Source organism: Heteronotia binoei, chromosome 18, assembly GCF_032191835.1.
Source record: "Heteronotia binoei isolate CCM8104 ecotype False Entrance Well chromosome 18, APGP_CSIRO_Hbin_v1, whole genome shotgun sequence".
NCBI classification, from domain to species: Eukaryota; Metazoa; Chordata; class Lepidosauria; order Squamata; family Gekkonidae; genus Heteronotia; species Heteronotia binoei.
The window spans coordinates 41,954,845-42,097,904 of NC_083240.1; the positions used below are offsets into that span (position 1 = coordinate 41,954,845).

Here is a 143,060-nt window from a genome sequence, read left to right on the forward strand (position 1 = left end):
CGGCACCATCCCAGACAAATGTGCCGCCCGATACTGTGGCTGGACTCACACTGTGAAACTGACACGATTGTATCCCGTTGCGAAAAAAATCCGCTTCGGTTCAAACCGTTTGTGGGCTCTCAGGCAGCCGCTGCTGAAACGGCAGAACCCCAACAGCAGTCAATGGTTGCCCATTCACACTGGGAGCCTGGCGCTCAACCACAGACCCGATGCGGAAAGGGTTGTCTTTTTGAAGGAGGCCCTCTCATGTGTGCGCTCAATTGGAGAAGTGAGAGGAGTTGGGCGGAGTGGGGGGGGGGAAGAACTCGACCTTGCTGGAATCGGCTTGGTATGATCACACAGCTCTTCCATTTGTGAGTCGCCCCAGTGCGTTCAGACAGCGGGCCGATTATGTGACCTACATCCGATTCTGGGGGGATGGTACCGTGAAAATCCAGGTAGCTTTTTGATGCAAACAGGAGGCATCTGGAGATGGGGTGAGTACAGGTGCAGCTCAGAGGGTAGATGTGCTGGTGCGATCATGCACTTTTAATCAGAATGGGAGACAGGGCTAGGCTGGGGCAAATCTGTGTGGGACCACCCTGTGTATATAAAGTGGCTTGGCACAGGCCGGAGAGTAACAGGCACAGGGCCTGATGGATGGGAAAGAGGGAAATGCCTTGTTTCTGAAAAAATCTTTCATGTACTTTCACCTCAGTCCTTAAATACGTGTCTCCTGCAGGGATGCTAGCAAATTTCACAGCCTCACTATTTCAACTCGGAAAATTCCCATTTCACTTTCGGATCCGGTACAGGGTCTTTATCATTGCGTTGTGTTTGTTTGTTTCTCCTGCACTGATTCCCTCCCCCGGTTACATTTACACGTTAAACATCTACATCCCTGCAAAGGTCCCTCCATTGCCAACCTTCCCCCCTCCCCCCACCCCAAATATCCAGGAATTTCCTAAGCTGGAGTTGGTAACCCCACCCTTGGCACTTGGTTCAGATGACAGGGTCTCAAAGAGTAGCACAAAAAGTACAACAAATTTTGGAAGCAGGGACTGGGCCGGGGGGTAGCCAAACTGCAACTTGGGAGCCACAGGTGGTTTTTACACACATATTGTGTGGCTCTCGCAGCCCCCCCCCCCCCAATACCCTGTTGGCCAACTTAGAGAAGGCATCTGTCTCTTTAAATCGCTTCGCCAAGCCAAGCCAGCCAGTGGCCTGGAGAATGCATTTAAACTTAAAAGCTGCTTTCTCAAGAGCTGTTTTCTTGTTAAAGTTGCTTTCTTTCCACCTCTGCCTCCCCTCAATCTATTTGCTTTCTTTCCACCTTTCCTCCCTACCTGCCTTCCTTCCCGTCTTGCGGCTCTCAAACAACTGACATTAATTCTATGTAGCTCTTACGTTAAGCAAGTTTGGCCAACCTTGGACTGGACTCATTATACATTTATATTCCACCTTCCCTCCGACAAGCTCACGGCAATATATTCCCACCTTGCCTAGTCACAATAACTCTGTGAGGTAGGCTAAATTGCTAGCTGGCTCAAGATCACTTTACTGAGTGGAGATTTGAACCCATCTCTTTCCAGATTACACCACCCTACCTCTTTTGTTGATCTTAAGAAACGACAAGTTATGCCCAGAAATCTTTAATTAATCTTAGAGAGAAATGTGTCCCAAAAGAACAAATGTATATCCTCTCCCCCCCCCCCCCCACAATATGCCATTGTGCCTCTTGTTTAATGACAAATGGTGGGGGAAGAAAACCTCTCCCCACTGTAAAGAGATAATTCATTTCCCCTGACATCCTTTCTACCTAGCTCTGACTGTATAAATCTCTCAGAAGATTGTTTACAAAGATTATGCACATTGTAAAGCTGGTTTAATTTATCTGAAAGTGGTTTTGCTGAAATAATTTGTTTTAATGTAGAAGCCACTTAAAATCTGTTAATAACAGACCTGTCGCCTTCCTCCCCCCAAAAGATCTATTCTTTCTCCCTTGCACCTTAAATAGCGTGTAGTTTGAGATGGTGATCTTATCTTCGCTGGCTTCTCTGTATGCTTTTGCATAGAAGGCCCCAGTCTTCAACAGACCCTACTAATATGGCAGAAATCTATGTCATCAGTCTTTTGCTATCATGTCACAGCTACTTATGGCAACCTGGTAGGGTTTTGAAATAGGGTTGCCAGTTCCCAGTTGGAGCAGGGGCTCCCCTGGTTTGGAGGCCCTCCCCCATTTCAGGGTTATCAGAAAAGGGGGGGAGGAAATGTCCACTGGGCATCCCATTATACCCTATGGAGACCAGTTCCCATGGGGTATAATGGGGAATCAATCATCTGTGGGTATCAGAGGCTCGGGGAGGGGGCTGTTTCTTGAAATAGAGGCACCAGTTTTTCAGCATAGCATCTGGTGCCTCTCTTTAAAGACAAAACAAGTTTCAAAAAGATTGGACCAGGGAGTCCAATTCTACGAGCCCCCGAAGAAGGTGCCCCCATACGCCATTATTTTCAACGGAGGAAAGGCATTGAAAAGGAGCACAGTCCCTTTCGATGGCCAGAACTCCCTTTGGAGTTAAATCGCGTTTGTCACACCCTTGCTCCTGGCTCCATCCCCCAAGTCTCCTGGCTTCATCCCCAAAGTCCCCAGATATTTCTTGAGTTGGACCTGGCAACCCTAATCTGAATAGCAGCTCCTTTCTAGAACCTCAGGGAGAAAAAGTTCTTTTCTCACACCAGCTTCCTGAGATTCTTGTCAGAACACAGTGGAAGAAAAAGGAGGAGGAGAAGTTGATTTTTTACCCACTTTTCTCTACCTTAAGGAGTCTCAGAGTGGCTTACAATTGCCTTCCCTTCCTCTCTCCACAACAGTTAACTTGTTAGGCAGGTGGGGCTGGGAAAGTTCTGAGGAAACTGTGGTTGGACCATGGTGACCCAGGAGGCTTCCTGCGCAGGCCGCATTATGACTTCCGTGAGCCCTCGGCACTTTTGCCTTCATGGGCCCCTCCCACCATAATAATATCAATATTTAAACACGTCAACGTGTTATATTTTTTTCAGTTTTAGGCTAAATTTAATAAATATTTGTGGGCCCTAAAGATTTCTCTTTTTTTTTCTGGTGTGAAAAAAATTAAAACATTTCCTTCACCTCTAAAAGTTCATTTATCCCCCTTCTGATTTTAAAAGAAATTAAAACGTTTTTGAGGGCTCCTAAAAGGATCAAGGCCCGCTTCCATATCTGAGCCCACAGCCTCATGGTCCCAAAACGAATGACAACCCGATAGGATTGCCAAGTCCAATTCAAGAAATATCTGGGGACTTTGGGGGTGGAGTCAGGAGACTATGGGGGTGGAGCCAGGAGACATTAGGGGTGGAACCAAGATCAAGGCTGTGACAAGCATCATTGAACTCCAAAAGGAGTTCTGGCCGTCACATTTAAAGGGACGGCACATCTTTTCAATTCCTTCCTTCCATAGGAAATAATGAAGGATGGGGCACCTTCTTTTGAGGCTCATAGAATTGGACCCCCTGGTCCAATCTTTTTGAAACTTGGGGGGTACTTTGGGGAGAGGCACTAGATGCTATACAGAAAATTTGGTGTCTCTACCCAAAAAAACAGGCCCTCCCAGAGCCCCAGATACCCGCGGATCAATTCTCCATGATTTTCTATGGGAATAAATCTCCATATGGAATAATAGAGTTCCCAGGAGACATTTCCCTCCCCTCCCCCCGCTTTCTGACGACCCTGAAGCGGGGGGAGGGCCTCCAAACTGGGGGAATCCCCTGCCTTCACCTGGGGATTGGCAACCCTACAACCCAAAGCATGGGCAGTTTTCTAAGAAACCTTCACTTGAGGGGATCGCAGGATTTTAAAAACTTTACAGTTTCCTTTTCTCGCTGAGATTCAGGACAGATTACAGATGATTCATCACATCTCATTTGAGACGTCCATGGGCAATTGGAGCGAGGTCTGCCCACAGACGCCTACCTGGGAATTTCACGTTGAGGCACAGAGCCTCGCCAGCATGCAGTCTTTTAAAGTCATTTCCTCTTTCTCTTCCTCCAGCCCAGCTTACCTGCCAAGAAAATCGGTTCTGTTTCCCATGGAACAAGAGATGCAGTCATCAACACCTTGAGCCATTGAAGATCCACAGCCCCCTGTTCTGACAAAGGTGTGAGTGATGGCCCCCACTGATGTCGGAGGAGAAACGCACAATCCAGAACACAGGTGTTGGCAAAGATGTGGCTTGGGCCAACCCCCACAGTTGGATTTCAGAAAGGAACCACTTGCTGGTTCACAGTTGTTTCAGAGAAGGATCAGAAGAAAGCAGCAGGCATCTGGTCTAGCGAGGCTTTCCCTCTCCTCCACCACCAGTGTCAAACTATTTTATCTACAATCTTCCCATTTAGCATTTTCAGGAGACAAAGCATGCTCCGAAAGAGCCAGTTTGGCAGAGTGGTGAAGTGCGCGGACTCTTATCTGGGAGAACTGTTTGATTCCCCGCTCCTTCACTTGCAGCTGCTGGAATGGCCTTGGGTCAGCCATAGCTTTTGTAGGAGTTGTCCTTGAAAGGGCAGCTTCTGTCAGAGCTCTCTCAGGCCCGCCTACTTCACAGGGTGTCTGTTGTGTGGGGAGAAGATATAGGAGATTGTAAGCCGCTCTGAGTCTCTGATTCAGAGAGAAGGGCGAGGTATAAATCTGCAGCAGTTTTCTTCTTCTCAGTGGGTTGCTAGCCTTCAGGTGGGGTCTGAAGAGACCTCCCAGTTTTACAACTGATCTCATAAGAACATAAGAGAAGCCATGTTGGATCAGGCCAATGGCCCATCCAGTCCAACACTCTGTGTCACACAGTGGCCAATTTTTTTTTTATATACACACACACACACACTGTGGCTAATAGCCACTGATGGACCTGTGCTCCATATTTTTATCTAAACCTCTCTTGAAGGTGGCCATGCTTGTGGCCGCCACCACCTCCTGTGGCAGTGAATTCCACATGTTAATCACCCTTTGGGTGAAGAAGTACTTCCTTTTATCTGTTTTAACCTGTCTGCTCAGCAATTTCATCGAATGCCCACGAGTTCTTGTATTGTGAGAAAGGGAAAAAAGTACCTCTTTCTCTACTTTCTCCATCCCATGCATTATCTTGTAAACCTCTGTCATGTCACCCCGCAGTCGATGTTTCTCCAAGCTAAAGAGTCCCAAGCGTTTCAACCTTTCTTCATAGGGAAAGTGTTCCAGCCCTTTAATCATTCTAGTTGCCCTTTTCTGGACTTTCTCCAATGCTATAATATCCTTTTTGAGGTGCGGCGACCAGAACTGCACACAGTACTCCAAATGAGACCGCATCTCAGGCTGGCAGAGATCAGCTCCCCTGGAGAAAATGGCTGCTTGGAAGGGTGGGCTCTGTGGCATTGGACCATGTTGAGGCCCCATCTCCTCCTCAAGCCCTGCCCTCTCCCAGATCCACCCCCAAAGTCTCCAGGTATTTTCTAACACAGAGCTGGCAACCCTAGAGGCCAGCCACATCAAATGTTGATGGTGAATTAAAAAGCGGTTGGAGGAACAAGAGCACTTTTTGGAGCAAGCAGAAAGGAATTCCTAAAAGTTTGAGGAAGGAATTCAGAGAACCTGCGGCATGTTTGTTTAAACCAGAGCCCCCCAACTTGGTGCCCATGGTGCCCACAGACACAGGAACTCCTTTGCATATTAGGCCACACCCCCTGGATGCAGCCAGTCCTCCTAGACCTAGAGCTTACAGCAGGTTCTGTACGAAGAGCCCTGTAAGCTCTTGTAGGATTGGCTACATCAGGGATGTGTGGCCTAAGATGCAAAAGAGTTCCTGCCACACACAAAAAAAGGCCCTGCTGGTGCCCACCGAGTGTGTTTAGAAAATAGGTGGAGCTAGATGGAGTTTTTGCCCAGGAAGGCTTCTGATTGGCCATTGGAGTTTTGATTGGCTGTGCAGATTTTTTTAAATCGTCGTTTGGGCAGCAGCTGCCATCACAGTGCAAGCATTAGAATTGCCAACCTCCAGGTGAAGCCTGGAGATCTCCTGCTTTTCCAACTGATCTCCAGCTGGCAGAGATCTGCTCCCCTGGAGAAAAGGGCTGCTTTGAAGGGTGGGCTCTGGGGCACTGGTCCCTGTTGAGGCCTCTCCCATTTCCAAATCCTGCCCTCTCCTCGATCTACCCCTAATGTCTCCAGGTGTTTTCCAACACAGACCTGGCAACCTTAGCAAGGATCTTCACCGTGTGATTGAAGGTAAGCTACAGCAGCCATTGTATGCCGGGCTCCGCCTCCTGCGGCAGCCATTTTGTGGCTGCAATCACCAAGCAATGTCAGTTTGTTGAAGTGGTTAAGTGTGCAGACTCTTATCTGGGAGAACCAGGTTTGATTCCCCACTCCTCCACTTGCAGCTGCTGGCATGGCCTTGGGTCAGCCACAGGTCTGGCAGAGGTTGTCCTTGAAAGGGCAGCTGCTGTGAGAGCCCTCTCAGCCCCACCCACCTCACCGGGTGTCTGTTGTGGGGGAGGGAGATAAAGGAGATTGTGAGCCGCTCTGAGACTCTTGGGTGGAGGGCGGAATATAAATCCAATGTCTTCTTCTTCAAAATTCCATAGATTAACAAGTTTGAGGACCCTGTCCTGCGTCGGTGAGATCTCTTTTTGTGCCTTGTGGGAGGAACCCACAATCACAAAACAGCAGTTGAAATTACTTCCATGCATAAACAAGCTTTCTCTTTGAAGTCTTTGGATCTGAAGGGCACGTAGACCTCTCCTTCAGGATGGGAGTTTCTAAAGTTCCCCAAAGCCTGGGGATCCCCTTTAATGCTCAGTGCCAGATGCACCCCATTGCTGAAGAAGGCATGGTTTTCATGACCTAGAAACCAGGGGACATATGATGCACCATAAAGGTGTGCAACCGCACAATCCATGCACATGATTGTGGGTCAGGAGGAGGAGTCTGAGAAGTGCACATGGGATGGCAATTGCCAGTTCTACCCAAGCTTTGTTTGAGTCTGCCAGAATGATGAGGTGAATTTTATCAAGTGTTTAAATACAGCAACGGAAAGAGCCAAAAGGACGCCTGGAGATAAAATAATTCAGCGAGGAGGGGATGGAAAGAGAGAAGGGGATACCGATGGGAAATGGAGGCTGGGAGCTGAGTTTCATGGAGAAGGAAAGGAGCGAAAAGCAGACCAAGGTTTGGAAGAAGACGAAAGACAAAATAATGGGGTAACCGAATCCCTCCGCTCCACGTTCCTTGTGAGGTTCTTGGCCCACACTTGGGGCACATCATGGGGCATTACCAATTATCGCTTTTCCACACCAGGCTTCTGCTGCGTATCTGTGTGTCTGATGCTTTCGTTCCCAAGGCAGGGACAGCCAGAAGATTCCACAGGAGGCGCCAGAAGGAGAATCTGGTCATGGACCACTTTTTCCCCTCATTAAATGCATTGTTCACAAGGGATGCCAAAAAGATGCTTTCCATTCGAGAACATTCAGGAAACCTGATCTGCATTTAGATTGAGTGGGTGCCATGTCCACCTTCATAGGACTCCCTGAAGGAATCCTGGGACTTGTAGTTAACTGCAGGGAGTCCTCCCGAAGACGTCCTTAGCTGGGTGGTAGAGAGTGGACCGAGGAGCCCTGTGGCACAGAGTGGTTAAGCTGCAGTACTGCAGTCCGAACTTGCTGCCCATGACCTGAGTTTGATCCCGGTGGAAGCTGGGTTCAGGTAGCCGGCTCAAGGTTGACTCAGTCTTCCCTCCTTCCGAGGTCGGTAAAATGAGAACCCAGCTTGCTGGGGGGAAAGTGTAGATGACTGGGGAAGGCAATGACAAACCACCCCGTAAAAAAAGTCTGCCATGAAAACATTGTGATGCGATGTCACCCCAGAGTCGGCAATGACTGGTGCTTGCACAGGGGACTTACCTTTAGCTTTCAGAGAGTGGACCAGTTGTGAACCAGGTGCCAAGGGCTGGGGCAGAGAGCCCCAAAATAGGGTCAGGAGTGAGGCAGGGTGAAGCCTCCAAAAGTGGCTTGCAGTCAAGGAGGAGGAGTCTGAGAAGTGCTGAAAGTATCTTGGGGAAAAACTTTTTTTTTTAATCCTGCAGTGATATAAACAGCGCTTTTTTTGAGCAGGAACTCACAGGAATGCACTTCTGGCTGGCTTGGCACCAGAGGGTGTGGCCTAATATGCAAACGAGTTCCTGCTGGGCCTTTTCTATCAAAAAAGCCCTGTGTGAAACAATGGTGATTCCAGGGGGTGTGGCCTAATATGCAAATGAGTTTCTGCTGGGCCTTTTCTACAAAAAAGCCCTGTGTGAAACAATGGTGATGTCAGGGGTGTGTGGCCTTATATGCAAATGAGTTCCTGCTGTGCCTTTTTACCAAAAAAGCCCTGCGTGAAATAATGGTGATGTCAGGGGGTGTGGCCTAATATGCAAATAAGTTCCTGCTGGGCCTTTTCTACAAAAAAGCTCTGTGAAACAATGGTGCTACCAGGGGGTGTGGCATAACATGCAAATGAGTGCCTGCTGGTTATAAGAATCCTTCCGATCTCTTGACTAGCTTTTGTACAGATGATGGATTTCCACCCAGGGACACTTGGTTGGATCCTGCCTGTGTGCATTCTGCCCCCCCCCCCCCCGTTTGCTGGATTTCACTGGCTGGGTGGGGGAGCTGCCCCCTCCTCTCCCCAAGAAAAGCCTTCGCCAGGAGCCTGCAGAAAAGGGGGGAAAGGTTACCCAAGCAATCAGACGCCCGGTGCCGAGGAGTCTGCACTCAGCCCTGCTCCCATCGCCCTCCTTTGCTTTTCTGGGGGGAGAGACAGACAGAAATATAGGTCGCTAATCTCCAAAGGACTGGCCGCTGCTCTGCCCCCTTTGCAGATAGCACCGTCTGAGAGGACCCGGAGACTCCGGGGAAGCTCCTGGGAGACATTTGGTGGTGGGGCAGACGGAGGAGGAAAAGCAGGAGAGCGGCTCAGCGGGGCAGGACACGCTGGATTTCTCTCCAGAGGCCCAGCAAAACTCCAAGCCGGGCCTACTCTGCATGTCAGCTCAAGCTTAGATTCAAGATATTGCGCAAGACAGGAGCTCTGAGTGGAGTCACCGGTCTGCTTGGCTCTGGGCAGCTGAGGGGGAAAGGAATTCATTGTTCAGGCTGACGATCTACAGGTGGGACCAGGAGATCTCCCGGAATCCCAACTGATCTCCAGAGTGCAGAAAATGGGTACCTCGGAGAAGGTACCCCAAGCCCCACCCTCTCAAGGCTCCACCTCCCCAAATCTCCAGGAGTTTCCCAACCGTAAGAACTAAGAGGGGGGAAATATTCACCCTTTTTATTTCTGTGCTGAACCGTTTTTGTTTCACCCACCTTCACTGCTGGTATTTCCCAACTGGGGATTCACAGCCCTACCAAAGCCAGGATTGCCCTCAGCCCTTCCTCTGCTTGGGACCTAGGGTTGCCAGCTTCCAGGTGGGGCCTGGAGATCTCCTGCTTTTACAACCGATCTCCAGCGGGCAGACATCAGCTGCCCTGGAGAAAATGGCTGCTTGGAAGGGGGGACCCTATGGCATTGGACCCTGCTGAGGCCCCTCCCTGCCCCAAACCACACCCTCTCCCAGCTTTGCCCCCAAATCTCCAGACTCTTCCCAACCCAGCGCTGGCTAATAAGCTCCCAGCTAGGCCACACCCCCTGACAGCACCATTGTTTCACACAGGGCTCTCTTTTTTGGGTAGAAAAGGCCCAGCAGGAACTCATTTGCATATTAGGCCACACCCCTGATGCCAGGCCAGCTGGAACTGCTTTCTTGTGTGTTCCTGCTCATTTTTTTTTAAAGGCCCTGCTCATTTGTAGAGTAATATACTCCTGAGTACTAAAGAGAACTGTAGCCAGAGTGGCAGAAATGGAAAGCAGTCTGCCTCTTTAGACTCCCAGATTGGAAACTGCTGCCAATCTACCATAAAACAACTGCTGAAATACAGCTAAAAGAGACCACAATGTTATCATCAACCACCCGGTAGGGAATATCTTTAAGCAGGCAGGATTTTCTTTTTAGAAAAAGCCCAGCAGGAACTCATTTGCATATTAGGCCACACCTCCTGACAGCACCACTGTTTCACAGGGCTTTTTGTAGGAAAAAAACTCAGCGGGACCTCATTTGCATATTAGTCCACACCCCCTGGCACCAAGCACACAGGGCTTTTTTTGAGCAGGAACACACAGGAAAGCAGTTCCTGCTGGCTTGGCATCAGGGGTGTGGCCTAATATGCAAATGAGTTCTGCTGGGCCTTTCCCGCAAAAAGCCCTGTGTGAAACAATGGTGATGTCAGGAGGTGTGGCTTAATATGCAAATGAATTCCTGCTGGGCTTTTTCTACAAAAAGCCCCTGTCTTACAGAGAATTCTTAACACCCTCTTGCAAACTACAATTCCCATCATTCTTCATGGGAAACCAATGATAGTTAAAATGGTATGACTCCAATCTGCCTTTGTGGACAATCTAAACCGAATAGATTCGGGGATTGGGGGGTCACTGTATTGGTGTGAAGCACAAAAACAAAGCTGGAGTCCAGGAGCAACTTTCAGACCAACAAAGTTTAATTCTCGTATAAGCTTTTGTGTGCACGCACACTTCTTCAGGTACATTTAAACAGTCTTCTTCATATACATAGAGAAAGGGGTGGGAGGTTAGTTGCTAGGAAGGGCTAGTTAGAGTCAAGACGCGTAAGTAACTGAGCAATAAATAGAGCTAAGATTGGATTGAAGCAGTTGGTAAGAGACCTGTAAAAAGCAGCAATTAGTATTCAAATAAAAGAATTAATGAACAGACGTAAGGACTAAGTTTGAGTCCATTGGCACCTTTAAGACCAACGAAGTATAATACTGTGTATAAGCGAGAATTGAGTGACTTAGCATGTGTAGATGCGCACTTCTTCAGATATATTAAAGCAGGGGTGGCCAAACTTGCTTAATGTAAGAGCCACATAGAATAAATGTCAGATGTTTGAGAGCTGCAAGGCGTGAACGTCAGATGTTTGAGAGCCACAAGGATGGCTGGAGGGAAGGTGGGAAGGAAAGCGAATAGTTGCGGGAGGGAGAGATAGGTGGAAAGAAAGCAACTTTAACTTTAAATGCATTCTCCTAGCCACCAGCTGGCTTGGCTTGGGGAAGTGATTTAAAGAGACAAATGCCTCTTCCAAGCTGGTCAATGGGGCAGTGGGAGCCACACACAATATGTGAGAAAGCGCCACATGTGGCTCCCGAGCCATAGTTGGGCCACCCCTGTATTAAAGCAAACAGACAAAATCTAAATAGGAGTCACCCCAAGTTCATCTCTCATTACTCCTGTGCCTTCTATTTCTTCCCCTCCTTTTGTTAGCTGTGAAAACTTCCGATTGCAACATCCTTGGGGCAGGGACCTCTCCAAATCAAGTACAATCAGCGCACAACATTCTGGCCTCCCCCAGTGAAAATGGCCTTTCCTTTTGCAAAGCAAGAATTTCTTCTCAGCCTTCCAGAGAAGCCATGATACTCCATGCAGCTTCCATCTGGGTTAGACATGCCTTTCGATCAAAGAAGCCGAATTCACTTATATGCCAGTTGAAAGACATTTTAGCTGTTCTCTATGTGTGACAAACACGAAAACAGATTTCCAAATTGACGGATGGCCGCACCGGACAGTTGCTTCGCCGTCTCCTTCCTTCTTTCACACGCACGTGATTTTGCTAGAAACCCTGCTGAATATCACAACCCCACGGCTGCCGTCTGACAATCCCCAACTTGCTTTTTTATTGTCTCACTTTTGCAACATCAGCTTGTCATTATAATCATCCTATTTTCTGCACCACCAGGCCAGATTTTTCCCTTTAAATGTGCGGTTTTTAAAAGTTGTGTCTGCGTCAACTGTGTTAAAAATGGCATTTAACATGCCACCCAAAAACGCATTAAAATGTCACAGAAGAGACAAACAAATTGGGAACTCCAGCAATGGAAACGGGTGAAACGGAAAGGCTAACGGTGCCAACACACAAAAAGCAAAGAGAAACAAAGGGAAGCATATTTGAGGATCACTGGGACTTGGTCTAAAGGCATTCAGAGCTAGCGTGGCGTAGCAGTTAAGACAGGGATGCCAAGTCCAATTCAAGAAATATCTGGGGACTTTGGGAGTGGAGCCAGGAGACTTTGGGGGTGGAGCCAGGAGACATTGGAAGTGCAACCAGGTGCAAGGTTGTGACAAACATAATTAAACTCCAAAGGAAGTTCTGGCCATCATGTTTAAAGGGACCGCACACCTTTTCTCCATGCCTCCCTTCCATTGGAAATAATGAAGGATAGGGGCGTCTTCTTTGGGGGCTCATAGAATTGGACCTCCTGGTCCAATCTTTTTGAAACTTGGAGGGTATTCTAGGGAGAGGCACTGGACGCTATGCTGAAGATTTGGTGCCTCTACCTCAAAAAAACAGCCCCCTCCAGAGCCCCAGATACTCACGGATCAATTCTCCATTATACCCTATGGGAATCGGTCTCCATAGAGAATAATGGAGTGCCCAGCAGACATTTCCCTCCCCACCTCCACTTTCTGATGACCCTGAAGCAGGGGTGGGGAGGGCAAACCAGGGGATCCCCTGCCCCCACCTGGGGATTGGCAGCCGTAGGTTAAGATCGGCCGGCTCTAATGAAAACCCGGGTTTGATTCCCCCCTTCTCCTTCCCATGAAGCCTGCTGGGTGACCTTGCGCCAGTTCAGGTTCTCTCAGAACTCTCTCAGGCCTGCCTGCCTCACAAAAGACCTGTTGTGGGGAGAGGAAGAGAAGCTGATCGTAAGCTGTTTTGAGCGGGCATAAAAACCAACTCTTCCTCTTCTTCATTCAGCGCACAGACCCCTCTCTGTTACCATTTTAGGTATGCATTTGCAGAATGTTCTACATTCAGCTGTCCCCCACCCATCACAGAAGTACACCGTGAGATTCAGACTCAGCAAACTGCAGTATCATATTTTAAATATTCCAGGGTTTGGTTTGGTTTTGTTTTTTTAAAAAATCCTCTTATCATGCAATAAATTATCCCACTGGAGAGAAAGGTGGCATAGATTTTATCCTGATCTGCTACTTTATGAGAGGCAGAGAGTGCTCCTTATGCAAGGAGGCATACTAGATTTAACCTTGTTTTTTGGTAGCATTTTATCTAAGCTGCTCTTTGACCGGACTATAAATTTGATTTCATTTGAAGGAGGAGGCATTTCGAAAGATGAAGCTTTGCATCCACACACTCCTGCAGCTTGTAACAGGGCTGCCTGCATTGTAGTACATCGTTCTGTTCTGTAGAGCAGGGCTCCTCAATCTTTTTCAGTCTGCAGTAGGGTTGCCAAGTCCAATTCAAGAAATGTCTGGGGACTTTGGGGGTGGAGCCAGGAGACTTTGGGGCTGGAACCAGGAGACTTTGGGGTGGAGCCAGGAGCAAGGTCGTGGCAAGCATCATTGAACTCCAAAGGGAGTTCTGGCCATCACATTTAAAGGGACGGCACACCTTTTCAATGCCTTCCCTCCATTGGAAATAATGAAGGATAGGGGCACCTTCTTTGGGGACTCATAGAATTGGACCCCCTGGTCCAATCTTTTTGAAACTTGGAGGGTCTTTTGAGGAAATGCACTGGATGCTATGTTTCAATTTTGGTGCCTCTACCAAAAAAATAGCCCCCCCCAGAGCCCCAGATACCCATGAATCAATTCTCCATTATACCCTATGGGAATTGGTCTCCATAGAGAATAATGGCATGCCCAGCAGACATTTCCCTCCCTCCCCTGCTTTCTGATGACCCTGAAGCGGGGGGAGGGCCTGCAAACCAGGGGATCCCCTGCCACCACTGGAGAGCCAGTTTGGTGTAGTGGTTAAGTGTGTGGACTCTTATCTGGGAGAACCGGGTTTGATTCCCCACTCCTCCACTTGCACCTGCTAGTGTGGCCTTGGGTCAGCCATAGCTCTGGCAGAGGATGTCCTTGAAAGGGCAGCTGCCGTGAGAGCCCTCTCAGCCCCACCCACCTCACAGGGTGTCTGTTGTGGGGGAGGAAGGTAAAGGAGATTGTGAGCCGCTCTAAGACTCTTCAGAGTGGAGGGCGGGATATAAATCCAATATCTTCTTCTTCTTCTTCTTCTTCTTCTTCTTCTTCTTCTTCTTCTTCTTCTTCTTCTTCTTCACCACCTGGGAATTAGAAACCAAAAAAAGCACTGCTTTTTATTAAGCATTACAAACGATCATGCTGTGTAAATGAATACATTTATATCTTCCATAAATTTATATCAGTACAATTCATACTCTTTCAGTCACTTTCAAAGCCCAAAATTCATAAACATAAACTGAAATCCAATCCGGATGCTTAAACTGAAGGAAAGAAGGTTCCGAGTCCTGTTGTGCGCGTATATTTCCAGACGCAGGGAGTATCATGAAGTCACTTTTGTTCCTTAAGGCAGCAGTCCTCTTGTTCAACCAGTGTGGTGACACGAAACCTGCTGTTGTGTTTCATTTACCGCTTCCACTGGCCACATTAATGAACCAGGAACTCGTGCTAAGGCAACTGCTCTCATGCCCGTTAGCTCATCAACTTCAATTCGCACGTTAAGGTTAAGGCACAGCATGGTGGCACATCGACAAAATGGCTGCCACGGAAAGCAAGGACAGGCGCAAAATGGCTGCCGCAGCTTACTCTCAGTTACACCATGAACATCCTTAGGCTGCGGCGGCAGCTGCTGCCAGCACTACGTTTCTAAGATGACTGCCGTACAGCCAATCAGCTCTCCAACAGCCAGTCAGCAGCCTTGCTGGGAAAAGCCCCAACTCGTCCCGCCCACTTTCGACAAATGCTTGATGAACACCAGGGAAGAAGGCGGTGGGCAAGATGGCATCACATTGGGCACACCTGCTGCATAATGTCGAGGAGGGATTTAAGAATAACTGTGCAGCTTGGAGACTTTCACCACCTCTAACCAGATATCTGAGGAGAGTTAAACTTCTAGTCCCCATGTGGCATGATAAACATGATCCATTTATCAAGCAGATCAAGAAATTCATTACCATCTTGGAAACTGCTCTATTTGCCCTGGAGTTGCTTTTTAAAAGGCCTCCCGTTCTACTCCAGTTCACTTCGACAACATGTAGAATTGATGCAGGGTGTGTACAGACATGCAAACAAATCAAAACCGGGTTGAACCCAACTTCCTGTTCCCACAGACTTTGCAACCCATTTGACAGGCCAGCAAATCAAATGCTGATACAAGAACTTATCTTGCTTCTCTCTGTGTGTCTGCCTTATTTGTAAAACTATTTTTAAATGTCTCACAAACACTTTATTCAAGTAAGTTTCGTGGAGGAGGGGGAGACACAAAATGAAATTTAAAGTATGGAAAACCTGCTTTAAGGGAAGAGGTGGGTTAGTGACTTTACCGGTTTCAGCCAATCAGTACTATGCACTGCAAGCTTCTGCTGTAGCACCCACACTGAGCTTGATCTGGGACAGAACACTGTAAAAGTGCAGCCTGCCTAGATTACCTTTAATACTTCCCTTGTGCAGAGACCCTGTGTCAGGCATTCAGCAACCAAGGGAACTCAATCACTAGACAAAAAGCAACGTCTCTCAAAATGGAAGATTTTGTTTGAGATATTTAGGGAAAATTTGAAACTGTGTGTTAGTATATGGTTGCAGTACATGTGCAGGGCACACCGCTCCAACACAAATGTGCATTTCCATGTGCATGCACAGATGCTCTGTGGCTTAGAGTCACATTCCATGGCATTTCGAAGTGGATAGGGAAGGGGAGAAAACCCTCAGAATTGGGAACGAGAAAGCACTCAGGTAGAAGAGAAGAGAGTTTGCCTTGAGATGGACTTTTGACGGGGCTAGCCCTAGACTGTCTGGCACGCTAGGCAAGGCAAACTTCTGCGCCCTCCGCCCCCCAGCACTGATAACGTCACCAAGTCACATGGGGGTGCCCAGTTCAGCATCCCCAGAAGGCTGGCACCCTAGGCAATCCCCTAGTTGTCTAGTGGTAGGGCCAGCCCTGACTTTTGAGCAGCTCAAAAGTTCTTTTGGAACTGTGTATCACACCCCCTCTCCTTGGACTGCAAGAAGATCCAACCAGTCAGTCCTAAGGGAAATCAACCCTGACTGTTCCCTGGAAGGTCAGATGCTGAAGCTGAAGCTCAAATACTTTGGACACCCAATGAGAAGGGAGCACTCACTGGAGAAGATCCTGATGCTGGGAAAGACAGAAGGCAAAAGAAGAAGGGGACGGCAAAAGACGAGATGGCTGGTCAGCGTTACTGATGTGCAATTTGAGCAGACTTTGGAGGATGGTGGAAGACAGGAGGGCCTGGCGTGACTTTGTCCATGGGGTCGCAAAGAGTCGGACTCGACTGTGCGACTGAACAACAACAACAACACTCCTAGAAGTGCACATTTTGTGTCTGGTTTCACACTGAAAGAAAAAAAAAATCCTGGATTTTGGAATGCCGTGAAAGGACAGCAAGTTGCCGCATAGACATTTACCATGTCACTGGTGGAAGGAGAAGGGGGCGGGGGGAGAGCCCCTCAGATTTTCTCTCCTGGATACTGTTACTGCTGCCTGATCAACCAAGTCCTACCTTCAACCTGGCCTAAATCAAGATTATAGAGCGGTCACACAATGGGGACTTTTCCTCTCCTTTTTCGATGCATTTGTGCAAGCCTAAAACTATGAAGAGCAATCCAAGCGGTGGTAGTGGGATTTTGGGGACGATGGCAGAAAAGAGAGAAAAGGAGCGCATGAAGAATAGCATGCGCCCCCTAGTGGTGAGATTGCCAACATTCTCAATGGACTTCTTGTTTGTGAAATAGATGGGGTAGACAGAGGCAGTGGGCAGACAACTTTGAATATTGTAGTGCCGCACTGCCTACCAGAAACCAGCTGGCTCTTTTTGGAAATGGGATGCCAGGCTGGAGGGGACCTTGCTGTGCTTCAGCAAGGCAGTGCTTTTTAAAGAAAATTATGTCATTAAAAACATGTATCATCGGGGCATAGGAAAAAATAATAATATTTGTTGTTGTTCAGTCGCACAGTCAAGTCCGACTCTTTGCGACCCTATGGACAAAGTCACGCCAGGCCCTCCTGTCTTCCACCATCCTCCAAAGTCTGCTCAAATTCGTGTTTGTTACATCAGTAACGCTGTCCAGCCATCTCATCTTTTGCCATCCCCTTCTTCTTTTGCCTTCTGTCTTTCCCAGCATCAGGATCTTCTCCAGGGAGTGCTCCCTTCTCATTGGGTGGCCAAAGTATTGGAGCTTCAGCTTCAGCATCTGACTTTCCAGGAAACAGGGTTGATTTCCCTTAGGACTGACTTATTGGATCTTCTTGCAGTCCAAGGGACTCTCAAGAATCTTCTCCAGCACCACAGCCAAAAGCATCTATTCTTCTTCGCTCAGCCTTCCTTATGGTCCAGCTCTCACAGCCATACATTACTACTGGGAATACCATCGCTCTGACTATATGGACTTTTGTTGGCAGGGTGATGTCTCTACTTTTTATTATACTGCTTAGGCCTGCCATAGCTGTCCTCCCAAGGAGCAAACGTCTTTTAATTTCGTGGCTGCAGTCACCATCTGCAGTGATCTTGGATCCCAGAAATGCAACATCTGTCACTACTTCCATGTCTTTCCCTTCTATTTGCCAAGGTGTGATGGGGCCAGATGCCATGATCTTAGTTTTTTTGATGTTGAGTTTCAAGCCTACTTTTGTGCTCTCCTCTTTCACCCTCAACAAGAGGTTCTTTAGGTCCTCCTCACTTTCTGCCATTAGAGTAGTGTCATCTGCATATCTGAGGTTGTTTTCCCGGCAATCTTAATTCCGGCTTGTGCTTCATCCAGGCCAGCATTCTACATGATGTACTCTGCATATAAATTAAATAAGCAGGGTGACAGTATACATCCTTGTCGAACTCCTTTTCCTATTCTAAACCAATCAGTTGTTCCATAATAATACCTACAGAATAAAAGGAAGGCAGGTACTATACTCCAACTTTTAGGGGCATTAAATCGGTACATAACCCCAACAGAGAAACTGTTAGCAACGATACACTCAGAAATGATTCCAGTCCCAGAAGTGTACATTAGATTGAATAATTTTTATTTATTTAATTTATTTAGTAGATTTATATTCTGCCCTTTCCCGTAGGTGGGGTCAGGGCGGATTACTGACATAATAAATAACAATTAAAACCCAACAATAAAATAGTAATAAAACAATCAAAATAAGAGCAATCGGATAAAATACAACATAGGTGATGCGGGCACATTTTCCAGATGAAACATAATCTCATTCTCAGCTAAATATTGTCCTTTTGGGAACCAGGTACCTACAAAGGTACTGTTCATATCATCACAGGAGTGAGCATACAGATCACCAGCAATCTTTCCCATCACAAATCGTGTCTATAGTTCATTCTACAATCAGGGCTTTCTTTGTAGAAAAAGCCCGGCAGAACTCATTTGCATATTAGGTCACACCCCCTGATATCACCCTTGTTTCACATAGGGCTTTTTGTGGGGAAGGCTCAGCAGGACCTCATTTGCATATTAGACCACACCCCCTAGCACCAAGCTGTGTTCCTGTGCGTTCCTGCTAAAAAAAAACCACCCCTGCATACCATAATTCTAAAACTGGTGCTTCTTTAGCTTTCCGTTTGGAAGCGATGGCTAGCCTTGTAATAAGATAGAAATCATAATCTTCTTATCCTTACAATACTCAGGGAAAAGTCAGACCACAGTTCTAGCCAGGGCTTTTCTTGCAAAAAAAAGCCCAGCAGGAACTCATTTGCATATTAGGCCACGTCCCCTGACATCGCCATTGTTTCACACAGGTCTTTTTTTACAGCAGGGATGAATTTGCATATTGGGTCATACCCCCTGATGCCAAGCCAGCCGGAATTGCGTTCCTGTGCGTTCCTGCTGGGGGGAAAAGCCCTGGTTCTAGCAAAGCTAGATCCAAGGTAGGAGGAATGACCTGACCAGCTATTGTACCAATCCTAGTTAAGATGTTTTGTCAGAATCCATGGATGATGGACCAGCAAGGCAGTTCATGTTAGGCAGGCCAGATAGCTAGAAAGACACAGTCTATCTAATAGCGGCTGCAGGCAAAGAAAAAGAAAAAACGAACATTGTGTTGCCTTTCCTACTCTTATTTCCTGGAAGCAGGGCACTGGATTAAATCTGTTGATCCAGCAGCACTTCTGTGGTTTGATCCAGGAAAGCTGTGCACATCTCTGCAGGTTAGGGTTGCCAGGTCTGTGTTGAAAAATACCTGGAGACTTTGGGGGTGGATCCAGGAGAGGGCGGGGTTTGGGGAGGGGAGGGGCCTCAGCAGGGTACAATGCCACAGAGTCCACCCTTCAGAACAACCATTTTCTCCAGGGGAGCTGATCTCTGCCAGCTGGAGTTCAGTGGTAAAAGCAGGAGATCTCCAGGCTCCACCTGGAGGCTGGCAACCCTACTACAGATACAGCCCTGAACTCCAGAGCTCCTGGTTTTGACCAGTGAGGAATTGGATTCTGATTGCTTTTGAAACATTATTAGCAACCAGCCTGCTACATCTCATCTGCCTGTAGGGAAGACTGCCTTGAGAATGTAAGAACCATCGCAAGGTAAGACCAATTCTATTTAGTCCAATATTCTGCTTTCAGTGAGCTCCCTCTAAGACAGGCATCCTCAGTGTGGTGCCCATGGGCACCATGCCCACCATTGACACCTTCCACGGTGCCTGCCAAGTGTTTTGAGAAAGTGGGCAGGGCCAAGTGGGACTTTGCTCCTGATTGACTGGGCTCCTGATTGACCAATGGAGGTTTGTGCAGATTTTCAAAATCGTCGCTGTAACAGCAGCTTCCACCACAGCACAAATATCTTCATTGTGCGACTGAAGGTAAGCTGCGGCAGCCATTTTGTGGCTGGCTCCATCTCCTGCAGGGGCCGTTTTGCGGTTGCATCATCCACACTGTGTCAGAACTTCAGAGGTGCCTGCGGGCTCCAAAGGGTTGGGGACTCCAGATCCAGGGCTTTTTTAGTAGAAAAAGTCCAGCAAGGACTCATTTGCATATTAGGCCACACTCCTGTCATAACCATTGTTTTGCACAGGGCTTTTTTGTAGGAAAAAAACCCAACAGGAATTTATTTTCATATTAGCCCACACACCCCTGATGTTTCAGAGGATGGTGGAAAACAGGAGGGCCTGGCGTGACTTTGTCCATGGGGTCGCAAAGAGTTGGACTCGACTGTGCGACTGAACAACAACCTGATGTTGCTATTGTTTCACACAGGGCTTCTTTTATAGAAAAAGCCCAGCAGGAACTGATTTGCATATCAGGCCACACCCCTGATGGCACTTTTGTTTCACACAGGACTTTCTTGGTAGAAAAAGCCCAGCAGGAACTGATTTGCATATCAGGCCACACCCCTGATGGCACTTTTGTTTCACACAGGACTTTCTTGGTAGAAAAAGCCCAGCAGGAACTGATTTGCATATCAGGCCACACCCCTGATGGCACTTTTGTTTCACACAGGACTTTCTTGGTAGGAGAACTCATTTGCATATTAGGCCACACCCCCTGGTGACAAGCCAGTCAGAACTGCATTCCTGTGCGCTCCTGCTCAAAAAAAAGCCCTGAAGTCATAGAATCATAGAGTTGGAAGGGACCTCCAGAGTCATCTAGCCCAACCCCCTGCACAATGCAGGAAACTCACAAATACCTACCCCAATAAGTCCCCAAAAGATTTTCCCTTTTTTTTAAATTAAAAGTTTTATTGAATTTCATTCATAGGGAAAGGGAAAGGGAAGGTTTTCCAGGGGATTTGGGAAAGACAGGGTTGGAAGATGAGGACAAAAAACCTCTCTTAATTACATTTTCTTTCTCATTTTATATACACCTAATTCAAACATCAGTCAGTCTATATATCATTTACAATTGGTATTTTTCTATTTTGTCTCTGATAACATTTCTACTCTCTAGGATTCTTACTTTGGCTTACAACTACACATTTCAGCTACACATTTCCTGAAATTGTTTCATCTTATTCAGTATATTGTACAGTACTCACTGTATAATTTTATACAGCATTTATAATGTATTTTATGCATTCTTTATGTACAAACATGTTATTTCTTAGTGTCACAATTTCCACACCTATACTGCACCCAACCAGTCATACAATGGTTGCCAAGTCTTCCTCTTGTCTTGTAAATTTCCTTCTCGTAATTTTGCAGAGAGCAAGTCCATTTCAGCTGTTTTTAAAAGTTTCAGAACAAAGTCCTGTTGTGTAGGTATTTTTTGTGTTTTCCACTGTTTTGCATATATTATTCTTGCTGCAGTTACAGCATGGATCAAGAATTTGATTATCGGTTTGGGTAGCGAATCTTGGCAAATATTTAACAAGTACATCTCAGGTTTATGCTGTAAATCCGTCTTTAAAATTTTTTGTAGACAACAATGAATTTGTTTCCAATAACTTTTCACTAAATCACAGTACCATCACATATGATAAAATGATCCTTTCGATTTTTGATACTTCCAACATTTATTTGAAACGTTTGAGTGCATCTTCGCCAATTTATCCGGTGTAATATACCATCTATAACACATCTTATAAAAGTTTTCTTTGAAAGTAACTGATCTTGTAATCTTGATATTTTCTTTCCATAATCTCTCCCAAGTGTCTAAGTCTATATTATAAACAATGTTTTGTGCCCATTTCACCATATTGAAGTCAATCCCCAGCATTTAGAATTCAGAGGTAGACTGCTTTTGTACATGAAGTTTCCATTTAGATATCATGTTTCATATCCACTGATAGATCAGTCGTCTTGTCCGTAAGTTGTTCTAGAGTCAAGGAAAAGACAGTTGAAGTTCAAGATCTTTATTCCAGCTTCATGGGCATACACACGCGTTGTCTGAACTGACCTCTCTGTCAGTTCCCCCAACTTATAAACCTTCGCCCTGACTGTTATAATTCAAGCCAAAGTGCGCCAAGCAAAAGCAGGGGTTTTGTGCGGGTTTTTTTTGCAAAGCTCTCATCACTGCAGGTGCTCGCTATCAGTTCATGGTTCGCATCTCCTCCAGCTCTTGCCCTTGGTTACCTAGCAACAAGCCAATTCCCAGACATGCCATCCTCCCCCCAAATAAGCAACAAGTTACAGTTATATCAAAGGCATAGCAAGCGCAGCATAGCATGGAAGCACAGCCTAGCATTACACAATTGAATACACATGACAAGAGGAACAAGATGGAGTGACTCTTGACACTTATCTTCCACAAATTTTAGGGGCTGCAGGCAAACTGCACACATCAGTCTTCCCCACAACTTCCAAGATGGGAATAATAATACCGACTGACGAAACTCATTTGCATATTAGGCCACACCCCCTGCTGCCAAGTCAGCAGGAATTGTATTCCTGCTCAAAAAAAAATCCTGCCTACTGACCTATCCCAGATGGCTGTTTTGGACCACAGCAGTATAAGGGCTGTGAGGGGCTTTGAACTCTAAAAGTTCTGCACAGTTGCTAATTCTTATTAGTACAGTTTTAAAATTTTCCAGTTGCATGAGTTTTGGGGACATTTGAACCTGCATATTTTAAAAGAGTAATGTTTGTTCTTTTATGCACTTAGAAACATCTAGGTAGAATAATATTAGAATTTGATAATTTGTTTTTGGAAAGGGTGGTTCTACCATCCTGGAGTTTAATATTGGGTGACATCTGGTGGTCACACGTGGGATTGCTTGACGCTTCTTCCTAATCCCTTTGAGAATGTTGAGGCTATACAGGACTGGAGTTGAAACAGAGCATAGAAACATTTTACAGAAGCCTACGCGAAATACTTTAAGGGGAAAAAAAACCCACTCAGTTTTTGAAAAGGAGTGTTTCAAGGCTGAAAAGTGCATTTGCTGCTAAGCATTGAAAAACTAAATCAGGAACAGAGATCTGCCAGATGAAAATATGCAACTTTCTTTCTAAAGGCTGCCAAACGGGTTTTCGCCCATTCAAGTGAGGAACAATCATCGCTGAATGGTTTTTATATAGCTGGATCAGCAGCAGAATAAAACAGGTAGTTAAAAAAGCAAGGTGAAATCTGGTTTCTCTTCTCCAAGGGAACCAAGGGAGATCTTCACACAGAACAGATATGAAAGCCAGCCTCCCTAGTCTCCCCTGCTTTTATGGGCTTCGTCGGGAGGGGGTGTTCCCTCCTTTTCCTTGAGGCCAGAAGCCTGGAATTCGAAAAGCTTCTCCAAAAATTTCACCCCCTCAAGCATCAAGCCTGTCCCCATCATATTGGAACATTAAAGTCGGATTCTTTCGAACGTACCCAGCAGTGGATCTGACCTGCAAGAGTTCGTGGGAATTCCTGCTTGATCTTGGAAACATATACAACGAATTCAGGGTCTCGAAAGAGATGGCTTCCGTGGATCCCTAGCCTTTTGAAACAACTTAAACAAACCCAGACGCTCCCCCCCCCCCGCTCCCACCGCCTTCCAACTTCCTGTCCCCAAGATGAAGCAAACATTATGTCCATTCCTCTGATGATAAACTTTCATATTTCAATCAACACATATTTTCCTGAGTTTTTTTTTTTTTAAATCCAAGTTGATATTCACAGATCAAAGCACACGGAAGGGATTCTCTGTCATGTCTGCCCAGCTCCCAGGAGGGGGGGAGGGAGCAGCTTGGGCATTTGATGTGATTCTGCCATGAGCCGGGCTGATCCCATGCCTCTGCCCTCACAGGGGGCGCCCAGAAAGGTCAGAGGCAGCTCAAGGGAATGGCTCAAAGGTCTGCAACCCTGCTGAAAATGCCAATGGGAAAAAAGGCATCTTGCACTGTTTCATAACCAAGAACCTTCTGCATTCTGCATCTAGAGAGCCAGCTTGGTGTAGCGGTTAAGTGCACGGACTCTTATCTGCAGGGGTCGCTTTGTAGAAAAAGAGGTGGTGGAGCTCATCCAGGGATTGTTATGCAGCTGCACCTACTGTTCAATGGACAAGGTGGGGAGGAGGAGGGGGGACCCTCAGAAAGCTTCAGGAGCTCCCGCTGAATCCGAGGCCTGCTTATCTGGGAGAACCGGGTTTGATTCCCCACTCCTCCACTTGCACCTGCTGGAATGGCCTTGGGTCAGCCATAGCTCTCGCAGGAGTTGTCCTTGAAAGGGCAGCTTCTGGGAGAGCTCTCTCAGCCCCACCCACCTCACAGGGTGTCTATTGTGGGGGAAGGAGAAAAGGAGATTGTAAGCCACTCTGAGGCTCTGATTCAGAGAGAAGGGCAGGGTATAAATCTGCAGTCTTCTTCTTCTTCTAAGAACATCAGAAGAGTCCTCCTGGGTCAGACTAGTGGTCAATCTGGTCCAGCATCCTGATTGCTTCTGAATGTGGAGGCTTCCTTCAGTCATCAGGACTAGTAGTAGCCACTGATATTGACCCACCCTCCATGAATCTATCTCACCCCCTTTTAAAGCTCTCCATGCCTGTGGCCATCACTACCATCACTGTGGCCATTTTGGGAGAGGGGAAGGGTTAAGAAAGAAAAAGCACAATAAAATTTAGAAGTTCCGGCGCTCCGGAGAGCCAGTTTGGTGTAGTGGTTAAGTGTGCGGACTCTTATCTGGGAGAACCGGGTTTGATTCCCCACTCCTCCACTTGCACCTTCTGGAATGGCCTTGGGTCAGCCATAGCTCTGGCAGAGGTTGTCCTTGAAAGGGCAGCTGCTGTGAGAGCCCTCTCAGCCCCACCCACCTCACAGGGTGTCTGTTGTGGGGGAGGCAGGGAAAGGAGATTGTGAGCCGCTCTGAGACTCTTCGGAGTGGAGGGCGGGATAGAAATCCAATATCTTCATCCACCTCACAGGGTGTCTGTTGTGGGGGAGGAAGGGAAAGGAGATTGTGAGCCGCTCTGAGACTCTTCGGAGTGGAGGGCGGGATATAAATCCAATATCTTCTTCTTCTTCCGCTCCTGTGAGCTCCCAGCCCAAAACGAAGCCTGCCCGGCTGGCATTCTGAGTCATGTTCTAGTCTAGTGCATGCACCGGGTATTCCTTTCTTAGGAAGGGAGCTGATCGTGCAGCCCCTCAGACAGAACCTAGCTGCCAGTATGCTCTAAGCCAGGGGTGGCCAAACTCGCTTAACATAAGAGCCACATTGAATGAACATCAGATGTTTGAGAGCCGCAAGACATGAATGGCAGATGCCTAAGAGCTGCAAGGAAGGAAGGAAGGAAAGCAAATAGATGGGGGATGAGAGGTGGAAAGAAAGCAACTTTAACTTTAAATGCCTTCTCTAAGCTGCCAGCTGGCTTGGCTCGGAGAAGTGATTTAAAGAGAGCAATGCTTTCTCCAAGCTGGCTGATGGGGCGGCGGGGGCTTGGAGAGCCACACAACATGTGTGAAAGAGCCACAGTTTGGCCACCCCTGCTCTAAGCTCTGATAAGGTTTCCTGACAACACTGTCCCTTACTTCTTCTAGAGGGTTTCTTCCATGATGGTGTTGCACCCCCGCCCCACTCCAGCCATCTCTTTTCTAAACTGAAAGGTCCCAGACTCTTCGGCCTTTCCTCACGGGGAAGGGGCTCCAACCCTCTCGTTGCCTTGGTTGCTGTTTTCTGCACCGATGTCCTTTTGGAGACATGGTGACCAGAACGGCAAACGGTATTCCGAATGAAGCCAGACCACAGATCTATACGGGGGCATTACGGTATCAGCCATTTGATCCTGAATCCCTTTCCTCATCATCCCTAACACCGCGTTTGCTTTTTTTCACGGCTGCAGCACTCTGGGTTGACACTTTCACTGAGCTATCGTTGCGGGACCGTAGGCAATTGGGAAGAGCCCCATGGCGCAGAGTGGTAGAGCTGCAGCACTGCAGTCTGAGCTCTCTGCTGACGACTTGAGTTCGATCCCAGCGGAAGCTGGGTTCAGGTAGCCAACTCCAGGTTAATCCAGCCTTCCATCCTTCCGAGATCGGTAAAATGAGTCCCCAGCTTGCTGGGAGGAAAATGTAGATGACTGGGGAAGGCAATGGCAAACCACCCCGTAAAAAGTCTGCTGTGTAAACGTTGTGAAAGCAACATCACCCCCAGAGTCGGAAACGACTGGTGCTTGCGCAGGGGACCTTTCCTTTTCCTTTTCCCTTTACCTTTATGCAATTCCGCAGGGTCTGTAAAAGGCAGAGATGTTCTGCCAGGCTTTCAACTGAGGACCGCGACAATTGCATGGCTGGCAACTTCATCCTCCGTTCCTCTGAGTCCCGCCCCCCACCAATATAACACCCGGCAGTCCGGAATAAGAATGAAATTAGTAGGGCACCATCAGGTTTGTGAAATGTCCTATTGGCTTTTAATTTATGTATTGTTTATATCAGTGGTGGCCAAGAGTAGCCATCCAGATGTTTTTGCCTACAACTCCCATCAGCCATGCTGGCTGGGGCTGATGGGAGTTGTAGGCAAAAAACATCTGGAGAGCTACCCTTGGCCACCCAGTTTGGTGTAGTGGTTAAGTGTGCGGACTCTTATCTGGGAGAACCGGGTTTGATTCCCCACTCCTCCACTTGCACCTGCTAGCATGGCCTTGGGTCAGCCATAGCTCTGGCAGAGGTTGTCCTTGAAAGGGCAGCTGCTGAGAGAGCCCTCTCCAGCCCCACCCACCTCACAGGGTGTCTGTTGTGGGGGAGGAAGGGAAAGGAGATTGTGAGCCACTCTGAGACTCTTTGGAGTGGAGGGCGGGATATAAATTCAATGTCTTCTTCAATGTCTTCTTGTTTTATATTATCAATGTACATCACCCAGAGCCTGGCGCTAGCCAGGATGGGGCAATTAATTAAATCAAAATAACAATAACAACAATAATAGCACCAATCAATCCTTCATAAGCAACAGAAATTTCAATAAGCCTCTAAGTCTATGCCTACTTGAATCATCTGTGCGTTGCCAGCATCAAAACTGTTAAAAGGTAAAAGCAGTGGTAAAAGGAGTTGCATGTGCAAGCACTGCGTCATTAAAGACCCACGGGGTGATGTCACATTAGGACGTTTTCTTGGCAGATTTTTTGTTATAAGGTGGTTTGCCATTGCCTGCCCCAATCATCTACACTTTCCCCCCAGCAAGCTGGGGACTCATTTTACTCACCTCGGAAGGATGGAAGGCTGAGTCAACCTTGAGCCGACTACATGAACCCACCTTCTGCTGGGATCGAACTCAGGTCATGAGCAGAGCTTGAACTGCAGTACTGCAGCTTACTACTCCTACTGAGGTCCATCAGTGGCTATTAGCCACAGCGTATTGTTGGAACTCTCTGTCTGGGGCAGGGATGCTCTGTATTCTTGGTGCTTGGGAGGGACAACAGTGGGAGGGCTTCTAGTGTCCTGGCCCCACTGATTGACCTCCTGATGGCACCTGGGTTCTTTGGCCACAGTGTGACACAGAGTGTTGGACTGGATGGGCCATTGGCCTGATCCAACCTGGCTTCTCTTGTGTTCTTATGCCACGGGGCTCAAAACTGTTATCAACTGATTAAATGCATTCTAGCCATTTGCCTGTTTCCCCCTCTGTCTGGTTGGGTGTCATCTTCCACCAATGGTTGGGTGTCATCTTCCCACCAATGTCTGGTTGGGTGTCATCTTCCATCAAGGTCAGTATTGCCTACTCGGATTGGCAGCAGCTGTTCAGGGCCTCTACCGCCTGATCTTTTTTATCGGAGATGCTGGGGACTGAACCTGGGACCTTCCGTGTTCCAAGCAGAAGCTCTACCATTGAGGCACACTCACAACCCTTCCCCATCAATTGATCAAGAACATTCTGTTTACTATGAACTGCTTATAAAGAACACCTTTCTTGAGTAAATGACAGGAGAAGTTCCCTGATGGATCGGGCCAGTGGACCATCTGGTCTGGCATCCTGCCCCACGCAGTGGTCAACCGGTTGCTTCTTCCAGATGTTGCCTCCTAGCAGTGGGGTTCAAAAGCTGACTGCCTCTGAGCGTGGAGGTTCTATTAAGTCATTTATTTATTTATTTTTGCGAGCTTATATCCCGCCCTTTCCCGTAAACGGGCTCAGGGTGGATCACAACATGAATTAAGTGACAACAAAAATGCAATACATGCCAAGGGAAAAGAAGAAGAAGGTGATGGTGATAATGATGATATTGGATTTATATCCCACACTGTACTCTGAATCTCAGAGTCGAGTGGTCACAATCTCCTTTTCCTCCCCGCTGCCAACAGACGCCCTTTGAAGTAGGTGGGGCTGAGAGAGCTATCCCAGATGCTGCTGCTTCAAGGACAACTCCTACGAGAGCTCTGGCTGACCCAAGGCCATTCCAGCAGGTGCAAGTGGAGGAGTGGGGAATCAAACCCGGTTCTCCCAGAGAAGAGAGGTCTGGCTGACCCAAGGCCATTCCAGCAGGAGCAAGTGGAGGAGTGGGGAATCAAACCCGGTTCTCCCAGATAAGAGAGCTCTGGCTGACCCAAGGCCATTCCAGCAGGAGCAAGTGGAGGAGTGGGGAATCAAACCCGGTTCTCCCAGATAAGGGTCTGCACACTTGACCACTGCACCAAACTGGCTCTCATCATGGCTGGCTGCCTGGCAGCCACAGATAGACCTTTCCTTTATGGATTTGTCTAACCCCCATTTAAAGCCTTGTAGTCATCTTTAGCAATGAAAGGGAAAGATTCAGTGAAAGGGAAGATTAGGGATGATTGGGTGAAAGTACTGCAGATTCTATAGGGGGCACCGCCCCTCTCCCTCTCCCCCACAGGCTATGGCACTGAGTTTGAGGAGGCACAGCAGGAACTCCTTTGCATATTAGGCCACACCCCCTGTTGTAGCCTATCCTCCAAGAGCTTACAGGGCTCTTCTTACTGGGCCTACCGTAAGCTCCAATCCGGAATTGGCGGCCCTAACACACACATCTGCACAGGACTATGCCTCAAAGCCTTAAAATGTTGATTTTACGATGGAAAGAAGGAAAGAGTAAGATTTGCACTCGGATGTTACTACTAGTAAGATTTGCACTCAGATCTTACCACTTTGACTTCTCTTAGGTGAGCCACTGTTTTCTCGGCCTCGTTTCCTATCGGCAAGCTGCTTGCCCACCTTACAGGGCTGTTGTGAGCCTTACTGAGTCCCCAGGAAACCCTTTGCACAAGCTCAAGGAAACGGATGGCTTATTCTTATTAACTAGGGCAGGCGAGGAGCCCTGACCTCCGGCAAGGCCTGGCCCTTCACCTCTTTGGGTGCCCTCCAAGACCAAACAGGCTGGCGACAGGAGGCAGACTTTAACGCCCTCAATAAAGCGGCCGGTTTCTCCTGTTTTGTCCCCTGACCCCAGATAGATGACCACAAAGAAAGGCCTTTTCTCTCAGAGTGTGAGCACCAAAGTCCAAGGGCCTTAATTGGAAGATAACAGATCAGGACAATAGCCCTGTGGAGTGAACTGGGGAGGGGGGAGCTGGGAGATAGGAGAATGGGGAGGGGGGGCAAGTGAAGCAAAACAAGCCAGGCTCTTCTAATTGGGGGTCGGGGCTGATGGATCAGCCCGCGTCTCCTTTGTCCCCGAGCAAGAAAGGCGGCCCAGCCAGGAAGGAGGCGTCAGCCACGGACTCCTGGACAAAAGGCTGTCTGCCACCCGCATGCCGGGGCGTCCAGCCCCCCTGCCCCCAAAACAAATGCCCAGAAATTTTTTAACCCTTTCTGAGAGGCACAGCCAAGCTGCAGCTCCTTGGGGGAAAGCCAAGAAAAGGTTGTTTTCGGAAGGTCATTGGCTAAAGAGGGTGATTTAAAAAAAAAAAACCAGAAAAATGAAAGTGATTTTAGCAGTGGTGAACTGGCCAGGGTGTCAGCTGCGGGCCCCCTTAAAGATTAGGCAATATGTTAAAAATGTTAATGACCTTTTAGAAGCTTGAAAATATAGTAGAAGTTCCAGTATTTTTACTGTAATGCAACTAAAATGTACGTTGTATTTAGGGTTGCCAGCCTCCAGGTGGGGCCTGGGGATCTCCTAGGGTTGCCAATTCCAATTCAAGAAATATCTGGGGACTTTGGGGGTGGAGCCAGGAGACATTGGGGGTGGAGCCAAGATCAAGGCTGTGACAAGCATAATTGAACTCCAAAGGGAGTTCTGGCCATCACATTTAAAGGGACGGCACACCTTTTCAATTCCTTCCTTCCTAATGAAGGATAGGGGCACCTTCTTTTGGGGCTCTTAGAATTGGAACCCCTGGTCCAATCTTTTTGAAACTTGGGGGGTATTCTGGGGAGTGGTGCTAGATGCTATACTGAAAATTTGGTGCCTCTACCCCAAAAAACAGCCCCCCCAAAGCCCCAGATACCCGCAGATCAATTCTCCATGATTTTCTATGGGAATAAATCTCCATAGGGAATAATACAGTTCCCAGCAGACATTTCCCTCCCCTTCCCCCGCTTTCTGATGACCCTGAAGCGGGGGGAGGGCCTCCAAACCGGGGTATCCCCTGCCCCCACCTGGGGATTGGCAATCCTAGGATCTCCCGCTTTTGCAACTGTTCTCGCGTTGGCAGAGATCAGCTCCCCTGGAGAAAATGCTATCTGTGTCTACATTTAAGAAGATATTGAAGATATTGGATTTATATCCCACCCTCCACTCCGAAGAGTCTCAGAGCGGCTCACAATCTCCTTTCCCTTCCTCCCCCACAACAGGCACCCTGTGAGGTGGGTGGGGCTGAGAGGGCTCTCACAGCAGCTGCCCTTTCAAGCACAACCTCTGCCAGAGGTATGGCTGACCCAAGGCCATGCTAGCATGTGCAAGTGGAGGAGTGGGGAATCAAACCCGGTTCTCCCAGATAAGAGTCCGCACACTTAACCACTACACCAAACTGGCTCTACACACCAAACTGGATTTAGTATCTTCTTTACACTGCCAGTGATATGTACACTGTGATTACTAAAATATATATATATTGCAGAAGTTTTAATTGTACCTTTTTCCCACTTCTGTATTTTTTTGAAAATGTTATTTCTTACAAAAATGAAATGATAGCCTTATAGTTGTGGGTGGGCCTCCTTTGTCTCCTGGCAACCAGTATTTTGAGACCCAGCCCGCCACTGGATTTGAGAGAATACCTGAGGGGGGGAAATCTCTCCTTTTTCTTTCTATTCTTTTCACTATATAAAAAAATCTAATAAAATTCATACTTAAAAGGTGATTTGAGAGAAGTTTTGCATTCCAGGGTTTCCATGAACAGTTAGTTGGAAGGGTTTTTAAAAAATGGTATAGGGGGGAAATACAAAACCCCATTTTATTAGAGGTTTATGTTGGAGGGTGGTCCTTCCAACTGCATGCCACTCTCTCTGGTCTGTAGCCCCTCATATTTGCAGCTGGTGTTGCCACCCTCCAGGTAGCACCTGGAAAACTCCTACAATTACAACTGATTTCCAGAGAACCGCTTATCTCCAGACACCATGGCAGTACTCAAGAGTGGAATTCTAGCAGGAGCTCCTTTGGATATTAGACCACACACCCCTGATGTAGCCAATCCTTCAAGAGCTTACAAAAAAGCCTTGTGAGCTCTTGGAGGATTGGCTACATCAGGGGTGTGTGGCCTAATACGCAAAGGAGCTCCAGCTAGAATTCCACCCCTGGCAGTACTAGATGTCCAGGCTTACCCCTGGGGCCAGGTTACCAACATTTAAAAAGGACCTGGAGATCCTGTGGAAGTACAATTGATTTCCCAATGACAGAAATCAGTCGCCTTGGAGGAGGAGGAAGAATTGCAGATTTATACCTCGCCCTTCTCTCTCAATCACACTCAGAGCAGCTTACCATCTTCTCCCCCCACAACAGACACCCTGTGAGGTGGGTGGGGCTGAGAGGGCTCTCCCAGCAGCTGCCCTTTCAAAGACAACTCCTGCAAGAGCTATGGCTACCCCAAGGCCATTCCAGCAGGTGCAGGTGGAGGAGGGGGGAATCAAACCCGGTTCTCCCAGAGAAGAGTCCGTGCACTTAAGCACTACACCAAACTGGAACATGGAGGAAGCTGAGGAGGAGACAGGGAGTCGGTTCCCAGTTCCTTATGCTTGACTTATTCATGAATTCAGTCAAAGAACATCGAATACTGTAGTTGAAGCCGAACCATCAGCTAATAATTAGAGTTTGTACCTCGAAGGCCTTGTCCCCCAGGGCAGCTGTTTTGAGTCCTTTAACAAGAGGGGTGTGGAGTGTATCTGTACCCCATCTTAGGGCATACAACATTGAAGGCTTTTCCATTCCATTCTCAGCAGAACCCTGTGAGACTTGTCGGGCTAAGTGAATGTGATGGGCCCAAGGTCCCAAGCAAATTTTTAGACAAGCTGGCATTCGAAGCTGGCTCTCCCAGATCTTAACCCAGCTTTCTGTTGTGTGAACCACTAGTGAGAGAAGGCGCAGAGAACCGGCCTGTCGCAGCACCGTTTTTAAAGCCACTGTCAGTACAATCGTGAGGAGGCCCCCTTTTGACCCATCGTGACACAGCAGAAACCCAGAAACATTTCTTCTTTAAATCTAGTTTATTCTTCACTAGAATGACTTGGAAATCTTTTCCGTGGCTGGCCTGTGCGCGCGCACACACACATACCCAGTGTGTGCCTGCACGGAAGACGCGATGATGAATCCCGAAAGCGCTGCAGCGCTTTGCTGCTTCGGCCGTCGGGGCTGTTTTTTGTAGAAAAAGCCCAGCAGGAACTCATTTGCACATTAGGCCACACCCCCTGGCACAACCCAGCTGGAACTATGTTCCTGTGTGTTCCTGCTCAAAAAAAGCCCTGTCAGCCGTGACTCTGCTCACCTGCTCTGACCCTCTGGGATCTGTATCATGTTCAGCACCAAACGCTGGTAGAGCAACTGCTTGACATGCGGAAGGTCCCAGGTTCAACAGGACCACAGGAGGATACGCTTGCCAGTTTTTTTAAATGCACAAATATTAGAAAGGTTTGAAGCAGATAACAGTTTGCATGGTTTCGATTGATCTAAAACTGAATTTGAAAGATAATGATGTACGGTTTATGTACATGCATTTTGCCCCTTCTTGGTGGCCCCATCTCTGACTGGAGGTCCCCCAGTGGTGGTCTCCCTACACCCAAACATCCCTGAGCAGAACCGAGAGGTCTGTCTTGTCCTTTTTGTAAAGATTTGAAAAGATGCAGGGTGACATTTAGTAGATTGGTGGGGGCTACAAGCGTAGACAACTTCAAGAGGGGATTGGATGAACATCTGGAGCAAAGGTCCATCAGTGGCTATTAGTCACAGCGTATTGTGGGAACTCTCTGTCTAGGGCAAGTATTGCTCTGTATTCTTGGTGCTTGGGAGGGGCAACAGGGTGAGGGCTTCTAGTCTCCTGGCCCTGCTGATGTCCTGGTTCCACTGATGGACCTCCTGATGGCACCTGGGTTTTTTGGACACTGCGTGACACAGAGTGTTGGACTGGATGGGCCATTGGCCTGATCCAACATGGCTTCTCTTATGTTCTTCTGTGACACAGAGTGTTGGACTGGATGGGCCATTGGCCTGATCCAACATGGCTTCTCTTATGTTCTTCTGTGACACAGAGTGTTGGACTGGGTGGGCCATTGGCCTGATCCAACATGGCTTCTCTTGCTTATGTTCTTATTGAGCTTATCAGCAGAGGAGATTCTGCTCCATGCAGTGATTTTTTTTAATTAAAAAAGGTGCCAGTCCTCACATATAAAGCTGCCCTGATCTGCACTACTTCCCCCCCCCCTCCTTCTGCAGATTCCCCACTAGATTGTATCTGAAGATCTACTTTCTCTTGCTCTGGCTGAGTGGGACAGAACTTGGGACAACCCTGAAATAGGGTACTAATTCTCCATACTTGTGAGTACCGTCACAAGATAAATCCCTGCTCTGTGTATCCCTGGTTATTTGATATTGTAAATTCCCCCCCTCCACCGCCCCGCTGTTTGGTTTCTTGTGGTGTCAATAAAGTGTCACACCCTACAAGTGCAGAATCAGAGTTAGCACTGTGCATACTTGCTCTGTGTGGCTGAAGATGGGCAAATATTGAAAGTATCTTAAGTGCTTCTGTGAGCAAAGTGGTAGAAGGCCTCTCGCCAGCATTCCGCTTGGTCACAGCCGAAAAAATCTCACACGCCCTTTGGTTAAGCAGTTGGGATCAAACGGTTCTGGGAGAGGTCACACCCCTTAAGCCCCATCTTTGCATGCTTCAAGGAGTCACACCAGAATGGGTCAAGCATACAGATGTCTACATCTCTGATAGCTGATGCGGAGATCTCCTCCACCTTCTGAAAGGAGACCCTTTAGGGGGGAAAGATTATTAGCTGAGGAACTCATCCCGTGTCTCTGTGGGAGTCACTGTTCTCCCATATCAGAAGAAAGTCAATTTAAAGCACTTGTTTGTGAACTCTACCTGCCAATTTCTGCCTGCAACTGGAAAAAAACATATGAAAGATTGTTCTTTACCTGTTGAAAAATACAAGAGACTGTTCTTTATTTGGTGGACTGTACTTGATTGTTCCTGCTGGAATATTATTTATGAACTCCACCTAACTTGTTTACATACTTTACCTGTCAGTTTCTGCCTGCAATTGGAAAAGTATATGAAAGATTGGTCTTTACTTGTTAATTTTAACCAAACTCAAGTGGGTCCAGTTTATGCATATGCTGTTCTCATGCAATTGAGGATTTACCTCACTATTTACTTTTCTGTTCACTCTATTCCAGTCCAAGGGCTAAATTTTTAGATGGAATTCTGTCAGGCCTAAGTGCTTATTCAGTTGAGGAAAAAATAGTATTTCTTTTAGGGTTTGTAGAATCTTTCGGGATCAAGTGCTGTGTTCTACTGGAGAAAGTTTTCCTTCCAGACGTTTCGTTCTCAGCTGCGGAGAACATCCTCAGTGGCGTTGCAGCTCAGTGGCGTTGCATCCTCAGTGGATGTTCTCCACAGCTGAGAACGAAACGTCTGGAAGGAAAACTTTCTCCAGTAGAACACGGCACTTGATCCCGAAAGATTCTACAAACCCTAATGATGTTACCAGCTGTGAAAACCTGAATTCTTTGATAGTATTTCTTTTATCTGATATTGATGCTTATATCTCCCAGAAAGTTTCAATCTTTGCTCTTGCAGCAAAAAAAATACATGCCAAGGTGGCAATGCGAAGAGATAACTTTTAGATTCGTGTCTACATCTTCATTGTTATTGCTATTGTTTTAACATGATACTTTGTATGTTTTAACTTCTAGTTTACTTTCCTTTTTCTTGAGATTTTTGTGGATTTGTAACAGTCAATGGCTAATTACAATAAATGAACTGAACTGAACTGTTAATTTTTTCATGAATTGCATGTTGCATTTCCTGATGGGACATTAATTATGAACTTTACCTATTGGCTGTTGTCCTTCTTGTATATTCATGTTTGGAACAGTTTGATTTCCCCCCCCCCCCCCTTGATATGATTTATATATTGAGTTTTGTTGTGTTTTCATTTATATAGGTTACTCTAATACTTAATGTTTGTTCTTCATCTAACGACTGGAGCGTGCGTGCTTTGATTCAGGCAGAGATGCAGCAGGCATCCTCCTGTGAAGGTAGGCAGTTCTGTTACGCTGGCCCTGGCCAAACTGCGGCTCAGGAGCCACATGTGGCTCTTTCACACATATTATGCGGCTCCCAGAGATCGAGGAGGAACTTAGTGCAGGCTTACTCTCAAGTAAGTGTGCTTAGCATTGGGACCTAAGCCTCTGAGTGCTGACCCACAGGTAGGCAATTTTTTCTGCTATGTATGAGGTGGGGAAGGAGGGGGAAATAGGCAGGCTTGCAAGCTCTTCTCCTCCACCATAGAAGTCACCCAGAGACCTAGAGTGGGGAAAGAGAGCACAAGAGCCAAGGGAGCTACTGGAAGAAGAGATGGAATGAAAGAGGGTTGCACAGGGTTCCCCCTTAGTTTCATAGCTCTTGTAGGAGCTGTATTTACTAACCTTGGTGTCAAGACAAGGAGAGATGCAAAATGATGCAAATGGTGGACAGTGATTTATATGGTAGGAGTGTGTTTTCTTCTCCCAATGGTGCCAAAAAATGGTGCCCTGACCTTTCCCTGTGCTGGTCCTATGGGGACTGTTATTCCCAGCTTTTGTTTTTGTTTTTTAAATTCTCCTTCTAGCTTGGTCGTGTTGCAAAGTGCATACATATGCATTTTATCTTTGTGTGCAAAGGAAGTATTAAGACTTTTTAATAAAAATGTATGTGTAATATTTATTCATGCCTTGAGGCTCTCAGACATCTGACATTTATTCTCTGTGGCTCTTACGCTAAGCAAATTTAGCCACCCCTGTCCCTCTGCTTTGATCCTGATGCCAGACTCGTTAGAAATAAGATCTCACGATGACATTATATTCTGATCAGTGATAAGACTGATCTGTCCTACTTGGTTGAGAGCTATGTGGTCCTTCATCAGTCCCAAACTGGGGGATGGAGGGGTAGCCACAATCCTCCATGAGTCTTTCTTCTCCTGCACTTCTCAGTGCAAATTTACAAGGTTGTCCCCATGGCACAGAGTGGTAAAGTTGCTCACGACCTGAGTTCAATTCTGGCAGAAGCTGAATTCAGGTAGCCAGCTCAAGGTTGACTCAGCCTTCCATCCTTCTGAGGTCAGTAAAATGAGTTCCCAGCTTGCTGGAGGGAAAGGGTAGATGACTGGGGAAGGCAATGGCTAACCACCCGTAAAAAGTCTGCCATGAAAACGTCGTGATGCGATGTCACCCCAGAGTCGAAAACGACTGGTGCTTGCACAGGAGACCTTGCCTTTCCCATGAGAATATTTTGCTTTTTAAGCTGCCCTGAGCTTGTTGTGGGAATTTGTGTGTTTGTGTGTGTGCATGTAAAAGTGAAATTATAGCAACTCTCATCCCAAGCACCCTTACGGGCAATGGCCAACCATAGTTTTTGCAAATCAAAAGAAATTATTAAAGAATTATATGCATAACTCCCTTTCAATCCTATGCACAAGCTGCATTTTCAGGAAACTTTAACAAACTTCACCAGCAGAGGGTGCTGTATTCATAAGGAGCCAGCAAGCCAATGGCCTCTCCACACACTCACCCCTCATTCCCAACACAAACAATTTGACTAATAAATCTTATAGAGAATGGGAAAGGGTAATTGGTGAAGAAAAGAGATTGTTTATGTCATCCTTTATTGCTTTACCATAAAGCTACGCAATTGAACTTTGGAAACTGAGAGGAAATCCAGCCTGTTATAGAAAGAACTCAACAGGAAGGAAGGAAGGAAGGAAGGAAGGAAGGAAGGAAGGAAGGAAGGAAGGAAGGAAGGAAGGAAGGAAGATGATGATGATGATGATGATGATGATGATGATGATGATGATGATGATGATGATAGATAGATAGATGATAGATAGATAGATGATAGATAGATAGAAGAAGAAGAAGAAGAAGAAGAAGAAGAAGAAGAAGAAGAAGAAGAAGAAGAAGAAGAAGAAGAAGATGATGATGATATTGGATTTATATCCCGCCCTCCACTCCGAAGAGTCTCAGAGCGGCTCACAATCTCCTTTACCTTCCTCCCCCACAACAGTCACCCTGTGAGGTGGGTGGGGCTGGAGAGGGCTCTCACAGCAGCTGCCCTTTCAAGGACAACCTCTGCCAGAGCTATGGCTGACCCAAGGCCATGCTAGCAGGTGCAAGTGGAGGAGTGGGGAATCAAACCTGGTTCTCCCAGATAAGAGTCCGCACACTTAACCACTACACCAAACCGGCTCCTGTTAGATAGATAGATGATAGATAGATAGATAGATAGATAGATAGATAGATAGATAGATAGATAGATAGATAGATAGATAGATAGATAGATAGATAGATAGATAGATAGATAGATAGATAAATAGATAGATAGATAGATAGCAGGAATTGGGGGGACATAAGGGCTGACATGGCCAGCAGTGTGACATCACTTCCAGGGGGAAAACAAGAAGTGATGTCTGTCCTTTCTAGAAATCATGGGAACTCTGTTGTAAAATTGGGGGGGGGGGTGTTACTCTCCTGCCAGCCACTGAACTGTCTGCAAACAACAGCTGCACACTCTGACCACAGCCAACATTTCTCAATATTGTCTACTCCGATTGACAAAGGATCCTTGCCAGTAGTTCTTTCCTGAGATCATTTCACTGGGGCTGTCAGAATTTGAACCTGGGGCCTTCAGTATGCATCACATGCCAGAAGCCACACCCCTGGCTCCTTTGTGTGCTGTGCAAATTGTTCATCTAGAATACATCTCAGCCCCTTCATCTCAGAAGAAGCTGTCTGGGGATTTGTTCGTTGTTTTCATTCCCCATTCCGGAACTGCATGAAACAAAGAGACCTGCTTGGCAAAACTGGACCGGAAGTGCTGCCCCCACCACCCAAATAGGAAAAGGATCCATTCCTTCCCCATGTGATTCCTGGGGGGCATCGTAGTTGGCTCCCGGCCTGCAACCTTCCCCACCCACGCCGAGAAAGGTTTGGTTATTTTGCACTGAGAAGGATTGTTTGAATGTATGAATTGGAGGAGAGTGCATTAAGATAACCCCGGAAGAAGCGATTGTGAAACACTATCAGGGGTGGAATTCTAGCAGGAGCTCCTTTGCATATTAGGCCACACACCCCTGATGTAGCCAATCCTCCAGGAGCTTACAAAAAAGAGCATTGTCAGCTCCAGGAGGATTGGCTACATCAGGGGTGTGTGGCCTAATATGCAAAGGAGCTCCTGCTAGAATTCCAGTCCTTATCATTATCCTCAGCCGACGGAAGTGTCGAGTGTGGCTGCTTTGGCGATTTTTGGCATATTCAGTTTCGGCAGTCTTCGACAGAACTGCAACTTTGGATTTTAAGCAAAGAGGATTGTCCTTGCAAGAAGTATCTTTCCATTTTCACTTAAGTGGATTTCCTTCCGGGCTGATATTGAGAACATACAGGGTGGAATTCTAACTCCTTTGCATATTAGGCCACACACCCCTGATGTAGCCAATCCTACAAGAGCTTACAAAAAAGAGCCCTGTAAGCTCTTGGAGGATTGGCTACATCAGGGGTGTGTGGCCTAAAATGCAAAGGAACTCCTGTTAGAATTCCACCCTTGAGAACATAGGGATATGGACTGGAATTTTGGACTGCGAAATAAGACCTGGAGGAATGTTATTTGTATACACAGTGGTTTTTGTTTAGTGCTGTATGTGTATGAATGATGTGTGTTATTATATTGTTATAGGGTATGAACTTTGGGTGTGTTTCGTTTGAATCTCTATGATATTATATTAAAAAGGTAGTCCCCTGTGCAAGCACCAGTCGTTTCCAACTCTGGGGTGACGTTGCTTTCACAACGTTTTCACGGCAGACTTTTTACGGGGTGGTTTGCCATTGCCTTTCCCAGTCATCTACACTTTTCCCCCAGCAAGCTGGGTACTCATTTGACCGACCTCGGAAGGATGGAAGGCTGAGTCAACCTCAAGCCGGCTACCTGAACCCAGCTTCCGCCGGAATCGAACTCTGGTCATGAGCAGAGCTTAGAACTGCAGTGCAGAAGCTTTACCACTCTGTGCCACAGGGCTCTTATGATATGAGTTTTCATTCTTTGGATATTTGTGTGCACAGTTATTTTTCCTTCCTGCTTCAAGGCATAGATGGGATGGGTACAAGTGGAAGCAGGGACCTGCTTTTCTTCTTCCTTTCCCACCACTTTGTTGGGGGGGAGGCTATAGGCAAGGTTGCCAGCCTCCAGGTGGAGCCCGGAGATCTGCCAACATCACAATTAGTCCTCAGGCTCCAGAGATCAGTTCCCCTGGAGAAAATGGCTGCTTCGGAGGGTGGATTCCATGGCATTATACCTTTCTGAGCTCCATCCGTCCCCCAAACCCATCTCTCCCCAGGCTCCACCTCCCCAAAATCTCCAGGAATTTCCTAAACTGGAGTTGGCATCCCTAGGCACACCCTATGCAGGGCCCAGAACAACTGCCTCTGTTGTCCATTGGCTAAGATCAAATTTGGGCAGGTCGCCTAAGTGAGTTTGTAGCTTTGGTGAGATTTGACACAGGAACTTCCTGACCCACAACTCATTCTTAGGCAGTTTGATCCTCTCCACCAGAGCTTTTTTTTTTGTAGCAGGAACTCCTTTGCATATTAGGCCACTCCCCTCTGATGTAGCCAATCCTCCAAGAGCTCACAGGGCTCTTAGCACAGGGCCTCCAGTAAGCTCTTGGAGGACTGGCTACATCAGGGGTGTGTGGCCTAATATGAAAAGGAGCTCCTGATACAAAAAACCCCCCTGCTCTTCATGTTTACCCAGCAATGTCTCTCCATGTTCACTTGAGACTGATTCCTGGGAAAAAGTGCTTTGACTGGCCTGGTGGTCGTTCTCCGCCAGGAGAAATTCCTCGTGGTATATTTTATTCTCAAGAAACCAGAAAGAGATAAAACAGGAAAGCACAAAGTTCAGATTGCCAAAAAGCCAATTTAAAAAAAAAACAAAACTTCCTTTTTGCAAGGATGGGAAACATTTGGAACCCCCCCCCCCCAAAAAAAAGAATGTAAAAGATAATTTTCAAAGGGAAAACAGTTTATGTTGGCACTGACAATCAAAAGGAAAGGAACCAAAGATTTTACGAATCGTGAGATCCTTAAATTGTGGCTGTTGTTGTGTTTGAAATGCAGCAAAATTTTACCAGCCGTCTTGCCGGAGAGCCCGTCTGCTGCTGTCGCTTTAAATCAATCCCGTTTTTCTCCCCTCCCCTATTTCGTTTATATCTCTGTAATGCAAAGCGGATGTCGATGTGAATTCAAGCATTTTAATCTTTCCTGATCAAAATGAAACGCAGGCCCGCTGGGATTTATTGCAGACTTTCTACACATCCTCTAATTGAAAATAATAACAAACATATTTTTATTTAAAAAAAAATAGAAAAATATAGTCCTTACTGTAGAGACAGAGAGCACAGAGAGTCCAAGTTTGGAAGGAAGAAGTGAACTCTTTATATTAGTGCATTCCATGTGATTCCTCTGTGCTGCCATTCTTTTAAAAGGCTTTTGTAATTATTAGACTCCGGTGAAATCAGGGAGTATATTAAAAAGAGAGAAATAGTCCACACGTTTGCATTAGCCTGGAAACAGACAATAGGTTTTTAAGAGTCATAGAATCATCGAGTTGGAAGGGACCTTCAGGGTCCTCTAGTCCAACCCGCTGCACAATGCAGGAAACCCACAAATGCCTACCCCAAATTCACAGGATCTTCATTGCTGTCAAATGACCATCTAGCCTCTGTTTAAAAACCTCCAAGGAAGGAGAGCCCACCATCTCCTGAGGAAGCCTGTTCCACTGAGGAACCGCTCTAACGGTCAGGAAGTTCTTCCTAATGTTGAGCCGGAAACTCTTTTGATTTAATTTCAACCCCTTAGTTCTGGTCCTACCTTCCGGGGCCACAGAAAACAATTCCACGCCATCCTCTAGAGGACAGCCCTTCAAGTACTTGAAGATGGTGATCATACTGTAATGTTGTAAGAAGTCTGAAAGATGCTGATATTCCTGTGATGCTCTGTCTGCACCTCACAAAGAGGTATGATTTGGGGGGTGGGTGGTTAATGCAAAAAGAATAAAGGGCTGCTACCTCTGACCAAAGGCACCAATGAAACGAGTGCCCACCCCACAAATCAGGACTCCCCCTTCAAGCCGCCTTCAGTTCTCGGATAAACTGACCCCGGCTCTGCCTCTAGTTTCCAATCCAGAGCACAAGGAAGGCCAAGAAAGGAAGGAGCTCCCCTTTCCCATCCATAGCAATGGGATGCCATTTCAGGTTTTGCCTGAGGGAGGGAACTAGCAAGTTCAAAGTTAATTATTAAATACCCAGTGTATTTTAGGAGCGCAGCCCAGACAGAAACGATAGGACAGAGACAGCTGCGGGTTTTAAGCCAGTGGATTTCTGCTTCCTTCACGTATTAATCCAGAGGACTCACTGACTCCCCCTGGGGCTACAGCCATCGGCTTGCTTAGACCACTGACAGGAGATTGCTGCTCAGCCCACAGCCGGCAGCCATGATTGCTAGACGCGGACTCTGTGATTGGAGGCAGTCTACCCCATAATTGTGGCAGCAGGAGACACTGGACTGGTCACTGTTGGCAGGGCTTTTTTTGTAGAAAAAGCCCAGCAGGGACTCTTTTGCATATTAGGCCACACTCCCCTGACATCACGATTGTTTTACACAGGGCTTCCTCCCCCCCCCAAAAAAAGTCCAGCAGGAACTCATTTGCATATTAGGCCAAACCCCTGATGCAAAGCCAGCTGGAACTGCATTCCTGTGTGTTCCTGCTATATAAAAAAAGCCCTGGCAGTTGGGAAGAGGATGCTGGGGCCACCCCACAGTGCTCTTCTTTGGCGTTCATGCCTAGTAAAGAGACCCATTTCGTCATTTATAAAAATAGCCACTGCATGTTCAAAATCAGTGGCTTGGTCAAAACTGACCAAATGTAGTCTAATCCCCACCCCTGTAAAGAGAGAGAGGACGGGTGATTTTAAAAACTCCACAAACCAGAAAGTTTCATTTGTTTCCAGCTTTGGCCTGTTTTGAATGTTTTCTGCCTGTAACTTGAAAAGGGGCCATCGAAACCCGGCCAGCTTGTTCACCTGCAGAGTGAATTATGATTCCCCGCTGAGTTAACAAAACTAGGCTCCTCTCCTTCCACACACACACACTGAACATGATGTGTAAGGACTTTTCAAGGAAACTCCTCCAAACACAAGCATTGGCTTTGTTTGAATGGCTAGGAATTATCCTGAAGTTACCTTCAGCTTCTTTTAAACCTTCTTGTCACTCACTCTCTTCTTAGCTAAAGGTGGCAGATTTTGTGTGTGTGCGTGCACGTACGTGTGCATGCGTGTGGGATTTTGTGTGTGCGCGTAGCATGCTGAATATGCCAGGGGGAAGAGGGGATGGGTAGAGCTGAGCAACTTTAAAATAACTGAACTTTTGAAGAAGATATTGGATTTCTATCCCACCGTATACTCAAGCTCAGAGTCTCAGAGCAGTCACAATCTCCTTTACCTTCCTCCCCCAAAACAGACACCCTGTAAGATAGGTGGAGCTAAGAGAGCTCTTACAGCAGTTGATGGATAACTCCTACAAGAGCTATGGCTGACCCAAGGCCATTCTAGCAGCTGCAAGTAGAGGAGTGGGGAATCAAACCCGGTTGTCCCAGATAAGAGTCCGCACACTTAACCACTACACCAAACTGGCTCTGACAGCCCATTTTTAATGAACTCTAAGGGGGAAAAAATCTTATTTTCAGGGCTTTTTTGTAACAGGAACTTCTTTGCATATTAGGCCCCACACCCCTAATGTAGCCAATCCTTCAAGAGCTTACAGGGCTCTTCTTACAGGGCCTACTGTCAGCTCTTGAAGGATTGGCTACATCAGGAGGGGTGTAGCCTAATATGCAAAGGAGTTCCTGCTGCAAAAAGAGCCTTGCTTATTTTTAAAAACATAGGCTACAATTTAAAAGCTCCGTTTCCTAAAATGAGATTGATTGCAGCAAATCGGTGCTGAAGGAGGAGGGACACCCATAGGCTCCACCCCTCATAACATCCCTTAGAAAGAGGAGCCAGAACAGAATTAGGTTGTATCCCGGCTCCGCCTATGACCGATTAGAGATGGCATCTGAAAGAATCTGGAAAGAAAGACAGAGCAGAGTAGAAAAGTAGCCACTTTGATCCAGAACAAAATCCCAAACTAAAAGCCATGTTTATTAGGACCAACCAAAATAGCACAGAAACAGTACATGGGCTTTCAGGAGAGAAATAAAAAAATCACTTTCACACTTTGTTGTGTTATTTTGGTTGGAAAGTATTAGATGTCTTTCCTCGCAGGGTTCCCAAAGAACCGGAGATGTAAAAGAAAAGAAACAGACTTTAAAACGACAACAACAAAATGAGGAACAGGAAAACTTGAAGGGCAGGAGCGTTTTCTTTGAATATTTTTTTATTGAAAGTTGTGAGAACTCATCAAAAAAAAATTGAACAGATACCCGAATAACCAGCACATTTCTAGTCATTTAAAAAAAATTAAAACAAGTATATAGCACACCATCCATGTGATATTTTAAATCTTAGTATAGTTTTAAGGGTTGGGGACTTTCTTTTCTTTTCTTGTTGTTCTGGAGTGAAAAATAAAATCCTGAGGTTTAATTCCTGCAATTTTTGTATACCCCGCACTGTAAAAGAGATTTGCATTCAATGTTAAATTCTGATTTTGATATATGGGAAGGAGGGAGGGGGGGACGATAGTCCTCATAGAAATCCCTTAAGATTATTCCAACTTCTTCCTTTTCCTCATGATCTAAAAATATCATCAATGGCACGTGATAATCTTCAGACAGGCGGGGTAAACAATCTTTTATCTTCAGACATAAAAGAAACCCAATATCTTTTCCCATTCACAAAGAGCTAAATAGGTCTTCATTTACAATATGTATGTTCACATAAGAAAAAGAGAGAACAATTAAATGTGAGGAGTTAAACTCTAATTATGTACATTCCAATGTACAACTCTGAATAAATTAATACCAAATTTTGCATATTTGGGGATTTGTATAGCTTATTTACACAAAATTACCATTTATTCCATAAATATTATGTGTGTATTTCTTTTTAAAAAAACCCAGACTTTTCTGGTACACAGAAAGAGTCCTAAATGAAAAAGGGGGGTCATTACACTCATTATACCAGTTCTGAATATTTTTTTTGATGGCCTTCCAAGACTGGTGGGTAAGTGGACATCATCTCTACAGATTTTGCTGTCGTCTTCTGCTGTCCCACAGCCAGAATTTGCAGCAGTCCCCTTTCAACTGTCCTTGTTTTAGACAATGTCAACAAAATCCTAGTTTCAGAAAATCCGTCAGTTGACATAGAAAATAGCAAAGCGCCTCTCCGACAGTGTTGCTTTATTATTTGTTTAAACCCTTAGAATTAGATTATGTGGACCATCTTCTGCCGTGATGATCTTCTAGGTCAGCCACATGTCCAGAAGCTGGTTATTTACACTGTGGACTTGAAATCCGTGTTCGGCCATTCAAGATGTATCTTTCAGGCTGACAAGTTAGAAGAGAAGGGCAGTCTCTGTGTCTTCCGCCAGAACCAGAGCCAGGAGACATGTGTTTTGGGAAGTTCATGGAGAGACCATCTCCAGAACACAGCGGTAGCCCAATGTTCTCCCATACTACTACTGCCTCATGATACGTTGGACTGCTCTGTACCTCCTACGGCTATCGATCCATCTGGCTGACTCCGTAGGGCTTACATCTGATTGTCCTTCATTCTCCTCCCCCCCCCTTACAGTATCAATTCCCCCACCTCCTTTGTTTAAAATAAATATTTATACTGTGCTGTACACCTCTGTCCCCTGTTCCATCTCAGCCCTTTTGAGCAGGTGGCCTCTGGAGGGGGTCACTTAGGGGATTCCCTTCCTGGAGAGACCTCCCTCTGGGTTTCTAAACCACTGACCAGTCTCTGGATATTCTGTAGCTCGTTGATGGAATCTTTCAGGGACCCTTTGGGGGACAGAGAGGCCCGTTGGCTGCTGGGCTTGTGCACGGGCAAATCCGAGAGGGGACTAGATTCCCTACTGCTTCCGGGCTTGGACCCTTCCGAGCCGGCATTCAAGCTTGTAGGCAGACCAGTGGTTAAGAGGTTGGTGCTGGGTGGGATGGCAACCGGGATCTGATAGGGGCTGAAACGCAGACGAGGGCGGGCATTGCTCAGAAAGGGGTTCCGGGATAGTGAGCTGGCCGTAGCCGCACTGCTAGCCGGAATGGCAGAGGCAGCCGCAGCAGCCGCCGCCATATAGGTGTACGGGTAAGGAAAAAGTCCACCGAAGGTAGGCACCGGGATTCCCTGGGGGGGCGAGAAAGAAAAGATACGATTTATTGACTTAGAACACCTCTGGGCCACCCCTTCAGGTTTCCCGTTGGAGGCAGCTGACAAAGTAAAACATAAGACAGCATTTTAAAAATCATTTAACATGGAAAAAAAAAAACCATTAGAAACCCAGCAGGGGGTCAGAAAGGCCAGCCGACATCTGATAAAGAAAACCCAGTCCAAGGAGGGCAGATTAACCTTGTACAAAAGTTGACTTTCTCAGTGCACATCCTTGCGTCAAATTGGTCTTGTGGATGCAGGAATGCACACTTAGGGGCAGGCCTGTAGCTACAGTGGGGCCCGGGGGGGGGGGGGCCAGGCCCATCCTTTTAACCCCCTCCCCTTCCACCGGAGGGCTCCCAATCCGACCACTTTGCTCACCGCCACTCTGAGCAAGTCGTAGCATTGCGGCTGGTCTTTTTGCTTTTTTCTCTCTCCTTCCCTAACACAGCCTGCAGAACAAAGGCGGGGGGAGAGTCAAGAGGCCTCTGTCTCTCGGAGAGAGGGGCACATAAGAAGGGGGCGACTGCACAGGAGTGAAGGGGGGTTAGCTTGTGGGACTCAAAGCAGCTTACAGTGCCGAGAGCCCAGGGCCACCAAACTGGGTGCCCCTCCCGAAGAACAAATCCTTCTGTGGGCCCCACCAAACATGAAATCCCGGCTACGGCTCTGCGTGGGGGATAGAAAGGAAAGGCGAGGTCCCCTGTGCAAGCACCAGTCATTTCCGACTCTGGGGTGACGCTGCTTTCACAACGTTTTCACGGCAGACTTTTTACGGGGTGGTTTGCCATCGCCTTCCCCAGTCGTCTACACTTTCCCCCCAGCAAGCTGGGGACTCATTTGACCGACTTCGGAAGGATGGAAGACTGAGTCAACCTCAAACCGGCTACTTGAAAACCCAGCTTCTGCTGGGGATCGAACTCAGGTCATGAGCAGAGCTTAGGACTGCAGTACTGCGGCTTTAGCACTCTGCGCCACAGAGCAGTTAATTCGCTTACTCCAATTTGGTGGGGGGGGGCTGCCTATACAAACACTTGTTTCTTTACTAAAGTAATAACAGGCTGATTACAGACCGACACTTTGGGCCAGCTCAGAGATGCCTCTGAAGTCGGCCCCCCAAAAAATCCCTGCAGACGGCAACATCTGCCGGCTGTCCCTATCCCATCCTCACCCCGTCCTCCAGGACGCTCCACCCGGCTCAAAAAGCTACCACTTCCAAAGGGGTAGCAAATTTTTGAGCCTGCGGTCAGTCGCCTCTGGGCTGTCTGGACGGGGAAGGGCGCAAGTGCAGCGACTTGGCAGTGTGGAACTGCCAATCCGCCCCAAGTTGTTCCTGAGGTGGTGTTTTGGTTTTTTCTAAACCAAGCAGAGTGCTGGTGTGCTGGTGCGCACCAGCGCTTGTCCCCCAAGGGAAAAGAAAAGGAATCCAACTTGTGGGTCGCCTTCCGATGTGAAGGCACCCAGCCGCCTTGCGGACGGGATGCGGGTGAGCGCGTGGAGGCTCCGGGATGGTTCTTTTTGAGCCGTCCCAATTCAGGACGCCTCCCAGTCGCTCCAGAACGCCCGTCTGGTATCAGCCACAGGATCCTTTTTTCAATTGTTCCAAACCACCAGGCAGCTTGCAACGAAATGAAATAAAACACATCACTGACATGAAAACTTCCAGAAGTTATACAGGAAAGGAAAGGTCCCCTGTGCAAGCACCAGTTGTTTCCAACTCTGGGGTGACGTCGCTTTCACAATGTTTTCATGGCAGACTTGTTACGGGGTGGTTTGCCATTGCCTTCCCCAGTCATCTACGCTTTCCCCTCCAGCAAGCTGGGGACTCATTTGACCGACCTCGGAAGGATGGAAGGCTGAGTCAACCTCGAGCCGGCTACCTGAAAACCCAGCTTCCGCTGGGGATCGAACTCAGGTCGTGAGCAGAGCTTTGGACTGCCGTACTGCAGCTTGAACACTCTGCGCCACGAGGCTCTTTTATATAAGGTAAGGTTATATACAAGGTTTTATACAAGATTGTACAAGGTGGAAAGGCTACATCCACAGTCCCAGCATCCTGACCGGCATGGCCCAGGTCTGATCTCGTCATATCTCTGAAGTTAAGGAGCATCGGTCCTGGTTAGAATTTGGATGGGAGACCACCACAGAAGTCCAGGGTTGCTACAGTCAGGCAATGGCAAGCCACCTGTGAATGTCTCTTGCCTTGAAAACTCCAGAGTCGCTAAAAAAATGGGCTGCCACTTGATAGCAAAAACAGGAACAGACCCAAGATCACACTATCTATTGTGCAATAACTACTGTGCAAGTGTTCAAGTTTAGGGGACTCTGAAATCAAACCCGGTTCTCCCAGAGAAGAGTCCACACTCTTAACCACCACACCAAACTGGCTGTGCCCCCAAGTTCCTGCACAAGGAATATCTCTCCGCCCGCCCCCACCCTTACACCACAGACACTGAAGTTATTTGCGCACAAGTCACATCGCCACTAAAAAACGTCACCACGATTCACAGATTCTCACACGCTGCTGGGTGCGCACCTCTTCACCCGAGAAACTATACCTCTTGAAACAAAAGCCAAACTGCAGTTTGACATAGTAATCCCAGGGTTTTTTTGTAGCAGGAGCTCCTTTACATATTAGGCCACACACCCCTGATGTAGCCAATCCTCCTGGAGCTTACAGTAGGCCTTTTACTAAGAGGCCTGTAAGCTGTTGGAAGATTGGCTACATCAGGGGATGTGGCCTAATATGCAAAGGAATTCCTACTACAAAAAAGCCCTGATTAATCCTATTAACTTGACCTCTCTTCCCCCGCCCCTTGACCTCTCCGCATGCCAGTCCTGTGCACCAAAAAGCTGTTTGGCCATGAACTGTTAAGATGGGAGGGATGTTACCTGGAATACCAGGCTCGAGATACCCTCTTCCCTGGTTTACTAAATGTAAAAGGGTGGTTTTACATTTAGTTTGATCCAGAGTTTTAGAGTCTTCAAATCGTCTGCCACCATTCCGCTTTAATTATTTTCCTTTTACTTTGGTGGATTTGCTCTGCTCATTTTGCGTAGCCAAACTTCTATATTTCCTGCTGAAAGCGTTTTAATTTGGGGGGGGGGTCTCTGATCAGAGGGCAGACAGAATACCCGTGCTTAGTTAAATGTATACGATTGCTTGGAAATCGTGTCAACACTACAAAAACAATACAAATTTAAATTACAAGATGAGGCAAGCAATGATATGTAAAAATCTCAAGTGCTGTCAGTTCTCATGCAAATTACTGCACCTTGTGGCTTTTGGAGGAATCTTTTAAAATGCATGAAAACTTCTACAATACAAGTTTGAAACACCTGTAGAGAAATGACCAGATCAAAACTAGTTTTGAGAAAAACGTTGCAGCAGCAGCACCAGAACTCTTCTCACCGAAACATGCTTTGGGCAGCAATGATGCAAAACAGTTGTGAGAACAGTTGTAGGTAATGTAAAAGGTGAGTTTCCAATGCGGCAATAGAGAGTTACAAACTGTCAGTGTAAAAACACCCAGAGTCTGAAAACATACAAAATCTTGAGAATTGGGGTCAGTTTCTAAGCACAGGACAGCCAGTTTGGTGTAGTGGTTAAGTGTGCGGACTCTTATCTGGGAGAACCGGGTTTGATTCCCCACTCCTCCACTTGCAGTTGCTGCAATGGCCTTGGGTCAGCCATAGCTCTGGCAGAGGTCGTCGTTGAAAGGGCAGCTGCTGTGAGAGCCCTCTCAGCCCCACCCACCTCACAGGGTGTCTGTTGTGGGGGAGGAAGGCAAAGGAGATTGTGAGCCGCTCTGAGACTCTTCGGAGTGGAGGGCAGGATATAAATCCAATATCTTCTTCTTCTTTGCCAGTCATAAGCAATGTGAGTTAAAAGAACATTGCTATTTAGACAATCATCCTAAACGTATGACTTTTTTTGGCCCCGTGTGAAACTTTGGGTGATCTGAACACATAAAGTGCCCTATGCTGAGTCAGACCGTTGATCAATCAAGGTCAGCGTTGCCAGCTCTGGCTGGCCGCATCTCACCTGAGGCTGAGTTCTTCCAAATATCACCTACAAGCTGGTCCTTTTAGCTGGAGATGCTGGGGACTGAACCTGGGACCTTCTACTCAACCACTGAGCTACCGTGGCCTTTCGCCCAAAAGACTAGTCTGATGTTTCACAACCCACCAAAGTTCAGCCTGGTCAGATGGTCCCTTATGCGTCACTCTTTTGGTGTAGTGGTTAAGTGTGCAGACTTTTATCTGGGAGAACCGGGTTTGATTCCCCACTCCTCCACTTGCGCCTGCTGGAATGGCCTTGGGTCAGCCATAGCTCTGGCAGAGGTTGTCCTTGAAAGGGCAGCTGCTGTGAGAGCCCTCTCCAGCCCCACCCACCTCACAGGGTGTCTGTTGTGGGGGAGGAAGGGAAAGGAGATTGTGAGCCGCTCTGAGACTCTTTGGAGTGGAGGGCGGGATATAAATCCAATATCTTCATCTACCTCACAGGGTGTCTGTTGTGGGGGAGGAAGGGAAAGGAGATTGTGAGCCCCTCTGAGACTCTTCGGAGTGGAGGGCGGGATATAAATCCAATATCTTCATCTACCTCACAGGGTGTCTGTTGTGGGGGAGGAAGGGAAAGGAGATTGTGAGCCCCTCTGAGACTCTTCGGAGTGGAGGGCGGGATATAAATCCAATATCTTCATCTACCTCACAGGGTGTCTGTTGTGGGGGAGGAAGGGAAAGGAGATTGTGAGCCGCTCTGAGACTCTTCGGAGTGGAGGGTGGGATATAAATCCAATATCTTCATCTACCTCACAGGGTGTCTGTTGTGGGGGAGGAAGGGAAAGGAGATTGTGAGCCGCTCTGAGACTCTTCGGAGTGGAGGGCGGGATATAAATCCAATATCTTAGAAGAAGAATTGCAGATTTATACCCCGCCCTTCTCCCTGAATCAGAGACTCAGAGCGGTTTACAATCTCCTATGTCTTCTCCCCCCACAACAGACACCCTGTGAGGTGGATGGGGCTGAGAGGGCTCTCCCAGCAGCTGCCCTTTCAAGGACAACTCTTGCGATAGCAATGGCTAACCCAAGGCCATTCCAGCAGGTGCAAGTGGAGGAGTGGGGAATCAAACCAGGTTCTCCCAGATAAGAGTCCGCACACTTAACCACTACACCAAACTGGCTCTTCTTCTTCTTCTTCTTCTTCTTCTTCTTCTTCTTCTTCTTCTTCTTCTTCTTCTTTCCTTCCTTCCTTCTCGGGCAGAAATGATCTTCCCAATTTGACCGAAAATGTTCTTCTTAATTGGATTGTGTTTTGAACTGGCACCCTGTTCCCCCAGCAACTGTCCTTGTTAACCTCCTGTCCTCCCAAGCCTTTCAGAAAAGCAAAAGATATTTCCATGGAGCAAGTGAAATTGATGATGGTGCTCCAGGGATGCCGTTTATTTGGGGGATTTTATGCAGAGGAGGGGGAAATTAATGCTCTTTGAATATTTTAACTATGCTTCGTGGTCCTAAGGGTGCTGCTAAGGCAGCCATATCAATGAGCAAAAGAGCAAATCCAGATTAAAAAGAAAAGAAAAACGTTATTGTGCGCAAACATTTGCCATAGCACCTCCCCCCCCCCCATATTATGAGATAAAATCTCCAAGACTGCGCATACGTATCTTCTGCGTATGCATGGTGAAGAAGCCAGCACCTGCCGTTGCAAACGCCATTATCCGTACAACTGCTTTTGAAACTTTCAGTGCTCCCTTTGGAAGTATGTATACCAATTTGAAATATGACCTCCGATAACATAAATAAAAGGCTCATGCTTTTCTAAATTCTGTTTAGAAACTTAGGGGAACAGGACAGGGGAACAGCTGTTGTTGGGTTGTCCTGTTATTATCTCTATACAATATGTTTCAATTTTTTTATTATTATTCCTTTCTAAAACCCTTGTAGTGATATGCCATGAACTTCCGGATCCCATCTCCTTCTGGAGAAAATCTTTTACGACGGTTTTGTAAATCATGACCCTTTATCATTCCCCTTTCCATCATTATTGTGATTTCCAATTTCTTCTCTTGATTAGCACCGTGCCTGGCATTTTGCATTTTGCACTGCGGTTTTAAAACTATTCCTGAAATCCACATTTCTCAGAGAGGAACTTATCCTCTTTGCTTTTAAAACCAGTTGAACGCAACCTGGCGGGGACCGCTGGTCGACTTTTCCTGCTCACTGGCACAACGTGGCCGGATTCTGCCTCCGCTCCCTCCCTCCTACCCCTAACCTCCTTACTCGGGCAGCAAATGTGGCAAGATGCAGCGGAGGAGCTGCTGTTCTATAAAAAGGACAACCAGCGCCTTCGCGAAAGGAAATCCTCTTCATTTCGTTTTAAAAAAGGAAACTGTCAGGTTCAGTTTAGTGATGCACCTGCTGGGCCAGCGGGTGGCAAAAAGCAGCAGGGGAATCATGGCGGATGGAGGGGGAACTAGGGCTGGATTAACAATCCGGCCAAGTAGGCACTGGCCTATGGCCTCCATGCTTTTAGGGGCCCCGGGCCAGCTTTTCCCCCTGCTTGTAGCCCTCCCAGCCTGCACACGCAGCCAGCAACTGAGTAGCTCTTTGCCTGACTTGTCTGGTGCGGCTGCTATTGGCATTGTCGCCAAGTTTGCCACTCTCTGCCTCTCCCCTGCAGCTTTGTCAAAGGGGCTTTTGAGAAGGGGCCTGCAGGCTGCAGTGGGGGCTGTGAGCAGTGGGGGTAGGTGCTCAAACTCTGAGATGTCAATTGCCTAGGGGTCTCCACACGGTTTAATCCAGCTCTGGCGGGGAACTCTATCCGGCAAGAACAGGGGTATTTACGGGACATGAGTGCATCTGTTTACATCTGTGAAACGTAGGGGAGGGGGTGGCAAAGGCATGCCTGGAAACCAGAGGTCCCAGATATGCACCCTAGGGCCATCACAAGAGAAGGGAAGGCTTGTTGCATCTCTCATTCCGAGTTTTGCCCCATCACCTGCAGTGGGAGTTTACCACTCTGACTCTCTGGGCTTAGTAGAGCAACTTTTCCAGGGTCCTGGTTTGGGGGCAGAAGCCCCCGCATGCTCTTGCGAGCTTGCCCAGATGGAATTCTTTCTTATTGAGTTGCCGTGTGTGGTCAGAGTCAAGCAAAACCAGTAATCCAAGACTGCCATATTTTTTTTACTTAATTATTACAAAACATTTTATTGCAAATTATTTATTGGGAGGGAGGGGAAACCCTCACAATTAAAATGGCACGAATAGATACTACGGATTACATTATGGAGCCACAGAATTCCCTTTTATGGTCGTTGCTAAACGGGGAGTTCTAGCTTCGTGCCAAGAGAATTCTAGGGGTAGGGGGAAAACATGTCGTGGACTTTGATGTCCGGGTCTGTTGCACTCTCATGTTGCCAGAGGCTGCAGAACCTCACAGCTCCAGCTGCGCACCAACAACAGAGGTGCACGCTAGGGTTGCCAAGTCCAATTCAAGAAATATCTGGGGACTTTGGGGGTGGAGCCAGGAGACTTTGGGGGTGGAGCCAAGATCAAGGCTGTGACAAGCATAATTGAACTCCAAAGGGAGTTCCAGCCATCACATTTAAAGGGACAGCACACTTTTTCAATCCTTCCTTCCACAGGAAATAATGAAGGATAGGGGCACCTTCTTTTGGGGCTCATAGAATTGGACCCCCTGGTCCAACCTTTTTGAAACTTTAGAGGTATTTTGGAAAGAGGCACTATATACTATACTGAAAATGTGGTGCCTCTACCCCAAAAAACAGCTTCCCCAGAGCCCCAGATACCCGCAGATCAATTCTCCATGATTTTCTAAGGGAATAAATCTCCATAGGGAATAATAGAGTTCCCAGCAGACATTTCCCTCCCCTCCCCCCCGCTTTCTGATGACCCTGAAGTGGGGGAAGGGCCTCCAAACCAGGGGATCCCCTGCCCCCACCTGGGGATTGGCAACCCTAGTGCACGCAGAGTGGCCCTAGACTGTCTGGCATCCTCAGCAAGGCTGTGTGGCCTATACACCAAAGGAACTCCTGCTAGAATTCCACTTGATGGCACTTAAGTCTTCGGAAGAGAGATCAGCAATTCCCAGGGATAATGCCAAGCTGGCCTTTGCTTCCTGTGCTGTTCCGGAGGGTCGGATGCTTTCAGGGGGTCCAGTGCAAAACAGCAGAAGCGTGCCCCCCCCCACTGATAACATTACTGAGTCACATGGGGGAGTCCAATTTGGTGCTCCCGGAAGGTCGGCACCAGGGCTTTTTTTGTAACAGGAACTCCTTTGCATAATAGGCCACACACCCCTGATGTAGCCGATCTTCAAGAGAGCTTACAGGGCTCTTTTTACAGGGCCGGCAGTCAACTCTTGGAGTATAGGCTACATCAGGGGTGTGGCCTAATATGCAACGCAGTGCCTGCTACAAAAAAAGGCTGGTCGGCACCAGCATTCCCTCTAAGCTGCAGAATCTTGTGAGCAAAAAATTCTACTTTGTGAGCTACTGGCATTAAAGTTGGGAGCTACTGCATAAATTGTGCTCTGGGGTCATTTTTCCTGAGCTTAAACAAAAATGTGCGAGCTGGAGGCTAAAAATCTGTGAGCTAGCTCACACTAACTCAGCTTAGAGGGAACACTTCTCGACATCCTAGGCAATTGCCTAGTTTGCCTAGCGACAGGGCCAGCCCTGGGTGCATGGCAAAATGGTTCCCAGCACCATCCCCAAATGTGCCCAAGCAGAGGTGGATTTCTACCAGGAGCTCCTTTGCATATTAGGCCACACACCCCTAATGTAGCCAATCCTCCAAGAGCTTACAAAAAAAAAAGCCTTGTAAGCTTTTGGAGGATTGGCTACATCAGGGGGGTGTGGCTTAATACGCAAAGGAGCTCCTGCTAGAATTCCACCCCTGTGCCCAAGACTCGATGGCACTTAAGTCTTCGGAAGAGAGATCAGCAATTCCCAGGGATCCTGCCAAGCTGGCCTTTGCTTCCTGTGCTGTTCCAGAGGGTCGGTTGCTTTCAGGGGGTCCAGTGCAAAACAGCAGGAGGGAGAAGAGGGGAAATCCCACTCTGCAAAATCTCTGTGGATACATGCAGTTTTCTTGTGGCTTAGAGCCTTATTACGAATGGGCCAGCCGCATGAAAAATGACAACACCTTAAGTGAAGGGGAAGCTAACCCGGATAAATTATGTACATTTAGTACTTGCATAGATCACCTTGCTTTGCGTAATTTATTTTACTAGCCAAAGTCTTCAAGGCTTTTCGCACAGCCACGTGGGCAAGAAATCACTTTTAAAGGCCAGGATAGGCTAGGAATTCGGTAACCGACATCCTTCGGCTGCTTTTCGGAGCATATGTACGACCGTTGAACACATTCAGCCCCGAATAAATCGATGTCTTTTTCTGCTTCTTGAAATTCATATATACATATATTACTCTCAAGTTGCAGCTAACTTATGGTGACACCGTGAGGTTCCCAAGGCAAGAGACGTTCAGAGGTGGTTTGCCGTTGCCTGCCTCTGTGTAGTAACCCCTTTGTGGTCTCTTATCCAAGGACTAATCCTGGGCCGACTCTGCTTCGCTACCAAGATCTGACAAGTTCGAATAGGGTTGCCAAGTCATCGTCAAGAAATATCTGGGGACTTTGGGAGTGGAGCCAGGAGAATTTGGGGGCGCAGCCAGGAGAATTTGGGGGTGGAGCCAGCAGCAAGGTTGTGACAAGCATAACTGAACTCCGAAGGGAGTTCTAGCCATCACATTTAAAGGGACCTCACACCTTTTAAATGCCTTCTGTCCATTTGAAATCATGAAGGATAGGGGCACCTTCTTCGAGGGCTCATAGAATTGGACCCCCTGGTCCAATCTTTTTGATACTTGGAGGGTATTTTGGAGAGAGGCACTGGATGCTATGCTGAAAATTTGGTGCCTCTGTTTCAGAACACAGCCCCCCCCCCCCCACAGAGCCTCAGATACCCCCAGATCAATTCTCCATTATACCCTTGTGAATCGGTCTCCATAGGGAATAATGGAGTGGCCAGCAGACATTTCCCTCTGCCCCCCCCCCCCGCTTTCTGGTGACCCTGAAGCAGAGGGAGGGCCCCCAAACCGGGGGATCCCCTGCCCCCACCTGGGGATTGGCAACTCTAAATTCAAGCTAGCCTAGGTTATGGGAATCAGGGCCTAGATCTCATTTCCCTTCTCTCTGCTTCCCAAGTCTGTGGATGAACCTGCCTTATATGAAATCAGGCTATTTGAGTCCAGCCACCCAGCTTAGTATTTTCTACTCTGACCGCCAGGCCCATCTGTCAGAGAAAAGAAATAACTCCCCCCACCCCGGGGACTGAACGGGGCCTTGCTGCATGCAAAGCGGAAGATCTCTTTCCAAAAGCCAACAGCCATCTGCAAACTGTGGATTCCCTGATCTGTACCTAGCCCACTGCAATCTTGCCTTGTAGCGCTGGATCGAAGGGAGGAGTCAAACTCATCTCAAAGCAAACAAGCTTTTACCAATACGTTCCATGTGCAGCTCTCCAGTGAAAGGCGAGCGCACATGCACTCCTTACTACAGCACTATTTAAATTTTTCTTGACAGCAAGCTCAGTTAAAACGTCCATCTCTGGAGGCCTTGTGTCCAATGATGGGCAAATCACAGCAAACTACGTGGCCAGAAGGACATGGCCAGAAGAACACGGCAGGTTGGTATCCTCTCCGCTTTATCTACTTACCATTATCAGAGCTTTTTTTTTGTAGCAGGAACTCCTTTGCATCTTAAGCCACACACCCATGATGGAGCCAATCCTCCTGGAGCTTACAGGGCTTTTTGTACAGGGCCTACTGGAAGCTCCAGAAGGATTGGCTACATCAGGGGTGTGTGGCTTAATAGGCAAAGGAGCTCCTGCTACAAAAAAAAGCCCTGATGTTGCCTGTAATCTGCTGCCTGCCCAATTCCAGATTTTAAAAGATACAATATTTATTTAGTTGATTTATATCCCGCCCTCCCCACTGAGGCGGGCTCAGGGCGGCTTACAACATAAGATTCTAACAATAAGATTCTTATGTTGTAAGCCGCCCTGAGCCCGCCTCGGTGGGGACGGTGGGATATAAATCCAATAATAAATTGAGGAATATTGAGGAATGAACTCTTTTACGTATTAGGCCACACTCCCTGATGTAGCCATTCCTCCAGGAGCTTACAGTAGGCCCTGTAAGAAGAGCCCTGTAAGCTCTTGGAGGATTGGCTACGTCAGGGAGGTGTGGCCTAATATGCAAAGGAGTTCCTGCTACCAAAAAAACCGCCCTGGCCATCACGATCAGGCCACAAGGCTCCCACTGGTCAGTTCCGGCTAAAACCCCATAGGGGAGACCAGAAGGAAAGAGACACTCAGTGTTGCTTCTTGCACAAATGGCAAACAGGTGGCATTGGGCCTGCAGCCCCACCAAGCGACTCGGCATTTGTGAACGGCAGAAATTCATTCTGACTCTCTCCCTCTCATAACCTTCAGCAGCTGGTCTTAAAGCCAGGGAGATCAAACTCCCTCCCAGACCGTTTCTGGGGCCCTGTCCTCCTTCAAAGCCCTCCTCAAAAGCCACCTGGACCCGGTAAAGTTGAGAGGAAAGAGGGTTTTTTTAAAGGCAGTTAACAGAAAATGAAACCTTGGAGAAGCGTGACCAGCTCTGGAAGAAATTTGTCGAGCTGCTCAAATAGGCGGCTGAAGCAACCAAGCAATCAGTGAGGATCGCAATCCTGGCCACACGGGATGTCTCTCCCCTTCCAAGACCTCCCCTCCCCCCTTTTCCTCCATCTCTCTCGTCTAAAAATAGAGGGGCACATAGCTCATTCTTGCAGGAGAGGGACTGTTGGAGGGAGATTGGATCTATAAAAATTCATTTCTATAAATTGCTCTTTTTACTGTACGGGTAATCTTGAAAAATACAGTCTACTAATGGGGGGGGGGGGACTACATTTCCTGCAAAGTCTGGCTTTTTAGACCTCACTAGAGCTGCCCAGAACCACCACAGACCACCCCCCCAAAAAAAGATTCCTTTCTGGGACCCCCTTCACTTCACAATCAGATGCCCCCCTCCTTCAAAAACATGCATGCAAGATGCTGGAGGAGAACAGATTCCTCACCCTGTCCCCAGCGGCCCTCCCCCCTTAGGGCTTTTATTTTGGTAGCAGGAACTCCTTTGCATATTACGCCGCACCCCTCTGATGTAGCCAATCCTCCAAGAGCTTGCAGCAGGCCCTATAAGAAAAGCCCTGTAAGCTCTTGGAGGACTGACTGCATCAGAGGGGTGTGGCCTACTAGGCAAAGGAGTTCCTGCTACAAAAAAGCTCCTTACCTCCTAACGAAGCCAAACCTGGACCTGGAGAACTCTGCCTAGCCTGGTCTCATCAGAACTCGGAAACAAAGCAGGTTCACCAGGACTCATTCTCTAGCAGGAGCTCCTCTGCATATTAGGCCACGCCCCCCTGTTGTGGCCAATCCTCCTGGAGCTTACAGTAGGCCCTGTACGAAGAGCCCTCTTAGCTCTGGGAGGATTGGCTACATCAGGGAGGCATGGCCTAATATGCAGAGGAGCTTCTGCTAGACTCAACCCTGCTTAGTCCTTGGATGGGAGACCACCAAGGAAGTCCAGGGTTGTGATGCAGAAGGAGGCAACAGCAAACCACTTCTGGGCCTCTTGCCTTGAAAACCCTGTGGAGTTGCCATTGACAGCACCGCCCGCACAACCGAACCCCCGTACATTTTTTTTTTAATGTAAACTCAGGTATGTGGTTTAAGTTCTCTGTCAAAGGCCCTGCCCTCCTTCACCGAAATAAAACAGGTAAAGGGCAGGGTCTCTTCAGCAGTGGCTCCTCAGTTGCAAGATTCCTAACCTAACCTACCTGGTGCCTTTTCGTCTGTCGATGTCGTATTCGATTTGTTACCTTGTGGTTGTTTGGGGAGGGGAAGCCACTGACTCCACTTCTATAGCTTCAGCCAGAGCCAGCATGTGTAATGGTTAGAGCATCTGTCTAGGATCTGGGAGACCCAGATCTGAATCCCCACGTTGCCACTGAGATTGACAGCTCTGGGTTGGGAAATTCCTGAAGATCCCAGGGTGGAGCCTGGTGAAGACGGGGCTTGGGGAGGAGAGCCACCTCAGTGGGATCCAAGGCCACAGAGTCCACCCTCCAAAGCAGCCATTTTCCTCAGGGGAACTGATCTCTGTCACCTGGAGATTACTTGTGAAACCAGGACATCCCCAGGTCCCACCTGGAGATTGGCAACCCTGAATCTCTCTGGGTGACCTTGGGGCAGTCATGTAGACTCTAAGCATAACCTTCCTCACAGGGTTGTTGTGATGATAAAATGGAGGAGGGGACAACTGTGTAAGGCCTCTTTGGGTCCCCAGGGCTGTAATCACACACACTAAGTAATGCACTTTCAATCCACTTTCAATGCACTTTCCAACTGGATTTTGCCAGTTCACAAAGGAAAATCCAATTGGAAAGTACATTGAAAGTGGATTTAAAGTGCATTATTTAATGTGTCTGATCGCAGCCAGGAGGGATAAATTTGGGGTATAAAGGAAATAACCTAATTAGTATTTTTACATTTGTGGGCTTATCCATAGGTGTTTTTTTGGGGGGGAGGGGGGTGTTCAATGTTTGTGATGCTGCTGCGTGCGTCTAGAGCAGGGGTGGCCAAACTGTGGCTCAGGAGCCACATGTGGCTCTTTTATACATATTGTGTGACTTTCAAAGCTCCCACCACCCCATTGGCTGGCTTGGAAGTCAAGCTAGCTGGAGGCTTGGCAAATGTATTTACAATTAAAAGTTGCCTTCTTTCCACCTTTTCCTCCCTCCCCTCCATCTATTTGTTTTCCTTCCTTCTTTCCTTCCGACTCTCAAACATCTGACATTTATTCTATGTGGCTCTTCCATTAAGCACATTTGGCCACCCCTGGTCTAGAGTATATCGGTATACAAATAAATAAAGCTAAGCTTACAACTGTTGAATTGGTTTTGCTCACATTTCATCCGCCATTCCCCCTGCTTTCCCCCCCTTTCCTCGTAAGATTTGGAAGTAAACACCTGCTTTGGGTGTGGGCCACTGAGTAAAAAAAGGACTTATATAAATAATCTTTTTTCAAAAATTAAAAGCTTGCTTTTATAACCCACCCACCCTTAATTTTGAACAGGTTTTCCCAATACAGCACCAACTTTCATAGGAACCAGAGAGGAATTTTATGGATGCCAAAACTCTCCTATAACTCTTTAAATTCCAGATTGCTTTGATTCAGCGGTTGGCTGAATTAATACAAGACACAGAGCCAAGAAAGCCAGCATCAAGCAATAGGGCTTTGTAAAATAAGTTGCAAACGGTTTGGCTTTTTTAAAAAATGAAAATATCAATTTTCCAATTAAAATTCTCTTCATGGGGATGGTCTTTGCGGGGGGGGGCAAGACTGTTTCCCCACAGTTCCCCCCTCCCATTGCAAGGTTGGAAGCAATTTTATTTTAAAAATTAGCTTTGGTTGATTAATAAGCAGAGATCAATTTTAAAGTGAAGGAGGTCTGTGCTGTGAGCCTCTCTCTTGGGGTTCTGGGGCTACCTTGGTTCCAGTGTGTTACACTGAAGGTTTTTGTTTCTGGTGTGTCACACTGAGGGTTTTGTTAAATTGTAAGTCATTCTTTCATATATTTTAAAACATCTCTCTAAACAGGGCTTGCCAATGGGCAAATGTATGTAAATTTAATCAGCAGTCAATTGCTTGATGGTTTTGCAGGCAAGGAGCAGTCATTTGTGGCTCATTCTTTTCCTCAATATGGGGATGATGATGCTGGTCTAATCTTACAGGGCTGACACAACACACTGGAACCAAGGTAGCCCCAGAACCCCAAGAGAGAGACTCATAGCTCAGACCTCCCCCAATTTAAAACTGGCAGTGGCTCCCCAGGGTCTTGGGGAGAGGTTTTTCACATCACCTTCTCTCAAGTCCAGGGGTGGCCAAATGTGCTTAACATAAGAACCACATAGAATAAACGTCAGATGTTTGAGAGTCACAAGACATGAATGGCAGATGTTTGAGAGCTGGAAGGGAGGGAGGGAGGGAGGAAGAGAGGGAGGGAGAGAGAGAGGGAGGGAGAGAGGAAAGGAGGGAGAGAGGGAGAGAGGAAAGGAGGGAGGGAGGGAGAGAGGAAAGGAGGGAGGGAGGGAGAGAGAGAGAGAGGAAAGGAGGGAGGAAGAGAGGGAGAGAGAGAGGGAGGGAGGGAGAGAGGAAAGGAGGGAGGGAGGAAGGGAGGGAGAGAGAGAGGAAAGGAGGGAGGGAGGAAGAGAGGGAGGGAGAGAGAGAGGAAAGGAGGGAAGGAGGAAGGGAGGGAGGAAGGAAGGAAGGAAGGAAGGAAGGAAGGAAGGAAGGAAGGAAGGAAGGAAGGAAGGAAGGAAAATAGATGAGGAGAGAGGAAGAGGTGGAAAGAAAGCAACTTTAAAAGCATTCTCCAATGCTGTGTGTGCAGGCTGGGAGGGCTGAAAGCCGGGGGAAACCAGGGGGGAAAGCCAGCCTGGGGCTCCTAAAGACGTGGGGCCCAGAGGCCAGTGCCTACTTGGCCTAATTGTTTATCCAGCCCTGTTGCTTAACTAAAGTTATTATAGGAGAATGGGCATTCCAAGTATAGGATGTCTTCTTCCAACATGTTCAGACTCCAGAAACCACCTCCAACATCTCCCTTCAGCTCCCCAGCTGTTCCACATCCCTTCTTTTCACAAGATTCCCGCTGGAGTAGGTGGCATCTCTTTGAACCAAGCAGGGTTAAGGATTGCTAGTGACATTTTAGAGGTACCCGATTGTGAACATTCACTAACTGCCATCAAAATTCTCTGCTTTCTGAGCCATTCTTGCCAATGGGGCTGTCAGACCATACAAGATCACTTCTGCCAATCCTCTCAGGTTTACAAAGAGTTAAAGGTAAAGGTAGTTCCCTGTGCAAGCACCAGTCATTTCTGACTCTAGGGTGACATTGCTTTCACAAGGTTTTCACGGCAGACTTTTTACGGGGTGGTGTGCCATTGCCTTCCCCAGTCATCTACGCTTCCCCCCATCAAGCTGGGGACTCATTTTACCGACCTCGGAAGGATGGAAGGCTGACTCAACCTGGAGCCGGCTACCTGAAAACCCAGCTTCCGCCAGGGATTGAACTCAGGTCGTGAGCAGAGCTTAGGACTGCAGTACTGCAGCTTTACCACTCTGCGCAACGGGGCTCTTTGCAAAGCACCAGTCGTTTCCGACTCTGGGGTGAGGTTGCTTTCACAACGCTTTTCATGGCAGACTTTTTACGGGGTGGTTTGCTATTGAGTTACCAGCCCACAAAAAAACAGCTCATTGGCCAGCCTGCCTAGGTACGGAAGCCTTTTGGGGAACACAGGGCTTTTTTTTTTGTAGCAGGAACTCCTTTGCATATTAGGCCCCACCCCCCTGAGGTAGCCAATCCTCCAAGAGCTCCTAGTAGACAACGACTACTGCAGATTTATACCCCGCCCTTCTCTCTGAATCAGACACTCAGAGTGACTCACAATCTCCTATATCTTCTCCCCGCCACAACAGACACCCTGTGAGGTGGTTGGGGCTGAGAGGGCTCTCACAGCAGCTGCCCTTTCAAGGACAACCTCTGCCAGAGCTATGGCTGACCCAAGGCCATTCCAGCAGCTGCAAGTGAAGGAGTGGGGAATCAATAATTTCCATGGCCTGATCCAACATGGCTTCTCTTATGTTCTTATGTCCTTAAACTCGGTTCTCCCAGTTAAGAGCCTGCACACTTAACCACTACACCAAACTGGTTCTCACTACACCAAACTGGCTCTCTGTAAGCTCTTGGAGGACTGGCTACATCAGGGGCATGTGGCCTAATATGCAAAGGAGTTCCTGCTACAAAAAAGCCCAGGGAACATTGATGGCTTGAAAGGAAAAAGCAGATATCCAAAAGCTTTTGAAACTAATTTCCAGACAGTTCCTTGTAGGGGACAAATCTCAAGCAGTCACACAGCAGTTTCCTGTTCCTAACGGTTATTAGCAAAAAAGAAAGAAAGAAAAGAAAACGAAAAAGAAAGCCATTCGCTGAATTTCAGAGAAGTTTTTCCCTTTACAAAAAGGCCACTTAAAGAAACTTCGCTTTGACGATGGCTAACTTTTGCGAGCCACTTAAAAGCAAATGTATCCTTCAGATCCCAGACATTCCATCTAAATTCCTCATCCAAGGGATGATCTACTTCTCTCTCTGGGCAATAGAACATTACATGAAATAATGACGCGACTTGATTTGTATCATATTTACATAAGCCACTAGTAACTGCTATTTTTAAGCACCATCCTGCCAGTTCTGCTGCCGGAAGGGCATGACAGTGTGCCAGTAGAAAGATTCTTCTATGTTTATGCATTAAGAAATAAAAAATGTTTAGGAAGATAATTTCCAAAACACCACCTTTTAAGGCCTCCCCCCCCCCCCGAGAGGGCCCAGATGAGTGACCCAGTCTTGAAACAAACATGTGACCACCCGTTGCAAGCCCAGTCTTGACTCCTGCTGATGATCTGCCTATAAGTTGTTGGTTTTTTTTGAATGTCCTCAGCCACAAATGAGATCTTTGTGGGGAGTAGGGTTAGCAAGTCCCCCTCAGTCTCCGGCAGGGGACTGTTTTCGCACGTGCGTAGCATGAGAGGCAGGATGGCGTCACACGCCGGCTGCTCTAGGAGCTTCCGGGGAAACTCTATTGTTTTCTCGGACGCTCTAGCAATTTGTGTACCACAGAGTTTTCCCTCTCAAATTGCTCGAGTGTCCAGGAAAATCAGTTTCCAGTTTTCCCGGACATTCCTAGAGTGGCCAGTGCATGGCATGGCTGGCGCAATGACGTCACTGCAAGTGACATCATCACGCCGGCGACGTGAAGGGAAGATTCCCCCCCCCCGCCAGCCCAGTTCCCAGTTTTCCCGGACATTCCTAGAGTGGCCAGTGCGTGGCATGGCTGGTGCAATGACGTCACTGCAAGTGACATCATCACGCTGGCGACATCAGGGGAGGATTCCCCCTCCCACGCCAGCCCAGTGCAAGTCAGCGGGTTGGGAATCCGGGAACTTGGCAGCTCTGGGGTAGGGGGGGGCACTTCAGTGGCTTTTGGGGCTTTTTTTGGTAGCAGGAACTCCTTTGCATATCAGGCCACATACCCGTGATGCAGCCAATCCTCCAAGAACATACAGGGCTCTTCTTACAGGGCCTACTGTAAGCTCTTGGAGGATTGGCTACATCAGGGGTGTGTGGTCTAATATGCAAAGGAGTTCCTGCTGCCAAAAAAAAAAACCAAACCCCGGTGGCTTTCGAAGTGCGTCATACAGTCCCCCGCAGGTTTCTTCAGGGTTCCTCAAAGAGAAAAATCAGCAGTGGTGGATGAGTTTCCCTAAAAGACAGGTGGTCCACATGCCACCCAACTTCATAGCGGAGCTGCAGGAGATGATAGAATGGATCTGAGGCTCTAGTGGCCATTGACAGAGCCCAGAAGGTCTGTCTAGCATGAACAGGGGTCATTTTGTAGAAAAAGAGGTGCTGGAGCTCATTAGCACAACTCATTTGCATATGCCACACACCCCCTGACATCACCGGAAGGTGTACTATATTATATCTACCTTAAAATGCTTCTTGAATCATAATTGTCATAATAAAATCTTACTCCCATCAGACTTTTCTCCTATGTGGCCACAGTGGCATGATGAAGATTTCCATCCGTCTGCTTGATATGTTTTGATTATTTTCCCATTTTTTGTGGGGGGGAAATCTTAGAAAGTTGGTCAAAACTTAGAGGTCAATGCTGGTACACAACTCCTAAACAACTCTCTTATATGCATCGCGATCTATCACCATCATGCTGGACGTTATGTGGATCTCCTGGTTCTTACTTTCACTGTTGGTGGGAATGCCCTATTATACACAATCCCTGGAAGGTAGTAGTTTCTTCTATAGGAGCCCCATGGCGCTGAGTGGTAAAGCTGCAGTACTGCAGTCCAAGCTCTCTGCTCATGACCTGAGTTCGATCCTGGCAGAAGCTGGGTTCAGGTAGCCGGCTCCAGGTTGACTCAGCCTTCCATCCTTCTGAGGTCAGTAAAATGAGTACCCAGCTTGCTGGGGGGAAAGTGTAGATCGATGGCCCCCAACCTTTTTGGCACCAGGGACCGTTTTTGTGGAAGACAATTTTACCATGGTGGGGGTGCTGGGGGTTTTGCTCCCCGTCGCTGCCCCCCTCCCTTGGGCGTCTTTAAATGAGGAGTAGGCAAATGTCTCTGCCTCATTCCGCAGCCCGGTTGCTAAGAAGCCACAGAGCAGGGGTTGGTGACCCCTGATGTAGATGACTGGGGAAGGCAACGGAAGCCACTCCCTAAAAAGTCTGCCATGAAAACGTCGTGATGCAACGTCACCCCGGAATCGGAAACGGCTGGTGTTTGCACAGGGGGACTACTTCTACCTTTTTCTTTAGGAGTTTCTTTTATTCCAAAGATGTGGTCCCAGTCGCTCCTGAAACCATTTTGCTGTTTCGTTGGCCTGCTGACAACATCCCTTCCTGCCAGAAGGATTTGATTTTTTTTTTCTTTTTAGCTGCCGCCAAGGTCACTGTAGCCCACACTTGGAAGTCTGCAAGGCCTCCTACGATTTCTAACCGGATCAAGGTTATCTGGGACTTTTTCGTCATGGAAAGACTCACTGATCATATTTACTGTATTCACAATCCTTGTTTCGTCTCTGACGTTTCCCCCCATTTGGGAGCCCTCTTTAGGGTTTACTTGTAATGACTCTGTTTTTCGATCTTTTAATGACAATATTGGCAAGGTTTTGTCCTTGTTTAGAATGTCTTCTAATACGCTGCCCTAATTATAAGATGCTGTTATTATTCCCACTATATTATACCTCACATGGTGTATTTGTACGTGCAGGTATTGCGCTACTTTTTTGGATTTGATTTTATTGGATTTCACTTTTGTCATATTTTTTGTTGAAAATGTTGTCTATACAATATACAGCATTGGAGAAAGTCCAGAAAAGGGCAACTAGAATGATTAAAGAGCTGGAACACTTTCCCTATGAAGAAAGGTTGAAACGCTTGGGGCTCTTTAGCTTGGAGAAACGACGACTGTGGGGTGACATGATAGAGGTTTACAAGATTATGCATGAGATGGAGAAAGTGGAGAAAGAGGTACTTTTCTCCCTTTCTCACAATACACGAACTCGTGGGCATTCGATGAAATTGCTGAGCAGACAGGTTAAAACGGATAAAAGGAAGTACTTCTTCACCCAAAGGGTGATTAACATGTGGAAATCACTGCCACAGGAGGTGGTGGCGGCCACAAGCATGGCCACCTTCAAGAGGGGTTTAGATAAAAATATGGAGCAGAGGTCCATCAGTGGCTATTAGCCATAGTATGTGTGTGTGTATATATATATGGCCACTGTGTCACACAGTGGCCAAAAATTTTATATAAAATATATACATATATACATATATATACATATATATATATATATATATATATATATATATATATATATATATAAAATTTTTGGCCACTGTGTGACACAGAGTGTTGGACTGGATGGGCCATTGGCCTGATCCAACATGGCTTCTCTTATGTTCTTATAAAAGAAAAAAGCAGCAAAATTCTCATAGGGGATTTGAACAATGGCGCCCAGAAGAATGTATTGGTGGGGGGGAGGAGAGAAAGAAAGAGCACAATAAAATTTAGAGGGTCTGAAGCTCCGCTCCTGTGAGCTTCTGCCCAAAATGAGACCTGAGCGTGAATATTTCCTCCTGTCATTAGTTCTGTTTCAACCTCTCACAAGGATTCCTCAGCAAAAAAGGTGACATGGATGGGTTTCTGCCAGGGGTGGAATTCTAACAGGAGCTCCTTTGCATATTAGGCCACACCCCCTTGATATAGCCAATCCTCTAAGAGCTTACAAAAAAGAGCCTTGTAAGCTCTTGGAGGATTGGCTAAATCAGGGGTATGCGCCCTAATATGCAAAGGAGCTCCTGTGAGAATTCCCCATGAAGCTGCCAGGACTTGACTTGTCACAAGTTCACTAGAATAGCCTTCTTCAGACTGCTTCCATGGACCTCCAAAAGTTAGACCTCTGAGTTGTACAGAACTGGAAACACTTGGGGTAGGGAACCCTCAGCTCCAGCTCTCGCAAACAAGGACACAGCTGCAGGAGAATGCGTAATCATGGCACTTGTCTGCTTCATGTGGCACCTTCCATGAAGACAGTTTCAGAGGGAAGCTGGGCTGGTTTCGGTAGGACCACTAGACTTGAGTCCAGGAGTGCCTTAGAGACCAGCAGAGCTTTGGGGGTGGAAGGTTTTGAGAGTCAAAGCCTATAATAATTGAGAGCTTTGACTGCCAAAAGCTGAGGCCCTCAAAATCTTGTTGTTTTCTACGGTGCTACTGGACTTGATTCTAGTTATGGTCTTTCAAGTGCCTGATGGCGACTAAGAGATCACCTCATGTAGCACTTGCTGGCCATCAGGGTGAGACTGTGGTCCTTGGCAACTGAATCAGAGCTCTACTGGTCTGCATGAGGGCTTTTTTGACAAAAAAAAAAACCCAGCAGGAACTCGTTTGCGTCTTAGGCCACACCCCCTGCCACCAAGCCAGTTGGAACTGCATTCTGGTGCATTCCTGCTCAAAAAAAGCCCTGGTCTGCACAAACATACCTAAATTTGTGTGGCGGTTCTAGTAATTCTTCTTAATCCAAACACACACACTTCTGCCTTTGAATCTCTCCATGTTCCTGTTTTCCTCTGTGTGGTAACTGGACTGTTTCCATTTCTACACATCCCATTCAAATCAAAACGTTTTGCCCATTAAGGCAAGAAATCTGGAATATGGCTCCTGGGGAGGACAGACTGGAGGGAGATTTACTTCTGAGTAAACATGCCAAAGCAGAGTTTTGCCCTTCGAAGCCTATTGCCTTCAGTGGCCTTAGAAGGCTCGAATTCTGCTTAGGACTGCACCAGCTGCAATCACACACACTAAATAAATCACTTTCAATCTCCTTTCAATGCACTTTCCAACTGGACTTTGCCAGCTCACACCATAAAATCCAGTTGGAAAGTGCATTGGAAGTGCACTATTTGGTGTGTGTGATTGCAGTCTTAGGTTGCTTCCTTTTTTTCCCTGGCCAGCCTTTTTCTGCACCTCTGCAAAAAAAAAAACAACCAGAAAAATGTTCATAGAGTGAAATTCAGGCTTTGCAGGATCTGATGCAGTTCTGCAGGGCCTGTAAGACAGAGATGTTGGACAGCATTGGTCTCCGGGTTGGCCTCTCTCCCTCCCTTTCCCCCAATCGCTTTCCTTTTTCCCCCCTGTTCAATTATTCTCTGTTCACCAATCGGTGAGATATCTATTCTCCCCCTAGATAAGAGGCACTATGCGTTGTGCTTTCTTTTTATGTATTAATTTAACGGTATTGTACTGTTTTAATCTTTTTAAAGTTGTGCATACTGTTTATATGGAGATTGCTGTCACTTGCTCTGAGCCCTGTTGCACAGAAGAGGGAGGGACATAAGTTGAATAAATAAATGAAATGCAACAACAGAATAAAACTTCACCTGCTGAATTTCGGCCTGCCGCACAGCTCTTAAACTTGGCAAGGCTCTTAAACTTGCTCCTAATGCTGATAAGGAAGGTAATTAACAGCGGTGTCCCACATATTATGCGTAGACATTAGAGGAAGCTGGGATTACTACAGAAGATCACTATAATGAATGTTGGCACTACTGGACCAATGGAATTTTGTATAAGTGGTCCCAAGAAGAAGGATTCTATATCCAAAATGGTTTTTCAAAACTGAACCGGCTCTACCATTGGACTATCTTCAGGAAATATAAGATTTCGGATTTTTTGCCTTACTTGGACAGTAGTTGCGACGAGCAATTGACGCGGCTTATCTACTGTATTCCTGTAATTACTGCGTCCTGTGGTGATACGTTGTGCTATTTTGTTACATTTGGGATATTTTATGACGTTTGAATACACTTTGAGCTGATATTTTGTACACAGAGAGTTGTTGTTTTATATATATATATATTTGACGCAGCTCTTAAAGGCAGAGGAGTTGTGCTGGGGGGGGGGGGGGGGGAGCGTGTCACCAGCCAAACCGAAAGGTCTCAGCAACGGGCACAGCACATGTTATTTTAAGAGACCAAAACTTCAACAAGGGCAAGGCAAGCGAGGCACATTGCCGAAGGGCACAGGAAAAATATATGATAATGACTAAAATAAGCAGTGTGTTATTATTACTCCTGTTATTTATATATTTACCTTTATACTAGAAATAACCGCTATAAAAGTACAGAGGGGTGCAATTTTATATTCTTGCCCTGGGCGCAAACGTAGCTAGTTATGCGAGGAGGTATATTTCAATAGGCCAACCAACGTTTTCTTTCGCTTAATTATTTTCTTAAGTGGTTAACATTTATTCCGGCATTATCAGCCCCCTCGCAGCCCCCCTCCCAAGCTTCAAAGTGATTGAAAAAACAACTTGTGAAAAAAATTCCACCTCAAACCTAAACCTGGGTGGCCACGCTTATGTGGCCCAAATGTTGGCTCCGCATTCATTTATTGGGGAAAGGATGGGTTGCCCTAACCAGCAACAAAAGCCATGTGCCGTGCCTTTGCTGCCAGCTGGACACAGCTGCGTGGAGGACGGCGCACCCATCAGCTCCTGACCTCGCAAAACAAGCCCCTTATCGAATCCCATTTCTGAGCTCGCGTCATGCTCATGCGCAGATGTGCCGCTGGAACTTTCCAAGGAAGACATTTTGAAACGTCACGGAGTTGATGAAGCAAGCGCTAGCGGAACACCTCACAGACTCCTGAGCAGGGCTTTTCTTGTACCAGGAACTCTTTTGCATATTAGGACACACCTTCCTGATGTAGCCAATCCTCCGAGAGCTTACAGTAGGCCCTGTAATAAGAGCCCTGTAGGCTCCAGGAGGATTGGCTACATCAGGGGGAGTGTGGCCTAATATGCAAAGGAGCTCCTGGTACAAAACAAGCCCTGCTCCAGAGACCATGAAACCAGAAGCCCTGGGTTCAAAGTCACTTCTGCCATGAGTTGACTAAGTGGCCTCAGGCCTTTCTGGAGCTCCACCCTTCCCCCTCCCTCAGCCTTTTTGGCAGGGTTGTTGTAAAGGACAACTGGATGTGAAGTTCTCGGAAAGCTCTGAAGCCAGGGTGGCCAAACTTAAGAACCGCACAGAATAAATGTCAGATGTTTGAGAGCAGAAGGACATAAACATCAGCTGTCCAAGAGCTGCAAGACATGGACATCAGGTGTTGGAAGGAAGGGAGGGAGGGAGGGTGGGAAGGAGGGTAGGAAGATGGTGGGGAGGGAAGGGTGGAAAGAAATTAGTTTTAACTTTAAATTAATTCTCCAAGCCATTGGCTGGCTTGGCTTGGCGAAGTGATTTAAAGAGAGAAATGCCTCCTCTAAGTAGGCTGATGGGGTGGCAGGGGCTTTGAGAGCCACACAATATGTGTGAAAGAGCCACATGTGGCTCCCGAGCCACAGTTTGGCCACCCCTGCTCTAAAGCATTATGCAAATGCTACGTTTCCGCTATGACTTGTAAACGCCTTACAGCAGTGGTTTGTGCCTCTGTTCATATCACCCTGTGGAGCTGCCTTCTCAGTTACGAGGTTGTATATATTGGGGGGGCGAGGAGCTGGGCTCAGAAGTGGACCGAAAGAAGGTTTTGCTTGGTGAGGAAGGGCATGCTGCACCCATATCCATGACCGCCCCTTCTGCGCTTGGATGGAGGGGTCCTAGGCAGAAAGTACGTGGAAAGAAGGAAGAAGTCAGGGAGGGGCCTGGGGGTATATTTTTTTTCCCCCATTTGCCTCCATTGGCTTGCAGGGGCTAGAATGCAAGAAGAGTCTGGATTCTGATTGGGTTGGAACTGGAAGCAAATTCTCAGCAGATCTCCCGATCTCCAGATCTCCCATTGGCTTGCAGGGGCTAGAATGCCAAAAGAGTCTGGATTCTGATTGGGTTGGAACGGGAAGCAAATTCTCAGCAGATCTCCCGATCTCCAGATCTCCCATTGGCTTGCAGGGGCTAGAATGCCAAAAGAGTCTGGATTCTGATTGGGTTGGAACTGGGAGCAAATTCTCAGCAGATCTCCCGAAGGATTTTGTCGATGCAGGCCTATGGCTTAATTTGGGGTGGGCCAAGAAAAGATTCATAAGGAGACTGGTTAGACAGAGCTGGGGCAACCCAAGCCAGTTTGGTGTAGTGGCTGCGCGGCGACTCTTATCTGGGAGAACCGGGTTTGATTCCCCACTCCTCCACTTGCAGCTGCTGGAATGGCCTTGGGTCAGCCAGAGCTCTCTTATCTGGGAGAACCTGGTTTGATTCCCCACTCCTCCGCTTGCAGCTGCTGGAATGGCCTTGGGTCAGCCATGGCTCTCCCAGAGCTGTCCTTGAAAGGGCAGCTTCTGCGAGAGCTCTCAGCCCCACCTATGTCCCGGGGTGTCTGTTGTCAGGGAAGAAGGGAAAGGAGATCGTGAGCCGCTCAGAGTGGAGAGTGGGATATAAATCCAACATCTGCTAACATAGCCCCATAGAAGCCAGAGGCCTGTAAACTATGGCTAAGGAATGCAAGAGGAAGAATTTTATCAAGCCGTGGCACAGTCAGGGGAGGAAGAGTATTTTTGATGGGACAAGAAATTAATGATGTGGTGAACTTCAAGTGTTTGGGGAAGTAATTCTCACCAGCAACTCTTTTGCATAGGAATGGCTGAAAGCCATTTGCCTACAGCCGCCTAAGTAAGTTCATGGCAGAAGGGAGCTTCCAATCCAGGCCTCACGGCTCAGTTTGTAGGCTTCTTTACTCCAAAGTAATCCCCATGGTGTTTCAGGGCATTTACGTGCAAGCAACTACACTCATGGCTCCAGCTTAAGCTATTGCTTGAGGAGGTAAACCAGGCATGAGCTGGCAATTTCCGAATCTGGAGCTCCCAGCAATTTATAAAACTCAGTTCTCGGCTGCATGTCGCCCTTGGTTGTGAGAATGGCCTTTTTGCAATTGTGGGGGGCACCAGGTACCGAACTCCCAGCACTCATCTGATTCGGCTCCAAGGAGCACACGTCTGATTTGCCTCTTCCACCATCATTGCCTCACCGCAACCCAACCAGGACTCTCCTCTGCAGTGTCCTGGTGGTGGACAGCGCTGTCAACTTGGGACAACCCTGTACAGTTTTCAAGGCAAGAAACTAATAGAGGTCATCGTGTGCCTCTGCGCAGCGACCCTGGACTTCTATTGTGTGCCTCTGCAGAGAGACCCTGGACTTACATTGTGCACCTCTGCAGAGAAACCCTGGACTTCCATCGTGCGCCTCTGCAGAGAGACCCTGGACTTCCATCGTGCGCCTCTGCAGAGAGACCCTGGACTTCCATCGTGCGTCTCTGCAGAGCGACCCTGGACTTCCATCATGCGCCTCTGCAGAGAGACCCTGGACTTCCATCGTGTGCCTCTGCAGAGAGACCCTGGACTTCCATCGTGTGCCTCTGCAGAGCGACCCTGGACTTCCATCGTGTGTCTTTGCACAGTGACCCTGGACTTCCACCATGTGCCTCTGCTCAGAGACCCTAGACTTCCATTGTGTACCTCTGCACAGTGACTCTGGACTTCCATTGTGTGTCTTTGCACAGAGTCTCTGGACTTCCATCGTGTGCCTCTTCAGAGAGACCCTGGACTTCCATCGTGTGTCTTTGCACAGTGACCCTGGACTTCCACCATGTGCCTCTGCGCAGAGACCCTAGACTTACATTGTGTACCTCTGCACAGTGACTCTGGACTTCCATTGTGTGTCTTTGCATAGAGACTCTGGACTTCCATTGTGTGCCTCTGCAGAGAGACTCTGGACTTCCATTGTGTACCTCTGCACAGTGACCCTGGACTTCCATCGTGTGCCTCTGCAGAGAGACCCTGGACTTCCATCGTGTGCCTCTGTGCAGAGACCCTGGACTTCCATCGTGTGCCTCTTCAGAGAGACCCTGGACTTCCATCGTGCGTCTTTGCACAGTGACCCTGGACTTCCATCATGTGCTTCTACACAGTGACCGTGGACTTCCACCATGTGCCTCTGCGCAGAGACCCTAGACTTCCATTGTGTACCTCTGCACAGTGACTCTGGACTTCCACTGTGTGTCTTTGCACAGAGACTCTGGACTTCCATCGTGTGCCTCTGCAGAGAGACACTGGACTTCCATCATGTGCCTCTGCGCAGAGACCCTGGACTTCCATTGTGTACCTCTGCACAGTGACCCTGGACTTCCATCATGGGCTTCTGTGCAGAGACCCTGGACTTCCATCATATGTCTCTGCAGAGCGACCCTGGACTTCCCATCCATGTCCTCACCAGGGCTGACCCTGCTTGGCTTCCAAGACCTGATGGGACTGGGCTAGCCTGGGACAGGGCAGAGACAGAGCCTGCCTCTGTAGCCACCCCGGATGCCCTTGGTGGAACTCTCATCCCAGTACTAACCAGAACCAGCCCTGCTTAACAAGAGAAGTCTGGCCTGGCCCACCCAGGTAAGGACCGCAGCAGACTAGACCACAGAGTTCAGACAGCCCCAAGGATTCTCCGGCGTGTCGCCCTCTTACCTGAGAAGCCAACATGTGCTGGGAGAGGTGGAAGGGGAAGGGGGTCGCCGTGCCAGCCGCCCCTTGCGCGGCAGCCAAGCCTCCGTTCTCCAAGCTCCCTCCGCCTGCCACAGATGCCAACAAGTGTCCCATGCCCATGGCGGAGAAGGCCCCCGGGGCCATGGCGAATTGTCCCGGGTGGATGAAGAAGGGCTGCCCGGCACTGAGGGGGTTGAAGAACTGTTGCCCGTGGAGGCCCGAGAGAGCCAGGCTCTGCAGGTGCCCGGCGCTCAGGTGCGGCGGACTGTCCGTCTGAACCATCAGGGGGGCAAAGGACTCCTTGCTGCCCCCCAGGGGAGCACAGTCCCCCGTGGGCCTCTTTCTTGGAGCCTTCCTGTAGGGGGGGCGGCGGCTCTTTCCTTCGCCCCTCCACTTTGTCTTTCTCCAGGCCCAGAGGGCTCCGCAGGGTCCCTTCGCCCGGGCCTTCTTTGGGCAAAGAGATCTCGCTGGCTTTGCCCCCTCGACTCCTCTCCTCCCCCAGCAGGCGAGGGCTGCTGCTGCTGCGCGGGCTGCGGTTTTCCAGGTCGGGACTGGGTCTCTTTCCTTCGGGGAGTTTGTCCGACTCCTGATCGCTGCCTTTGTCTTCTGCAAGAAGAGAGGGGGAGGGGAACAGAGCCGGATTAACAATTAGGCCAAGTAGGCACTTTAGGGGCCCCAGGCTGGCTCCCCCCAACTCCCGGTTTCCCCCCTGCTTGCAGCCCTTCCAGCCTGTATACGCAGCCAGCAACGGAGCTGCTGTTTGCCTGACTTGCTTGATGTGGCTGCTGCTGGTGTTGCCACCACTTCTGCCTCTCCCCTGCAGCTTAGTCCAAGGGGCTTTTGAGAAGCTGCCTGCAGGCTGCAGTGGGGGCTGTGGGTGGCGGGGCAGGCACTCAGGCTCTGAGATCATTTGCGAGGGGGCCCCCAAGTTTCGACCGCCTAGGGGCCTCCACAGGGTTTCATCCAGCACTGGAGGGGGAAGCTGCAGCTGGCAGCGGCACACAGCAATTTGGAACTGATTGCAAGATCACTGCCCTGCTGCTCACCATGTTCTGCTTAGGACTTACTTCATTGCCACCATCTGCAGTGAGAGTGGGTGCACTGGCTGGAAGCAGGGCCTTCTCTGTGGTGGCCCTCACCTCTGGAACTTTCCCCCCTCTCAGAGATCCGCCTGCCACCCAACTGATTTAGTCTGAACTACTAGTCCAGGGGTGGCCAAACTTGCTTAAGGTAAGAGCCTCATAGAATAGATAGCAGATGTTTGAGAGCCACAAGGCATGAATGTCCGATGTTTGAGAACTGGAAGGCAGGAAGGCAGGCAGGCAGATGGGGAAGGGAGGAGGGAGGGAGAGGTGAAAAGAAAGCCACTTTAAATTCATTCTCCAAGCCACTGGCAGGCTTTGGCTTTGAAAAGTGATTTAAAGAGACAACAGGGTGGTGGGAGCTTTGAGAGCCGCACAATAAGTGTGAAAGAGCCACGTATGACTCCTGAGCCACAGTTTGGCCACCCCTGGACTAGGTTTTGACTCCAGTTTTCCATTTCTATTTGTATGTAACCTTTTTTTAAAAAAAATGTTTCATTTGTTTTCAGTGTTGGTTGTCATTACTGGCTTCGTCATGTGTATTTTATGTTTGAAATTTTTTGGTAACCTGCGCAGAGTGGTAAAGCTGCAGTACTGCAGTCCTAAGCTCTGCTCACGACCTAAGTTCGATCCCCGGTGGAAGCTGAGTTTTCAGATAGCCGGCTCGAGGTTGACTCAGCCTTCCATCCTTCCGAGGTCGGTCAAATGAGTCCCCAGCTTGCTGGGGGAAGTGTAGATGACGGGGGAAGGCAACGGCAAACCACCCCATTAAAAGGCTGCCATGAAAACGTTGTGAAAGCAACGTCACCCCAGAGTCGGAAACGACTGGTGCTTGCACAGAGGACCTTTCCCTTTCCTGTGTTATAAACTACTTTGATACTGTTTTCTTTTTACGTTGGAAGCTGTCTCAAGAGCATTCTAGATTGTCTAAGAATTGAATATTTTAGGGGGGGGACCCATAGCCCCCTATTTTCAGACCCTCCATAGGAGTGCCTCTCTCTCCCTTTCCCTGCAGTGTTTTCACTTAGGATATTGGTCTACCTGCCTTCTTCCTGAACATCTCAAGCCCCCCCCCCCCCCCAAGGCGGGTTCAAGATTCAAAGAAGCACAAGACCACTTGCAATTTAACAAGCAAAAATTGCGCTCTCACTGTTGGAAAGAAAAGTGGTTGTTAATAGTTCCGTATTAAAATGTGTGCACTTTCCCTCTTTCCATCCCATACAGCAATAACACAACAGACCCAAGACTGGCCGTGGGGGGGGGGAACTGCCCTTGTCAATTAATTTCAAAGGAACCTCACTGTTAATCATTAAAGTGCAGTGCACGGCATGGAAATAAATAATCAACTGAAGCAGTAAAAACAGAACAGGAGTGTGCCTAGGTGATTTTTATTCTAGCCTCATCTTCCAAGACCACGCAAGAGGCAGACCCTCCGTTGTCAGAGGTTGTTAACTGCAGCTTCCAAAGACCGCACAATGCAACAAATTCAGCGTTTCACATTCTTATGGCTTGCACAGGAACACCCCCACCCCTGGACCTGACTTGGTGGTCTCTCATCCACGTGCTAACCAGGGTGGACCCTGCTTAAGCTCAAGAGATCACGTTAGCCTGGGCTGTCCCAGCTAGGCGTGACCGAATGACCATAACTGTGTACAGCTTTTGAGTTGCCCCATATTTTACTTTAGGATGGATGTTGTTCTTTTTTTTTAAAGGAAAAGGAGGAAGCTTTGGACGTGATGTGAAATTCTGCTGCAGGCTGCTGATTGTGACTTATATAGGTCAGGGGTGTCAAACTCATTTGTTACAAGGGCCAGACTTGACATAAGTGAGACCTTGTTGGGCCGGGCTGTGTTGGGCAGAGATATAAACTTTATAAAAGACACAGACAATCACCATTTTTTTTTTAAAAAACAAAACCTTAAAATAAAGCATGCTTAAATCATTAGTCTTAAAGGTGCTTTCTTTGTCTTTCTCCCATGGGATCCAGGGAACCGGGCAAAGGAAGCTCTGGTCTTTCCTTCCTTCCCCAGGAGGGGGAGGGGTCTCAGCCAATAGAAGGAAGAGAGGCTTGACTCAGTAGTTCTGCTGTGCAATTGAGAGACTAATCACCTAAAAAAACCTCTCCGTGCAACAAAAATAAATTGTACAACTTGCTCAACTTATCCAGTGTTTACTAATAATAATCATAGTGAGTTCAGCGATTAAACAAACAATATTTTGCACTGAGAGGTTTCTTAGGTGGTTAGGCTTGCTGTGAAACCTCTGTGGTCCTGGTTTGGTTGCCAAGTGCAATTGAGAGAGCCTGTAAAGCAAGCTCGACCTCCCCGCCCCCCCTTCCTCCCAAGGAAATAGCCTCAGTCAGTGGAGAAAATATTGCTCTGTAGCTCCTGTGCAATTGAGCAAGCCTGGCAAAGCGAGCTGTGATGCAGAAAGAAGAGGGAGAAGGAAGCAGATGACAGCCAGTTGCTCGGGGCCTGATTCGGCCCCCAGACCTCATGTTTGACACCCTGATATAGGTCTTAGATACAGAGCCAATCCAGAGACACCCAAGAGTTGTGGGCGCGTGGGCGCGTCAGAGAGCTCAGAAAACACAAACTATTGGCCCTTATGCCCAACATCTCTTTTCAGGAGAGAACTAAGAAATACAGTGAACATTTAAAAAAAAAATATTATCCCAGTTAATTGGGTGGAGGGGGATTTATGCTAGAATACATAACCTGCGATCTTTAATGCGGCACAACAGTGCTCTGTTTTGGGCAAGGGACCGATTCTCCCCTTCTAGGACTGAAACTGGAGCTGTTTGATTTCTTAATACAATATTGCAAGGGAGGAAAAGAGAAGAAACCGGCCAAAAATTAACCACAGAGTTTGTGCGGTGCGGGAGAGGGCTGCAAAAAAAAAACAAACAAACAAACAAACAGGCGCCAGAGGGCAGTAGAGAGCAGAGTCCCAAGCCCGGCGCTCTCCCTTCGCGCTCACGTGGAGGCTGAATGAAACTGGGCGCTTCGCACCTCCGCGCTTGCCCCTCCCCCTCCTCGTCGTAAAGCGATATGTAAATAAAGGGGCGGGGATTTCTTCCTCGACAGTTTAAAAAATTCATAATTTTGCAAGGCTTAAAAAACCAACGCAGAAGTGGAAGAGATCTGTTTTCCCTGGAGACATTCGATCTGTTTTGATGCGGGGAATTGCCCTGGTGGAAATGGGTAATTGGGAGAAAAACTGTTTGGGCTTATTTTTATTTTATTTATAAGGATCGCAGCTGCTCCTGGAGGAGCAGAGAGAGAGAGAGAGAGAGAGAGAGAGAGGAGGAGGAGGAAATTCGCTAATCAAAGCAAAAGAGACACTCCATCTCCATGTTAAAAGTCCCCTGCCGGCGGTTAAGCCAACTGGTACCTTAAAGGTTAGCAAAGGCACCGTAGAAAAAGCTGTAGCTATCCGGGATCTATTTGCTTCATTGCATTTTATATCCTGGAAACAACCCCCCGCCTCCTGAGGGATTCTGCCTTCAAGGAGACTCCCAAATAAGGACAAGTAATTTACGGCCCCTGCCTTACTCCTAAGGAAGACGCATTGCTTTCCAAACAAACTTCCTTCCAAGAATGGGTGTAAAATATGAGTGGCATTTCTCTCCCCGGGAATCAGGCCCAGGGGAAACCGTCCCATTTGCTTCCCATTAGCCACGCACTGGGGCCGGGCTGCACACGAAGGTTTCTCCTAAGTCTTCATTCGGGAGAGCTGAGCAGCCGGCGACAGATCTATCACAAGCCTGAAGCGTCCCCTGCATCCTGTAGCTCAAGGGTGCGCAAATTGTGACTCTCGAAGCCTCCACTATCTGTGGGCCGGCTGGGAGGAAAGCATTTCTCTCTTGAAATCATTTATCCAAGCCAGCCGGTGGCTTGAAAAATGCATTTAGCACTAAAGTTGTTTTCTTTCCACCTCTCCCTCCCATTCCTTGTTTCTTTCTTTCTCTTTCTTTCTTCCTTTCTTCCTTTCTTCCTTTCTTCCTTTCTTCCTTTCTTCCTTTCTTCCTTCCTTCCTTCCTTCCTTCCTTCCTTCCTTCCTTCCTTCCTTCCTTCCTTCCTTCCTTCCTTTCTTCCTTTCTTCCTTTCTTCCTTTCTTCCTTCCTTCCTTCCTTCCTTCCTTCCTTCCTTCATCTGACATTCCTGTCTTGTGGCTCTCAAACATCTGATGTTTATTCTATGTGGCTCTTACTTTTTAAGCAAGTTTGGCCACTACTGATATAGATTTTAAAGGGGAAAAAACCCCACCGGGCACCTTATTCTGGAGAGCCCAGGCTAACTCTCTCTGGTCGATCTCAGAAGCTAAGCAGGGTCGGCGCTGGTCAGTATCCCGATGGGAGACCACCAAGGAAGCCCAAGGTCTCGCTAGGCAGAGGCAGGCGATGGCCAACCCCCTCTGAACGTCTCTTGCCCAGAAAGCCCTCCTGCGACTTGACAGCGCTTTCCTTTCTACTCTGGCCACCTCATCTGCAGCCTCCTCCTCGACAGAAGTGTGCTTTTAGCACATCGAAGCTTAGACCCAGAATTAACCTTTGTTGGTCTTCAAGGTGACCCTGGACTCCACAGTTCATTCTGTTCCTTCGGACCCACCCGGGGACCCTACCTGAATCCCTCTAGGTTAGAAGATGTCTGGATAAAGCTGGATTGCAGGGGCACCTGGAAGGCCATCAAAGCTGCATTCAAGGTACGTGAGCTTTCCTGTGCACGCTTCTTCAGGGACTTGAATCTTTCCTGATGATTGTTACAGCAAAGTGAGCATTATTTTAAATTCACGCAAGTTGGATCTTGGATTCAGGAAAATGGCCTCGATTCTATTTGTTCGATTCTATTTGTTAAGCTGATGTTTCTAGGAAACCGCTAAAGAGCTGGGGGGGGGGGAAGGGGAGCCAAAACCAGCGGGTTCTTTGGGACAAAAATCCAAGGAAATGGAAAATCCCAGACAACCGTTCTGGAACACGAAATCGGGGGGGGGGGGGGGGGTCCCTGTTGGTCTGAAGCAAAGTTCGAGTCCCAATGTTCCCTCTAAGCTGCAGAGTCTCGTGAGCAAAAATTCTACTTTGTGAGCTCCTGGCCTTAAAGTTGTGAGCTCCTGCAGAAATTCGTGTGGTCTGGGGTCGTCCTTCCTGCGCGAAGACAAAAATCTGTGAGTTGGAGGCTAATCTGTGAGCTAAAAAAAGGTCAAATGACTGTGCAAGCAGCAGTCATTTTCGACTCTGGGGTGACGTTGCTTTCATAACGTTTTCACAGCAGACTTTTTTACGGGGTGGTTTGCCATTGCCTTCCCCAGTCATCTACCCTTTCCCCCCAGCAAGCTGGGTGCTCATTTCACCGACCTCGGAAGGCTGGAAGGTTGAGTCAACATCGAGCCGGCTACCTGAACCCAGCTTCCGCCGGGGATCGAACTCAGGTCGTGAGCAGAGGGCTCCGACTGCAGTACTGCAGCTTTACCACTCTGCGCCTCGGGGCTCTTAATCTGTGAGCTAGCTCGCACTAACTCCGCTTAGAGGGAACACCGCCTGCAACACCTTTTAAGACCGGCCCAGTTTTGTTCTGGGCGTCAGAAGGGCGCCGGGCCACCGGCCCAGAGAATCTCCCACCCAGAATCAAAGGTGGTTGGTCTGGAAAGTGCCGCCGGCCGGCCTGAAGCCTTTGCAAACCGGCGCAGGGGGTCCGAGTGCGGCTTGTACCTCTGCTGTTGCGGTGCAGGCGCAGCGGGCTGGGGGGCCGTGCTCAGAGGCGAGTGGAGAGGGTCGCGCACCGGGGCCGGCTCGCACGAAGAAGCGTCGGATTCCCCTCCGTCTCGGTCGGCCTTGCACTGGTCCTCGTACATCCGCAGGGAGGGCAGCGTGAGCTGTTTCCTTGGGGGGGCGGGGGGGAGGAGGAGAGAAGGGAGAAGGCAGGAGGTCAGCAAACCCGCGCAAGTTGCGCCGCAAGGTCCCTTGCAAAGGCCAGCGGCCAGCTGGTTAGCGCGCGCACCCCACACACCCGCCGCGGGGCTTCCTTCTTTCCTTCCTACCCCAGCAGAGCTCAACTCCTAGAAGAAAAAAACCCTCCGAGTGGACTGGCATGCGAGGGAGCGAGTTTCAGGGTGCGTTCACACTACACTAAAGAATGCGTTTTACAGCCGGATTTTTGCTGTGTAAGAATAGCAAAAATCCGGATGCAAAACACATTTTCACCTCTCACTAGACCTTTAATCCTGGTTTAACTCTGTCCCCAAACGGACATTCTACACGAGAATCAGAGAAACCAACTCTACGATTCTCTGGTTTTAGTGTAGAATGTCAGCTTGGGACAGCACTAAACCAGAATGAAAAGTCTCGTGCGGAACTGGTTTAGTGTAGTGTGAAGGCCCAGCTGCCAAACTTCCCTGAAATAGAAGGTTCAGGTGTGGAAATAGCTGAAGGGTTCCATGACACGCAGGAAAATAACAGCCCATTAAGGCATCGAATTGGAAGGTACTGCCAGGGTCATCGAGTCCAACCCCCTGCACGAGGCAGAAACCTCACAAATGTCTGCCCCTAAATTCACAGGATCTTCATTTGCTCTGCCAAAGGGACAGGAGTTTTGTTTTCTCCCGGCAGTTGGCAACCAAAGTGAGAATAGTTCTTTTGGACCCGACCCTCCAACCCCCCCCCCCCCCTTTATTGCTCTCATCTTTTAGGGAAATAAAATTTTTGCCGTGTCTTGCCTGTGAGTGAGTGAGGGGGAAACTCCCTCCCCGCGGAAGAGACATGAGCACAATGGATTTACTTCATTTTTTAAAAAAAAAATACCGAACTTTTAAATCTATCAAACTAGAATGAACAAAAGAACAATCTGAAGCGAAACGATTCTAATTTTCCTCTTTGGGGAATTGCCTGGAGGTTTTGGTCAGAAGAAGGGGGCGGCAGAAACGATTATGGGGGGCTGCAAAAAAGACGGGTGGCGTTTTTAAATACCTGCAAGTAGAAATCTGTTGCAGCAGGAGGGGGGAAAATTATACCTCTCCCTGCTCGGCTAGTTTTCTAGAGGCAGGGAGTTTAACATGAGGGGGAGGGGCTGCACTTTAAAAAAAACAACCCTGCTGTTCTGCAGCGGCCCTTTTGACCCAGGCAGTGGAAGGGCGCCCGCACTGAAGTATCCCCCCCCCCGGTCTTGTTAAAGTTTTCCTTGCAGGTAGAAGACTAGGAACTCAGAGGAAAACATTAGGCTGGACCCAGGTTTCCCGGACCAGCTGGTTTCCTGTCTGGGGGGTGGGATCCTGTGGGGGGGGGGGGCGATCCTATCCTGTAGGCACCGCCCCCTTTGTGAGAACGAAGCGGAAGCTTGGGTTCTGGGCTCCCTTCCCCAAGAGCGAATGCCACTGAAGACGACAGGACCAATGTCCCCCCCCCCCCCCCCGAGCTGCAGAGTCTTGCGAGCAAAAATTCTGCTTTGTGAGCCTCTGGCCTTAAAGTGGCGAGCTCCTGCCGAAATCAGCGTGCTCTGGGGCCATCCTTCCTGAGCTAAGACAGAAATGTGAGAGCTGGAGGCTAAAAAGCTGTGAGCGGGATCACGCACACTGTAAAGGATGCACTTCCCAGCCACTTTCAATGCGTGCATTATTTGGGGGTGTGTGTGTGATCGCCGCCACTAACTCAGCTTAGAGGGACCGCCGGCTAGGAGTTGCTCCGGAGCGAGCGCCCCGGCTTCGTTGGGCTTTCTCCAGCAAGCGTTCCAAGCGAGGGGGGAGGGGAGGCAGAGATCCCGGAGGCCAAAGTACCTTTTTTCTCGCCTCCCGTTGCCGGTGTCCCGGAATCCTTTGGCGAAGGGATTGTTGTCAATCTTCAACTGGGTGATCTGAGAACCAAGAGCAGAACAGAAGGCGGGTTCATTTGAAGTGGCTCCTTTGTTGACAGCGGACCCCCCCCCCCCGCCCCAGCCTCCCCACTCTCCTTGCTGGCACAGGGGGGTGCTGGAGGGCCTCTTCCTCCCCCCCCCCCTTTGAATTTCCGTGCTTGTTTTAGGGACAGAGTTGAAGCGGGGCCTATAGGAACGGGTCATCTTTCTGGGTGATCCGGATTTAACAGTCGCTGGAGAGGGTTAAAAAAAAAAAAGAGCTTCCACTGAAATCTTCTTCACTTGGGGCGCTTTCACACACACACTGAAGAAGGCCTCTCAGTGCCCCACAACAGACACCCTTTGAGGCGGGGGGGGGCGGAGCTGAGAGAACTCCTACAGCAGCTGCCCTTTCAGGACAACTCCTGCGAGAGCGATGGCTGACCCAAGGCCATGTCGGCAGGTGCAAGTGGAGGAGGGGGGAATCAAACCCGGTGCTCCCAGATAAGAGTCCACGCACTTCACCACTACACCAAACGGGCTCTATTTTTTCACAGTTAAAATCCAGTTTTCAAAAGGCATTATTTCGTGTAGTTGTGAATGCACCCAGCTACTTGCAAACAGTGGGCACGTGTGGAAGCCCAGTCTGGAGGACAGAGTTTATGCCACAGCGGAGCGGCTCCTGCGCGTGTTTACTCGAGAGTAAACCCGGCTGAAGGGCATGGGGGTCCCTCCCCAGTTGGAGCCCGAGGCTTCTGAAAATAGAATTCCCCTTCCCCGGGAGGGACAGATTTCCAGGGCTGGCGGTCTTCCCGACACGTTTCAGCCCCGGAACCTCTTTCTCCAAATGCCCCCGAAGGCTAATCAGGTGTCGGGGAAAGGCAAAGCGCCCTCCCCAAAGCCGATGCACGCTAGATTCAGGCGGGGGGCCGCGTTGGTGTGAAGCAGCGGAACGAAGTTGGAGTCCACCTTGAAGACCAAGGTCAGTTCTGGGTAGAAGCTTGTTCGGACGCCCCCACCCTTGGGGAAAAGCTTGGCTCTTTCACATTTATTGTGTGGCTCTTGAAGCCCCCCATCCCACCCCATCTGTGGCTTGGAAAAGGCATCGGTCTCTTTAAATTGCTTCTCCAAGCTAAGCCAGCTGCCTGTTTGGAGAATGCATTTAAAGTTAAAGTTGCTTTCTTTCCACCTCTCCCTCCCCCATCTGTTTTCCTTCCTTCCTCTCTTCCTTCTTCCCTCCCTCCCTCCCTCCCTCCCCTCCCGCTGTCAAACATCTGATGTTAATTCTACGTGGCTCTTACATTAAGCAACTTTGGCCGCCCCTGGCTTAGACCAAAGTTTATGCCCAGGCTTAAACTTCCTTGGTCTTCATGGAGCCACTGGACCCAAAATTTGCCCCCAGACCTGAAGGGGAAGGTGGGGCGGGGGCGTGTCTTTCTTCCGCAAAGCAAATTTCCCCCCTCCCCTTGCCACCGCCGCCGCGGAGCCAAAACGGCGCGAAGCCTGTTTTAAATCGGATTCCGAAAACACACTGCATCCCCATCGGTTTAACACGCCGAAGGCTTTATGAAAAAATGATGCTGAGGTTTGGCTTGAATTATTCATAGAGGTTTAACGATCGGAAGTCCTGACTCCCAATCCCCCCCTCCCCCTGGGTTTCTTCCTTTTTTTTCATGGCCCCCTGGAGCAAAAGGCGGGGGTGCCCTTTACACGCCGGAGACTGAACGGGGCTGTCTCCTCGCGCCAAGACCGACTTTTACGGCTTCGGCGACTGGAGAACTCTCGATTATTTATCCATCTGTAGGAGGAGGAGGAGGAGGAGGAGGAGGAGGAGGAGAGGAGGAGGAGGAGGAGGAGGAGGAGGAGGAAGAAGAAGAAGAAGAAGAAGAAGAAGAAGAAGAAGAAGAAGAAGAAGAAGAAGAAGAAGAAGAAGAAGAAGAAGAAGAAGAAGAAGAAGAAGAAGAAGAAGAAGAATTGCAGATTTATACCCCGCCTTTCTCTCTGAATCAGAGACTCAGAGCGGCCTACAATCTCCTTTACCTTCCTTCCCCACAACAGACACCTTGTGAGGTGGGTGGGGCTGAGAGAGCTCTCCCAGAAGCTGCCCTTTCAAGGACAGAAGAAGACCGTAGATTTATACCTTGCCCTTCTCTCTGAATCAGAGACTCAGAGTGGCTTACAATCTCCTATATCTTCTCCCCAACACAACAGACACCCTGTGAGGTGGGTGGGGGCTGAGAGAGCTCTCCCAGCAGCTGCCCTTTCAAGGACAACCTCTGCCAGAGCTATGGCTAACCCAAGGCCATTCCAACAGCTGCAAGTGGAGGAGTGGGGAATCAAACCCGGGAGTCAGTCCGGCTGATATCATTAGGGATCGCAGCCTTCGGACGTGGCTCAGTTCTCATGCTGTATGACGCTGGCTGCAGGCTTCTCAAATGTGCGTTCTAGGTCTCTCTATCTCTCTCTCCCGACAACCGCATTCACACGAGCCTAGAGCCGGCCAGAGGAGAGCCGCTGTGATTCTGGGCCTGCCGGCTCCAACCGAACTCGAGAGGCGGCTGAGCTTCGCAGGGCCTGGCGCAGACACACCCGGACAGCGGACAGCAGCAAGACCGACCTGCTCTACTCTGCCCTCCCCCCCCCCCCGTCTGCTGCAAGCAGGTCAAACGGAACCCGAGTCCCAGGGTCGCTTTTACCCATCCGATCTGAAGGGTCTCGTGTGAAGCCTGGACACGCGTCTCCGCGGGACTAATACGAGCAACTGGGGGAGGGGAGCAGCCTACTTCGCCCCAGGGCCGGGTCTACTGGGGGCAGAGGGGGGTGTTTGCCCCGGGCGCCGACAGAGGGGGGCGCCAAACTGGGTATGGAGCCCATTGTATTCGATGGGACCATAAAACAGAATGGCCCATAAGGGGGGGGGGGGGCATTTTTTGATTTTGCCCCTCCTCATAAAAACATGTCGATCCGGTCCTGCTTCGCCGGTTTGGGATGCCTAGAAACCGACGGGCCCTTCTGGGAGAGGAGAGGTCGATTCCCAGCGGGGGACAGCGCAAGAGAACCTCCCGGCCCAGGCGCAGTCTACCCTCCCCTCCCCGGCCTTTGGCTCGGCTTGGAGCTGTTGGAGGCCCGGCAGAGGCGATCCCCCCGACTCGCCCGGACCCACTGGCAGGGCAAACTAGACCACTGCCTAGAGCGCAGGCCTTCTGGGGGCACCGAATTGGGAACCCCCGTGTGACTCGGGGACCTTCTCAGTGCAGGGGGGCGACAGAAGTCAGCCTTGCCTCCTGTGCCAGACAGTTTAAGGCCGGCGCGGCCCGCAGCTCTCGTGACAGCCCGGCCGCCCCGACCCGCTTGCTCCGCCGGCCGGCCTGCCTCGTAAAGTTTACGACCGAGTTCATGAGCGATTCAAGAGGACTCCAAGGCGGACCCCCCAAGCCGGAGCCACCCCCGGCCAAAGAACAGGCCGGCCTGGCCGACGCTGCCCAGCCAGCAGCCCCCCGAGGGGGTGAGGGGGGGATCTCGCTCGGCCAAGGACCGGCAACCTGCCGCCCACCCAAAACACACCCACCCACCCACCCCCCGAAAGCAGTTCTGCGGAACTCCGAGGACTTGCTCCCCCTCGGCTTAGATCCGCTTTCCAATCCGGTTCCCAGCCCGGTTCAAAGAAACTCTGTGGTTCTTGGCTGGCCCTTTGAAAGAGCGCGATCCGCAAGCCCGTTAAGCCGCGACGCTCGGGATCGAGCCACGCGGGGACTTACTTCCGAGGAAACCGGCAAGGGGCTCCAAGTTTTGCCCAGTGCTTTACTCCCGAGAAAGCCCTGCGTCAACGGTTGGGGGCGCAGAGCCTCGATTTACTGGGGGTGGTAGTGGGGGGGACGGAATTCTTCTCCAGCGGTTCTTTTTAATGAGGGGGAAATAAATTCTCTGGAGGGGACAACAGCTTGGAGCTGAGGACAACTCAGTTCGCCGAGATTTTATTCCGGTTTTTATCTCCCTCCCACCCAAGTCAATCCTTCGCGAAACCCCCAGCCCAAGTCCGAAAACAGAACCCCGCATCTCAGACTCAGCAAAACGCAAAGTGGCAAATGAATTCCCTGCTGCTCTAAAGAGGGCGATTCTTTAGTCTTTCAGGCCCCACAAGATTCTGGGAATAACAATTCGCCAATAATTTGAGCTGTGGGAAGGAGACATCTAAACTGCAATCGCAATGCGCATTCAACCCACTTTCATTGTACTTTCCAACTGGATTTTACTGTCTGAACTGGCAAAATCCAGTTGGAATGCATTGAAAGTGGATTGAACGTGTGTGTGATTGCAGCCTTAAAAGAGCTCGATCCTACTTTGGATTTGTAGAAATCCAAAGTAGGAACTGTTCGGGGGGCACCCCTTCGCTCTTTTTACCCTTCCTTTCTTGACCAAACATTGAGGGTCAGTTCAAAATGGATAATCCTCAAAACGAGTTAAAACAAAAAATCCTGGCGGGGGTGGGGAGATATTAGTTCATCACAACCGACTTGGGAGTCTTTAGTTTGCCAAAGAAGGCAAAACAAAACCCTGGCTGTATATTTCATCAATGGCTATGGATAGCTAAGCGGAACCTTCCAGACGAGGGCAGTCTATGCGGGACGTCAGGTCCTGGGGCCAACGGCAACAGAGCCCTGCCGCTTGGGGGCTGCCCAGGACTAGACCCGGTGGGGGCTGGGCCTGATCCGGCTGCTCCTCAACCGAGCTCCGGAAGGGGGAAACTCCTCCAGACTTACCTTGTCGTTCTGGTAGGCGGTCACGGCTATGAAATCGGTCTCGGGAAAGACGTACGTCCGGAAGGTGCTGTACGGCAACTTAAGAATGTCATTGGCCCGGACTATGTGGAACCGAGGCTGGTATTTGTGCATCGAATTGAGGATCGTCTGTCGGGAAGGAAAGAGAGACCGAGAGGGCGGATCAGAGGCAGGCAAAAGGGGCCACCCAGACTCCCTCGAAGCTGCGGAGTCTGGTGAGCGAAAATCCGACTTTGTGAGCTGCTGGTGCTGGCTTTAAAGTTGTGAGCTCCTGCCGAAATTAGTTACTGCATACATTTCTGCCTACATTAGAACTGCTTTCTCTTGGGATCGCGAGCAATGTTCCCTCTAAGCTGCGGCGTCTGGGGAGCAAAAATTCTACTCCGTGAGCTCCTGGCATTCAAGTGGAGAGCTCCTGCCGAAATTGTTGTGGCCTGGGGTCATTGCTCCTGAGCTAAGACAAAAATGTGTGAGCCGGAGGCTAAAAAAAAAATCTGTGAGCTAGCGCGCGCTCACTCGGCTCAGAGAGAACCCTGCTTGCGGCCAATCCTCCCTCTAAGCTGGGGAGTCTTGCGAGCAACGATTCTACTTCGTGAGCTACTGGCGTTGGAGTTGTGAGCTGCCACACCGATTAGTTTGCTCTGGGGCCATTTCCCCTGAGCTGAGACAAAAAGGTGTGAGCCGGAGGCTAAAAAAAACTGAGCTGGCTCATGCTCACTCAGCTTAGAGGGACCGCTGCTTGCGACTCTCCAGAATCGCCCCCCCCCCCCCCCCCAGCCCCTTTCAAAGCAAAAATCCTTCTCTTCACCCCTTCGGTGGACAGAGGAGATCCTAGAAGCACCTCTTTGGAAGGAAGGCTGACTCCCGAGTAAACCTGCCCAGGCCCGGCCGGCGAGCTCCGTGGACCCAAACGCAACGGAACTGGTGACCCGGATTCTCTCCCAATTGGATCCCAGAATAATATTCTCATCAAAACTGTCTTTCGATGTGTTGTCTTGGGGGTGGGGGGGGGGAGAAGGGGTCAGTCTTGCTTTGGCAGTTGCTGGGGTTCAGGTGAAGCATCCGAGGATTAGAATTAAAACATCTTAATGTGTATAATAAAAGCCATTTTAATAGATGCCGTTGTTTTTTTCTGCTTGCTTCCTGCTGTCGACTGTTCGCTCCCCTGTGCCCTTTATTCTCGCGTGAGACTTACTCCCGAGTAAGCCTGCATCGCTTCCTACGCCTCGGCAGCGAAAAACGTGCGCGAAAATCCAGCCGGACGGAACTATTCCTCCACGACCGGTTTTGAAACATGTATCTGGACACCAGATGAGAGAATCGCTCTCTATTTCTCATTGACAAGGCGAATTTGGAACGGAAATCTACCAAGAGCCACCTTTGGAAGGGGCAAATATTCTCTAGCGATCCCTCTTCCCTGACGAAGGTCACTGAAGACGCTGGATTCTTTTTTTTTTGGGGGGGGAGGGGGGGAAGGGATTAATACCGCATAGGATCTAGTCCCGCCGACGCATTGGGAAGTCTTTTTTGGTTCAAGAGGGAGATTTTGTCAGGGCAAGGGCCCACGCTTCCAGCGGCTTTCCTGGGGCTGGATCGTGTTCCTCAAGCCCACCACGAATTTAGCTATTTTTTAAAAGACATGTCAGTGTTTCCGGACACCCCCCCTCCCCCTATATTAACCTTCCAGCCTTGTCCGGAGAACAGGCCGCTTTCAAATTGGGGGGGGGGGCCTTCGATTTCCTTGCGCACAGTCGCCTTCAGTCTCTCTCTGGTTGCGCCTTAAACGGGGCTTCCGGTCATTTTTAGCGACGGGAGAGGGAGGGCGCGATCCTAAACGGGAGAGAGTCGAGCCTGCTGAAGTCCATCCTAAACGGGAAAGAGTCGAGCCTGCTGAAGTCCATGGCGCTTGCTTTGGAGTCAATCTACTTAGATCGCTGCACGGGTCACTTGGTCGCCCCCCCCCCCCAGCCCAGCTATCAAGACCATCGCCTTCGGACTGTTTGTTGGAGCTTATGGGGGGGGGAGTGTTCCCTGTAAGCTGAGTGAGCGTGAGTTAGCTCACAGGTTTTTAGCTTCCTGCTCACACCTTTATGTCTTCGCTCGGGAAGGAGAACCCCAGAACACACGAATTTCTGCAGGAGCTCACAACTTTAAGGCCAGGAGCTCACAAAGTAGAATTTTTGCTCACAGGACTCAGAGGGAACATTGGGCGCGGGGTGGGGGGGGGGAACCTTCGAGGCCATGAAGGGGGCTGAGAAAGGCGTGGAGAGGCTGAACTTCTAGCCCCTAACAAGTCAGGGAGCCCTGCTGGCTTGCGGTCGGGAGATTCTCGAGAAACCTGGAAGGCCCAGCCGGCTGGTTTGGGCGCACTTCCCTCCCTGCCAGCTTTCGCGCCGAGAGGGCCCAGAAGACACAGGAAAGCGAACTTAAATTTCAGTCCAGGGCAGGACAAAAGGATCCAACCTTCCTCAATCATCTCCCATCCAGGTTGCAGCCCTAAAGCCACTCTCCCGGGAGAAGTCCCATCGAATTTGCTTCCTTTCTTATTTTCAGTTAGATTTGCCTCCGAGCAGAGCCATTGAGGCTGGCTGCCCGACTCGCGAGAAGGACGTGGAAATTAAGCCACCGTGAAGGCCACCCCCCCCCCCACCCCCAGCCCCGTAGGTCTTCGTCGCAAGCCTGAATTCAAGGCAAAACCCTCAACGACGCCGATTCCTAAAACGCTGGGGCCTAAGCGCCCTTACATTGGGTGGGACTTACTTCCGAGCAGACCCATGGGAAGAACTGGGCTATGAGCATCAGACCAGTTATGGATTCCCGCAAGGAAGAGAAGGGTGGGAGACGCTGGGGAAACACACCCCCCCCCCAAAAAAGAACCCTTCTGTATAAGCAAAAAATCCTTGCAGGAATCAAGTCAACCTCCACTGGCGCTTTGCAGTGAGGTTCCTTCTCAAGGCGCGCAGGGGCCATTTCCTTGAGCTCCTGCGGTGCGCGGAGGGGAGGCCTGCGATTTTTTTAGGCCCAGGAGAAAGTCAGAGGACACCAGAAAAGCTTCGGAGGACACCAGAAAAGTCCCCCCCCCCCTTCCGGTTCCTGCCTCTGTGACCCAAGGCCTTCGTTGGCCAATATTTTGGAAACCCTTCCTTTTTGGAAATCTAAGAGGCCTGGTCCGGAAGGCGCCGCGCAGCCCTCTGCCCCCAAGTCAAACTTCTCTTCAGGCCGCCGGGCCTGTTCCTGGCAAGTAAAACCCAGGATCCTTCTAGCCAGCCCGCCCCGTTGCTCTCAGCCGCGGGACTTACTCCCGAGGAAACACGCACACGGGACTGGATCCTTGACAAGGCTGCTGCCGACGCCCAGAAGAAAGTTAGTAGCAAGTTGGGAAGGAAACCGCCCCGCTCCTCTGTGGCCATCGCAAAGGCGGAAGGGCTTAAGCAGCGCCCCATCTTTTGCGGGCCTCCTCAGAATCCTGTCCCAGTCTGCGGACAGGGCTTACTCCCAGGAAAGCGCTCTCAGGCCTGCCCGGGGCACGATCCACATATGCAGCCCAGTCCGAGGGCCCGCTGCCTCGCAAGGCAGGCCAAAGGGCTTCGACCAGCACACTTGAATAGGGACGATTGAAGGGGGAACAAAAACAAGGAAAGGCAAGGTCCCCTGTGCAAGCACCAGTCGTTTCCGACTCTGGGGTGACGTTGCTTTCACAACGTTTTCACGGCAGACTTTCTACGGGGTGGTTTGCCATTGCCTTCCCCAGTCATCTCCACTTTCCCCCCAGCAAGCTGGGGACTCATTTGACCGACCTCGGAAGGATGGAAGGCTGAGTCAACCTCCAGCCGGCTACCTGAAAACCCAGCTTCCACCGGGGATCGAACTCAGGTCGTGAGCAGAGAGTTCAGACCACAGTACTGCCGCTTTACCACTCTGCGCCACGGGGTGCTGAATTCGTCCGGTGGAACGAAGGAGAATTCCAAAGCGCTTCCTTTGGAAGGAATCGTGCCCCCATTTCTCCCCCCCACCCCCTTCTTTAAAAAGAAGGCACCTTCTCTCTCCCCCCTCCCCTCCCCTCCCCGGAAAAGGCTTCTGGTTGCTCGCAGGACTCTGGAGCAGCGAGAGCCGAAGATTGGACCGAAATGAATGCGCGCACCGGAATATTTCAAAGGGAATTTGCCACACTTTCGAGACAATCAAGGCCCAGATCGGGCGAGGGGTGTAAAATGCAACAGCTGTGGGTGCACCTTTCCTCAGAAGGAAGCCTCCCCGAAGTCAGCGCCGCTTCCTTCTAAAAGCACCAAGCCGGCCAAGTTGTAGGTTTGGGGGCAACCGAGTAGGTCGATCCCAATTTTTTAAAAGCCTAGTGGGGAAACCAGGAGCTTCCAGGCTTCTACTGTTCCGTACAAGAAGGCCAAAGTCGCTCCGCAAAGGGCTTGGAGAGCAGCGGCCGGAAGGTCTGTCTTTCTTTCGAGGCTCTTCCTGCAGAGGAAGTCGCAAGCCGGAGACTCGGCGATTTGGAATTCGGCTGGACTACCTGCGCTCCAAGGGAAACGACCTACTTGGGAGCCGAGCCCCCTTGCGACAGGCTTCCACCCAGACTTGAGGAGGGCCGCGGTCCCACATGCGACCGAGTGTGCCCCCCACGTGGGGTGGAGGCTGAACTGGAGGCTGCCTGGGTCTGGGGCCCTCACCTCAGCGGGAGCCCGATCCAACCCGCGTGAAACACTTGGCCACCGGGGGAGGCGCAAAAATATGCAGAGCCGGACGCCCCCCTGACTTCCATCCCGCTAATTCTAATTCGACGAGGCTCATTCCAAAATGCCCAAATCCATGGAGTTTTTATAGCATATTCAGCGTGTGTGTGGGGGGGGGGGATAAACTACCTTCGAGACGGTGTTAAGGGGTTTTACAATCCGCCTGCTTCGATAACTACAAGCGGCTTCCTAGGTTTTACTTAGAAGTAAGCTTGCATGAAGCTTGGAAGTAGTTTTAGAATAAAAATAGACGTGATTTCTAGAATGCGAGCTTGACAGCAGTCCACCGGACTTACTTCTGAGTAAACCTAGCCGGGTCTCTTCTGTTCCCACTCCACCGTTTTATGGGGACCGAAACAAACCAGGGACAGCGCCTCTCCCCCCCCCCACCCCACATTCGCTCCGAATTACGACTAATGGAAAGGGGATTTTCCTCCAAATCGACTTCAGACCGCAAACTTCCTTGGACGTGAATGCTGGTAGGGAGGGGGGAGGGGAATCGGATTTCCTCCCCCTTTAAAGCGATTAGGCACCCGGGGGTTGCATTCAAAAGAACAAAAAGAGAGAGGGATCCAAATTCCAGGCCTTTCCGAAGTCTCTGCCCTCTGCGGCAAACGGGACTGACTCCGGTGTAACGGTGGCCTCTCCAGGAAGGACTTCTAAAACGGTAAACTCAAGAACTCTTCCTTGGGTGTAAACGCCATCTAGTTTCGTGATGCTGTATTTCCCAGGAAACCCGTGAGGATCCCAGCAGAAAGCAAGGGGATTTACACCCGAGGAGAAAGAAAAGTTCCGGATGCGATTCACAAGGCGGTTGCCCACTTGGTTCTTTTTTTAGCAGCCTCAAGGCCGCGATCCTACAGGCAGGTTTCTTTTGGGATCCCTTCTTTTCTCCTCCCTCAAAACAGCCTTGCGCTGCACTTGGTTATTTAAGGTAATCCGGTTAGAGCTTCTAGAGGGAGCCTGTATGAGTCTCTGAGGGTTTCCAAGGCCCAAAAGCAAGGGATGGACCAGACGCTTGCCTGACCGCAGCCGGGTGGGATGCAGGGAGACTGACTTCCGAGTAGACCTGCACAAGAATCCCAGTGCATGACGGCTAATGGGGGAAAGAGAGAAACAGGCAGCAGAAGCCGGTTTCCTCGGAGTCCACGGGGCCTTGCTCCGAATTCACTCTACGAATAATTGCAATCATATATTTTTTAAATAATGTTTTAAACTTGTCTTATGACGGAGAGGGATCAACTGATCTCTTAAAATGACCCAGTGTGGCTGGATCGCGGCCCTTGCCCTGGGGTGGGGGGGATATTTTTTTCTTGTTTTAAAATGTAAAAACGTCCCTTTTTTCTCCTACAGAAAACCCATTTGGATTCCTGCTGAATTTCCGGAGACACTCCGGGTTCTTAATATTAAAAGAGGGGGAGGGATCCGGAATAGATCCATTTCGGACTCTGCAGGGCCGCTCTCCCCGCACGGAATGGGGGGAAGGGGGTAAAGGACTGGAAAGGGACCAGCTTCCAAAGAGGAAGGATCTGGACAGAAAGCAGCTGGCGGGGAGAGCCTGCGCTCATCTGCGGATCGGGGGCCTTTCGGATAGCGAACACTGCGGTGCATACAGAAATCGTCTGTCTCCCCCCGCCCCTCAAACATCCCTCCAGAAGAGTCCAGACGGATTTCCAGCACCACAAAAACACATTAGCACAGCCCAGCAGCGTTTTTTAACCCACCCCCGTCTTGAATTTGCCTGAGACCAAGGGGGTTACTTAGGAGTGCAGACGGGGTTCGAGTTTACCTTCTAGACATGCAGCCTTCCCCCCTTCCCCACCCAACACCAAACGCACTCATATTGGGCAAATCTTTTTATGAGGTTCCGTGGGCCCGGCCTCTCCCAGTGTTCGCGCTCCCGCAGCCCAAAACCTCCAGAATCCCGAAATGGGCGAACCCGTCTGGCCTTCGAAAACCGCCTGACTCCTTGCTGGGGATGCACCTGTCGAGTCGGGTCGCCCTCTTTGCCTCCCCTCTTCGACCCCTCCCCGTCTTCTCAAACTTTCCCTAACCTCTTAAATGGAGTTTAAAGGGAGGTCACTCATCGCCCGGGAACGACCTCAAGATTTATTGAAATGACCCCCCCCCCTCTTTTCCATCCCCGCCCCCTTCTCTTTGCTTGCTCCTTTCACCCCCCCCACCCCCAAAAAGGGGGCGACATAAATTTAAAAAAATAATTGGGGAAAAATAACCCAGGTATATTGGACATCACCGTCTCTCTGGTTTTGGACAGATTTATGGAACCCTGGGATGTGTGCATTTTCCTTTTTTCAGTTTTGAACGCACAACACACACACACACCCCGACACGCACACATACACGTTGCCCCCGAGGCTGGAAGCGGGTCGAAATGCTATGTATACAAATGGTGTGCCGGGCTGTGGCCAAAGCCAACACAAATAGCGCGCGTCTTCCAGTCGAGGCCGCCCATGACACGAAAGCAGATTTCATTTGGTGCGCAAAGATTTAGGAGGACTCCGGCTCAAAAACTTCAGGAGAAATGACAGATTTAAAATCTAGAGAGTCGGGTCCCCCCCCCCCTCCTACACACTCCCCACACACACACCCAGAGCATTTCGCTAATAACTCGGATATTTCGAAGCAACAAATAGGTCTCCGCAAACAATTGCTCGCTTGGTGGTTCGTTTTCCCCATTCCGCCCTTTCCTAAGTCTACAGATGAAAAACTCTCCGAAATATTATCCATCCAGTCTGCCGGATAAAGAAAAGACAGAGACGGCGGGGGGGGGGAGGGGGGGAGAAAACCCTGATGAAATAAGGATCAAAATTCCATTTCCACGTCCAGTTCGGGAACTGGCGCGTCTGGAATCCATTTGCCCTTCGCTTCCTCATACGATTTGAAGCAAAAGCTAATTCCTGAACCCTCTAGTCACTTTTATTTATTTATTTATTTATTTTGGGGGGGAGAGAAAATATTCTGTTAAAAAAAAAATCGCTTTGATTGTCAAATGACTTTGCGGGCGCCCCATGTAAACCGAGAGCTCTGAAGAAAAGATAATGAGGATCATAAAGGCTTCTGTGTTCGGCACCTGCCTCTCCCAGAACTGGATCGGACTTATACCGAACGCTGGCCAGTCCAGCGAGAGACGCCCCCTCACCGTGCATATTTACTCCGAATCGGGACCGCTGGATCTCCACTCAACTGCTTCACCAAAGAAAGGTGGGATGAAGACCCTGAAGTCTTATGCGCAAAGCCAGAAGAAATCCACAGAATTCGCTCCTGGGCAAACACACCTCGGGCCTAAACCGATTGTGGGGAGGGCGCAGATCGCTTTGGAATCCCTCGCCACTGGACTCGCCAGCCAACCGGGCCAATCTCTCCAGGAGACGGGCTTGCAAACGGATTTTTTTCGCCCGCTTTCCCTCCAAGGAAGGAGGCCGCGGGCCTGTGCGAAGAAAGGGTTTCTGTGCCTTGTGAACTCCTGAGAAGGGGGGAGAAAGGGCGAAGTTCTGACTCGGCGGGTCCTGATAACGCCTCACTTTCGGGGTCTGGGGGGAGGGGGAGGCCTATAGCTTTCGGGAGAAAAAAAAACCGCTCTTTCAGTGTTGCCCTTCGCCTCCTGGTGCCAACCGCGGCGCTTCCCTTTAAGGCCCCGATTTCAAGACCTGCACTGCCTAAAGGATAGCTTGAACTGGGGGTGGGGGCGGGGGCGGGGGTTCCGCAGAGCCGAAGGCTGGTGGGGAAGCGACTGAATCCGAAGCTAGTCTGGATAGAGGCGGGCAGGAGGGCGCTCCAGAAACAGCCCAGTCGCCGGAAAGGCTCAGAAGAAGCCGCTTCCGAGGAACCCGGGCGCAGCTAGGCCAGAGACGATCCTGCACATCTTTAAGCCAGAAAGCAACCCCTCCTCTCCCCCCACTGGCCTCCTAGCAGCCCAACTCGGCGGCAGCCAGGCGCGCTGCCCCCGCGCGCTCCAGCATTTCCCAGCGGAGAGCTTATCTGAAGCGAGAGACGCGCGTCAAGCCGTGTCACACGGCAGCCCGGGTCCCCCGGGGTCACGCCAGAGCCCCACCGCAGGCGGCCCGCTTCGGGGGGTTGAAGGGGGAGCCGCCCCGCCCGAGAGGGAGGAGGAGGAGGGAGGGAGAAATACTTACGAAGCCGTGCTTGTCCGAGATGTTGTTGGTCAGTTTGAGCTTGTGGAAAGCGACGGGTTTGGCCATCCATTGCTCGCCCGTGGCCGGGCTGTCCGGGTGGATGTACATGCGCTTGGGCATCTCCGGGTCGGCCTTGCCCGCCACCATCCAGCGCGAATTGTGGAACTTATAGCGACAGTCGTCCGCCGCCACGATATCCATCAATAAAATGTATTTGGCTTTTTTATCCAGGCCGCTCACGCGCACTTTGAAAGGGGGGAACATTCGCCTAGAGAGAGGGAGACAAGGAACGGAGGGGAAGGAAAGGAAACAGAACTGTGAGGAGAACCGTCCCTTTGGGAAACAATTGCAACCTGGAGGGGGGAAACAAACAATATAGATGTATATTTTTAAATGCCTCTGTTTTGATTTGGTTTTTTTTAATTCTCGGTTTGGATTTTTTGAAAGGCAACCAAAAAAGAAAGGAAGGAAGAAAAGAAACCGCCAGGTTTGGGTGGATTTGCCTAAAAGAGGAGCCAGCGCGCTTTCTATTTCCAAACGACACCTAGAAATAGAGGTAGGCCTTCCTCCTGAGTAAACTTGCCGGCTTGCAAGGCAGAAGGGAGCGCTGCAGAGTTCGAGGAGGTTCCAGGGATCAGGCCTCGATCAGGCCGGCTGGGCAGAACCTAACCTTGTTTACTCGCGAGAAGAGTCAAGAGGGCTGGATTCGGTCGGAACCTGCCCGCAACCAGGCGCAGGATCGCGACCTCAGCGCAACAGCGAAGCGAGACCTCCGGCGTTCCCCTTTCTTCCAAGACCCCCCAGAAAACAGCGAGCCCTCCACCCTCTGATTTACGAGGCGGAGGGCAGCGGAGGCCAGCAAGATCCGAGGCGTTCTGCAGTTTCAAACCTTGATCCTAAATCTGTTTACGAGGAAGTTCAGGCTCATTTTGGTTCGGTGGGATTTACTTCCAGGTAAACGTGTCCAGGATTTGCCTTCTGGGCAGAGAAAGGCCTTTAACCCCAGGAAGGATTCCTTGATCCAGAATTTTATTATTATTATTTTTTAAATTCAGGTTCTAAAGGATATTAAAACCCGGATTATCAGAACCAGAAATCTAATGATTTAGTTGCGGACAGGGCTTTCCACTTCGGGGGCAAACAAACAAAAACAAACCCTATAAGTGCAGGAGTCAGAGGTGTTCTACAATCCCAACGTTTTGCTTTTGGCCTAACCAATAAAAGGGATACAAATGATATTGCTGGGGAAACAGGAAACTCCCCCCTCCCTTGAAGTTCAAGAGAGATTTGTCCACTTGAAATTGGGAGGTGGGAGAGAGAATGCCAGGATTTGGAATGCCCCTGAAGGCAGAGAGGGGGGAAAAAAAACATTTACTAGATTAAACCGCAGCAATGAAATTGCAGAAATCTTGGAAAGGCAGCCGGGAGCATTTCAAATCAATTGCTAAACTCTCCCCCCCCCCCCCCCAGCTTTCATTATTCCCCACCGCCCCCTCCTCTTCAGGCTTCCTCAGAAGTAAGACCCCCAGGATTGACCCCAAGGAAACATGTTTGGAGTCCTGCACGGTGTAAACCTAATTATATTCAGGAGGGTTTGCTCCTACCATGTCTCTCTGGTTGCTTTAGGATATTTTAGCCTGAATGGTAAACCGCTGGAGGAAGGGGCCGACGTGCATTTTGAAGTCGCTTGGGAGCGTTTGGAAGAATATAAACTTAGCAGTGTGCAGCCCAGATACAAATTAAACAGGCACACCCCCATGCAAACAAATATAATCTGGGATTTTAGATTGAAACACTCAAGCTCGAATCTGAGAGAGGGCCATTTGCCCCTAGCTTCTCGGAGAACAGAACTCCTAATGAATCTCGACAAATCGCTTTTCGCTTCAAGAAAAACAAGAGGGATTGCCCACGTTCTCGTAAACGGGCACCCCTAATCCGAAACACGTTGACGTCGAAGTAAAACCTCATTGATCTTTGAGGAATGTGTTACTTTGAGGGAAAGCTGTTTATGATAGGAAGGAGGGGGGGGGGGAGACGTCTCATTTACTTTTAACTTCATGTTCTTTTGGGGGGGGGAGAGAGTTCTTTTCAAAGGGGGAGCTGAAGAAGAGTTCTCTCCTCGGAGGCCCAAGTCAGTTACGAGTCTCTTTTCTGTTATTGTTTTTCCCCACCGCCACCCAATGGCCACCACGAAGTCTCTCCTCTCGAGGCCCATCTTACCTTCCCGATTTGGTGATCACCATCTCGGTCCCCAGCTTGTGAAACTGATCCCACAGTTCCTTGGCTTCGAGGGTCACCTTGGGGTCGTCCTCCACCTCTTCTTCGGGCTCCAAGCTTTTGAGCGACCTCAGGTGGGCGGCTTGGTGGTGGTGTCCCAAAGCCGAGACATGCAGCCCGGCTTCCGCGGCCCCGGCCAGGCTAGGATCCGTCAAAGGTTTTGTCAGAGCGGCCGGAGGTAGAGCCAAAGCCGGGAAGAAAGAGGGCTGAGCGGCGGCCAGGAAAGCCGACATGGGGAAATCTGACGGTCTGGGCGCGTGGAACGGGTGGTAAGCCATGGCAGCCCCCGGGAACGCTGGATCTCTCATCGGTACATCCACAAATCCAGGAGAAAAGCGCGTTCCCTCCAGCGAGGGAGGGGTTGGGAGTGGGGGGGGGAGGCGGTTGCTTGCTTGTCAATTTCAGTTCCCCCCACCCGCCCAGCACACACCTCCCTTTTCACAATCTCCGGCGGCGGTTAGTCAATTTCACCTCGCTGGGCTTGGGGGTTCTCCAGCTAGTCAATTTCACCTCGCTTGGTTTGGGGTTCTCGGCTAGTCAATTTCACCTCGCTGGGCTTGGAGGTTCTCCGGCTAGTCAATTTCACTTCGCTCTCCCTCGGGCTCTCCGGTTTAGTCAGTTTCAAGCCCCCCCCCCCCCAAAGTTCTTCCCTAGCAAAGCGGCTTCGGGGATTTCTGACGGGACGTCGGATCAACAGAAGAAACACACAACAACAACAGCTAAGAAAAGAAGAGGCCAGGAAAGCGCAAAAAAACAAAAACAAAACCAAACCCAAAACGGCCCACCGATCCGAGTTCTTCGGGAGGTTTTCCGAGCACCGGTAAGTTCTTCTTGGTTGCCACCCCCAAAAAATTAAAAAAAAAAAAAAACTCTCCCGCCTTAAAAACCAACAAATAACACACAACCCACAAGGACGCCTTTCAAAATCTGTCTTTTGCTACAGCAGCCGAAGAGGATCTGGTAGTCTTAAGAGATGGCAGGGCGGAGGAGGGGGGGGGTGTTCGAGGAAGGATTTCCCCCCTCCGCAACTCCTGACCCCCCCGTGTTTTCCAACCCCCCGCAAGAGCCTTTGAAACCGAGAAGAGGCGGCGGTCTCAGGGGCTGGGGGGGGGGGGGAGGACCTCGGAAGTCAGGCTCCCTCCTGGCTCTCTTGGGGGGGGGGTCGCTATTCCCCCCTCCCGATCCGGCCTTGCCGAGGCAAAAGCGAAACCAACCCTCCTCCCCTTCTGGTCAAGGGCCGCGCGTCGCCCGAGCCGAGAGGACGCAGCGAGCCGAGGCTGGAGACAGGCGCTTCATAGCGCCAAGCGAGAGCCGGAGCGAGCGACGTCTGCTTTCGGGCTCGGCTGGATCTCGTTGTAAAAACTAGGACGCTCTCGCGCGTGCCCTTCCTTTGCGCCGCTTCCTCCACCTCTTCTCTCTCCTCCTTCCACCCCCCTTTCCTCCTCCTCCTCCTCCCCCCCTCGCCCTCCCCGTAATGAGGCGAGCCCACTTGATTGTGGATTTTACGCGCTCCAGACCAATTGGGGCTGCCCAGAGGCGGGGGTTTAGACAGGTCGGGCCAAGATCGGGGGGGGCGGGGAGGGAACTGGAAAGGGGGGGCGGGGAGGAGAGCGAGAGGGGGGGCCGCAAAGGTGCCGGCAAAGAATGTCCACCCGGAGAGTCCAAGCGGGACCGAGGCAGGCCTCGCCGGCGTCCTCGCCTCTCCAGGCCCGGCTCCTGGCTGCACTGCGCGGGCTGCTGCCTCGCTGGGCCCCCGCCGCCCGGGGGGGGGGGGAGCGGGGAGAAGAGAGAGGAAGGGAGAGAGCTGCTTCCCCAGCGGCGGAGCTGCCGGCAGAGGCGCCGGACGCCGGGCTGGAGAGCCTTTTCCAGCGGCCCTGTGGAATGCGCAAAAGCGCACAAGCCAGGGCGGAGCGGCGGGGGCGATCCTCGTCGGGGGAGGGGGCAGGACGAGCCGACCCCCACCCGCCCCAGGCCCACCCACGGAGCTGCCACCCACGGCCAGAGGCAGGTCCCGTTCCCAGGGCCGGGAGGAGCGGTTTCCGGCCCCCGTTGAGGCCGGCACACGTGGGTGTGTGGGTGCCCCGGGGCCAGGCGTGTGGCCTGGAAGGAAGTCGCCCCCCCCCATTCCTTTGCTCGCAGAGGGGCAAGGCTTGAGCTGGGGAGGGGCTTCTTTCCTGCCAGAGGAGGCTTCGCTAACCCCCCCCCCCCCTTGCGCAGACCCCCTTCCCAGCCTGTGCCAGGAACACCGGGGCGCCTCACGCGGGACTTCTCCTTCCGGCGGGATCGCCAGGGCCCTGGACGCGGGAAACCCTCCTGGCGTGTGCGGGGCCGTGAGGGAAAAGGCCACGCCTGCCAGCCCGCCGCCGCCGCCACGCTTCAAAAGCTATTGATCGGGTCGGCGATGAATCAGTAACCGACAGATCGATCGCGTTTCGGCACAAGCCTGAGAGCCCTCCCCTGAGGACCCCCGCTTGCCCTCGAATCCCGGGCCTTTCCCATCCCAGCGCTGCCTTGAGCGGACCCCTGCAAGGTAGGCCACGTCTCACACCCTGCTGAGAGTGGGGGGGGGGGGGAGAAGTAGCTCAGGAACTTGTGGGGAGGAGCGACATTTGAACTCAGGGCCTCCCAATCACAGCCGCGCTGTTCCCGGCAAGCAAAGACAGGCGTCTGGCAAACACAGGGATCGGCCGTCCCTTCCTTCCCTCCCCTGCCCCGCGGAAGACTCTGCGCCGACAGCGCCGTTCATAAACCTGTTAAGCAGAGAACCCCCCCTCAATTCCAGCCTCCCCCCCCCCCAGTCGAGCAGGTGTCCTGACTTCACCGGGAGCCCAGATGGGATAGGCGGGGGCGGGACAACCCCCAGACAACCCCCCCCCCGAGGCATCCTCTGTTCCCTGGAAGTTGACCCCCCCACACACACCAGAGCGACGGCTCCCTTCTTCTTCCCCGAGGATCCCAGCTCTGGCCGTTCATTTCTCTCCCCCCCCCCCCCCCGCAATTAATCGTGGCAGGTTCCCGGAGGCAGTCACTCCCCCCCCCGCCCTCCCCGCCAAGAAAGGGGGCCGGCCTCTGCCCCCCCACCGCCAGCCCCCCCCTCTGAGTTTTCTTGGCTGGTGAGGGCTGTTATTCCCCCAGCAGCGCTTCTGCCCACCCCTCGGAGTTCAGCGCAGGAAGGAAGGAAGGACTGACGGAAGGAAGGAAGGGGGAGGGGCGGAGAGGCGGCCCTGCCCCGAAGGGCGGAGGCGGAGGTGGGGCCCACCGCGGCCCCCCAGAAGGCGGATCGGGGCGGGGGACAGGCAGGCCACGGGAGGGGCGCGATCTGGGGGGAGGGGGAGGCGCCTCGTCGGCGGGGGGGGGGGGGACCAAGCAAGCCGGGCCGAGCGAGGAGGCCTCATCGCCGCTTTTAAAATGCCGCTCGGCTTGGGGGGCAGCGCCGGCGGCTGCGGGGGGAGAATGCGGCCCAGGGCGAGGGAGGCGGAGGGCGCCCCCCCCCCCGCAGCAGCCTCGGGTGAGTGGAGAGGGGGAGGGGAGGGGGGGAGGGATGGGCGCGATCCCTCTTGTGGGGAGGTCCCCTTCCTGCCTTCCTTCGCCGTCGCCAGAGGCTGCGGGGATGGGCGGACGAAGCAAGCGCGGGAGCCTGGCTGGGCATTTCGGTTCTTTTGCCCGGCCCGGACCCAGTTTGGGGGACCAATTGGAGTCTCGTGCCTCCAGCCAAGATTCCATCGGGTTTGTTGACGTGCAGCAGCCCCTCAACTGGATTTGTGGGGAAGCGGGTGCAAAGGCCAACCCCCCACCCCAGAATCCCCCCCTCCCTCCCTCCCACCCACCCGCTCCAAAATGAAAAACTAAAGCCAAGAGACCCCCCCCCCTCCACACACACACGCCTCACTTTTGACCCAAGAAGGCTTTGTTGCCTGAAATGCTACTTTTCTTCTCCAACAGTTTTTGTCCTGTAAAGGCCCCCGCTGCCCTGTAGATTCGGGCTGCTCAGGCTTAAGCGTCTGAGGATCGCCTGCTGATTTAAACAAACAAAAAAACCCACAACCAAACCAACAGCCCTGTCTTCGCCGAGTGCCGGGTCTCCTCGCCTGCTGGGCGCAACCCGCTTGCACTGGAGTAGCGAATCTATCCCTTTCGGTGGGATTTTCTGTCTCCCTGGCTTAAGCGGATTGCGGATTCGGGAACCGGCTGTTGCGCTTGTTCGAGCGTTCGGAAGAAAAGTTCTGTCGCGGGTTTATTTATTTTTTTGGAGGGGGGGGTCTGACCTGGACCGAGGTAGCTACCAATCCCCACCCCTTTCCCAACAGTCTAGCCCTATATATGTCTTCTCAGCAATAGACCCCACTGTGTTGCGGGGGGGGATTCTTAGGACCTCCCTCCACCCACTGAGTCCATCCACTGAGTCGCTCTCCTCTTTCCCTTCCCCGCTTCTCTAACCGCACAGCCAGCGAGGAGTTGGCTTTGGGGAAGGGGGGGGGGGGTGCGGCGGTTTGGAAGTGACAAGCCCAAGAACTTGTTTTGGATTAGATCAAACATATGTTAGGGCGGGGCGAGGCTTTGTCGCGCGGGAGGGGGGCGCGGAGGAGCCCACGACATGGAGAGCCAGTTTGTTTGGTTGGCTTTTTTAAAAAAAGCATTGGGCACCCCTTGGGGACTCGAACCTGGCGGATCGGGTTTTTCTGGCGCTGGCTCCAGCCGGTCCCCGCTTTAATGGACCTGCCGTTATTTGCTCACTGTCTTCCTGGAGGAAGGAAGGTCCTTCAGAGGGTTTGTTTAAGGGGGGGGGGGGGGGGAGCGAGAGAGAGAGACGAGAAGAAACGCAAGATGCCGATCATGTCAAAAGGCCGGTCAGTTTGCGGAGGGGTTCTTTGAGCTGGTGGAAAGGGGGGGGGGGAGAAAGAAGAATCTTCTTATCCTCCCCCCCCCCCGCCCATCCCGCAGGCAGTCGACGAGAGGCCGGGCGGGGTGTCCACCTTCGTGTTTAACTGGGGCTGGGGGGAGCCGGCTCAAGAGCCTCTCGGCGCCAGGCGCTGGCGGTGTCCACAAGAAGAAGAAAAAGCCCTCGCCCCTTTTTATGGCCACCCCTCCCCGACAGGCGCTGGCCGCTGGAGGCTCCTGCCAGATCCTGGCGCTGACCCCTAGGTGGCCGCCTCTCGCCACCTTCGGAGAAGCTGAGGCTCAGCCGGGCCCGCTGCGCTCCTGCCTCGGCCGCTCTGGACAAGGGGAGCTGTCCGGGAAGGGCGCCAAAGACCACCCAAAGGGGCTGGGACTGGGACTGGACTGGGGAGGGCGTGTCGGGCAGAGAAGGCCCCGAAGAGCTTGCAAGACCAATGGCGGAGGGGAGGGGGAGAGGCAGAGGGGGCAAAAGGACCTGCCCCCCCTCCCACACCTGTAGGCGAGAAGTGCGGCACTCCTGCCCAAGGGGGGAAGCCGCGCAAGACTTTGCAATGGCTGGAGGACCGGCTCTGAGATCCAGGGGAATACGCCCGCCCCCCTCTCCAAATCTACTTTCAAGCCCTGTAGAGTAGGGACGGGAGTTCTTTCCTCCAGTCCGGAGGGAGGCCTCTCTTCCTGAATCCCGGAAGCTGTTTGGAACTCTTTCCACCTCTCCGCATTGGCAGCTGGCGAGGATCAAGGCATCTGCGCATAGGCAGAGGGTTTTCCCTTGGCTCACCGGAAGCCCTCGCAGGCCAACACTGTCTCGAGACAACCTGAGCCAATTCAACCTGATTGACTCCCCATCGACTCCAATCCGGGGGCTGGGGAGAGGCGAGAGAACTTTCCCTCCCAACGCAGGCTACCTCCTTTTGGCCCCTGGTGGTTTCTCCAGGATTAGGCAGTAGAATCAAATGCCATGCGCATCAAGATAGAGCCAAGTGAGCAGCCTTGTTGGTCTGAAGCAGCAGAATAAAGTAGGAGTCATGTGGCGCCTTTAAGACCGACACAGTTTTATTCAGGATGTCAGCTTTCGGATGCACGCACACGGCTTCAGACGAGGGGATAGGGTACAACGTCGTTGGGCTTAAACTTTGTTGGTCTGAAATATATAAATAAAACTTTGTTGGTCTTAAAGGTGCGGCTTGACTCCTACTTCGCTATGTGCATCAGTTACGCGCGAGAGCCTCTTGCATTCGGCAGTTCTGAACGAAACCCCTCTCCCAAACACCAGGGAATCCTCATGGAGAAGGGAAGGAAGGGGGGCTATTTTAAGAAACCCCTTCGCCGCGTCAGGGGAGCCCGCCCCTTTATCTTAAAGGATGCCCCCCCTTAACTTGGAAAGGATTGACCCCAGCCTGTGACTCCTCCACGGAGCAGTCCAATTTCTTAGCCTTTCTCCTCCCCCGCGGAGCATACTTTCCTGTTAAACGGTTTGACTGCGGGGAAAGAGGCGAGAAGATCGCCTTGCCTAGAAACGATTAGAACTGGGTTTTTAAAAAGATTTTGCTGTTGGGGGAAACGGCCACTTTAAGAGGAGAAGGGGGTGGTGGGATCGGGGCGTGCCCCCACTAAACAGAAAAGGGAAATAGAGGGAAGGGGGGGGGGGTGATTCTCTTTTCTGAAGAAAAGTCCAGCGGTCTCCAGGGACCGCCGTGCAGAACTGCCTCGCAGCGCTGCACTCCCTGGTCGAAAATGTAATCTCGAATTTAGACAAGTCTGTGTAGAGAAATGTCAAAAGAGTACAGAAAGGAGGAAGGAAAAAACCCTGCCGCCCATTCTCTTCTAAGACTGCAATCCGGGGAGAAATAAACAGAAAAAGAAATTAAAATGTTTAAAACCCCCTGCGTGAGAGTTCCATTGAATAAATTCCGACTTGCTTCCAAGTAAACCTGTTTAGGAGAGCGCTCCCTGGATTAGCATTTTTGCCTCGCTTTTATATTTTTTAAATAAAGTTTGTGATTGGCTTGTCCTGATGTCCCCCCCCCTCAAGTCATTATCGAGGGGGGTAAGATCTCAGTGAATGCAAAGACCCCCACACACACACTCCTTGGTTTTCTGTAAGAGAAGTCTCTGGGCATGCCTGACTTCCGGAGAGAAGCTCAAACGGCTTCCCTTTGTCTGGATCGCGCCGCTGCTTCGAAGTCACCTCCGTTCCAACCCGCAGGGTTTTCTTCCCAGGGAAAAAACAATAATTTCTGGCAGGCAATCCTTTTCTCGCAGGTAACAGAAGACCACGCGATTATTTTGTAAAGTCACCGCTGTGAAAACGGCGATTTCCTCACTAGATACATTTTTAAAATCACCTGGGATAACCAAGGAGGAGGAAATAAAGTCCAAACAAGAGAATCACCTGCTAAAAAGGCAACGTTAGAAGAAGGATTTTTTTAAAAAAATCTGTCATCATTCTAAGAAGGAAACTGGATTTTCAAAGAAAAATAATAATAGTTCTTTCCCAGGTTCATTCCCATGTCATAAATAATTTTAATACTTCCTGCATTGCCGCAGACTGACGTCTATTTGTTGACGGTCGGCGTTAAAAGAAATGTTAGGCTCAGCCCGTTTAGAGTTTGCCCAAATATTTGGCACGCTCTTTCACAATATTCCTCCCCTCCCCTCCCCCCGCGTCTATCCAACTGTATCTGAAACTTTCTCCAACGCGGTTCTCCGACCGATTTGTCCCACCGACAGTTCCGGCCGGGTGGATTAGGCTGAGAGCGCGCGACTGACCCCAGGTCAACCGAGTGCGGGGGATTTGAACCCAGGTCGCTTGGAGCTAGTTTGGCACAGGCCAGTTGGGGGAGGGGGATTAAGGAAGGAAAAATGCAGCGCGCCCTATTTAATCTGAGATTCCAAGATTGCTTTGGATTTCAGCGGGCGAGGGTGCAAAACCAACAACATTTGTGGCCTGGCGCGTTGGGAAAGAACACATCCGGCGCTGTTTTTAATCTATACACCGGATTATATGATTGCCTGTGTAGATGTAGATGGGATGCGAGGTCTGTCCAAGTATCCCTCTAAACGCCGACGGGGGGGGGGGGTGTCCTTTGCGAACAAAGCAGCTTTGAAACCCTGATCCAATCGACTGATCAGAGCCCGGGGTGGACTTTAATGGGGGTGGGGGGAGAGCCGGAATCTTAACCCTTAACACAAAGATTATTCTCAAAGCTATTTTCTCCCTGTCCCGCTCCCTCTAATCCTAAAGTCAGCCTCCGCTCCCCAAATGCATGTTGAACTCTTCCCCCCCCTCCCGCCCCCCAAAATAACCTTTCTGGTTATCTTTGAAGGAGCCTTATCTTGTTCAAGGGATTTCCTTACCGGATCGCCTCCTTCTCTCGCCCCCACTCCGCGCGCCTCACTTCCAGCAAACCTCTTGGTAGATCTTGGGAGGGGGGGGCACAGATCCTTCCCCAGCGGCCTTTACACCGCCGGACGCCGCCGCCCCCCTCCCCCACAGACCGGCTTGGAGCAGCGGAAATACCGCGGCGCTCCGCGAGGATCTAAGCCAGCGCGGAAACGGAGCCCCGGCTCCGCCAGCGAGACAAAGGCCCAACACAATTGGATTTCATTTGGGGTCCTGATTTAATATTTTCTCCTGATTGAAGGAGAGGGGGGAGTCGTCGAGTTCTCGCATCTCTTTCGAAGGGGGGGGGCAATTTCAGCCTCAAAGGGAAAAAATAAAAGCAATTGGGGGGGGGGAGTTAAGAAGAAAGACTGCGCAAAGGCAGAAAAGGCGTGAGTAAAAGGCGACCGGGAGTAAGAGCGTTTCGAATTTAACCCTGCCCCCTCCCCAAGAAAAAGCCCAGGCCTCTTCCCTTCCCCGGGTCTCTGTCTCTCCCCCCGCAGCAGGTCCCTGTCCCCCCCCGTCGACTCTCTCCCCCCTCTCTGGCCACCCCCCCTTTCATCCCGGCGCTATTTTTAGCCCGGGAGACTCGGGCCTTGGCGCCAGGCCGTTTAAGACCTGTCAAAGTCCTTCATATTCCCCTCATGTCACAGGGGGGGGACCTGCCCGCCCCCCCCCAAGGCCCCTGCCTGCCCGAGCACTGCAATTTGCTCTTCTCCCGAGCAGCCCGGGCGCACTGACCTCAGCCAGCGGGGCTGCTGGTATCCTGTCCGGCCCACTTAGCCAAATTGCGGCTGATTGATGAAAAATAACATTTCTCACAAGGAGCCCCAGCCCCTCCCCTCCCCTCCCCGCGATCCGCTCCGGCTCCCGAGGAAATGAATGGAAAATTGCACCCAGAGCGGGCCAGCCGCCGGGAGGAAGGGAGGGAGCCAGCCAGCCAGCCAGCCAGAGGGGGAGAGAGACCACCGCCTCGGCAGCCGCCAAACTGGGGACTGAGCGAAAGCCGGGGCTGGTTTGGTTAGGGGGTGGATTTCCCCAAAGTGCCCCGGAGAGGCAGGGCGGGTGGAAAAGCGCGCTTACCCGCCAGCAGGATTCCCTCGAAGCTGAGCGAGCGTGAGCCAACTCACAGCTTTTTAGTCTTCGGCTCACACCTTTTGGTCTTCGCTCAGGAAGGCTGGCCCCAGAGCACACCGACTGATGCAGCAGCTCACCACTTCCGTGCCACGAGCTCACCAAGGAGAATGTTTGCTCACCAGGCCCTTCGGCGGAGAGGGAACATTGCTCCGGAGGAAGCCCCGCGGCCTTTCCCTAGAACTGGCTCCGAAGCCAGCGGCCCTTTGGAAAGGAAGCCTTCTGCGGGGGGTGCGGGTGTGGGGCAAAGTTCCCTCTAAGCTGCTGGCATTGAAGTCGTGAGCTAGTGGAGAAATTAGTGTGAGCTGGAGGCTAAAAATCGGTGAGCTAGCTCCCGCTGACTCAGCTTCGAGGGAACCCGGCTCATAAGCCTCCGCTGCATTTTGAAGCCCCCTTTGCCCCCCCCTCGCCACACAGCCCAATGAAGCCTTCAGCACCTCTGGGTCTCTTTTTGAAAGGAAGTGACAAACTTTGGATTCTTGTGTCCAAGGTTCCTTCTAAGCTGCAGAGTCTTGAGAGCAACAATTCGACTTTGTGAGCTCCTGGCCTTAAAGCGGCGAGCTCCTGCAGAAACCAGTGTGCTCGGGGGTCGTCCTTCCTGAGCGGAGACAAAAAGGTGTGAGCCGGAGGCTAAAAACCTGTGAGCTAGCTCACGCTCACTCAGCTTCGAGGGAACACTGGTGGGTGGTTCCCCGCCCCCCAGCACGTTTACTCGGGAGTAAGCCCCGCTGGCGATCCAGCCCGCGTGCCCAGCCCGTGACCCTCGAATTCCCTGCCGGCTCTGGGCGCGTTCTGGCCCTCGCCTTCAGCTACAGAGAGCAGAGCGCAAAGTGGCGGCCACGTTTGTTTTTCTCTTTCAGGAGCCTTTGCGGCGGGGAACCTTTTAAGCGACTCAGACGGCTGACGGAAGAGCCCCCTCCCCTCCCCTCCCCTCTTCTCCTTGCCCGGGGAGAGGAAATATTGAGATTCTTTTTTTAAAAAAATCAGATATATTCATTTGCATTTTTTATTTTATTTCTTGGAAGGATTCTAGAATGAAATGCTGCGGGGTGTGGGCTTGTTTCTCTGCTCGCCCATTGAAGAGAAAGACGACAGTTCGAAATAAAATTTCTTTCTGACTTCAGCGGTGATTTTGTGCAGCGCTCCAGCAATCTGCCCTCCCCCGGTGGCCTCGGCGGAATAAAATCTCCGGCGCGCCTGCTCTCCAGAGATGTGCCAGGGAAATAACGCACCCTCTGCATTCTGTCGTGCGGTTCCGGAAGAAGGGGAGGGAAGAAGACAGATGAAGGCATGTTAGGCCCAAACGACGCCCTGCTAGAACCCGATCCTATGCCTGACAGGGAATGGCTGCGAGCACACATGAAAGAATGTACTTTCCATTCGCTTTCAAGGTACTTTCCAACCGGATTTCACTGCAGGGTGCTTTCACGCACACAAAAATATAATGCGCTTCCAATCGACTTCCATTGCGTTTGGAAACTGGATTTTACTGTGTGAAATGGCCAACTCCACTTGCAAACAGTTGGCGAAGCGGATGGAAACCGCACCATTTAGCATGGGTAAAAGCACGCAGCCCCTGGCAGGTTCCAGCTGGAAAGTGCATTGAAAGGGCCTTCTTCAATCACAGCCAATGCGTCCGACTTCAAGTCCCCTTGAGTTCCTCGGGACAGATTTAAGATCATGCCTGGTTGCCTTCGGATCACAACCGTCAGATCATTTTTAAAAACACTCACACAAGTAAAAAGGAAAAGTGTAGCAAAGTAAGAAAGATAATTCCTCGCGGAGGCGTTTCACACCGAATTTGAGGATCGCGTTAGCAGAATTAATTCTAACAGCCTCCCGTCTCCCTTCACACCAGAAGGGCCTCAAATAAGGCTGCTCTGAAACCCCCCCTCCCCTCAATCGCAGGACCATTCAAAGAGGAGGCAAAAAGGAGTGGTTGGTGGATCGAACCCCTGCAGGGCAGACACAGGTAGCTTTAAACTGCTCTCCCGCAGGATCTTATGTACGAAAGCCCCATTTTGCTGAGTAGGGCTTCCTTCCGAGTCAAAACGCTTGACGCGGGTCTCTCCTCTCCCAAAGCCGAGTTAAAAACTCCAGGATTGTGCCCATCGATGCTAATTAATGGGATGATTAATTGTGCCAATTCATGGAATGTTTAATTGTGCCAATTCATGCTAATTAATGGAATGACTAATACTAATTAAAGGGATGATCCAGGAATCTCGAAGGATAGAGACCCCGTTTCAAACCAGTCCGGGCAGTGGGTTTTTTTTTTTAAATGGAGTGCTCACTCGTTTTGATTTCAAATCGGATTGTAATCCGGAGTGGCCTCCCTGTACAAGGGGGTCGGAAAGAACAGGTATCGTTGGGACAGGATCCAAAGGCGCCCCTTTCAGGATTTAGTGGGGGAGGGGGCAGGAAAGTTTGGGGGAGGGGGCCAGACGGGTTCACAGACAAGCCAGGACGCGGCAAAGAAGGAAGGAAGGAAGGAAGGAAGGAAGGAAGGAAGGAAGGAAGGAAGGAAGGAAGGAAGGAAGGAAGGAAGGAAGGAAGGAAGGAAGGAAGGAAGGAAGGGAGGGAGGGCAGGTGAAGATAAATTCTGGTTTCTTTTTGTGTTTCTCCCCCCCCCAACAGAAATCCAAGTGTTCTAAAGGGAAAGTCATTTTACGGTCTGGAACACATGGGGGAGGGGGGCCCCTAATTTCTCCTCTTCTCTTCTCTCCCCCCCCTCCACCCGCCACGGTATCACGGTATGTCTCAAACCAAAGGGGGGGGGGGGGTGATACATTTATTGAGAAATGGCAGCGGTTTAATTTCAGTCAACCTTTCGAATTAGCGGCGCTCAGTCCCGGCACTCTGTGTGGGTCTCCGAGTCCGGATGAAGAGAACCGAGGACACCCCCCCCCCCCCCGCTCCCGTGTCTCTCTAGGCCAGTCTTAGCCGCAAGAACTGAGCACTGGCCGGTAAGCCGCCTCCCGAGAAGAGCCTGAGCCCAGCGACTTCCCATCCAGTGGGGGACAGAACTGACTCCGAAGCGAAGTAGTCCCGCTTGTGTGAAGTTGACTTTTTCAAGTTCGAAACAGAGCAAACGTTATGCTCTGCAGTCATTAAGTATCATTGACGTGTACTGTCGCATCCGAACAGAACAGAATTCTGTTCTGTTCTGGTGTAGAACTAAAGATGGTAGGAGCTCCGTGGCGCAGAGCGGTAAAGCTGCTGTCCTGCAGTCCAAGCTCCGCTCACGACCTGAGCTCGATCCCGGCGGAAGCTGGGTCCAGGTAGCCGGCTCCAGGTTGACGCAGCCTTCCATCCTTCCGAGGTTGATAAAAATGGGTCCCCAGCTTGCTGGGGGGGGGGGCGGGAGTGTAGATGACTGGGGAAGGCGGTGACAAACCACCCCGTAAAAAGTCTGCCGTGAAAACGTTTTGAAAGCAATGTCACCCCAGAGTCAGAAACCTTTACCTTTTAGAACTAAAGAGGTCGGGGGAAAACTGTGTCCTGATTCTCCCAAGCAGGGTTCTTAGAGATTCCCGGGGTCTTTCCAAAAGGCTCTTCCAAGGCTATGAAATGCGGAGGACAGAACTGGTTTCTTTACAAAGTTCCCCCATCTCATCTGCGAACGAAGCGCCAGCGATGGCCTTCAAACCAAAGAATCGCTGCCTTGAGACGACACAGCCCTCAGGTCCTACAATGGACGGAACCACCAGCAAAGAGAAGAGAAGGGCGCCCCATCTCCTGCAACCACTTCCGGCTTCATTGGTGTGGGTTCCAGCAGAGGAGACGAAGGGGGGGGGGTCAGGCCAAAGTCTTCACCGACAAAAGGGGGAGTTTTCAGGAGAGAAGTTGGGGAGAGGACCCTCACAAGAAGCGCCCTGGAGCTAAGCTTTTCCCGAGCCGCTTCCTGAGGAGTAAGTCCTCCCCATTCGAATGGGGAATTCGATCGCAGCTTTGAATGAACCGAAGTGGTTAACTGAGATTCGGGGAGGGGGGGGGCACACTCTATTTGAGGACCTCAACGGTCCCTTTCAATTCCGCCCTCCTTGCGCAAAGAAGCAGGCGGAAAGTCCCGGGAAGCGGAGGGAGGCAGGGGGATCTCGGAGAAAGGCCGAGGTTGTGTGAAGGGGAGAGGACAAAGATCCGTGTCTTGGATTAGCAAGAACCAGGGCGGGAAAAGGACGGTGGGGACGCTGCGGGTTCCAGCTTCTTCCGTTTGGTGTAGTGGGTATGGTGCAGCGGTCAAGTGCGCCGACTCTTATCTGGGAGAACCGAGTTTGATTCCCCACTCCTCCACTTGCACCTGCCGGGATGGCCTTGGGTCAGCCATAGCTCTAGTAGGAGTTGTCCTTGAAAGGGCAGCTGCTGGGAGAGCTCTCTCAGTCCCACCCACCTCACAGGGCGTCTGTTGTGGGGGGAGAAGATATAGGAGATTGTAAGCCGCTCTGAGTCTCTGTCCTTGAAAGGGCAGCTGCTGGGAGAGCTCTCTCAGCCCCACCCACCTCACAGGGCGTCTGTTGTGGGGGGAGATTAAGGAGATTGTGACTGCTCTGAGATTCAGAGTGGAGGGCGGGATATAAATCCAATATCATCATCATCTTCTTCTTAAAGCTCACTGCTAGGAGACGTATTTGAATGCCAGGGCCTTTGGTGAATGCCAGGGCCTTTAGTGTCTTGGTTAAATGCGTGGACTCTTATCTGGGAGAACCGGGTTTGATTCCCCACTCCTCCACTTGCAGCTGCTGGAATGGCCTTGGGTCAGCCATAGCTCTGGCAGAGGTTGTCCTTGAAAGGGCAGCTGCTGTGAGAGTCCTCTCCAGCCCCACCCATCTCACAGGGTGCCTGTTTTGGGGGGAGGGGGAGGAAGGTAAAGGAAATTGTGACCTTTCTGAGACTCTTGAGATTCAGAGTATAGGGCGGGATATAAATCTGCAATTCTTCTTTCAAGCCCTTTTCTCCTTCCGCCGGAAGCACAGCGGGGGCAGGTGTTTGCGCACTCTTCAGTCCCGCAGTCTAAAAAAGTATTCCCCCCCCTTCCAAAAATCCACTTCGGGGCGTCTCAAGAAAACCGCGTTTTGTGCCGCTTTCAGCCTGAAAGTTTCAGGCCCTTTGATTGTAGCGCATTTCCCTTCCTCCAACCGGATCTCTCCGATTCCAGTCGGGAATCTGGCACCGTTTTGTGGGTTTCCTCTGAAAGGGCGGGAGGGGTGGTCGAGCGCTTGGGCCCTCCAGGCGCCCGCGGGCACCCCAGGACAGGACGGGACCCTCCAGAAGAGGCCCACCACGGATAGAGCAACCTGGAAACGGAGTTGGAACCCAACCGGATCCGCCCGAGGAACGCCGCCTTCTTGGCTCTTTTGCCAAACCAGTTTGGTCGCCCGGCCCCATGAGGTGGGGGAGGGGGTTTGGCTAGCTTTCCCCCACGTGTCTAGGGTGGCAGTTCTGGTTGCCCGAGAAAGAGGGGTCTCACGTTCATTTAGAAAGGTCGAGATACCCCCCCCCCCAAAAAAAAAACACACACACCTGTAAGCGGCCCGGTGGCGCAGAGCGGTAAAGCAGCAGTACTGCAGTACTGTGATCTGAGCTCTCTGCTCACGACCTGAGCTCGATCCCGGCGGAGGCTGGGTTCAAGTAGCGGGCTCCAGGTTGACTCAGCCTTCCATCCTTTCGAGGTCACACAAATGAGTCCCCAGCTTGCTGGGGGGAAAGCGTAGATGACTGGGGAAGGCAAGGGCAAACCACCCCGTCAAAAGTCTGCCGTGAAAACTTTGTGAAAGCAACGTCACCCCAGAGTCGGAAACGACTGGTGCTTGCACAGGGGACCTTTCCTTTTCCAAGATGCCCTCCAGCCATCTGTATTGCCCGGAATTATTTTGGGCTCTGGCGTTCAAAAATCTTTTAAAAAAAAAAAATCTCAAAAGATTTCTGCAACGAGGCGCGTCCGCGGACCTCTACTGTAGAGGGCGGGCCGATTTCCTAAGGGAAGGATTTCCAGGGCACCCGAGAGGATCCAAAGGCGAAAGAAAACACCTGGGCTGCCGCATCCTCTGCTCCGAAAGACCAGAAAGAGAACATCCATGATTGGGAAGGAAAAGAAAAGCTCCCCCACACCCAGCCACACCGAGGAAGCCGGCTGGGGGGCAGATCCACGGGTGGGGGGTTTTTGGAGGGGGGGAGAGGCTAAAACGGCCCTAAGCGCTGGGACAGTGGGGGGGGGGGGAGGATTGAGAGAACTATTAGGAAGATACTTGAAGAGGTTGGCCGTGTAGGGCTGCAGGGAAAAAAAGTTCATTCCCTGAAACTTGTTGGTTTCTCTGGTGCTTCTGAATCCGGACCAAGAGAGATGAACCGGAACCAATCCTCTCTCTAAGCTGTGGAGTCTCGTGAGCAAAAATTCTACTTGTTGAGCTACCGGTCTTGAAGTCGGGAGCGACTGCAGAAATTGGGGCGATTTTTTCCTGCGCTAAGGCCAAAATGTGTGAGCCAGAAGATTAAAAAAAACCCAACCCTGTGAGCTAGCTCACACCAACTCAGCTTAGAGGGAAAGCTGACCAGAACTCTCTCAAGACTTTAGGTCAGGGGGTGTTTTGCCATGTGAGCCTAATCTGAAATAAATGAGGCCTTGTTGGGCCGGGCCATGCGTGTACCTATTTAAGATCGGGTAGCAAAGTCTAGGACATTGTATGCGCAGCTGTGGAAGCAAGGAAAAATACCAGAAAAATGGGATTGGATTGTGAAAGTTTTATCGTGGAGTGAGATGGACAAACTAACTAGAACTTTAAGACATTATGATTTAGAAATATTCAAAAAGGAGTGGAAGAAATTTAAAGGATATATGGAGAAAGAGTGGAATGTAAAAAGACATTGGACAATGTTTTAGTATTAATGAGAAAAAAAAGAATATTGAACTTTGATTGGCTAGCGGTACCTTTAGTATTGAACTTAAATCTATAACTTCGGGGAAGTCAAACACTGGAGGGAGGGGGGGTTGAAATATCATATGGGTTAGTATAGAAAATTTATAATTAAGTTTCGTAACCATATGTTATCAATAAATTGTTAAAACACAAGATCAGGTAGCAAAGACATAAACTTTGTAAAGGACACCGACAAGCACAATTAAAGATTTTAAAAAACCAAAAACCCGTTAAACATGCTTAAAACATTAGCACTTGTTGGTCTTAAAGGTGCTTTCTTTGTATCTCTCCTGTGCAATCCAGGGTCCTGGGCAAAGGAAGCTCTGGCTCTTTCCTTCCTTCCCCAGGGGACCAAGAGGGGGAAGAGCCTCAGCCAATAGAAGGAAGAGAGGTTTGGCTCAGTAGCCCTGCTGTGCGACTGAGAGAGCCCGGCAAAGCAAGCTGTGATGCAGAAGGAAGCAAGAGAGAGGGAGAAGGAAGTAGATGAAAGCCAGTTGCTCAGGGGACTGATGGGAGCTCTCTGGGGGTCTAATTTGGCCCCCAGGCTGCATGTTTGACACCCCTGCTTTAAGGGGGTGATGATGGGGTGGCAGTGGAGAGCTCCATGGAAGTCTCCAGCCGGTGTCCTGCAGTGGTGGAAAAGGCAAACTCTACCTTAGGGATGATTAGGAAAGGGACTGAGAATACAACGGCCAATATTGCAATGCCCCTGTATAGATCTGGGGTGCGGCCTCATTTGGGACACTGTGGACAGTTCTGGTCACTGGATCTTACAAAGGACACGGCAGAGCAAAGAAAAGTCTTGAGGAGGGCAACCAAGATGATATGGGGGTTGGAAGAGCACCTTCCCAATGAGGAAGGGCTGAAGAATCTGGGACTTTTCTGTTTTAGAAGAGAGACCACTATAAGGGGAGACATAGTTTTTGACAATTATGTCTGGGGTTGACCAAGAGAACTTTTTCTCCCTCTCCCAAAAGACTAGAACAGGGGTGTCAAACATGTGGCCCGGGGGCTGGATCAGGCCCTCAGAGGGGTCCTATCAGGCCCACGAGCTAATCAAAAGTAGGTTTGCAACTTACAGACACACGCTTGAACAGCATACTCAAGATTGCTACAGCACAGACGTCTCCAGTTTTTGATGCTGCAATTCAGAACAAGAGGTGTCAGTTATCAGAGACTGTTAAACAAAATACTGCAAGAGAATTTTAAGTATATTTTAAGTTTTTTTTTTTTTTTTTAAAAACACCTTTAATTGTGTCTGCTCCCTGGCATTACATTTTATGGCACGTGCGGCCTGGCCCAACAAGGCCTCATTTATGCCAGTTCCAGCCCTCAGAACAAATGATTTTGACACCCATGGGCTAGAACAGGGGTGTCAAACTCATTTGTTATGAGGGCCGGATCCGACATAAATGTGACCTTGTTTGGCCGGGCATGTTGAGTTGGGCCAGGCCATGTCAGGCTGAGCCACATGTGTATCTATTTAAGATTAGGTAAAGAACACAGACAAACACAATTATATATATTTTAAAACATGGTTAAAACATTAGCACTCCTTAGTCTTAAAGATGCTTTTATATTTCTCTCATGGGATCCAGGGAACTGAGCAAAAGAAGCTCTGGCTCTTTCCTTCCTTCTCCAGGGGATGGGGGGGGGGGGGGAATCCTCAGCCAATAGATGGAAGAGAGGCTTGGCTCAGTAGCTTTGCTGTGCAATTTGAGAGAGCCTCACAAAGCAAGCTATTCCTCCACCCTTCCTCCCCAAGGGAGGAGCCTCAGCTAATAGAGCCTCAGCCTCAAATTTGCTCTGTAGCTCCTGTGCAATTGAGCAAGCCTCGCAAAGCAAGGAAGCAAGAGAGAGGAAGAAGAAAGCAGATGACAGCCAGTTGCTCAAGGGCCTGACAGGAGACCTCCGGGGCCTGATTTGGCCCCCGAACTGCATGTTTGACACCCCTGGGCTAGAACTTGAATGCTGCCAGAGCAGCTGATGGGCGGTAGGTTCCGGCCGGACACAAGGAAATACTACCCAACACAGAGAGTGATTCAAAGGTGGAGTTTGCTGCCAGAGAACGTAGTCATGGCCACAGGAATCAACAGCTTTAGAAGGGGATTCGAGAGATTCAAGAAGGAGAAGTCTGTCCGTGGCTACTAGCCATGGAGACTGAGGGGAACCCCCATACGCAGAGGCTCGAAGCCTCTGGATCCCAGAGCCAGGAGGCGACATGGAAAGGTCTTGGCCTCTCTGCCCTGTTGCTGACCAACTGGCTGGCCACTGTGTGAGAGAGGAAGCTGGACTAGATGGTCTGATCCAGCAGGGCTCTTCACAGGTTCTTATGATGGGCCCCATCAGATGGGGGGGGGGGGAATGAAACTATTGGCTCTTATTTCCTTCGTGTGGTGAGGCCTAAGCCTGGATTCTCAGGTGCCCCTCTGTTGGGATAGCCATTTAAATTAGAGGTGAGGAGTTTGCATAAAGGAGTCAAAGAACATTGCTTATCAAAAGAAATAGAGTTTACTAGCATAAAACATCAGGAAAAGGTACTTGGGAGTAAAAGAAACAAAGAAGAAGAATTGCAGATTTATACCCCACCCTTCTCTCTGAATCAGAGACTCAGAGCGGCTTACAATCTCCCATATCTCCTTCCCCTACAACAGGCACCCTGTAAGGTGGGTGGGGCTGAGAGGGCTCTCACAACAGCTGCCCTATCAGGGACAACCTCTGCCAGAGCTATGGCTAGCCTAAGGCCATTCCAGCAGGAAAAGAAATAAGCATTGCATTCTACACGCTGCATCTACGTCCCATCTGCTACATGGCTACTTTTACAACCGTTTGTTAAGCTGCTTCTTCTACCCAGAGAACACTGAGACAGGAAGACAGGCAATTCAGGTTGTCTACAACACCAGAGCTTCTCACACACAAGGTGCCAACTGACCAATACAGTGTTTACTTTTTCCCTGGGTTTATAAGAGACAGTTCCCAATTGGATTTAAGCTACAAAGGGACAGGACGGTGGCTCAGTAGTAGAGCATCTGCTTGGTAAGCAGAAAGTCCCAGGTTCAATCCCTGGCATCTCCAGGCACGTAGAGTTGGGAGTTGGGAGTGAGCAGTGAAGTGGCCAGGTTTGCAGATGACACTAAATTGTTCAGGGTGGTGAGAACCAGAGAGGATTGTGAGGAACTCGAAAGGGATCTGTTGAGGCTGGGTGAGTGGGCGTCAACGTGGCAGATGCGGTTCATTGTGGCCAAGTGCAAAGTAATGCACATTGGGGCCAAGAATCCCAGCTACAAATACAAGTTGATGGGGTGTGAACTGGCAGAGACTGACCAAGAGAGAGATCTTGGAGTCGTGGTAGATAACTCACTGAAAATGTCAAGACAGTGTGCGTTTGCAATAAAAAAGGCCAGCGCCATGCTGGGAATTATTAGGAAGGGAATTGAAAACAAATCAGCCAGTATCATAATGCCCCTGTATAAATCGATGGTGCGGTCTCATTTGGAGTACTGTGTGCACCTCAAAAAGGATATTATAGCATTGGAGAAAGTCCAGAAAAGGGCAACTAGAATGATTAACGGGCTGGAACACTTTCCCTATGAAGAAAGGTTGAAACGCTTGGGACTCTTTAGCTTGGAGAAACGTCGACTGCGGGGTGACATGATAGAGGTTTACAAGATAATGCATGGGATGGAGAAAGTAGAGAAAGAAGTACTTTTCTCCCTTTCTCACAATACAAGAACTCGTGGCATTCGGTGAAATTGCTGAGCAGACAGGTTAAAACGGATAAAAGGAAGTCCTTCTTCACCCAAAGGGTGATTAACATGTGGAATTCACTGCCACAGGAGGTGGTGGCGGCCACAAGCATAGCCACCTTCAAGAGGGGTTTAGATAAAAATATGGAGCAGAGGTCCATCAGTGGCTATTAGCCACGGAGTGTGTGTGTGTGTGTGTATAATTTTTTTTGGCCACTGTGTGACACAGATTGTTGAACTGGATGGGCCATTGGCCTGATCTAACATGGCTTCTCTTATGTTAAGTAGGCATGAAAAACCTCAGTTTGAGACCCTGGAGAGCCGCTGCCAGTCTGAGTAGACGACTGACTTTGATGGACCGAGGGTCTGATTCAGTATAAGGCAGCTTCATATGTTCATACAATACATTATATCCTCTTTTTAGGTAAACAACAACAGTTAACTCTATAATGTCTGAACTGTGCATAGCTTGCTGTCCAACACCCTCCCCCAACTTCAAATGGGATCTGCTACTCTGAAATTGTTGGTTTTTTTAAAAAATCCGTGGGCAGGAAAACACTAGGAGGTTTGCGTGTGTGTCACTTTGATCTGGAGCCGCTTTCCGAGGGGCTGACTTCAGAGCAGACCCTGCACCCTGTTGCCGGATCGGGGCCACCACGCTCCTGTTAAGGCCTGGAATGGGAGGAAAACACTCTTGAAAGAGAAGAAGAAAAGAAACTGAGAAGCAGCAAAGGGGGGTTGGGGGAGCAGCATTTTCAGGGCCGTTTTCTGCCCACCCTTTTCGGAGGGAAAGGAAAGGTCTCCTGTGCAAGAACCAGTCGTTTCCGACTCTGGGGTGACGCTGCTTTCACAACGTTTTCACGGCAGACTTTTTACCGGGTGTTTTGCCATTGCCTTCCCCGGTCATTTACACTTTCCCCCCAGCGAGCTGGGTCCTCATTTGACCGACCTCGGAAGGATGGAAGGCTGAGTCAACCTCGAGCCGGCTACCTGAAAACCCCAGCTTCCGCTGGGATCGAACTCAGGTCGTGAGCGGAGCTTAGGGCTGCAGCTTTACCACTCTGCGCCACGGGGCTTTTCCTTTACGTGGACGAGGATTCTAAAACCGCTGATTTAGGAGTAAGGATCGGGGCCTGCTTTCGAGTAAAGCTTCCTAGGCTTGGGCTGCTGCTATAGGAACTGGCCAGCTGACCCACCCGCAGGCGGTCAAGGGCGACGCCCTGGCCTCCCGCCCTCCGGATTTCTGCGTTTCCACGTCCTTCCCGGAGTCAAAGCGGCTTGAGTCGGAGCCCTTGGAGGCGCACCGGGGCGGGGAGGGGGCGGGCCTTTGAACTGGAAGGCTTGGAGACGCTTCCTCCCAGAGAGCTCGCCTCGCCCGGGGATTTTAGGGATAGGCCAGGAGCGAGGGAGGGAGGGGATCCCTTGGAACACCTGCAGGCCGAGTTGAACCTCACCTGCGAGACCGCAGCCTGCGAGGGGCCTGGCTTCGCCGCCTTCCGAGATCCGTCAATCTAGGCGCGAGGCCGGGGTGGGCAAACTGTGGCTTGGGAGCCTCGTGTGGCTCCTCCGCACGGATTGCGTGGCTCTCGAAGCCCCCACAGCCCCGTCGGCCGGCTTTCAGTCACTTCTCCAAGCCAAGCCAGCTGGCAGCTTGAACAATGCATTTAAAGTTGCTTTCTTTCCACCTCTCCACTCTCCCCATCTTTGTCCTTCCTTCCTTCCTTCCTTCCTTCCTTCCTTCCTTCCTTCCTTCCTTCCTTCCTTCCTTCCTTCCTTCCTTCCTTCCTTCCTTCCTTCCTTCCTTCCTTCCTGCCTGCCTTCCTTCCTTCCTTCCCTCCCTCCCTCCCTCCCTCCCTCCCGTGGCTCTCAAACGTCTGACGTTTATTCCATGTGGCTTCTACGTTAAGCAAGTTTTGGCCCCCCTGGGCTAGGCTGTGGAGGCATCGGTGGTAGAAGCTCCGGCTGCCCATTTCCACCCATTCACTCCCCCTTGTTGATATTCTCGTTTCCACAAAATAAATCTCTGTGTCCCCTTCTTTTCTTCTTGGCTCAAGGTGGATTCTGTTTTTCTCCACCTGGAAGGAGGCAAAGAAATTAAGCTTCCAGTTCCCAGGTCAGAACCCTCCGAGGCGGGCTTAGAAATCGTCTCAATCAATGGACTTTACCAGTCCCGAGATGATTGGAGCGCCGGTCTTGAGAACAGCCCTTCGGGGAGGCTTCGGTGGGAAACAGAGACCTGGGTTCAGATCCCGCCCGCTCCGGACCTGCCTGCGGGCCGGCTAGATACGCAGCTCCTGCTACTTGAATTCTCCTGACCGGGTTGAATCCACCTCGTTGCGAAAGCGCGGCCTTCGACTGGGGCACAACTAAGTTCAACCAATCCGCCCCAGCAACATCCAGGAATGGCTTTGGCGTGCCTGAATGGGCCAGTGCAGGTCCGACACCGAAGGCAAAAGGTTCCCGTCGACGTTTTCCCGAGACAAAGACAGGTTGCTTACCTGTAACTGTAGATCTTCGAGTGGTCATCTGTGCATTCACACTCATGGGATAGTGCGCCTGCGCCGATCCCCGAATCGGTATATGCAAAAGCCCGGGATTTTTTCGCGCCAGGCGCCAGCAGGCATGCGCAAGCGACCCACTGCGCATGCCCACCGGCGCCCGCGCGGCAATCCCGCCAGTTCCTCCCTGACCGCTGAAAGCCCCCTTCTGGAGAGAGAGAGACCGTCAGCAGTGGGGAAGGAGGGCGGGTAGTGTGAATGCACAGATGACCACTCGAAGATCTACAGTTACAGGTAAGCAACCTGTCTATCTTCTTCGTGGTCTCTGTGCTTCACACTCATGGGAGATTAGCAAGCAAAGCATACCTGGAGGCGGGAAGACGGTCAGCCTGAAGACACAGCCTGTAGCACCGCAGCTCCCAACCGAGTCCTCTGCTGAGCATGCACGTCCAGCGCGTAATGCTTCATGAAGGCATGCGGAGAAGACCAGGTAGCCGCCTTGCAGACATCGGAGAGGGACACGCCTTTCAGGAATGCCACCGACGTAGCCATCGCCCTAGTGGAGTGTCCACGCACAGGTCCAGGTAAAGGCTTTTTAGCCAACAGATAACAAAGTTTGATCGTCTCAGTAAGCCACTTGGAAAGTCTCTGAGACGAAATCTTGGACCCTAACTTAGGGGCAGAGTAGGAGACAAAAAGCTGGTTATCTTTACGAAAACCCCTTGAACGGTTTAAATAAAACAGGAGGGCACGCTTAACGTCCAGTGCATGTAGCCTCCGTTCCTCGTCCGAGGAAGGGCTAGGGTAAAACGTGGGTAACCAAACCTCTAAGTTAAGGTGAAACTGGGAAACCACTTTCGGGAGAAAGGTAATGTCCGGGGCCAAAGAAACTCCGGCCTCCCTAAAGGCAAGGTATGGGTAGTCACACCGCATCGCTGTGAGCTCCCCCGCACGGCGTGCTGAAGTGATGGCCACTAAAAACGCAGTCTTCCATGACAAAAGCTGCAGGGAGCATGTAGCCATGGGTTCAAAGGGACGGCGAGTTAGCTTGTCCAAAACTAAAGTCAGGTCCCACAACTGTGGAGGGGATCTCGAGGGGGGATGAAGCCGGAAGAGCCCCTTTAAAAACCTCTTGGAATGTGGGTGCGCAAAAACAGAGTGACCCTCAACCGAGACATGGAAGGCAGAAATAGCTGCCAAATAAACCTTGACGGAGGAGAAAACTAACCCCTCATCGATCAAGGACAAAAGAAACTCAAAAATTTTTGGGAGCCCAACCGAGTTGGTTGGCACAGGAGAGCCAGCCACGAAGTCACTGAACTTCTTCCACTTCCTCTCGTAAGAGGCACGGGTGGAAGGTTTCCTGCTACTCTGGAGCACATGTTGAACTCTGGTGGAAAAGTCTAGTGATCGATGAACCACGCTGTCAGCTTCAGGTGTGGCACGTTGTGATGGAGTACGTGTCCGCCCTGGGCCGACAACAGGTCCGGTTCCGCCGGAAACTGGTAAAAGACCCCCTCCGACTGCTGGAGCAGAATCGGGAACCAGCTCTGACGGGGCCACCACGGGGTCACCAGAATGCATCGTGGCCTCTCCTGCACTAACTTGTGGACCACTCTCGTCAACAGGGGTAAGGGTGGGAACATGTACAGGAACCAGCCCTCCCACCGGAAAAGGAGTCCGTCCCCCAGGGAAGCTGGGTCCGCACCCCCTCTGGCACAAAACAATGGGCACTTCTTGTTCCGCGCTGTGGCGAAGACGTCTAACTGCGGGTAGCCCCAAAGTTGGAACACCGGTTCCAGGAACTTCCACTGCAGTTCCCATTCGTGTGGGGACGCTGCGCCCCTGCTGAGCGAGTCTGCCCGTACATTGAGGACCCCAGGCAGATGCGTAGCCTTCACAAAAATGCCCCACTGGAGGCACTCCCTCCAGAGATCTAATGCCAGTGAGCACAGCCTGTGAGACACTGTCCCTCCCTGCCTGTTTATATAACACATGGCAGTGGTGTTGTCCGTCAGTAATGCCACTATCTTCCCCGCTAACAAAGGGCGGAAGGAACGAAGAGCAAAGTGGACCGCCAGCAGTTCCAGGTAGTTTATGTGGTACCGGTTGAGTTTCAGTGGCCACTTGCCCCCCACACATAAGTTCTCCAGATGAGCTCCCCACCCCCACATGGAAGCATCGGTGGCGATAGTCACGGAAGGGGTTGGCAGATGAAAGGGAGCCCCTTGGCAGATGTTGCCCTCCGACCCCCACCATTGCAGGGATTGAAGAGCCTCGGATGGGATGGTAAACCTCTTCCGAGGTGAGTCTCTGAGAGGGCGAAAATGGCGCAAGAACCATAGTTGTAAGCCCCTCATGTGCAGTCTTGCAAAACGCAGCACGCTCGTCGTCGCAGCCATCAGTCCCAGCATCCGCTGGATCTGCTGTGCTGTGCCCCACTGTCGTCTTTGGAGAAGCTGTACTAGGGTCATGATGTCCTTTGCTCTCCGAGCGGGAAGAAAAGCTCTGTGCTGATCTGTGTCCAACAGAGCCCCTATGAATTGAACTGTCTTTGACGGGGTGAGATGAGACTTCTCCACGTTGACCTGCAACCCCAGGGTGCCGAGAAGGCGCAGAGTGATGGCGATATGAGATGTTAGACTCTCCCTCGACCTTGCCACGAGAAGCCAGTCGTCGATGTACGGAAAAACAACGACTCCCTGAAGACGAAGGTGAGCAGCCACCACACTCATCAGCTTCGTGAACACCCGAGGAGCAGTAGACAGTCCAAACGGCAGGGCCCTGAATTGGAAGTGACGAGCACCCACTGCAAACCGCAGGAAACGCCTGAACGCAGGATGGATGCTGACATGAAAGTAAGCATCCCTGAGGTCCAGGGTCGCCATCCAATCCCCTTGGTTGATGAGGGGCAGGATTGTTTGCAGTGTAGCCATTCTGAATTTCTGATATAGAATGAATTTGTTCAGACCCCGCAAGTCCATGATAGGCCGTAGGCCCCCGTCCCTCTTGGGGACCAGAAAGTAGCGGGAGTAGAAGCCTCCCAACCTGGCCTCCGGTGGAACAACTTCTATGGCTTGTTTCTGTAGGAGGTTGCTCACCTCCGCCAGCAGAGGTGGGGAAGGGGGAGTGGTAACTACCACGGACTGGTTTGGGGTCTGGATAAACTCTATCTTGTAGCCCTCTCGTATAATGGACAGAGCCCACCTGTCTGTGGAGATCAACTCCCAGGCAGGCAGGAAAGGGCGTAGGCGAATGGAATGGTCGACAGTGGGGGCGATGACGCGTGCTTGCGGGAAGTCAAACCCCCTGCTTCTGTGGCCGAGCCCCCTTAGATTTATTAGAAGGCTGGCCCCCATAACGGTTTCTACCGTTGCCGGAGTAGGGCGGTCGTTCAGGTTGCTGCGAGCGAGGACGCCACTGCTCAGGGGAGAACTTCTGATAGGGCTTCTTGGTCCAGGGTTTGGACCATTGTTTCGACTTCGGAGACTTAGAGGAAGGCTGGACCCCCAAGTTCCTGGATGTCTTGACGCTCTTATCAAACTCTTGCAGCGCCGCGTCGGTCGTAGTGCTGAAGAGCCCCTCACCCTCGAAGGGTAAGTCCTCGATAAAGGTCTTGGTGTCTTGGTGCAGTGCCGTTGACCTGAGCCAGGAGTGTCGCCTGATGCAAACTGCCGATGTGATGGCTTTGGCTGAAGCTTCCACCATATGTTTCGCTGCAGCCAGCTGCTGTCTGGCTACAGCGAGACCTTCCCTTTGTAATTTCATTGCCGCCGTCTTCTTGTCCTCACTTAGTGAAGAGAGGAAGGGGGAAAGCTGTTCCCACACAGCATACTGGTACCTGGCCATGCAGGCTGCATAGTTGGATACCTTGATGCCAAGTGCCCCCGCTGAATAGACCTTGCGGCCCATCCCATCGATCTTCCTGCCCTCCTTGTCCGGTGGGGAGGAGTGCACCTTCCTTGCCTTCGAGGAGGAGGAGACGACCACGGAATTCGGACGTGGGTGGGTGAATAGAAACTCAGCACCTGCTTCCTGAACCCTGTACATGTGGTCCAGGCGTTTAGAGGAGACAGGTGTGGAGGAAGGCTTGTTCCACGATTCTTTGATGGCCTGCAGAATCACCTTGGTGACCGGAAGGGCTACCGCAGTGGACGTGTTCCTCTGCATTATGTCGAACACGTTGTCGTCCACTACGGGTTCCGGTTGGATCACAGGCAGTTTAAGGGTGGAAGCGATGCGCCTCACAAGGTCGCCATAGGATTTCAGGTCTTCCGACGGCGAGATCGGGAGATCCTCCGCCGTGTTGGAACCAGGCGAAGGCTCCAGATCAGGGATCTCACTGTCCGACTCCGATGACGAGGAGTCACGCTGGGCGGAATGCTCGGAGAGCCTCGGTGTCGACTCTCGCGGTTGGAGTTGCACCGACGAAAGTCTCGGGGGAGCTTCGACCGGGACTAGCTGTCGATCCGGGGGGACCGACACCGACGCCGACGCCTTCCGGGAGTGATGCGAGACCCTCGACGTCGCAGAAAACACCGAAGCTTGTTCCCAGTCTTGGTAGTCCTCCGGGTACCACCGACAGGATTCGTATCGGGAGTAGGGAGGTTGCCACCGCCGTTGCTCCCATGGTGGTATCGGGAAGCGTTGCGGGGTGTAGGCTAGGTCCCGCCGGGGTCGGGGCTTGAAGGGCGGGTCTATGACCGGTGCCGAAGCGTCCACCCCCGACGTCGATCCGCTGCTCGACCGACGCCCCGAGCCTGAGGATGAAGACCGTTGGGTAAGGTCAATTTCCGGTTCCTGCTCCGACGCCGACAGGCGTTGTTGGGCTGCTGGGCTCCTGCGCGGGGAAACCCGAATCGATTTCGGCGGTTTTGCCGATGCCGATGCGCCCTCCGACGGAGAAGGAGTGCGGGGTCGCTTGTGCTTCTTCTTCGATTTCGCCTTTTTCGGATCTCGGGTCCCCGAGTCCTCTCGGCGTTTTTTAGCGGGCGTATCCACCGAACCCTCGTGGGGACGCTTCGTGGAGCCACGCTCTTCCGGCGACTCCAAGGTCAGAATCGGAGCAGCATCGGCCGATGCAAGCTCCTGTGCCGGGTTGTCGGTCGACTTCGGTGCCGAACCCTCCATCGGTCGATGGGGTCGAAGCGCCGATTCGGTAAGCGCTGCCGATAGCCGAGCCGCTCGGTTCTTCCTGGTCTGTTTCGAGAACCGAAGGCAATGCGGGCACGACTCGACTCTGTGCGCCTCCCCCAAACACAGTAGGCACAAGGAATGTCCGTCGGGGGGGGCAATCTTCCTCCCACAAGCCTGGCAGCGCTTAAAAAACCCCCAGCGACTTTCCATAAGCGGTCGCGCGGGAAAAGCTTTTTCCTTTTACTCAGAAACGTCTGAGAGAAAGGGAGGTCAAAAACGGAAGCGGACCACCCCAAAGGGCGATCCGCCGGACTAAAAGCAAAAACGCTTCTTCTTTTTTTTTTTTTTTTTTTTTTTTTTTCCCTAACACTAACTAACACTAATAACTGGCTAACTAACTATATACAAATCCAAAACGGGCTGAAAGAGAGAAAAAGATCGCTCTCACCGACCGGAGAATCAGAAAGGGAACCTCTCTAGCGCAGCGGTCAGAAAGGAACTGGCGGGATTGCCGCGCGGGCGCCGGTGGGCATGCGCAGTGGGTCGCTTGCGCATGCCTGCTGGCGCCTGGCGCGAAAAAATCCCGGGCTTTTGCATATACCGATTCGGGGATCGGCGCAGGCGCACTATCCCATGAGTGTGAAGCACAGAGACCACGAAGGTTCCCGTCGACGTTTTCCCGAGACAACCGGTTTTTTCCTACCGCCGCCGCTAGGCAGGTGCGCACCTTTGCTCCATCCACAGGTGTGAAGCAGGGTTCCATCCTGCAACATCGCGGTGGGTGGGTGGCTGGCTGGAGGCGGGTGCGAAACAAACCAGGCAGTTACACTGCCCGCCCCCCCCCCCCTCACCCTGGAGAGAGCTCGGCTTCTAAGTAAGAAAGGGGAAATATTCGAAGGGAGGGAGGGAAGGAAGAGCGATCACTTTTCGCCCCTTTGGCTGATGTGATCATACGATGGATCAGTAAGACCACCCCACACACTATAGGCACGCTTGGGTTCTACAACCCTAATCCGATTCCAATGTTACTTGAATGACTGACTTGACTCACTCTCTATAATCTGTCCACAGTCCCAGTGAGAAAGGCGGACTACAAATAAAGCAAACAAAACAAAGGCATGTGTGTGTGGGGGGGGGACTAGTCTTGTATTTGGGTTAATATCGTTAAGACCCCCCCTCCAGAAATAAATTTGGGGGCAGACATAGCAGCTCATCCTTCTCATGTTTTTGTAGCTCATCTACTCTGAAGTAAGACCCATTGTGTTCAGCGGGGCTTGCTCCCAGCACTGCGGCTGCGATCCCACACACAATCATGAACTTTCAATCATTTTCCGTGCGCTCTCCTACTGGATTTTACTGTGTGAACCTGCAAAATCCAGTTGGAAGGTGGATAGAGAGAGAGAGAGACCCGCTTGGGGCTCTGGGCTTGTCTGAAGCCAGAGAACCAAGTTCGAGACCCAAGGCCCCTTTGTTCTGTCTCGAGGAATGCAACTGGCAGCTCTTCGGGGCAGGGACCCCGCCAGTTACAACTGCGCAATGCCAGGTCCTTGACAGGGGTGCGAGAGATTCTGGATTCTCTTCCAGACGGCCCCGGCTTTGGAAACCTCTTAAAGAAAACTTGGGCGGAGAGGGAGGGAGGGTTTCAAAGGATTGGGAGGGGGCGATCGCGGGGGTCTGTAGATGCAGGACTCCAGCTTCCCGAACGTCCTGACTCCACCCATCAGGCCAGAGGGACGACTCTAGAGTTTTCTAAGGGGAAAACCGACCACCTGTAACTAGATTTAGGCAATTGCGGCGGGGGGGGGGGGGGGGGGAGAGGTATAAGCTGCATGCGTTTTCCCAAAATCACACACTTGATCTCACCCCTTCAGAGAGAGACAGAGACAGACACAGAGAGAGAGGCAGAGACAGGGAGACAGAGAGAGACAGGGAGACAGAGACAGGCAGAGAGAGACAGGGAGACAGAGACAGACAGAGAGAGACAGGGAGACAGACAGGCAGAGAGAGACAGGGAGACAGAGACAGGCAGAGAAACAGACAGAGAGAGACAGGGAGCCAGAGAGAGATGTTGAAAATCCATCCCACTGGCAAACAATTCCAGAAAGGCCACAGAGAGACCGCGAAAGTCGAGAGAGAGGAGGAAAAAACACGGAAGTTTACAGGATCAAAGCCTAGCTTTTAATTCTATTTACACATGGAAGTCTGTGTGTTTCCATCGGATGCGATCCGTTCCAGGCAGCCTTTTGAAACGTTTCAGGGCCTCCTTCCATTTCCCACCAAATTCTCTCGCTCTTCCCTCCCATCACTTTAGACTGTTTAGATTTCTTTCCGTCTTTAAAAGAAAATATTTCCAGTAATCCAGCTTTCTGGAAAATAACAACACGCCAAGAAAGAGACGGAGTCCCCTTCCCCTCCCCGCCCCCCACTTTCCCCTGAAGTTTATCCAGAGTTTAACAACTTTATAAACACATTTTCCAGACGGTTTGTCAAGGGGAAAGTTGCATGCAAAACCGTCGCCTCCGAGAAAACAGGGAGATAAGCGCGCCCCCCCCCCACCTCAAGAGCGGGTTGCAGAAGACCGCGGCCTTTGCAGAAGCAAGAGTGGAATGGAGATCGCCGCGCTCCGTGGGAACCGCTCCTTGTTACTTCCTCGGGGCAGGGAACCGACTGCTTAGAACAGGGGTGGCCGAACTGTGGCTTGTGTCTTTAAATCACTTCGCCAACCCAAGTCAGCCTGGAGCGCAGAAGCCAGTGCGGAGTGGGTGGGCGAGGGGCAACAGACGGCGGGGAACTGCCCTGGGGGCGTCGGGTTGGCCACTGCTGGACACGGGACGCCGGAGTCCCTGGTTCGGATCTCATCACGGCAGAAGAAGAGGTGTCCCTTGACTGCAAAAGCGGCATAATCTCGCTGGCCTGCCTTCTTGCAAGGTTGTCTTAAAGCCTTGGGGGGGGGGGGTCTTTGAAGGCTTCGAGAGGAGGCTGAAGTCCAAGGCAGACACCCCCCCCCTTTTTTTTGTTTTTTTACTAGGAGAAGTTTTCAACTTATCTCACACCCTCCGAAAAACTCTCGAAACGCGTCAGGAGTTCGCGGGATCTGTGGCTTCCAGAGGCAGGGACGGTGGCTCAGTGGCAGAGCATCTGCTTGGGAAGCAGAAGGTCCCAGGTTCGATCCCTGGCATCTCCAAAAAAGGGTCCAGGCAAATAGGTGTGAAAAATTTCAGCTTGAGACCCTGGAGAGCAATGAATGGGGCTGTGGCTCGGTGGTAGAGCATCTGCTTGGGAAGCAGAAGGTCCCAGGTTCAATCCCCGGCATCTCCAAAAAAGGGTCCAGGCAAATAGGTGTGAAAAACCTCAGCTTGAGACCCTGGAGAGCTGCTGCCAGTCTGAGAAGACAATACTGACTTTGATGGACCAAGGGTCTGATTCCGTATAAGGCAGCTCCATGTGTTCATATGTTCAGACAAAACGAATGCTTTGAATTACACTGTTTGGTTCTGGTCCGATCCAGTTCAAGGCTCTCCAGTATCCGCCCGCAGGCAGGTATTGAAGAAGTGCTTTGGGGGTTTCCCTCCTTTGTGCCATCAGAACACGCAACAGGCATGCCCCGCTGGGTCGCAGAAGGACCACCTACTCGGTGCCAACTTTCCACGCATTAAGTTTCTATGAAAGAGACAGGGCGCGCCCTCCCTCCCTCCCTGTTGGCAACCGATACCGTCTCCTCGGGTTCTGTGACTAAAAGATTACCTAGACCAGGGGTAGGGAACGTTGGCTCTCCAGATGCTGTTTTGCCTACAACTCCCATCAGCCCCAGCCAGCATGGCCAATGGCTGGGGCTGATGGGAGTTGTAGGCAAAAAAAAAAAAAATCTAGAGAGCCAACGTTTCCTACCCCTGACCTAGACCTTCTTCTCCGAGCTGCCTCGGGAAATATGCAAAGAAGGAGCGGGGGCAAAGGATACGCAAAGAAGAGCGGGGCTGCTACCCAAAAGGCCCTGCCAGAAAGCAAGACAACCCTGATGAGCGGAGGGCTTGGCCTGCCTTCTGGCCCAGGCGGCAGGGCTGAGTGGACGCCACAGCTGCTGCCGAGATGCCCGAGGCGCCCAAAAGGGCCCCCGGAAAATGAGCCCGGAATATGTCCCGGAGGAGGGACCCCCGAAGAAGCCAGACTCAGCGGAGCCCCCTCTGCCTGGCACCGGCAGGAGCTCTCCGGGGTCTCGGGCGGGGTCTGAGCGGAGGAGGAGGCGGGCAGGGTCTGCACTCTCCAAGCCCCCCCCCCGCCCCCCAGACGCCCCCCTGCAATTAACCGAGGCCCAGAGAAGACGCCCCTTCGCAAGCAGGAGATCAAACAGGCCCCGGACTGGTGCGCTTTCAGGACGCTTCTGCCAGGCGCGCAGATGAAAAGGGCCCCCCGCGCCCCATCCATCTCCACGGGCGGCCCCCAGCGATAGAGAAGTCCGCGCTGGGCAGGGAATCCGCAGGCCCCCGCAAGCATCAGGGTCGCCTCCGAAAGGCCTGGAGACCAGCAGAAGGCGAAGCCGCGGCCATGAAGGAGCTCGACAGGAGTCTTTCGGGCCCAGAGGAGGCGGCGCCGGAGACCGAGAACTGGAAGGGACCTCCGGGGTCATCTAGTCCAACCCCCCGAGAGCCAGCTCATTCGGGCCAGGGCAGTCCTCACCACCACGACGCCTCGTTCTGAAAGGGAGACCAGGAGGAAAGTGGATTTCTCGGAAAGGTGGTGTCGGAGGAGAGAGCGACCGATGACCAAAAGACAAACGAGGGGCTGCAAATGGAACCTGAGCTCTCCCTAGAACCTAAGGGGTGGCCAAGCTTGCTTAACATAAGAGCCATATAGAATAAATGTCAGATGTTTGAGAGCCATAAGAAAAAGAACATCAGACGTTTGAGAGAGAGGAAGGAAGGAAGGAAGGAAGGAAGGAAGGAAGGAAGGAAGGAAGGAAGGAAGGAAGGAAGGAAGGAAGGAAGGAAGGAAGGAAGGAAGGAAGGAAGGAAGGAAGGAAGGGAGGGAGGGAGGGAGGGAGGGAGGGAGGGAGGGAGGGAGGGAGGGAGGGGAGGGGGGGAAGAGAGGGGGGAGGAAAGCAACTTGAACTTTAAATGCATTCTCCAAGCTGTCGGCTGGCTTGGCTTGGAGAAGCTATTTAAAGAGACCAATGTCTTCTCCAAGCGGGCAGACAGGCCAGTGGGGGCTTCAAGAGTAACACAATATGTGTGAAAGAGCCACACCTGGCTCCCGAACCACAGTTTGGTCGCCCTGCCCTAAAGGGACTCAACTGAGCCTATCTTACTGTTGGGATTTACATGTACCTTTAGCAGAGTAACATGGAGATAACCACAAAAAGCACCCAGGCACACAGTTTAGCTTAAGAATAAAAGTACGTAGTTTATTTTTCTAATGAGGAAAAAGGTATGACTGGGATTTCTAGAAAACAAAGAAGGATTCAATATTCTTTCTATCCTCTAGACTACATCTCGACTCTCTGGAGTCCTAACATCAACTGCACGGAGATCTAAGGGCTTAACACAAAGGGCTATAAAACTGACCAAATGGTTTCCCTCAGACCACCACCCAGATATATGGATTAGCCTATTAGGGCTCTCCCTCAATGGTCACTATGCATATTGATACCTAGCCTTAGCGGGAAGTACGTGCACACATTTTCATTGGCTCTACCAAACATCAGCATGCATATACAAACTGGCTAAAAATCAGCATGCATATACAAACACTTAATTAACTCATGACAACAGGAAGTGAAATTGCATCAGAAACCCAACAATCCCCTTCTCAAGTTCATGAACTGAAGTCATGAAGTTTCAGCTTCTTTCTCAGGTGCTCAGACTTCTTCTTGGTGAGCAGCTTGGTCAGGATGACAGCAATCATTTCTTCCGAAGGACAAAACTTTACTTCAATCATTCCTTGTTGCTGCAACGCCCTCACCTTGTGGTATCGCACAGAAATGTGCTTGGTCTTGCCTTTGACACTTTCACTCTTGATCAAACTTAGGCAAGGTGTGTTATCTTCAAACAGGGTTACTGGAATAGGCTCTTCTATTCCAAAGTCTCTCAGCAGGTGTATGATCCATTCAAGCTCATCGCAGGCACCTGCTGCAGAATCAAACTCAGCTTCCGTTGTGGACATAGCTACTATACTCTGCTTGCGACTTGTCCAGTTGATCAGGTTGCTTCCATAGAAAAACAGATGCCCACTTACTGATTTGCGCTCAGTAGTGTCTTCAGCCCAATCTGCGTCCATGTATCCAACCAATCTTGGGTCGTCATCAGCTGTAATCTTCAGTTTCAGATCAGCTGTCCCAATAAGATACTTAACAAGTCTCTTCACCGCTTTCCAATCATGGTGATTAGGTAAGCTTGTCTTTCTGCTCAGGATTCCAACAGCTGCACTTATGTCAGGCCGGGTAAGTTGAGCTAGATACAGAAGTTTCCCAATAGTTTCTCTGTACAGACGTTTGTCCTTGAGCGGCACTCCATCTTCCAGCGTGAGGTAAAATGGGTCAAGTGGGAAACTTGCTCTCTTGATATCTTCCAGGCTCAGTGCCTTAGCAAGATTCAAGATTTTGGTTCTTTGACTCAGAAGAAAACCTCCATTCTCTGTTCTTTCTATCTGTATTCCAAGATAGTGGTTCAAAGTCCCAAAACATTTTACTTCCACTTCTGCACTCAGCTTGTCAACTATCTCTTGCACATCAGATTCACATTGACAGCATAACAACAGTCCATCAGTTGACATCAGTACATACTGGCATTTATCATTCTTCACTTTGAAGAACAGGCTGGGTTCTATTTTCCCTTGCTGGAACCCTTGCTTCTGCAGAAAAGCAGTTAGCACTTCATTCAGTCCTTTTTCAGGTAAGTTTTCCTTGAGGTTTGCCTTTTCAGTCTCAAGGTGCTGCACATGCATTCCTTTCTGCGCTACTATAGTTAGTAGGGTTCTGAGAGTGGCATACTTTACAATCAGCTCCCTTGGGATTTCCTCATTGCTTGGGGATTCTTCTGCAGTTTTCAGAACATTACAAAGTCCATATCTGGCAGGTGGTACACCCTTGTTCCTCCTCGTCTCCCCTTCTGGTCCAGTTTGATCTGCCTCCCCTTCTGCTTCTGGGGTGCTTTCTGGCCTACCTTGAGGGTTGGCGCTACTGGCAGTCAGCCAATCGACCATTTCAGTGTGGGACATTCCTGCATCAGTTTCCTGATCTTCCTGCACTGCAGACTTTGCTATCTCAGATATCAGGGGTACAATGCTCTCATCAATATGCACAACATTGCATTCTTTAGATAACATAGTCTTTGGATCCATCACATCACCTTTTACAGTCTCTAGAGACTTCTCATTGTGCACTGGCTTTCTCTAGCCATAGGGTGGCGCTGTGCCTTTCCCCTTCACACATGCATCACAAGCTTGCAACTTTTGGCTGCATCCTGCAAACTTTTCTTTGCATGTATTTAGTGACTTCTCAACAGATCTCACATTATAGATATGACCCACTTCTACAGGGTTCAGATAGTAAGCGCCATCAAATCGTACTGCTTCAAAAAGCACGTCACTCACTGGGTGGGCAATGGTGCATTTTCTATCTTTAATCAAAAACACATTTCCTTGATCTGTCAATTTCATTTTTTTTTTTATATATGAATATATTTATTGTTTTAGTCATTTACATTGAGCTTATCCTTTTTCTCATACAGAGTATACATCTGAATCTCTATCTCCCTTTACAAAGTATTCTTGCTCGGTCCTTTTAGTTTAAATGTTCTTATATCAGTCCATATTGAGGTCTTCTTGCTTCCAAGTAGTACCGTCGTTCTTTAGTCTTCTCCTTCTAGGCCTTATTAAGTCCATTTTCTCTTTCACCTTCATATTCTTGTCACTTCCGAGCTTTTCCTGCCCTGACGATAGGGATGAGAATGTTTTAATACATAGGATTTGATTTCCTATCACATTCATCAATCTATTTTTCTCTTCCCTAATCCCTCCCTCCCTCCCTTGTGTGCTCAACTTTCTAGCCAGGGGCACAAATTAAGAAGCTTCCACCGAATGTCCCGCCGTTGACCTTCTAGTGACCACTTTAAATATGGATACCATTTCTCCTTTATCCTTTTTGTTTTTGACCCCCATTGTTCATCACGATTAAGCATAGCTATAATGTCCGACTGAACATATTCAAATAAATAATTATGCCAGTTTTGCTCCGTCCATTTGGTTTTATCCTTCCAGCCAAAGGCTATTACAGCCTTGCCAGCTAGCACCATTGCTTTGAATAGATCCAGCCCTTCTTTATTGATTCCGTATTTATTTAATATGCTCCCGAACATTAAATCTAGATCTATCGTTGGTCTTATAGCAAAAAAGTTATGGATATGCTCTATTACCTTTTCCCAAAAGGGTTTAACTTCTGAGCATTCCCACCACATGTGGGAATACCATCCTTTTTTCTTTCCACAGTGCCAACAGTTAGAATTCAAACCCTGGAACATATTGGCTAACGTTGCTGGTGTTCTGTACCATTTTGTGAGGAACTTTAACTCCAGTTCTCTAAATTTATGCATTTTGAGCTGATGTATACCTTTCTTGAGACTGTCAAATACATTATCAGCTAAGTTGGTTTCAGAGCTCCATTTTTTTTTAACTAAATTTTTTATCTCCTCCTTATCCGTCGTCATTTTCCTATATATCCTTCCTACTGTCCCTTTCTTTGTTTTTATCATCCCTTTTAACAACTCCTCCATTGGTTCTCCTTCAGTCACCAGTCTGTCTTCTATTGTCTTCCTAATTCTGTTATATAATCCTGTTATTTTCAGCCAATATTTCCTACCTATTTCATCGTATAGCGTTTGTAATGGTTTGAGTGTCTGCCCAACTAACATATCTTGTAGCTTGTTATACCCTTTTTTACTGAGTAATCTCCACCATCCTTTATCGTCATTCTTTTCATCCAAGGCCTCTAATGGGGTTTGTTTAGATGTTCCCTTTAACCATTTTAATTGCCATTTTCTCCAAATCATTAGTGCTGTTTTCCTCGGTCCTGTTTCTAATATGTTAACTTTGATCTTGCGTCCAGTGAAAACCCCTAAATTCCCTATTCCATTATTTGCCTCATTCTCTACTCTTACCCACTTCCTCTCCCTTTCCTCTCCTATTTCCATTAATGCTTTTAATTGAAATGACTCATAGTAACTCCTCAGATCTGGGGCCCCCCAACCCATGTTTGTATTATGCGCATATATGAAATGCCTTGAAACTCTACTTTTTTTGCTACCGAATATCCATTCTTTTATTTTCGCGTTCCAACTATCGAGTTTTTGTTTTTTAATTTCTAAAGGTATCGTTTGGAATAAGTACAATAGTTTCGAAGTCCAAAACATTTTCGCTGTATTAATCTTGGTTGTTATGTTTGACATCTTCTTGCCCCATCTCTTCATATCTTTTACTATCGTACTCCATATTCTGTTATAATTCTTTTCTACCAACTTTTTAACATTTTTGACTAAGTCTATTCCTAAATATCTGATTTTCTTGACCCCTAGTCCTATCCCCGTTCGTTCATGAATCTCTTTCCTTTCCTCTTTTTTTACATTAATGTACATTATTTCTGATTTTGCCATATTGATTTTTAGTCCTGAGTTTGATTCAAAGTCCTCTAATATAATCTGTATCTCCTTTACTGCTTCTTTTGGATTAACCATGACTATAATCAGATCGTCTGCAAACAAGTTCAACTTAATTTCTTCCTTGCCTAAATGACATCCTTCAATTCTCCCCGAGTTTCTAAGACGTTGGGCTAACTGTTCCATTGCCATTATGAAGAAAAAGGGGGAGATCGGGCATCCCTGCCTAACTCCCCTCTGGATTGCAAATTGTGCTGTGTGTTCTCCATTAAGTCTAACTACAGCTGTACCTTCTCTATATATCTCCTTAAATGCCCTTATTGTTGATTGACTTATCCCATATTTATCCATAACTGTCCACAAAAAATTATGTGACAATGTATCAAAGGCTTTATAAACATCTAGCTTCAATAACGCCAATTTCCCGGACTTGTTATGGCTCAAGACATTTATTATGTTTCGGATTGGATGTGCAATGTTCCTACCTTCTACAAAACCATATTGGTCTTCTTTTATAACTTTTTGTATAATATTTTTAAGCCTATTGGCCATTACTTTGGCAAAAATTTTATAATCCTGATTCAATAGGCTAATTGGTCTGTATGATCCTACTTCTTGAGGATCCTTTTGGGGTTTTAAAATCACTGTGATTTCTGCCTTTCTCCATGTGTCTGGAGCTATGCCCCCTTTAAGTATATTATTAAATACTTCTTGCAATTCTGGTACTAATATTTCTCTCATTTCCTTATAAAATTCTGCTGAGAATCCATCCAGTCCAGGAGATTTTCCTACCTTTAAACTATCTATCACTCTTTCAATCTCTTGTCTTGTTATATTGTCCTCTAATCCTCTCTGCTCTGTATCTGTCAACCTTACTCCTATCTCTTCTTGAAAATCCTTCACTCCTTTTTCTCCATATAAGTCTTTATAAAAAGTCTCAAATGCTGCTTTTATTTCCTCTGAATTCTGTGTTAGCTTTTTATCCACTCTGATACTTCTCACACTTTGCCTTTGTTTCTTATTTTTTAGAAAATTTGCTAGTCTCTTAGCTGAGTTAAGAGTATTTCTCTGGTATTCATTTTTTACCATGACCTGTTTCCTCCATAATGCCATAGAGTCTAGATCATCTAGTTTTTTCTGTAAATCCCTAATTAACTTGTGTCTAATGGGGCAAAACTTCTGAACTTGGTCTTTTTGCAGTTTACCTAATTCTTGAAGCCTGCCTTCTCTGTCTGCATACCATTTTTTCTTTATCTCCTTTTCTTTCATAATACATTGTCCTCTGATCACCGCCTTAGCTGCGTCCCATAAGATATTTGTTCCCACTGTACCTCTATTCTCTTGAAAGAATAGCTTCGTTTGTTCCATAATATGTTTTTTATCCTTATCCTTAACCATAACCATATTATTGTATCTCCATATTCTTTTGGTTTGCTTATATGTTGTTTTAAATTCTACACTTATCGGGGCATGGTCCGATATCCACATTGGGTGGGTAATAACTTTTTTAATTTCCCAGTTGCATGTTCTATTAATTAATACATAATCTAAACATGAAGTCGTTTTATATCTCCCTGAGAAGTATGTGGGTTCAGGTACCAATTTAAGAGCTTTATATACTTCAATAAAGTTCCATTGTCTCCAATTTATTATTTTATCCTTATTAACATCCTTATTAAAGTCACCCGCTAATATCACCTCCCCTTCAATAAATTTACTAGCTTTTTTTAGAACTTTTAATAAAAAGGTTTTCTGTCCTGTATTTGGAGCATATATATTTATCAATGATGTTAACCTATTTTCAATCAAACACTTAACCATGACAAATCTCCCTTCAGCATCTCTTATCACCTCTATTGTTCTTATATCATACCTTTTATGAGTTAGGATTGCTACCCCCCTTGCTTTATTTGATCCCCGTGCCTCTGCCAAAATTTCCCAATTTGGGTCACTAATCAAGGGTCTTTTATCTCTTTTAGATTTATGAGTTTCCTGGAGCCAAACTATGTCTATATTTTGTTGTTTAAGGAATCTAGAGAGCTTGTATCTCTTTAAGTCTGATCCCAAGCCATTAACATTCAGTGTCAGCATCCTTAATGTTTTATCCATATTTAGATCGAAAACTACCATTCTTTTGTACCCCTGGCTGAATACTTAGTTTACTTTTGTACCCCTTCCCATTCCCAAATACCTCTTCCCTCCCCTTCCCCATCTCTCCCCCCCCTTTGTGTAGAGCCATAGACTGAGGATGATCACTCATCCCTTCTCTACACCTTGAGCAAGCGCACTCCCCCCCTCCCGGGTTATGTTACTACTTATTTAACCATTTTGTTTTTATTTGGATACTTCCCTTAATATGTCTCAGTCTCGAGACAGTCTTATCCTTTTCTCCGATCGAGTGGATGCTCCTTCCCCTGGGTCCTGCTCCTGTGACTGGGGTTGGTGAGGTTCCTCCATAAGCATTGGATCACTGCTCCTCTCATCTGCTCCCAATGTCTTTAATAGCTCCCGTGCCTCTTCAGGGTGCCGTGCACAAAGTCTTCTTCCATCCTGATAGATAACTAAAGACGCTGGATATGCCCAGCTAAATTTAATGCCGCTTTGATTAAGTTTCTGTGCATAGGGTTTCATTTGAGACCTTTGGTGTAATGTTTCTTTACAAAAGTCTTCTTTCACATAAACTTTTCTGCCTTTAAAAGTTAAGTCTTTGGCTTTTTTAAGTGTTTTGAGGACTCTTTGCTGCAGTTTCTCTCTTGCTAGTTTCATTATGACTGGGCGGGGCGCCCCGCCCTGCCTTCTTGTTTGAAGTCTGTGAGCACGTTCTACTTCTTCTAGTTGTATCTCCATGCCCTGGTCTAATAACAAATCCACCAGTGTTTGCTCTAAATCGCAAGACTTAACTTCTTCTGAAATGCCAAAGAAGATAACATTCTTCCTCCTGCTTCGGTCTGAAAGTTCTGTGGATTGTTTTTTCAAAAGGTCAATTTCCCCTTTATTTTGCAGTGAAAGAGCCTTTGCCTCTGTCGCAATACCAGCGACTGTCTTAAGTTCTGCGCCTAAGCTCTGCATCTGTGTTGTTAAATCAGCCAACGTTGCATGTACTTTAGCTTGAGAATCAAGCATTAGAGTTTGGAACTGTGCTAATTGCTCTGAGAGGCTTTTCACAGTGACCGCCATGTTATCTCAGCTTCCTCAGCCTCCCCTCCTTTTCTTTGATATTATTGCTTATTTAAGCTTACTTATCTTTAAGCCACTTATCTTTTCACTCTGCTCCTCCTTATGTTAGACGTCTCGCAGCCAGTTTCGATGACTCCCGCTTTTAATTACGTTCTTTTACAGCTTGTATCTTTGTTTTCTTAGGGAGAGTGGGGACGAGGCGTCCGAGTCCTAGCGCGTGCGCATTGCTCTCCCCTGTCAATTTCATTACAGAGATTAAATTCTGATTAAATTGCATCAGAAACCCAACACTTACTTCGGTCACATGCCGAGAAGCCAAGACTTCCTGGAGAAGACAATAAAGCCAGAAAGTGTTGAAGGCAGCAGGCCAAGAGAGAAACTTGACATGAGCTGGATGGGCTCCATCAAGGAAGCCAGGAGGACCCTCAACAGGCAAGACCTGAGCGAGCCTGCTAACCATGGGATGTTGGGGAGGACATCAGTTCATAGGTCTGTTGGGTTTCTGATGCAATTTCACTTCCTGTTGTCATGAGTTAAGTAAGTGTTTGTATATGCATGCTGATGTTTAGCCAGTGAGTAGGTAGAGCCAATGAGAATGTTTGCACGTACTTCCCGCCAAGCCTAGGTGTCAATATGCATAGTGGCCATTGAGGGAGAGCCCTAATAGGCTAATCCATATATTTGGGTGGTGGTCTAAAGGAAACCATTTGGTCAGTTTTATTGCCCTTTGTGTTAAGCCCTTAGATCTCCATGCAGTTGAAGTTAGGACTTGAGAGAGTCGAGATGTAGCCTAGAAGCTAGATAGGATATTAAATCCTTCTTTGTTTTCTAGAAATCCCAGTCAACCCTTTCCTTATTAGTAAAGTAAACTACTTTGTTTCTTAAGCTAAACTTTGTGCCTGGCTGTTATTTGTGGTTCTCTCCATGTTACTCTGCTAATCATATATCTAAACCCCAACAAAGGTTATGGGCCGCAGTAAGCTTCACAGCTGCGAGCAAAAAGCCAAGGTGGTAATTAGCTAAGAGAGAGGCATAGAGAAGTGCTCAGGTCAATTCTCTGGGAATTTGCATCTGAAGGAACTCCTTCCCATCGCTCATAGTCGCCGGCTGACTACTTGGGAATAACAGAAACGGATTATCTTTGATGTCCCATCGAAGGCAGAGACCCAGAAGACCCAGAGAGAGGCTAACACCTGCTGATTCTGAAACAGCATCTTCGCCAGCAACTCGTGAGGAAAGCATGACATTGCAACCGTCTGAACAGGTCGTATGCAATATGGAAAATTCCCCCAAGTTAAGCATCCCTAAGTTGACCAGGGATAACTTCCTTTTATAGAAAATGGGAAGTAAGAACATAAGAACATAATTGAGTGTGCTCTTGGAGTTCAACGGATATGTGTTGGACTTTGACATACCAGATACTATGTCCCAAGAGGAGAGGGAAAAGTTTGATGCAGATGAACTTAAAGCTAAGCTACTGATCCTAAGTTCAGTCTCATCTCAGGAAACGGCCATTGTGGTCAATTGTGTTAACGTAAAAAAGATTTGGAATAACCTTAATTTAAAATATGGCCAGCGCACATTTCTTCAGAGGCAGTATTTGCACAAACGCCTGTATTCCCTCAGTCTTGCCCCGGGGGGTGATATCTCAGCTTACCTCGACAACATGCTGGCCCTTGTCGCCGACTTAAGATCGGCTGGAGCCAAGGTATCTACCAAAGAGCTTCAAGCTGTGATTGTCTCATCGTTTCCTGAAAGCTATGAGAGCATTCTAGCCCCTGTTGAATCTAGAGAAGAGATTGATATCGATTTTACAATTGCATATTTAAGAGACTTAAGTGTTAAACGCAAATTCTCTAGATTGTCAAGCCAAATGCAAGCATTGGCTGTAAAGGAAGAAAAAGGGGACAAAGATTAAAGGATCTGCTACAAATGCTTAAAACCAGGCCATATAGCGAGATTCTGCGGATCAAAGCAGCACAGGCCTAAAGGCAAAAACCCCGGGCCCTCACACAGAGGAGAAAGAGCCGTGTCCCAGCAGGGGGCTGCTAACTCACAAACAAAGGCAACGCCTCATGGTGAAGTCTCTTACATGCTGAGATCTGATGACGTAGACATTAAGAGGGCTTTTATGCTAGATTCTGGGTCTAGTACGCATGTATGCAGATTTCACCAATGGTTTGTTTGTTTGGATGAAAGCCAGTGGAAAACTTTGAAACTTGCTAATGGAGATACTTTACAGACAGACAGAGTAGGATCTGTGAAGATCTCAGTTTATTCAAAGGCTGGAGAGCTAATTGATGTATTGTTGAAGGACTGTGTTTACTCTGAGCAAGCAGAACAGAATTTAATCTCTGTGACGAAATTGACAGATCAAGGAAATGTGTTTTTGATTAAAGATAGACAATGCACCATTGCCCATCCAGAAAGTGACGGGCTTTTTGAAGCGGTGAGATTTGATGGTGCCTACTATCTCAATCCTATAGAGATGTGTCATGCTTATCGGACAACCGAAAGTTTGTGTCCTCATAAAGAATGCCTTTATGGCTGGCATAGAAGGTTTGGACACAGGAATGTGAGATCTGTTAAGAAGTTGCTGAATACATGTGAAATAAAGTTTGCAGAATGTGGCCAAGAGTTGCAAGCTTGTGATGTATGTGTGAAGGGGAAAGGCACAGCACCACCGTATGGCAAGAGAAAGCCAGTGCACAATGAGAAGTTTCTAGAGACCGTAAGAAGCGATATAATGGGTCCAATAAAAGAAAGCACAGGGAAGAACAAATATGTGTTAAGCTTCCAAGAAGGGAAAACTCGCTTTGTGTATGCATACCTGTTGAGATCAAAGACTGAAGTCTTAGAGAAGTTCAAAGTGTATGTGGCTGCAGTGGAGAATAAGTTTGGAAAAGCCCCAGAGACACTCTTTACTGACAAAGGGTCAGAGTACTGCAACCATGAGTTCCAGAGTTTTCCAGAGCAGGAAGGAATTCAGCATAAGACCACCGTTGGTTACAGCCCACAGCAGAATGGCTCTGCAGAGCGTTTAAATAGGACTTTGCTGTATATGACAAGATGCCTGCTTATGCAAGCAAACCTGCCACAGCAATGCTGGGGTGAGCTCTAATTACTGTTGTGTATCTGGACAATAGAGTCCCTTCTACAGTCACAGAGAAATTGCCTTTTGAGGGCTGGCATGGCAGAAAGCCATCCCTGAAACACCTGAGATGTTTTGGATCCAAAGTGTTTGCCCACATCCATGAGAAAAGAAGGGGAAAGCTAGATGCAAGAGCAGAACTGGGCATCCTGGTTGGCTACACCCAAGGAGGCAAAGGCTTCAAGGTGATGGATCCAAAGATTCTGTTATCTAAGGAATGCAATGTTGTGCATATTGCTGAGAGCAGTGTACACCTGATACCTGAGAAAGTGAAGCCCACAGTGCAGGAAGATCAGGAAACAGATGCAGGAATGTCCCTCACTGAAATGGTCGATTTCAGTAGCACCGACCCTCAAAGTAGACCAGAAAGCACCCCAGAAGCAGAAGGGGAGGCAGATCAAACTGGACCAAAAGGGGAGACAGGCAGTACTGTGAGGCAATCTCAGAGGAGCAACAAGGGAATACCACCTGCCACAGATTGTGTTTGTAATGTTCTGCAATCTGCAGAAGAACCCTCAAACCTAGAGGAAATAAGTGACTTGCCTGAGGATGAAAAAGAAAGATGGAAGCAGGCAATTAAAGATGAATTTGAATCCTTGCAGCACAAACAGACATGGACACTAACCAAACTGCCCCCAGGAAGAAAGGCAGTTGGGTGCAAATGGGTGTTTAAGGTGAAAAGAGATGCTGCTGGGAAAATAGACAAGTACAAAGCACGTTTAATGGCAAAAGGCTTTACTCAGAGGCCTGGAGCTGACTTCTCTGAAACCCTTACACCTGTTGTCAAATATGCTTCCATAAGAACTTTGTTGAGCATGGCACCATCAAGAAAAATGCATGCGGAGC

General features: G+C 49.8%; 1 protein-coding gene across 1 annotated transcript; it reads right to left on the reverse strand.

Moving 5' to 3' along the window:
- Positions 1–44,014: 44,014 nt before the first annotated feature.
- Positions 44,015–99,001, reverse strand: TBX2 (T-box transcription factor 2). Its single transcript, XM_060259129.1, is given in 9 exon segments — positions 44,015–45,942; positions 73,669–74,016; positions 74,018–74,292; positions 80,476–80,509; positions 80,511–80,646; positions 82,533–82,609; positions 87,349–87,495; positions 96,263–96,530; positions 98,483–99,001. Coding segments are annotated over 9 exon segments (2,097 nt in total). The 5' UTR covers positions 98,848–99,001; the 3' UTR covers positions 44,015–45,495.
- Between the last annotated feature and the right edge of the window lie 44,059 nt (positions 99,002–143,060).